This window comes from Musa acuminata, chromosome BXJ1-9, assembly GCF_036884655.1.
Source record: "Musa acuminata AAA Group cultivar baxijiao chromosome BXJ1-9, Cavendish_Baxijiao_AAA, whole genome shotgun sequence".
NCBI classification, from domain to species: Eukaryota; Viridiplantae; Streptophyta; class Magnoliopsida; order Zingiberales; family Musaceae; genus Musa; species Musa acuminata.
Genome location: NC_088335.1, coordinates 42,808,193 through 42,948,307, shown reverse-complemented (window position 1 = coordinate 42,948,307; position 140,115 = coordinate 42,808,193). Strand labels below are relative to the sequence as shown.

Genomic DNA, 140,115 nt, shown 5'->3' with positions numbered 1-140,115 from the left:
ACATTTGTATTTTACCAACAGATTGACAGATCCAATGGTTGTCTTACAAAATCCCCTTTTTTCATGCTGGCTTTCGTAGGTGTTAACTTTTTGGATTGAATATATGGTCACCAGTGTAGTTGGTAGATTAAGATTGTTGTATTTGCATATTAATCTCCTTCACCAAATTGTTATTGTTATTTTCATGGATTCATGTTGAATGTTTGTTGCAATATTTTTGAAAGTTTTGTGGATTAAACAGGTTTATTTGCTGACAAGTATCATATTCTTAGCATCTTTGAATTTGTATTCTCACCAACACTACCAGAATGCAGGAATTAATCAATTCTGCTGTTTGATAGGAGTGGTTCAGCGACGAGTTCTTGTATTAGTCCACGGGGATGCAAGAGGACAATTGGAAGTCACTGTGCATCTGTCGAGGCCGGTCGATAAGTTTTCATAGAGGGGAGACCGGCCTATTGAAAATTATGTTCAGTCAAATTGGGTCAAAATTGACCTCATTAGATTTAGATTGGATTAGACCAATGCACAGTGGATTCGGATTAATATTGGAACCTCTACTTAGCGCAACCCATTCAAAGGTCTCAACAATCAAGTGTGTGCATCTATCCATCCATCCATCCATCCATCTCTAAATAGATACACGTAGAAAGAGGTGTATTGTGCATGTCTTAGATCATGTGGTGTTGGATTGACTTGGTCTAACCCATTCAAATTGATCATTTTAAAGACTACGGTCGCACCGGGATGGGGAGGTGGTCGACGCTTCACGATCACGTGCATATCACGTGTAAGTGGTTACAGTAAGAGAGCGGCACTGGGATCTGGTCACGGCCAAGGGGTTTGTTTGACTCAACCGGGTACCAACTTCGTCGCTCCGCTGTGCGAGTCCTTGCAGAAACCCTGGAAGAGGGGCAAAGGAACTCGAGTGATCGCGTGCCTGCTTCTTCGATTCTCTCGTACTTCGTGAGTTTTCGGAGTCGCTAATGGAGGAGGAAGAGATCCAGAAAGCGGTGGCCGCTTACCTGAGGAAGAAGGGCTTCACGAATACAGAGCTCGCCCTTCAGGAAGAGCAGAATCGCGTCTCCTTTTCTTCCAACTCCGATCACTCAGTATCCAGGTAGGACGATCTTTCTTTGCCCTCATCTGCGCTCGTTCTTGTTTCCGGAGGCTTGGTTCTTGAGGAATTGGAAGTGGTGCGATTTGAAGCTCAACATTGGCGCTAAATAGAGAATATGGATATTGAGAGTTTGAAGGAATTTCTAAGATTTTTGATGCACGAATTTGGCAAATACAATTATTTTTATTCTTCGCTTTAACGTTATTTTCTTCTTCAATCCTTCTGTTCTTGGCGGAGCTTGTTTCTGTGGTATGAATTTGTATATTAAGCTGGTAGGAGGAACCTGCTTTTCTTGTTTTCAATTCGGTTTCTTCGCTTTGCTAAATTTCGTCCACATCGACGTTGAACTTAATATCTGAATCCTTTTGGAGATGATATTGTTGCTATGCTTGTTAGTACCTGGTAGATGACAGATATTAACAGTTTTCTTTTCCAAATCTCTTATTGGTTGTTGAAATCCGATGATGCTATCTCCTTGTCTTTTGGGGTTGCACATCTTGAGCTACATTATTATCTTGAGTCCAGAGAAGCATATATAATATTTTCTAAAAGGACATCTTAAGATTTTCCTTGATGAAGAAACCTTAACATCAACACATTTCTTGTCTTTTGCGTGTACTTGTTTCGTATCTTATATGATTTTAATTGGTTAAAATATTCCCAACTTAGACAGGTGTATGGCTGTATGCTTATATGATTTTAATTGGTTAAAATATTCCCAACTTAGACAGGTGTATGGCTGTATGCAAACAGAATAGGTGCGATGACTCCTGGATGATTCTAAAATCTATCTTCATTTCTATGAACTAGCTGCCATGTTATTTTTATGTTTGAGTTTATAATTGAGTATTTTTTGACAGATTAGAGAATGGTCCAGTACGATATAGTGATGGTTATAGCAAGCTACGCTTGTGGGCCTACAGTTCACTGGACTTGTACAAGGTAAATCAATTGTATAGTTGATAGGTAGTGAACAAGATATGGTGATAAAATTTTAATTTGTAGTCATGGTCATTTATTAAAAAGTAGAGAAGTTTAATTTTTTATAATTTGATGATTCACTACTTGAAAGTTCATGATTTCTCTTTTATTTGATATTTGACAATTAAATGTGGTTTCTTGTTTGATGGTCATCTTAATAAAGTTGCTTATGTTGCTTGTTTGAGATGGTTGTTTTTGATGGTATATTTCTGGACATGGATTATAGTTTCTCTTATTGGTTGATATGTAACTTATTGTCAAGTCATCACTAGCATTGGCAAGCCTTGGAGCTCGATGATGCTGATGCCTTGATTCAGTTTTTTGGGTGATATGGAATTGTTTTGGTTCCAGGCACTATGATTTAGTCTTTCCTCAGACAGGTGTGAGCAATCTGTGTTCTCCTTTGTTTATGCTTGATGAACAATGGTGGGCAAATATGCTTCCACTCTACACCATTATCTTTCATGCCTTTTCTTTCCTTATTCTCTCTGTTCTTTTTTTTTTCTCTGTTGGACTACTCTCACATATTTCTACTTCCTTCTTCATTCATATCTTCTCTCTCTCTCTCTCTTTTCTGTATCACTCATATTTCTTCCTTACTGCTGGCTGTGACTGTGAGTTGGACTTCAAAATTGCATGGGCCAACCTGAGCTTGAATTTGGGCGAGCCTGGATGGAGGCTATGCGGGTCTGGGTAGGAAAAGTTGAATTCTATTCAAAATTGGTCGCAGCTGCAGTTGACTGGTGGGGCCGCCTGAGTCAACCTGAACTTCTAACTATATGTGGATACAGTAATGTGTCTGAATTTGAACTCTAACCTTAATTACTTTGTTGTTTTACTTGTCATCCACTCTCGCCCTCTGATGTTGATCATAGCTGACACCCACTCTGTTCACTACTTATTTCCCTCCAAAAGATGGGCATATTATGTGTGGTGGGATCCCTCTTCGTCCAATTGTGGCACTGCACCTACTGCCACCATGCTCGGTTAGTAAGCTTGAGCTAGCAGCAAGAGGATTGCATCAAGGAAAGAACTTTTTAACCAAATACCTAGCAACTACCTTACGTATCTTAATTTTTCCTCTCATCTTCTAATGATGGATTTGTATATAGGCTAAAAGGTTTTTGCAGGGTCTTAATTTTTGTATTTTTCATACATTACTGATAGATCAAATTCAAACATTTATTATGAGTGCATTTGAAGGGATTTTTTTAGATTTCCAATATCTTTTTGTTCTTGATAAGCTCTATTTGTTGGTTTTTAACCTCTAATTTTGCACCTTTTGCCTGTTGCTCTTTATATTGTTGATTGTTGATATCTTTCACTTAAAGAGATTCTCTCTCTCTCTCTGACTTATTGTACAGACCTCCTATATATGGCTGACATGGTGAACCTATTAGTTATCTTATCTGAGCTTAGGTGAGCCTGAGTTGAGCAGGTTAATTTGGAAACTAGATTATGAGCAAAAATGTTAAGGACCTTGAATTGTCTGTGCAATCTGCTATGTTGCAGTTATCAATGATGAGATGCCTCCGCATGATAGTAACAATCCCTCTAACACTGCTGACCACTTCCTCTCTGCCCAAACCCCCAATCTGACAACCCACTGCACATTAGCTAGATGATTATTTTTGTACACCCATGTTTCTTTTGGAGTAGATTAGTGGACCTTTTGGTGTTAGATACTCAGATTCCAACAACAAATATTGCTATCTCAGAGGAACAATGAAGGATTGAAGGCAATTTGGCCCATTTTTACTATGATGGGGATGAACTTATTCTTAGTTGTTGTTGTGTATCACCCTAGGAGTGAAGGAGATTTAGACCGTCTCAACCAAAAAGGAAATCCTGTGATCAGGTTGAGCCCTATGTATCGACCTCATGGCATGATTAAATGTAGATTTGCAGCACGATATGTGGTATGTGTTTTGCTGCTATCTCACTAATGTATTGTTTCTAGATCTTAGGTATTTGCCCAAAGCTCTTTTCTTCAAGTTTTCAATTTAAACCTTCTGACCACGGTGGTCTATTTTTGATTGAAATATGAATAAACAATTATGGAATTATCTGTTTCCTGAGTTATCCACCCTTATTTTTAAAGTCCTCATGATATCTTTCTTGGACCACCAACACAATTGCATTTACTTTTTTTGCATTGATGACCTGTCTCTCACCTGAACCTTGTACAGCATGAGCTGCTTCGTGTGCTTTTTCCAGTTTACATACACTGTTTCATGGATCTTGTGGCAGGAGGACATGTACATGAAGGTACATATCTTTTGTCTATTTCATTTCTGTAATTGGGCGTCATACATACAATATTGATTACTGTCACATGTTTAAGTCTGTATTGTTGTGTAACCTGCAGCTCGAAATTTTTTCCACACATTCCGTGAAGATCATGAATCAATGCATTTACGGGACCTTCAGAAACTCGAAGGAATCCTTTCTCCCTTACATTTGGAGGTTATTCTATTAAAAATCTGTAGCTTCTACATTTTTTATGTGTATTTTACTCTGTGGAGTCTGTTAATTACCAATTATCTTCACATATATGTCATTCTTTGCAGGAGATCGAATTGTCTCGTTCTTTTAGGCAGAACAAATTCAAAATAAAAATGTGTGAGGTGTGATCCTGCACAATGTTCCAATTTTCTGTCCTTGAGTTGGCTCATGTGTGGTTATGCTTAAATAGATGTGTATTTTTGGATGTTTATATTTTTCATAATCGATACATGTACATGTTTACTTGGCATTAGATACTTAAGGTGTCTAGTAGTATAAACTGCTTTTTATGTGTACTAAAGAACCGTGCATATATGCTGGAACAGTTCTTCATCCTTTGTGCTTATACTCAAGCATGGTGGTTTATATGTGATATCCGGCAATTGACATGACATATATGCTATCGGCATGGATGTTGTGTGACTTTTTCTTCACAAGCACATTGATCACATGAGAGCGGAGAGTAAAATTAGGAAAAGGGATACACACATATAAAGATTGGAATTGATGGTGGTTCTTTGTAGGTGAGAAAAACCTTGGTGTACTAGTAGTTTCAGTCTCTTTTTAATGAGATGAACTCTAAAAGTATTAAATAGTATGAACTTCAAATGGTTGAACTCGTGTGATCTGATCTGTTGAACTTTTTCAGCTCGAATGTTGGGTTCAAAACTTCAGGCATCCTGTTGACATTAACACTGTGCCTTGTTGATTTTCCAATTGGCAGGTACTGTTTCCAGCACCTCACTGGAACTGGAACAGAACATGCTGGTTGGCGTGGACTGGCATGCCTTGTTGCTGAAATCCTTATGTTAACTAGAAGGTTATATCAATGTAGGACTAGTTGGGGTGTCACTTTCTGCTTCTTGAGTATAGTTATTTTAATTTTAACTGTACTTATCATTTTGAGCATTTCCTTTTTTCGATGCAAAGGTAGTAGATAGTGACTTATTCAGTTAATCAAGTAAGATAAGTTCAAGAGAGTAAAACAAGAGAACAGAAAAATTTCTTGCTCTCTAGAGTATTAAGAAAAGAAATTCTTACAAACTCAAAAAGAAGACAAATCTTTTTGACTTTTTCCAGATACTAAAACCCTTAATAGGAGGATTTGGTCTCTCTCTATTTTCTCCAGGTCTTTCCTAAGGAAATAGGATTTACCAGAGTGCAGAGAGCAGGCGAACAAATCCCAGATCTGCCTAGTATAGACATTGAAGAAGGTTGTCATCGATGGTTCAATCTATTACTCAACAATGAGTGGAAGTTCCATCATGCATCCATCTCTTAAGGACAACTTATATATAATGCCTGTCTTTGAGGAAATTCTACCGTTTGAATATCTATTGAATATCATTACATAAAATGTGACTTGTTTGCTCTTGTTTCACTGGTGATATTGTTCTCACTAAAGCTTACATGCAGAATAAAGTTCAAGCAGCCGACCCCACCTAGTTAAGAACTTAAGAGTAAGACATCACGCATTATTACTGTATCATTACTAGTGATATTCCGCAATTATAGTAGTAATTATATTTCTATCATCTTTGCTGGATGAAAGTATTGGCTAACATGCCAATACTATGCTGCTTGGACTTTTTACAATATTTTGAGATTTCTTTTCTCAATATCCAGCAGAATGCTAAATTGAAGATGTATTAACCTACTTGTACAAAATTTTAAACCTAGGGCTGTGATGATTTTTGCCCAAATGTGCCATGTCCTAAACAAATTAATATTACCTGAACTTTAGCATGGGCCATGTCACTGGGAGCACTTTGTCTGTGCTAATGCATACCACTTCGCAATACATTGCTAGCAGGGTACAGATGTTGGGAACAATTCCATGCCTAAACCAAGAGATGCATTGTTTGTGGGAGTTAGCATGTAACAGCCACATGATTAGTGTGACACATGTTGACACTAGGTCTGTTTTATTTATGTGTTTCTGATCAGTTACCAATAGGAAAATTGCCGAAGAGAAGTACAGCCAAGTGTATGAGGTTCCTGCCACTTGTCATGGAGGGTGGCATGTATGTAATGCTAATCCCACATTGGAAGAGACTATTTTGTACCCCTCAAGCTAGGTAAGAGGGAGTAACCTGCAAAAAAATCATATGCTCATGAATGTCCATGTAAATGGTACAAGTGCACAAGTAATGCATAAGGAATATACGTGCAATAAATGTTTGCAAACCACAATGCTCAAATCTACACTGAGATCAGAAGGTACGTAGGTCATTAGTGCTCATGAAGTTCCAATTCGGCTGGCACACTTTGTCCTCTGTTGTACAAGGCTGTATGCAGCTGTTAGGCCTAAGAGTAGTTGCTCTCCATACCAGAATAAGACCATATAATTCTGGTACCTAGCATTTCATATCATTTTTGAAAGCTTGAAAATGAAAGTAGAATTGCAGTCCTTTGCTAAACACCAAACTACTGGCCACTGGTTCTGTCACTGATCATCATGTTAGTCAGTTTGCAGTTAGTGGTGAAGCGTTCAAGAGGCTTTCATTACCTGGTTAGCTTTTGTGTATTGCCTTAAATATGTCCTTTATAACATTTTCTTTGTAAGTCATCTTTCTTGTATTTTACACATTGCCCCCCTTCTTTGCAAATATCTGCCTGTAGAAATTGCAATTTTGGGTCTTAATTACCTGATGGTAACACTTGAATCTTCTTTGTCCATGTAGTATTCGTATGACCTCCTTCTGCAGTACCTTCAGAAAACACAATCTTTTACCATGCGTGGGGTAATCAATGAACATATTGATTTTGAAGGTATTTTGCTGATTATCTACATATTGTCATAACTTTATCTGTCGTATTAAACATGCATCATAAATTTTCTTTTACCTTTATTCATGTTTCTGTTTCATGTTCCTGAATGAATAACTTGCAATGATGATCTTGACAGTTTCTCCTGGACAGCCAACCTCGAGTTCTGGTGATGCAGACTTTGTGACCATAGAAGGGAGAAATAATGATCTGGTTAGACAGATAAATCAGAAAGAAATACACTGGGGGGTAGGTTCTAATAACCAATATGCTCAAATTGGCTCCTGTGCCTTTTATGAATAGTAAATGAAGCATTAGTTGTTCTTATATTGTGAGTCATTTGATGTCAGATGGACATCTTCCCTGTTGTTGTTATATATGTCTCTTCCCTGTTATACTTTTCAGTGGCTTGACACTTGGGATGACATTTCACCAGTTATTATTTCATATATGTTCTCAACCTTCTGATATCTGTTATTTGAAGTTTAAGTATATATGAAACCAAGGATTGCAATATCACCTGTATTGTTTGGCACGGATGGTATTTACCGGCCGGTCTTGGTCTGGGCCATGCTAAAAGCATATTCATTTTTTCATTTAAACTAGGACTAGAGCCAAGCTTTTAATTTGTATGCAACTATTGATGTTCCTATCTAATTTGTGGATGAGGATGTAGATGATGATCCTTCTTCAGTTGGAAGATGTCATGAATATATATGATTAGCAATCCTATCTTATTTGGTCTGAATAAAGAAGAAAAATCACTCTTGCCTCAGAAAAAGAAGGAACCCCCATCAAACAAGCAGGGGATTAGAGTTGATTGCTTCTTAATGTAACTCTACAATATACTCCGTTTGTGGCATATACATATATATATATATATATATATATATATATTGCATGTGTGTGTGTGTGTGTATATCCTGGGCTTTACTTTGATTCACCTATTTTATTCTTGTTTAATTTTTAAGTTGTAAATTGCAGGTGCTTGAGGACTCTTTAGAACAGCATTTGGAGAGGCCAGTTTCAGATTCTGAGAAGGCTGAGAGCGCAAACAAAGAAGTGAATCCTGAGGATAACAAGGCAAGCACTCTTCTTTAAAATTTATTTCTGTTTTATTATCCTTGTTTGGATCAAAATCATTTAGAGTATAGACACATATGTAGTATAATTTCTCGATGGTCAGGGCTCTAGTCTTCAATCAGTCAAATGTGGATAATGTTTTGTTGGTAAGCCAAGCTAATTGATCAATGTTATATTTTCTTTTCTAGTTTTATTGGTCAATATATTTAAAAACTTTCCATAGGCTTGTCACCTTGTGAAAATTTGAGAAGGCTCTGGTGCTACTATAGTTTATGGCTAGTGTGTCTACAAGTATTGCCATGTGGAGGAATGTCTGTTGCTTTATTTTGCATTTTTTTTATCATATGCAGCAACATCTGTGATTGATTGTGAATGATTTCATGCATAGTACTGTGTACCTGTTCGTGTGGCTATTTTACATGTCTAATTTTTGTCTATGTGCTTGCCTGGAGCTAAGAACATGCTTCGTCTACATGTTTTGTTTGTTTGTGTGAGTGTGTTGATGTCATATAGATTTCTTGCTATGTGTCTACGTATTTTGATTGTAAATGTTAGACATAGAGGCTTTTACCCTTTAAATGATTTCTAGGTTCAAGGAATCCAATTTCAGATACTGGATTGTACCAATCCATGGCCGGATGTACAGGTCCACTCCAATGTACTGGCATATGGTATTTTAGAACATTCCACAATACCAATCTGCTTGGGAGGGAGAGGGGGTAGGGGGAGGAGGAGAAGGAAGAAGGATGAGGAAGAGGTAGAGGAAGGAGGAGGAGGCAGAGGAGGATGTGTATAGGAGATGAGGGTTGTAGGCATCGAGCGCATGGGCAGTGGGAAGGAGAAACTTGATTTGCGAGCTCCTTGCAAGCCCTATTTCTGTCACATTTAAACGAAAAAAAAACATCAGTTTACAAACCAGACTGGATCACCCTTTCGAAGTGGTTGCCGTCCCAGATGGTGGTTGGGCCAGTAAATACTGACTGAGTCACATTGAACTGGTCTGAAGAGTCCCCCTTAATTCATTGCTAAGCATGGTCATTGAGTGTGTGGTCTTAAAGACTCTTGCATTTATGGGCATACTATTCACGGGCCATTCCGTTTGTGCCAGAGCTTCATGTGCACTTTCCCATTCCACAATTAGATGTTTGGATATGAAGTATAACTTGCAGTGTGTTGCCTTTTGCAATGTCATCAAGTTGGCTAGGTGATCCATAAGCAGCAAAACACCCCAAAGTGCCTTGGTGATGCCTTAACGTTGACAGTGAATTAGGTTGTTCACCTGAAAAATCTAAAGAAAATCCTGTAAAAACCTAAGTTCAAAGAAATAACAATAATTTCTTAGACCAAGTATGTAGTTGTTTTAGCAAAAGAACGTTCAAGAGTGATCTAAAATTAATAAATGGGAAATATGATGTAAACAGGCAGTCCATTAAACAAAAAATATGCAATTACTTGGCCATCTAGAAAAAAATAAGATAAAAATAAATGGTCATGTAGAAATTTTTAAGATCGTCTTGGGTAAGATTTTTATTGATAAAGGTAAAAGTTGTTGCTGGCCAGGACGATATGCAACCAGGTGATTGTTAATTGAATAAAGAATAACAATGAAATCTGGTCTGGTTCCGGTGATCATCAGTAAACTGAATCTGATATAAATATGTTGGAACTTGGAAGTATCTTCTATCTTTCAAACTTATGATTGCTTGTACCAAATAGAAGTATTTATTAACTGTCATACACAAGGCAGTCTTGATGTATTACAGGACAAAAAAAAGTTTAAAGGAGCTGTTGACTCAAGGAATGGTGCTGTTCTTGGTATGTGTATTGTTCACAGTCCATCACACTCACAAGCATGCTGATGTGGGACATTGAATAAAGTTGGACGGGATAAAATAATCAGTTTTCTCCTTGTTTGCCGATGGACCATGGAGAATCTGTAGCGGCACTAAAGGAATGGGCTGTGGCATTCACTTTCATCCATGGTCCCCTTCCTCTTGACGTCTTGAGTTACTTAGCTTGCGGTGCTATGGCCTGAAGATTCTAAAATTTTGACTAATTAGTCTAAGCCCAACTTTTAAAAAGTTATGATGAAATGGTTGGTCCTTTTATTAGTAGAGAAATACAGCTGGTCCATTTATGTTTTTTTGATTGTAAAATGTTTGTTTCTCAACAAAGTCGTGGATAAAACTGACTTAATCAAACTGGATTTGTTTACCTTGCTTTCGTGAAGGTACTTTTTATATGTAACAATCGATTGTCATTGCCTATTGCTAATAAATTGGTCCTTTGAGCTTGCAAATGTGGAGTTTTGTTTAATTGGTACTTGTAAATGTGGAGTTTTGTTTAATTGGTACTTGGTTGTTGATCCTAATTCTGGTTTTCATGATAGTAGTACAATTCACTGTCCTATTCCATGTCTTAGTTTTCCATTTGAGCATGTAATTTCTTTTACTTATTGTTTTCTGAGCTAGTCCTGATTTCTGTAAATTCATTAATTCAGAAGAGGCCACTTGATGGAGGAAAGCAGGGTATTCCTGTCAAAATGGTTAAAAAGGACAAACTCGTTAACATGGTGGGGAAAAATGTTCGCTCAGAGACGAGTGCAGTGTCCGTGGCCCCACGTGTGAAACCAGAGCTAACTCTTCCTACAACGTATAAACATGATTCTTTGACCTCATTTTCTCCCTCTTTTTCTGTATGCATCTTGTTCTACTTATATTGTAGTGTTTTCATGGTTCTTTATGTTCTCAGAGATAAGGATGAGTTTCCTGCTTTTTTTCACATCTCACATAGACTGGATGGTGAAAAGGTGTGGTATGAGTGTGAGATGTGTTTCACCTGAAAGTTTGTACATGTTTGGTCCATCTGATAAGGCATGTCATTGTCTTCATCATGTTGCTCAATTAGCTGAATTAGGGTTTTGTAACAAACTGCTCAGTAAGGTTAATTACGACTACTGAACATCCTAATATGCAACCATAACGTGCATATTCGGGACAATGGTTATGTTGCATATACATCAGGTTATTTAAACTATGACCAATTCAGCCATAATAGATGAGCACCTCTAGTTGCACATTGACTCAAATTGCATTAAATGATGGTAATTGTTTTTGAAACTAAAGGCTAAATTTATGGGTTTAATTTGTTAGAGATATTATGGGTTTAAAGGCTAGGTTTAAGCTGTAATGTCCTATCTTGGCATATTACTTTGGTTATTCTGGGCTTCAAGGTTCCTTAACAGATTTAGTATTCATATTACTATGATTAATTCATCAAGGTTTTTAATTTGAGAAACGGATGCATTAGACTGAAGCTGGCATGTAACAATTCTGAATTTATTGTTTGCTGTACAATGTTGTAAGTTATTGAGTATTTCAGGCTTGTGGAAGTTGAACAAGCCATTCTGGAGGACCTACGCAGTCGAGTACAATTAAATAGCTTGGCACTGCCATCTATTAGCTTCTATACCTTCGTAAACACTTGTAACAGGTAACAGTTAACTGATTATGGCTCATATCCTATCTTTTCACAACCTTTTTTTCTGTACCATAATAATTGGTTTATCTGTTGTGACCTGCTTTTTCCCCCTTCAAATTATTGCTAGGTTAAATTGTTCATCTATATCTCAAGATGGCTCATTAGTTGCCGGTGGATTTTCAGATTCATCCCTGAAGGTTGTCTTTCTTTTTAGTGCTTGTGGTGTATTTTTTGCAATTTCCTTGCTCATATTGAACCTTGTCGGGTTTTTGGCAGGTCTGGGACATTTCAAAGATTGGCCAATTAGTAAAATCCTGTTAGTATCACTACCTGCATTTTTTTATTGATTACATATTGATAATACACTCATTTCATAAGTGTATTAAATATTGATAATCTGTGTTTTTTGTTGGGGTAGACTAGGAAGATTTGAGCTAAAAAAAGTGTGCCTCAAACAATTTTAAGCAACAAAGTCTTCCTAGGCTGACCCTTATGTTTTTAATATTTACTGTCTTAACTTCTCCAGGCTACTGGTGGAAAACTGATACTACTTACCAATATATTAGGTGATCGTGTTATGTATTAGGTTAGAACTCTTGGCATCCAATAATTGGCCATGACTGCTGGAAAAGAAGCACATATTTATCAGCTCCATTGTGTAAAAAGCTTGTTTCCTAATTACTTGACAAGCACAGGTTTCAAATATGTATGCTATGTAATGACGTAGAAACATTCAAATATGTGATAAGCACCAAAGAAGAAACACTTAAAACCCAACACATGGAATTTTCATAGAATTCTGGTTGCTGCAAATGGAGGAAATATTTGTACTAGGTATAAAGAGATATGACTGTAGTGCGTGTAACCAGAGTTTTATAGCAACTAATTTTTAGATGTATTTTTAGTATCAGTTATAGTTTCTAGGCAAGTTTGTAGCGCTTATGAAGCACCATGTAAATCTTTCACATACCTCTCATCACTAACACATATTTTCGGTCTTTTCTTTTATCCTTCTTAGTCAATCTATCATTACTTGTAAAGCGATGGGGCTTAAGCTCTCGTGGTGTCTCAACAATGTTGCCCTAGTATTTGTGATTCTTTTACTATTCTTTATTATATGAGCCTGGGAAGCATAGACACATTAATTTGGTGGACGTATCCATGCCAGACACAGACATTGACACGATCAGTCACGTGTCTTTTTATTTATTTATTTATTTTTATTTGAGATATGGTGTATTTGTGTCGGACGCTTCTCTCGTGCCCTTCCCATTCCTCGCGTGATGCTTGTGTGCGACGATGAGTTGTGTGGGCTTCATATGATGGCGAGGAAGCATGAAATTGAGGGAAATCGAGCCCACTTGCATTCGTCGTCCACATGATGGATGAAGCCACCGTCATACACACCATGACCCATCGGCGACCTCACCCCTATCGGTTACTTCACCAGCACCCGCACGTGACCCGCGGTTGCACCCTTGATGATGTAAACCCCGTCGACGACTTCACCAACTTCCATCGCACGACTCGCATGGCCATTGCCTTGGTGACCTGTCAACAACTTCACCAGGACCCTTGCTATCATGAACATAACTGGTTTTGCCTAAGTCGTGCGATAACGTTGCGTGTCCATCTGCAAAGAGTCAGGCTCTCGGAAACCTCTTATGATCCTTTAAGGACTTACAAAAGAGAAGACGGTTTAGAGGAAGTGTTTAACTCAAGATCCCACAAGCAACCATTTCAGCAAACACTTGATAGACAATGCAAATTACAAACTTAGATTTTGCTAGCTTTGAGTGGTCGCGCGATAAAGGGTCCAAGGTGGTCCGTTGTGGCCAAAAGTCCTTACAAGTGGTTGCATGACACTGCTGCACCTGGGTGTTGTATTGGTTGACACTCTGCACCACGTTGCGGAGCTAGAAATTCCCCAAAATGACTACCTGGATGGCTTGTTTCTATGCAATTTTGCCTTTGTGTGACAACTACGCACAACTTGTGTTTACAAGATTGAAACAGTCACAAAAGCCAGCCAAAATGAGGTTGCCAAATCTACTGTAAGCCTTCTATATGATGTGCAAAGCACGAACAAAATCAAAAGACACAGACGTACATAAGCATTACATCGAACACATTGTTTACAGCTTTGTCCATGACATTCTCCCTCATTTATTTCTTCGACATCCTTTTCGAAGCCTTTGTGGACGCTGCATCTTATTGCCTCTGTTGAATCTTTAATCTTCTGCTATAGTTGCAATGTGTCTCTTGGCTTTCAATTGCTCTCCGTCATTATTACTGAGTAGTTGAGCTTTGATCCGCCAACGTTGCTTCAACTCGCTAATGACTTTGACTCTAGTGTGGGGTCAGTCGAGTTGTGCTGATCTTTGCTGGTTCCTACAAATCCCTTAGATGAAAGAAAAAACCTTCTTTATGTGTTAGTCTCTCAAACGTCTCACGTCGCTTGAACTGGGTGGATGCTTGTTGGAGCTTTAACAAGCATCCCTTCGTAGAATTTGAAGTTTTTGAGGTCTTTCCTTTGTAAAGTTTGTTCATTGATTTCTCTTTCGCTTAGTTGTCATCTCTAAGTAGGTTTACATTACTTTCGTTTTCGATTGACATTCTATGGGGAAATGAAATAGACAATCTGCTCTCGGTAGAACCGATCACCATTGGGGAGGATTTGACAACTATTGTCTTCCACTAAGTTTCTCCAAAGGATCTTTGAATATGTGTAGAGCTCCTGTATTAGATAAGGCAAAGGTTACTTGACTTTGCCCACCTCCTCGAGGGCTTTATGCATCAGGCTGGTTATTATCCTTTACTTAGTCTTTGCTCCCACTTCTGAATCTGAAACGCTCGAAGTGTTTGCACTTCTTGTGTTGAGTTAGCTACTAAAATTCGCTGCCTCATTGCTATCGAATTTTTGGAATGCAAGAAGTTTTGCCCGAAAAGAGCAAAATTTTGTCCTAACTTAGAGTAAGTCTCTGATAGTTTTGGTCACCTCTAGGATTGTACAGTGTTCTCCATCATTTTCGCTGCCTACTCCTCTAAGTAGAAAGGGTACAACATCGTGCACTACCTACTTTGTTCCTTGGTCGATCACTCCTGCATTGATCCGAAGTCCCTCACTTTCGACTATCTTGATGGGAAGCCCGTCGACACCGATTTTACGAAGTTACCTAGCTTTTGCCTTTCGGTCTTGTCTCAATACTTAGAGTTTGCCTCTATATTCTCCACCTCTTTGACCCATTTCACGACCATTCACCATCTCTCCATGAGAGTAGGGGATCAATGAGTCTACAGAAATCCCGCCTATACAGTACCATGGTGTTGCTATGCCTATAGTTCTATCCGTTGCCTTGTATCTGCGTCCCTTCACAATCAGTAGATCCGCCTTTGCGACACTATAACACTCCCTCGAGTCTACCTCCATTTTAATCAATGCTTGGTTTTAGGTAGCTAAGTCCCTTTGGACTCGTCGTCACTTGCTCGGCCCTTTTGACTATCTGCTTTAACACTTCTGTGTTCTCCGAGCAGTTCTCTTTGGTCGATATAAAGACAGATTGCAACTTCCATGCAGGGCCTTCGCCATCATGTTGTAGGGCTTGCTTGATTCTATTTTCCTTTGTGTCATTGGTAGCAACGTTCGCTCACTCGACCTTGTCCTCTAACTTGTCGGGCTCCCTTAAATGAATATGAGCTTTAGAGCAGTCCAACGCTCCAATTGCTCTAATTATACCTCTTTATGATCAAGTCTCCCCCATGGGACTCACTAGTACTTGCACTCGGAATCCCCCTTGGTAATACATAGCCCCCATATGCTGATGACCAAGGCTTTCATCCGGTGCAAAATTCAATACACGCACGGAAGACTCGCCTTTGCAGTATCATGACATTCACTCCTTAAATTTATAGTCTTTCTTGCCATCATGTTGTTCATCAAAGTGAAGCTCCCAGTAGCTCTTGATCATTAACTCCGTATGATCAAGTTGCTCACGAGAATTCTCTCGTGTGTTTGATTTCCTCGAATTGTTCCACTACGATTCGCTGCATCATGTTGCCTTTTGTTAACATCTCCATTATATTCCGATATTTGTGGGATGAACTCGGACTATGATCTCTCCATGCGTGGCCTCCGCCAATGCATCGTAGGGCCTTTGCCACCTTCGAATGTGTTCTCTCCTTTGGCAATTGACCTTTGTCCACCGCTCTCGGGTCATACGCGGACAAATCGTAGCTCTCTAACAGTCCATCACCCTTGCTAGATTACGACTCTTCGTTAATACCGCCCCTGCTGTGTCCCTAAAGGTCGAGCTACATGTTGAACTTACTGTACACTTCAGCCTCTTATGGACGTATCTCTCGAGTCACACGTGGACAAACCGTAGCTCTCTAACAGTCCGTCACCCTTGCTAGATTACGATTCTTCATTAATACTGCCCCTGCTGTGCCCTTAAAGGCTAAGCTACATGTTGAACTTACTGTACACTTCAGCCTCCTATGGACGTAGGGCCTTCGCCACCTTCGAATGTGTTCTCTCCTTTGGCAATTGACCTTTGTCCACCGCTCTCGGGTCACACGCGGACAAACCGTAGCTCTCCAACAATCCGTCAACCTTGCTAGATTACGACTCTTCGTTAATACCGCCCCTGCTGTGCCCCTAAAGGCCGAGCTACATGTTGAACTTACTATACACTTCAGCCTCCTGTGGACGTATCCTTCCTATGCTGAAGAGAGTTTTGATGCTCTTTGGCACCAAGTTTTGATCGCCTTGGGATGGCCATGGATAGTCCATAGTTCGCATACAAAAGCTCTTGCATGAGTATTGAATTCTTTGAGTTAGCAATTTTCCTCATCTCTGTGAGCTTTGTACGACTGTTTCGGTTACCGAGCAACCCATCCTTCCTTGCACGGTCTCATCCTGTGCCAAACGCCCCGCTTGTCTAGAGCATCATCAAGTTTGGTTGCCAATGTCGAGCCATAACTCCGACTCAATCATCCCAACCTTTGTGCGCTACGTGTTCTTCTCAGCTCGCTTGTTCTTATGGGGCCTCTCACTTGAAAGGTTGGCCATTCCTTTGAATGCCAATCTTGGATGCCTTCTCCTCTGAAAGACTCTTTTCCAAACGTCTCTACGCCCATTTCCCTTAAAACGGTCGTGCGTGTTGGTTTCCCTCAATGCAACCCCGCTTAGTCTCTCACGTTTGCTTGCCAAGTGTTTCTAAGTGTGTTTATTCTGCTTTGATACCATCTATCACGGGCTTAGCTGGTTTTGCCTAAGTCGTGTGATACCCTTACGTGTCCATCTGGAAAAGGTCAATCTCCCTGAAACCTCTTATAGTCCCTTAAGGACTTGCAAAGGAGAAGACGGGTTAGAGAAAGCGTTTAACTCAAGATCCCACGAGCAACCATTTTAGCAAACACTTGATAGGCAATGCAAATTATGAATATAGATTTTGTAAGCTCTGAACGGTCATGCAACAAAGGGCCTAAGGTGGTTTGCCGCAATCAGAAGTCACCACAAGTGTCCACATGACATTGCTGTGGAACAAGGCAGTGAACCAGCCCTGGACACTACCCCAAAGGCCCATCCAGTCATGTGCCACTCGGGTAGCTTCTGGGTCCTATGCTAGTTGACACTTCGCTTCATTTTGTGGAGCTAGAAAACCTCCAAAATGACTGTATGAATGGCCTGTTCTGTGCACTTTTGCCTCTGCGTGATGATTGTATATGTTGTTGGGTTCAAAAGCCAACTAAAATTGGGCTGTAAAGCATATTGCAAGCTCTCTATATGTTGTGCAAAGCATAATAAATCCGAAAGACATGAACATACATAACATCATGTCAAACACCCTATTTAAAGCTGTGTCCGTGACAGTACGGTCGTGTCATCGGCAACCTGTCGGCGATCTGACCCCCATCGACGACTTCACCAACACCCATTGCACGACCCGTGTGGTTGTACCCTTAGCCACCCTCATCGATGACTTCACTAGCACCCACGTGGTTGTGCTGTTGTCGACTTCATCAGCACCCATCGAGTGACCCCGTGCGGTCGTACCCTTGGCAGACTTGCTCATGGGTTTCCATCAGCATTCCTATTGTCGATGTATCGCCTCACTTGTATGCAAACAATAAACCCGTGACCTCGATCGTGTAAGGCCTTCTCAAGGCTTTGTATTTCTTTTTAGTATTTTTTAAGGAATTGATGACCTTTTATATTCCCTGATTACAATGTCCCATAACTATATTAATAACTATATTGATGATAAAATATGTTACTGTCTCGTATTAGTAATAAGTCATGTATAAAATTTATAACAGAAGTAAGTTACATGGATTATACTAGGAATTTATTAAAAAAACACCAAATGTATTATAAATTTTAAATATAAATATTATAAAACTAGTATATATATATATATATATATATATATATATATATATATATATATATATATATATATATATATATATATATATATATATATATATATATATATATATAGTTAAAATATGCATGTCCTCGTCGTGTTTGTAGCCTAATTTAAAAAAAAAATGACGTTGCCGTGTCCATGTCTGTGCTTCTTAGACATGAGCTTTTCTTATCATTTATCTTTATGTGAATTGACCATGCAACATGTAATTCTGTTTTCTAGGTTGTTTTGTTTGAGACCACTAGTTATGGTCCCATTATCAAGATTTAATATTGAAACAAAGATAGGATTTTTCATTTTTTTTATCATTACACCATTTTTGGGTGTTTGATTTGTCCTAGTAAAAAACATCTTGTAATCTTATATAGAATTTGCCACAAATTAGCTACCTCAAATTTGATGGATTTTATTTAACTAAAACAATCTTCAGCTAGTTTGCATGGAGAAAAAGAATCTGCAAAAAATGAGAATTTGCCCGCAACAGAGGAGGGCAAAAAACCCTATACCTTGTTTCATGGTCACTCTGGACCTGTTTATTCAGCCACATTTAGTCCTTTCGGGGAATTTCTATTGTCATCATCATCAGACTCAACAAGTAAGACTTTTATCTTAGGCTGAACTACATATTATTTGCTAGTTTATCAGGTCCTATTCATCCTACACATACTCAATATTGCACTATGTCTTGCTTCAGTCCGATTATGGAGCACCAAGCTCAATACCAATCTTGTCTGCTACAAAGGTCATAATTATCCCGTGTGGGATGTTCAAGTAAGAAAAGCTACCATTTTCTTTTATGTTCCATGTAAAATACAAAATCAGTTATTTACAAAAGTTTTGATTAATTTTAATATTCAATTACAAAAGCTGAATCTGTTGCTCATTTGAATTCTGAATGCTGTGTCCTCTAAATTTTGCAACAAAAATGACCTGCAAGTTTGTGATAATTTTATCAATGATGTGTAGACCATTTTCAGTGTATCTTCAACTGAGATTTGCATGTGAATTTTGGGTTAAATGCTGTCTTTGGGATTAACCAGAGACTGAATGGATTTTTTTTATACCTGATCTATGCTACTATTAGTGCTAAGAAGTTTCTCTGGATGACTGTAGGCATATTTGCTAGATAAAAATGATTTTTAATTTCATAATTTCATAATTTATGAGGATGATCTATTACAAACCAAGTGGCCCAAAGAGCTTACATCTTGGATTGGCTGTGTTAGAGAGAAGCTTGGTCTACTTGTGGCATCGCAATTTGTGAGTTTCAGAGAGGCATGGTCTGCTTTGTACTTTAGTTAGTGAAAACAGTATCAACATTGTAGTCAATTTTGTAGCTGTTGCAGGGTTTACATTTTATATATAGTTGGACGCACAACCTGTTGCTTTTATCTTCGCGAGCATGAATTTCAGACTTGTTTGTTGTGATTTCATGATGCCTAAAGCAAGGTTTACTTATCCCATATAGTTATATTTCACCTACTGAGGGCAAAAAGGCGAAAACTATACATCAAAAAGAGACTTTAAATTATTTTAGTTTGGTGAGGAATGAGCTAATACATATCTGTAGAGTTGGAAGCCAAGTTTAAAGTTTCAGCCATACTGGTCCATACAAATCGGTATTTCCTGGTTTAATGGCCAACCTAGATGTAGATCAGGGGCTGACTGGTACATGGACTGGGCAATTTCTCCCAGTCCGGTTCAAAATGGAACTTCATGTTCCATAAGCTCACCGTTCTAGGTTTACCAGGCAGTAAGCTCACCTGTACCAAGTCGTAATGAGCAATAGGTACCAGTTCTAGATATTTTTTTAATTTGTTTTTATAAAAATAAGACAGCTGTTTTTTTCCTTTCCTCCCTCCCTCTCTCTCTCTCTCTCTCTCTCTCTCTCTGTTACTCTCGCTCGCTCGCTCGCTCTCTCTCCCCCCACAACCTTTTATTTGTTCTTATAAAAATAAGACTGTTGTTTTTATAAAAATAAGACTGTTGTTTCACTGTCAACATTTTCATCCTTTGCACTGTATCGCTGCAACCTCTTCCTCACCATCTCGTTGCTGTCACCTTCTACTAATCCTCCACCTCATCCTCAAAGTCGCTACCTCTTACCTCCTACCAATGCAGATCTCCCCCATCTCATCTCATTGCTGTTGCTTCCTCCTTGAGGTCAGGACCTCCTACTACTAATACGGATCCGCCAACTCCTTCTGCCAGTACTTCAACCCCAAACCCCCTCGCCCTTCCTCTCACCTGGCCAGACATGTACTGGTCAGCATGGCATTGTACCATGTTGATACACCCTCTGGTACCAAATTGACATTTGAAACCTTTGTATGAAGACCTAAGAAAACTTTGATTGAAACATTAAAGATTGGATTAATTAATGATATTGCTCTCAAAGGTCTCAAATATCATAGTATGGTTTTGACTATTTAGTGGTCTGACCAAGGGCTGCTATTAAACCATTTTGGTTGGAACAATCGGTTTTGTTATAACCTTTGTTTCATTTTTCTTTTGGTGATATAGGACAATGCAGGTTGGTAGAGTGCCCAGCATATTAATGACATGCTAGTTTGACCAATTAACAAAACTGATATTGAGTTAGTATTTAAAAGCTTGATTTCAACTAAAGATTGGTGGTGAGAAAGAATTGATATGGCTAGCTTCAGATTTGACCGAACTTCACTTGTTATTGTTTTAAGTTTATGGAAATGGATAGAATTATTTTCACCATTTAGTGAACAAAAACATTTATTTACCTGCTCTATATAGATAAATATATGCATGGTTTACGTTCAAAGGTGTGCTGGTAATCTATGTTAGCTAAAATTTGCCTGAGTAAAGATGAATGCGGAAAGGTTGCAAGAGAAAAGAGTCAATTTGATCTACCATCTTCTGACAAATTTTCTAATGACTAATGTTGGCGAGAGACAGTCATTTCTATAGGATTGAGCCAGTGTACTAGTCATGGATTTGATTAGATAAGTTTCTCTAATGCGCTTTTTCAATTTTAATAATTTCATGATGCTTAAGAGATGAGCTAAAATACAAGTTTGACTGTTGAACATAAAATCTAAAGGTTTTTCAAACAAGATAGTGAGTGTATCAAATTTCTGGTGTATTGTTTGATCCCTTCAAAAAAGATGGATCACCTGTGTAACTAAGACTATTAGGCGTGACTGCATGGGGTTAGTTGGACTTAGTGTCACCACATGAAGAGGGTCTGAAGTGTCTCAGATGTCATGCATCACCTGTTGAAGTGTCACATGGATCACCTGTTGCTGATTTTGGGCCCAAAATTAGCAACAGGGCATGATTGCCATCAGAATAATGAACCTAGTTCTAGATTGAGCAATACAGAACTGTGAGAATATTTTCTTCTGTATTCCTTACATTTGCATGTTAGGTATAAGCTTGTTTACTGTTGATTTTTGTTGAATACTTTGAATTCACTAATCATTTATTTTTATTGAGTAGTTCTTTAAGTTGGGCGTATTTAGTTTATCAACAGTATTTGATGCAAATATGTACCAGTATCAGTTTTTCTGTGTGTCTTTTATAGCTCTCTTCGAATTTTTTTCTAAGAAATTATGTAGTTTCTAAATCTTTGAGATTTGTTTGCTTTTCTATTTAAGCCTACATTTTTAGATTCTGAGTTATTGAGGCTCTTTTTTTCCTTCACTTGCATTATCTGAGCTATTTAGTTTCTTTACTTTGACATCTGGTCATGCTGATCTTTTTTTGTGGTGCAGTTCAGTCCTGTTGGCCATTATTTTGCTAGTTCTTCACATGATCGGACAGCTAGAATTTGGTCAATGGAGAGAATCCAACCCCTAAGGATAATGGCTGGACATCTTTCTGATGTTGATGTAAGTATGAACAGACCGACAATAATGTCTGTCTGGTTCACGCTATAAGTGCCTTAGTTTTGTAATGTCTTTTTGTTTCTTTACACGCAAATGATTCAAGGTGCATGTTTTACATGCTATGCTTGTCTTTGGCTCAAAAAAAATAATAATAAAATAAAACGAAGGTTATAAGTATCCTGTGATATAGAGATGTGAATTGTGTAACTGATGGAAAGATTCACAATTTTTCTTCTCTATGTTTATATAACCATAAATTTATGTTTCTTATAAGTAGTAGGTAAGATCGAGTGGGTTTTGGGGCGTAAATATTACATGCCTGTAGGTTAGCCATGTAACAAATAAGATTTGCCTTCCAATCTTGGTATTCATAAATGGGATGTCGCTTAGCATACGGTTCTTACAAATATTTTATGCTGTACATGTTTTTGCTTTTTCTTCTCTATGATTCCTGTAGACATCATCTCATGTCTCTTACTTGTTCTTTCAAGAATAGTATTGATGGTTCTTTACGCTTTTCTCTGCATTTGGTTTACTGTGCCAGTGAACAAGTATTGGTTTTATCTTACTGCTAATATTGCTGGTGCATCCATCTTAGCTCCTTCTTGTCTTCGTTTCATGCTTTTGCCAACTGTTATGCTTTATTTGTTATCACTTTATGTTGGAAGTTTGTCTTGATCAAGACTCTACTTTGTTTAATTAAGTGATAAAATGCTTGAATTTAGGATGTGATACAACTATAATTCCTGGAGATCTCCCAGCTCCAAAATTTTGTAGTTCATGGGAATACTGTGGATATTGATACCATCCCCGTAATTTTCCAAATATAAGTTACTTGGGTCATGGCCAGCATGGTAAATTAAAATTTCTTTTTACCTTGACATCAATAGGTAAAATTAGCTTGCAAACAGTGCAACTGATGAACATTGTGTTCATAAAATGTCATTTCTTTTGTCTTTTCTATGTGAGGCATATGCATATAAAACATTGACACACATAGGGGTCCAAGTATGTTGGTATATTTTTATGCCTACATGAACTTGATGGTCAAATGTAAGACCTGTTGTTGATGCAATTCAATTCTTGTTAAACTGTCGATATCTTGGGATAATTCATGCATTTAGTGACATATATCTCTATGTGCATTCTGGCAGTTGCTTATCTTGAGATTATTTTTTGTTTCTTTTGGTGTTTCCTTGTGAAATTGCTCTGCTATGTGTCCATGTGTGCTTCCTCGGCTTGCTTGCTGGAACTGAATCTGTCCATTTAGTGTTCTTTAATTCTAATTCTTATGTTTCTTTTATGTATTTCCTTGTGAAACTGCCTTAGTTCCTGTGTTTATGTGCATCCCTCAGTGTGTTCAATGGCATGCAAATTGTAATTATATTGCAACTGGTTCGAGCGACAAAACAGTCAGATTATGGGATGTACAAAGTGGGGAGTGTGTACGCATTTTCATTGGTCACAGGAGTATGATATTGTCATTGGCAATGTCTCCTGATGGGCGTTATATGGCTTCTGGTGATGAAGATGGTACAATAATGATGTGGGATCTCTCAAGTGGTCGTTGTGTTTCACCATTAGTAGGACACAGCTCTTGTGTTTGGACACTTGCTTTCAGGTAAATAATTCTTCCATATTCCTGGATTATGGATAAAACACAAGCAGACATTGGAAATTATTTATACATTTTGATATTATAGTATCTTGTGCATCTCAAAATTGTGCAACTCTTTGTCATAAACTGAACACATACACTGTTTACGGTAGAATGTAGGCGTTAGTTATCGCTAATATTTCTTTTCCTGCAGTTGTGAAGGGACACTACTTGCTTCTGGGTCTGCTGACTGCACCATAAAATTATGGGATGTCACGGCCAGCACGAGGGCATCAAGGATGGAGAGGTAAGTTGGATTTCGTCTTGAAAGCTCTCCAATGATGTGCTTACTCGAGAAAACGAAAACTTTGTGATTTTCTGTACAGCAAATCTAGCAGCTCAAACCGTTTGCGGCTGTTAAAAGCTCTCCCTACCAAATCTACTCCTGTTTATACATTACAGGTAGGGAAAACTCATGTTTTGTTCCCCTTTTTTTTGCTCTCAAATCATTATATGATCTATGATGATGATGGTGGTGCTTGCAGTTCTCTAGAAGGAATCTTCTGTTTGCAGCTGGAGCACTGTCAAAATGCTTATGACGATTGCTGTTCTCAGCTCCCGATGACACGGCTGCAGGTGCGCAAACGTGCACGGGACATCTTACCATGACTCCTAATCAATGCCCTTAAACCATCTTAGTTGGTAAAAGGGCTGCTATTTATGAAACTCTAGGTTCTGAGTATTTATATTAGCATGTATCAGAAATTCCATTCTAGAGTGCTAATTTTACCTGTTGATGAATGAACTAACTTGGGCTTGCTGCACTAATTAGTAATTTTTTGCGCAAGGGATTACTAACGAAGTTAGGATTTGGTTCCAAGATTTATTATCGAGATCAGCCATGCTACCTAAGATATTTAAATTTGTAGTTTAGGGATTAGAAATCCCGATTTGCGTCACCAAACATAAGAAAATTGTAGGATGAGGATTCAAACTGAGTTGGATACACTGTCATCAGGTGAAAAAACATTATGAGATTGGGATTATCATTTTTCTGACGTTCAATTTCTTGTAATGCCAATGCGGGTTGCGTGACATTGTCTTTGACATCGACGTGAGAAGACTGCTACTTAGGTGGAAGCTTCAAAGAATGCTCTCGAACATTTTTCCGCACCAGAGATGGGCCGATTTATATTGCCCGTGGAAGATGAAGGCGATGGGTGGTTATCTAATCACCACAGCGGCCGAGTCTCGCGCCCGTGTCACCACGCTCGACGCAGGGCATGATCATCCGCCCGCCCCTCTTCCCCACGGATCCAGGTTTTCTCGCTGCAGGCTCATACTGTTCTCTCCTCTTCTTGCTTTAGTTCTGCTTTCTTCTTTCATCTTAAAGAGAAACGTCTTCTAAACCCACTTGGTCATACACCCCTTCAAAATGTCAAATCGTTTTATGAACAATCCACGTTTTCTGCCATTTAGTTGTTTTGACGTGTAATAGATAAACAATCCATTGATGGAGATCAGGGGACGAAGGACTGATAGTAGTTACGTTGCGTAGCAGAGCATAAATATCCAGTTCCTTGTGCGAGGAGAGGGAGCTATCAGATCAACCGAAACTATGTCTGGTTGATTATGATTCTGCACCGTTTCATTTAGTGAAGAGACTGTTTGTGTTTTGTTTTATAGCCTTCCGTCAACATGAATCAATCTAAATACGACTCAGCTATGCTCAATTTGTTGTTTTTTTTTTAAATTCTATTTTGTATTTTTTGGATATATAGTGTTTCATTTTCTTGATACTGATATATTCGATTTGGTCACTATTCAATCAAACAATAACAAATTCAATCGAAATAATTAAATTATAATGTTTTACGTACTTTTTTTCTTTTATAAATAATAAATAAAAGTAAAAATTGATCATGCCACTGAATCGAGTGATTTTGAAATAACATTCCGACCGATCTAATATGATATTTTACAAAAATAAATATTTTTGAAAAATAAGAAATAGTTGTTTCGAGATATCAGTTAGCTTAGTTCTTGGTGGAGAAAGATTTTGACAGTATATCGTATAGTGAATTTTATCTACGTCTTTTATCTTTAAAAAAATAAAAAATATATTTATTTGATAAAACAAAATGTGTGTACAAATCAAAGGTACTTTTTGGGGATTTCAAAACGGAACAGATGTTTATCATGCGTTTAGTAATATGGATTGTGCAAAATATCAATTTATTCAAAAATATTTCTGAAAAAAATAAAAACTAAGAAGCACTTTTTTTGATAAAATGGGTGTACAAAATTGTTTTTCTTTTTTCTGCTCTAAAAAATGTAAAGTCAGTAAGTACTTGTTGGGCTTCCTAATGGGAACTGTGATGGCTTCGTTCTTCCACATTGGCTCTCTCCCCTTCTCTTCCCTATTTATGTGTTGGGAGGAACACAGTCGAACCGTTGTGGCGAGAGGCGAAGAGTCGAAGGAGAAGGGGAGGGGCTGACAGGAGAGAGTGAGCACAGGGTGGGAACAAGAAATGATATGATGGCGCTGCTGTTTCCGCTGCGTGCTCACTTCTCTTCCTGTCAGCCTTATCTACTTCTCCTCCTTAATTCTTATCTTTAACCTCGGTTGTAGAGTAGGATCGAGTTGTCCCCCAAACACCCAAAAGCGAGCTTTTTTCCTTACGGTTCGTCTGGAAATTTGCTGAAAGATAAGTGTAAGCTGTATCAGTCTGGATGATCTGTGGTTTTTCTCGATCAGAAATAGTTCGCTATGGATTTCATCCGTAGTTTTCTATCAGCAGCAGCGAAGTTTGAGCCCTAAAATATAATAGATTTGGGAGGTCGACACGTGACTTTTGAGAAGCGGCGTACTAATTCGGATAGAGACGACGGTGAGGTACATTCACCGCATCTGTCCTTTCTCTCTCTGGGCAGCACAGTGAGCACTTGATAGAAACTACTGTTTGATGGATCCCCTCTCTCTCTCTCTCTCTCTCTCTTCTCGTTCTCGTTTTCTGATCTTCTTTTTTGGATCCGTTTTACGAAGGAAACTGGAATCTTGATGACACTCTTTGGGCCAAAGGTTTCTTTTTTATGGCCTCTTTTTTGTTTGTGTTTGTGTTTCTTCGGTAGCTAGCCATCCTTTCGCCAAAGGTCGGATCGTTTGTCTTCTTTCACAAGTCTGAACAGCTAGTAGTTTCCGATGCGGATTGAGCTCCCTTTGGGATGATAACCTTGAACCTTGAGCCAGTGCGTTGTTCTAGGGTTTACTTTTTCCCGAAGCGAAATCGGTGAGGTCAGATGAAGACTGGCTTTGTTTTGATCCAACAGAAGAATGTAGCTGTGATCTTTCTCTCCCGTTTGGCGGATTTATCATATGGTGGGTTTAGCACGGCAGTGCCTTATTTCATGGAGCTGTTGCCTTGCTTCGTCGTCTAGCTACAGGTTTGGATTGCTTTTTGACCGTGGGAATCATGAGCAAACCCTTGATGGATCTCAGTTTTGTTGTCGTTCTCCCTTTTCTCCTCTCACCTCTCGCTCTCTCTCTCTCTCTCTCTCTATGGCTTTTTGTTCACCTTTGTTTGTTTTCGACCTGCAAAAGAACTGATGCCTTGAGGCTCATTAAGGCCTCCCAGAATTGTTTCTTTTGGTTTGCAGTTCCCCTTTTTATCGTCTACTCTCCAGAGTCTATTTTGCTTGTAGATGTGTGGATGTTGTAGTGGGAGGCATCAAGCAGATCTTCGCAGAATGCTCTTGGGAATATGGATGTATATGGAGACCAACTTGCGCTTTTACCCTCGCTTCCTCTTTTCAGCAAATATTACACATGATTCTTTTGCTTGCTCAGTTGCTGCTCTCGGTGGCTCGTAGTTTGCTGAAAAATAGCTTTTCCTTATGACGAATGACATTTGGGCTAGTGGGCATAGATAAATTGATTTTTATCTAGCAGTGGATTAAAGGATAGTATTAATAGGCAAGAAAATTAATGATGTTGCAATGACAAGGAAACCATTGCAACTTGGTTAACACGAACGCCTTTTATGTTAGGAGAGTATTAAGCTCAATTTTGGTCTTCCACATGTTTGACAAGCCAAGAAGAACTTGGATACGGTTTCTCAATTGTTACATCTCATGATAATAACTGTGACAAAATATTCTGTTTCACAGGATGTCTTGCAATAGCTTAGCTGGGGAATATATCCAAGCAGAAATTCCTGATTTGTTTTGTGTACGGAATCTGCAAGTGGTTTTCTTTTTGTAGCATCTTTTTTGGCTTTATGCTCTTATAATCGCTGGCAATTCTTAGAAACATGTTAAGTTGTGTTTCGAGTTTGTAAATGAATGTCTAATATACCTGCTTTGAAGCAAGCTTATGGAATTGTTCTTGAATTTATCATTACCATCAACTTGTAGTTCGTAGTGACTCTTCTCCTATATTTAGTGAACATAGATGGACAGAAAGTTAGACTGTGGACTTGATTGTTTGCAATAAACTAAGTATTCAGCATCTAGAGTTGCTAGTTCTTTTGTATATAATTATATTTGCAATGAATATAGATGTGATGACAACTTGACCTTATTAGAGGCTGATATACTTTGTTTGCCCACCTTCTATGTGACATTGAATCTTGCGGACTTATGAGTGCACATGTACAAATAGGAATGTAAGGTGTTAATCGGTTATCCAGGAAGATATCCAGTGCAAATGGTTCCAAGATTAAGATTTAGAGGATATGTGCCATTTTCTTTGAACATGGCAGTGAGATAATCTATTAGTTTATCACATTGTTTAGATCTAGCCTTTCATCAGTTAACATGTACAAGCATATAGAGGTATAGTGCTTACCTTTGTCTCTAGTTCATTGGAAAGAAAATTGATTAGTTGTTGTTTGTACTCCCCAGTTCTCATATTACTTCATATTCTCACCCTTGAGATGTAATCTAAAATTAGGGTTCAGATGGATTGAATTATTAATTTAATGTAACTAATCACTCAATCTGAGTTTCATTTTCCTGTAGAGAAGTGAACAATGATAAATTTGAGAGCATTTTTGCATGCTCATCGTACTTATAGTCTATCACCTTTTTTCTTCGTTTTAATATTTTTGTACATTTCTTGATCAGTCATTCTTGTATTCAATATTAAGGCCATGTTTGGAGTGGAAAAACAAATAATGGGAATAGGTATAATAATGTCCCTAGGTGGGGATTACTGTTTTGGTCTCTTCAATTTTGTTTGGTTCAAGGGTGGATGGAATAGGAAAGATTGAAACAGCCAAAGATGTGGATATTTGCCTAAATTTTGCATAAAAGGACTATTCTAGGAGAGAGAAGTAGAAATAAGAGAGAGAATAAGTCCATCCCATCCAATGGAATTTATTGACAGGAAAGAGAAAGATTTAGGTTAATCTTGATAATGATGGTCCCTGCTAAATTCTGCCATGGAATAAGCCTTTCCCAGTCCCTTTTTGTAGAATAAACAGAAAAAAAAGGTATTCTTCTTCCAAACATAGTATATTAAACTCTTAGATTCATCTCATCTCATCTTTCCTATGGTTAATCTTTATAACGGTTTTTAGGATTGCAGGTTTCTGATTCACTAACAAACTGTATAAACAACCAGTCTCATGAAAATCATGATACATTCATAATCTGCCATTTTGAAGCCACTTTCATTTTCTTTGTCCCAAATTAGATTATTAAAATCAAATCTTACTGTGAAATACTTACTAAATTTTTTTGGTGAGTTTAATTTTGTGTCTTAAACTTGTCCAATTTGATAAAGGTGACAAAAAAAGGTCATCTCTTTTCACCTTCCGCGAAAACTGAAAAGTAATGGGCATATTTTGGGATGCTGTTTTTCATATTATTTCCTTGCTTAGCTTGTTTATTCTTGATTTAATTATTTTCTAACATATCCTTCTTTTCCCTTTGGCACACTGCATCATAACCTGATCAACCCATATTAACGAGACTATCCTTTTCTATTTTCATGGGTGTTTAATTTTACATTATAGCTTAGAGTCTCTGTTGGGATAATGTTCATGAATGAAGTACATCAACAACCAATAGAAATTCATGGGGATTGAGGGTTGAATCTGGGACAGTGGATGCTAAATATAAAAATTGCTTTCTTAAATCAAGGTAATGAAGATTGTCGGACATTGATTTACAAGATGGATGAAGATATTATGTGATCAAGACACGTGAGAAGTATATATTAAGCCTTTGACTTGTGGAAAAGTTATAATGCTTTTTGTTTCCCTTTAAATCTGAAGCTTAGAGAGTTCATTCGAGATCCAAACTTGTGCAAGTTCTTCAAGTGAAGGAGAGATTGTCATAAATTATTATTTCTGATGAAATTGGGATTTGGGAAATGGGTCAAAGTTGTATTTTGGAAGTGTTTAGTTGATTTTGAGCTAGATCGCATGTCCTGATCTTAATATAGTAGCACGGGTATGCTTAAAGTACTCTAATATGTGCAGTTGTATTTTTGATGACTTTATATGTGGGAAAGAATTCTTTGTAATAATGCATTAATACATATATAAGCATAATTTTTTTACTTTGTGGATCTCACAAAAACCTCAGGGCTTTCTTTTATCCCCCAAGTTCTTTTCTGTCTTGCATCAAATTTGAAATGTGTTCTGCTCTGGTTCTTCTATATGCAAGCATGTTGAGATGAATACTTTATTACTTAAGCTCCTACACGATGCTCAAACAATTCCAACCTTAAGTTACACAAACAAGCTTCATTAATCTACTAGTTTAAGATGCATGAGCTTGTTTGTACTGCAATAGACGTTCTAAGGATAATAATATTGAGTCAATTTCAGAATTAGACTGTAAGATATTTTTTGCTGGCTTTAGTAGTTTTTGAAGCTAACTTGCGTATGCCTTGACTTCTACAGTTAAATAATAAACTTAACATCAAGATGAAAACATTATATGTTGGTTATTGAATATACTTTTATATATTTGGATCTTTTTCTTTTACCTTTTCTTTTATCAGATATTAGATATTCCTGTATTTATAAATCTATGAATAAGGTCTTTTTTCTGGATTACTATGAGAAAATTAAACCTTATTCACCAACTAGTGGAACTAATATAACTGACATACTTAAGAGTCAATATTTTACAAAGTGATGAAGGTTTGTGTCCCATATGCATCTTTATGACGTGCTTGCTCGTCTTCGTACCTATATAACAATGCAATCAAAATTTTCTGGCCGAGCTGTTACCTTATTTGTAAATTGTAAAAATTGTAAGAATTTAACAAACTCTTCCTTCTTAGTTTTTATGTAGATGGAAAAAGATATAGGTGATGAACAGTCTGTTCATTTCGATGAAAATGTGGCAAGTCTTTAAGTTTTGGTACAACTAATATGAATCCCTTTTTCATTAGTTGATATATCAAAACCTTAGTCACAATGGGGAGCATATTAAGTCAGTGATTAAACAATTTTATAGGTCCTTAATCACAATCTATTACTACTAATGATGGTTTCCAGTGCAATGAATTCATTGCAAGTTATAACACAGGGCCATTCTAACATTTCAAGGACATCTTTTCTCTTCTTGGCATGACTATGCATATCCTATTGATTTTTCCCTTCTTCTAGTTTAATGTACATTAATACTATAGTCCTTTTGTCATGAACTTTATTTGGAAAAAGAAGATAACAGTTTTATTCAATGATTACAATTTTGAACCATACCTATATACCAACCAATGATCAACACGGTATGCCCAAAAAAAAAAAAAAGCTTCAAAAATACTTGAAAAATAGAAAAAAGTTAGATTAGGGTTTTTAAGTTGAAAATAAATATAAATTTAGTATAATTTAGCAAAAATAATCTAAATTAGGAAAGAATAGTGACATTTTTTTCGGGCTTTGAGGAGTAATTTTGTGGTGCATCCTAAATCGTCCTTACATTAATAATAAATTATCTACAAAGAAATGATTTGAATTGTTAAATGTGAGTAAGAATGAGTTTGAGAGAGTTAAAGAGATTAAGAGAATGATATAAGCTGAAAGAGGGGGCAAGGAAAAGGTTTAAAAACCCTTTCTTATGGTTCAAATGGTTGAAATAGGCGATCTTAGCCTTTGATTGGTAACGGTCGAAATCCGATTATTTACGATCGGTACTGGTCGGTAACGATTAGATTTCGATCATTACCGTCCGGTATGAACCTCGCATTGCCTGATATGAGGTTAGGATACAGTACCGCTTGATAGAGGGCGCTCTGCGTATCAATCCCCTGTTGGACCAGTATGTATAGCTCGTATCGAGCGAGACGGGTCGATATTGGGAACCCTAATTTTATTTCCTATCATCACTTTAAATATACCAATGCTTCTTTCTATTCAACTGCTGTTGCTAATGTTTCCTCATTGCATACCACCTATTCCAATAAAGAAGACAACTTGTAAATGAACTATGTAAATAGTGTGGACAACTTGGTATATTTTTAAATGAAATCTTGTACATAGTAAACAGGAAAGATGGAAAGCTTATTGTTTTGCTCTATTTAATTGTATGTATGAGCACTAGCATTGTTTGGCAAAAGCAAGAATACCATAATTCATGAATAACCAATAAAAAGGAAAAAAAAATACCATGTCTCTTTTAGTCTTTAGTCAACAACATATTCTCTGTTTAACCTTAACTTTTGCCTATAACAATCCAAAATTTCAAATTTTATTTTTCAATTCTCTCATATCACATGGATGTCCAAGGATGAATTTCCTATATGTTTCAGCTATTAATTTTTCACAACCTAAGAGTAAACTAAACACATGAAAGAAAGGAATAAATTTTGGAGTATAAATATGTATACTTCATTGCAACACTGAAAATTTTGAGGAGACCAAGAAATGTGGTTTCAATTACTACAAATTTGAAACTTAAATGGCAATTTACTGTTGAGGTTGGATATTTTTAGAACTAGGGGGACAAAAATTTAATATTTTTTTTATAGAAAAAAATTATGTCAGAGGAGAACTCGATATCGACTTTGTGTAAATCAAATTAAAGGACTTTATTGTTTTGAGAAAAGACTGCAGATTTTCCCTTAGCTTTTAACTCTACCTTTGTGTAGTTATCATAGCATTGTAATCGTATTTGTGTAACATCAACCAAAATAAAATGTAGTAAGTCAGGAACAAGCTAGAAGGCAAGCGTTGATACAATGATAAGGTTGCTGTCTTTCCAACTTGGGCAACTAGAGTTCATGGTTTCTTTGAGGCCAACAACTCTACTCTCACCAAGAGCCTCGCTGTGCTTCTCATATTTGGCCTTTCTGTCTCACCCATCCCCCATGAGTGGCCATGTGCTTCTGGACTTCATCGTCCTCCTCGGTATTCGCCCTCCAGGAATAATGGTTTTCTCAACATCCATAATCTCATGCAGCAGAAAACACTCCGGCAATAGTGGGATTTCACAGACTGAGGAAAATGGATCTCTGGGACACGAGATTGTGTACAGTATAAAAGATGAGTTTTTGGAGCAAAAATTACGGGTGGAAAAGGTGATGAAATCAGAAGTGATCAAGTCTCGGGTATCAATGGTTTTCACTAAGTTGTTCGGTTGATGGTAGAGAGAAGAGGTTGGAAGAGAATAGATACCACCACATTAGTGTGACTCTGATGAGTACACATGGTGTATCTGGTGGTACAAGGGAGGGGATGATTGAGAAATTGAAGAGAGCTATATCTGGTGGAATTGGAGGTGGAGGATATGTCATATCTCCATGCAGGCCATGCTGGAACTAGGGGGAACAGTGGTGGGAGAGACCTATTTCAAGAATAAGAATTATCTCGGAAGAGTTTGGTGAAGAGACCCAGGCTTATCTTGGAGCTGCTGCAAGAGAAGTTAGACAGTGGATCACATACACTTTCTATCGATGCTAAGACTCTGAGGTACAGTGTGGTTAAAGATGCATTAGTCATGATAATGTTATTGTTTTTCTTTCTGTTGCTTCCAATTGCACCTATTCTGTTAAATTCTCAGATCAGTTGCATTAAGATGTGTCGCTATCTCTAAGGGAATATCTCTCTTTTTTTTTTTAAAGATTTTACAGAATTGCTGATTCAGATAGTGAAAGGCCTCTACCCAGTGCTAGATAATTGATGCACTGTTATTTTACCTTGACAACAAAATATCGGAGATGAAAATGATGATTTCTGTCTGCAATAGGAGGTATGAAATTTATTGGATTTTTCTTGCTTTCTTTTTCTTTAGTTGGGATCTGATTTTGAATAATGCTATACCAGGGAAACCATTTAGATTCTGCTTGCCAGTGCCAAATTTCTAGTGAGCTTCTATGAAGAAGCATTTTGCATTCCTATGACTCAGGCAATTGTTTCATGAACTTTACTATCATACTGGAGGATATACACCATAAGAGTGTCATTTCATGAACATCCTTCTGTTGTTTATGCCTCAGGCTTATGTCAAGTCTGTGATTCTACTGTTTAAGACTCAAAGAATGGTTGAGATCATGTTTTAAGTTCATTTGATTCCGATTTATATCTCGGTCATCGGAATTAATCACATGCCCAATATCAGGGGGCTTCCCTTGTTGCAATTTCCTTCTGAATTTTCTAAAGCAATCTTCTGCTCCCATATTGGAAGATCAAAAGTGAGAAGTTGCATGGTTTTAGTTGCACACATGATGTTTAATATTTCAATGGATTGTTCATCTTTGATTCAAAAGCCTTACATTTCTTGTATTTGCTGGATCTGATGCTTCTTGTCGTATGTTCAATGGTCAAATCCACTGCATTAAATTTCTTGAATCAACCAACAAGAACGAGGCTTTATTTCCAACATTTGGTGTTATCCAGTTGCCTTTGTTTTCAACTTATATAAGCCTGCTACATCTTATGCTCAATTGGTGCTATCTCTAACTTGGCATCATTACAGTCATTTGTTGCTTTGTTTCTCATAGGAAAACAGCCATTAATTTCCTTTATTCAGTTAATCCAACTCCTTAGAAGGCTGTTTCTTGGTTGCCACCAACATGATCTGCAAAATATGTCTGTCAATGTTGGCAGAAATAAATCAATTAGTCATGCATTGATTACAATTTATGTGGTTCGAGGTAGGTACGTACGTGATATATCACTAACATTCTGTAGCCTCGTTAATTTCCCTCATGTGACTTCTTTATTACTTTCAATTAAAGTTCTCTTGGGTGCAATCTTTCTAACATGTAAAGCTTTCCCTGTTGGATAAGAAGTTTGTTCATGGAAAAATCTCATTAACCAATCATGTTCTTTTGTTTGTTTGTTCAAGCGTTCTCAGTTGTCATTGAGATGATTCTGACAATGTTATCTCTTTCATTAATTTTATATTTGTATTCATTGAAGTCCCACTATTGTAACAAGCTCACTATTTGGGCACTGAGCGAGGGTCTTAAGATGTTTATGTAAAGGATAAGGGATGAAAACGAGATTGGAACTTAAAGATTTTATGATAAATTATTAATTTTTTTATCCGTCTAGATAATCGACACCTTTTTAAGACGGGATGGTGATTTGAGGTTGGTGATGTGAGTTGAATAAGGATTTAAGAAAATTTCACGAAAAGGATATTTAATTGTTTTTTAATTAACTTAAATAATGTTTTATATAAGTCAATGGTGGAAAAAACATTATATGATTAACGTGGATGATTTTGATCCTAAGTATTTGTTGCGTCAAAGGGTCTTTTTGATGGCCTTCGATGAGAATTCATAGGTATTACATATAGTATCATATCAGTGTTTCGAAGTTGGTTCGGTACGATACCGACATTTCGAAGTTGGTTCGGTACGATACCGACATATCGAGCGGTATACCATTAAGATATGAATAGTCTAATATGAAATTTACTTGTCGCTCGTTAAGCCTATAAGTTGGGTAGTGTACTGTTTAATTCTTTTTGTTCTTTTTTTTTGTTGTAAGTTGTAACCCTAATAAACATTCTAAATACTTTACTGGCTGCCGGGGCACGAAACTTTGTGTCTGTTGACCGTGCAATACTGACTGATGTCATTGAAATTTTGACAAGGTGCTAAAATATCCATCCTGATGTTCTAATGAAAGTTGCAGCCAAAAAGATGAATGAATCTTTGTTTTCTAAAAAATCAATGTAGTTTTACGATGTAGTTCTAATGTACTTATTATTGTAATTCGACAAAGGGGTCATTAATTTCTCATGTAAACCAAAACACCAATGATAACCTATTTAGATAAAAAGATCGACAGAAGACGTATGCATGAGCATTCGGCAAAAGAACACCACAGTTTCTAAAGACATAAATCCTGGAGTAAAGATCAACAACACAATTGCCAACGTTCGTGTGTTTCCAGTCGAAGAAAATTAGCAATTCATGATGCAAAATATTAAAATCACAATGTTGTGACGGCAAATGACCCTCGTTTTCTTGCTCATTGACAACCTTTCTGATCAGAATTCTCAAATATAAACATGCCCTGGCAGGAAACATCCATTGATGCTTGTTTGGTTGAGCAAATTAGTTCTGGTTCCCAAATGAATAGTTTATAATTCAAGAAAATAAAATGCTTAACCACCAAATAAAAATGCAGCAGCTTTGTCTTCATTGCCATTAAACAGTCTAAGGGCCTGTGTTGCTGATGCTCTGTCAAATCCAAGCTCCACAAGCTTATTGACTTTCGCCTCAAAATCAGCATCCTGTATAGAATGAACACGAGTGCCAACATAAGCATCACATACGGCAACATCAAGAACCGAGTAAAAAACTGTTGGTGATAGTCATACACATTTCTACAAAGAATGGCACAATACCATGTAAAAAAGGGTTATTAATTCGATAAAGGGTTTTCCTGTATGAGATAAATAGCTAGGACTAGGTTGTTGTCAATGTATCTAATGATGATCAAACACACCAAGCAAGAAAGATCATTTGAAGAAATTTTTGGCCTGAAATCATAGAAGGTGAAATTGATAGATAGGTGTTATTAATATATCTCTATAGTTGCCCAGCTTACTGGTTTTCAGCATTGTGCAAAATTTCCAAGAAAGCAAATGGCAAACATAGGTAGCTTGTGAAAAGTTTGTCCGAATACATGACAATAGAGAACACAAAGCAAGAGACGACCAGTTGATGAAATTTGGTCTGAAATCAAATGGTTTAAGTGAATATATCATCTTTGAGCTTACAGCAAATTGCAGCAAAAACAATTAATGGCTAGATCATTCTTTGATACTGCTTGATCATGCAATAAAAGACAGAGTTGATTAATATAAATAAATTATTCACAGAAGGCAACAGGAGAATTTAGTATGAAAGAATAGAAGCATGTGAAACCTAGCATTAGAAAACAGCCATTGTTAGTTGCATAACCATATCTAGTAACCTTTCTGTTGAAGATGCTTACACAAACATTTTACATACACAAGAGTTTTAAAAAGTATTTATAGTACTAGGCATTCACCTGTGTACGATCATTTGTAGGGGTTCCTGCAAAGAAAGAATTAAAGAGAAGTTAAAAAAGGCATCACAAAGTGATCATTAATGATCACACACAAAGAGATGTCGTAACATGAGATTGAGAATCAAAATACTTATAAGGACACCACATAAATACATAACAAGCAAGGAAGCTATAGAGAAGATGTTGCGAATCTAACCAGAAGACTGGTTTTTTGCAGAGATATCCAGAGTCTTCTCTTGTGCACCTGATGATTCCTAAGGCATTACAGAATGCAAATTAATGATATACGATAAAATCTTAGATAATTACTCCAAATGAAAACAATGAACTAGCACTATAATCTGTCAAGAAGCTGTTTGGATGTAGCATAGTGGTGGTAGCAGATTTACAAGATATGTGAACCTATGGAGAACTTAATGAAGTAGAACCACAGAACAAGAATGAAAAGCATAGTGAGTACACCTGGAGTAGAGCTAGAAATTGCAGATCTAATCCAAGTATAGAATATGCAACAATTTGATGTTAAACTAGCAAGTAGTAGTACGAAAATTAGTTGACTAACTTCTATATATGCTGCTACTGCAAGCTTCATTATGTTCACAATGGCCATCCATTTTATCTTGTCTTGTGTTATTTGGATCCTAAAATACAACTTAAAGTGCCTTTATTCTTGGCCACCCAAATATTTTAAGACTGATAATTTTCCTAGTATAGCTATGTCTTGTGTTTTCTAATGCAATATTTATCCATCTTATCAACTTCAGTCATGACTAACTAATTTCCACAACCTGAGCTTAAAATAATATTCTTACTGCATTCACAGATATCGTAGCTGAAAAATAAAGCACAATCCCCTGGCACTGCAGAAAAATAAAGAATAATCTCATTGCCCCACAATCGGAGCTTAAAATAACGTTCTTTTTGCATTCACAGATATCTTTGCTGAAAAATAAAGCATAATCTCATGGCACTGCAGAAACACCTGTCAAATTTGCTGATCCATTCCTAATAATTTTTATATCTTTCCAGAGATCCACAACACAAAATTTGAGGCAATACAACAGCATGGCATGCTAACATTAGTGGAAGTGCATGGTGCATGCAATCAAGTAAAGATTGCAGCCAATTATTTTCAAAATTATCATTCTGAAAGGAACTTTCATTGCAGGTATTTACAAAAAGTAAGGCCACAGCTGCAGTGTTGGAAGGCAAAAGTGGAAAAGTAACCCAGTAAGAAATCCTGGCAGTTACTGCTGGAGCTAACAAAGAAGTTATAACTACACTGTGCAGGAGAAAAAAAAACACAAGGACATACTTCTGGCACTGGGCTTTGTTAATAGATGTCCTTGTGCATTTTGGTCACACATGGTGGCAGACAGAAAATTTGCTTTTGTTGTTTCTATGCAAGATGATTAATTAAAGAATTTGATTTGGTTAGTCAATTGTCACATGCACTAAAAATTGACAAATTAAATTTGCAAATCATAATGCTCCACAAAGAAAGCATGTCATCTGTCATTACAAATTAACTTTATAATTATAAGTTTACATTTTCATCATAAGCTGCAGAAGATGAAAACACAGATGTGAGATACACTGGATATGAAAACAAGTGAAAGAGTGCACAGCAGAGAGGTGCAGGAATTGAAATAATGGGAAAGCTTATCCATGTGAAAGTGTTGCTTACTGGAGCAGATCCTGGGCCAAGAGAAGCTTGCTTTGAGAATCTTTCTTCATCACGGATATGTGAGGGGATGTCTTTCTCTGCAAAAAATGTCATTTTAGTTGAATCATTCAAAACCATTCCAACTTAGTAGTAAAAGAAAGTTACATAGCAAATAAGTAGTGGTATTACAATACACTTTTGACAAACAAAACCACAAACATGGTAAGCAACCAGCAAAAAGAACTAAATTTAACACATCCAATACAAAAGAAAAGGACCAGGATGATGAATCATATGCTTCTTGAACATTCAAATATACCTTGCAAAAATGGCACTGAAACCTCTCCACCACCCACTCTTAGAACATTTTCCTTCAAATCAATTATGCACTGCAAATGTCAAACATAAAGAGTACTTGAAAGGTCAGGATATATTAGGTAATATAAGAATTCCAATTCTGCTAGCATGTTACCTGATGTTTACGCAGCATATCAAGCCCAAAAAGGAACTCCATATTGGGTGCATCCAACACAGTGAAGGAGCAGTGATAAAATACATGGCCAATCTATGATCAAGAAAGACTACTAATTATTGATTGGAAAATAGGACAAGCAGAAGAATCGTCAGGTCTAAGTTAAAGAATGTGTCAACAGTGTAGATAAATAGAAGTTACAAATATTTATATAATAATTTGTGCCAAAAATTAATTAATTTGAAGTAACAAAAAGGCTGCCGAGGGGATAAGTTACACAACCATCTCCTCTTGCAAATTACTTTACCATTTACCAGATGGCAGTATTTAAGTGGTGGGGCAATAAAAAAGTTTGGTGAATGTTATACAAAGATGAAAGTATTAAAGAAAAACCCTGGTTCATGTTATTTAAAATCAAATTAGTAAACTGATGCAATACAATTGGCTTCAATAGAAAACAAAAAACTTCAATGCTAGATGAAATGGTGGAAAAGACCAGCTCATAAGCAAAAAAATTAAAAATGTGCAAACAAACCTTAATTGGTGCTACATGTATTCGACCTATTATCTCTGATTGCCCAACCCCAACAGCAATGCCCTTGTAACGCTGATCAAGTAGTCTCAATAGCCTGATATAGAAACAGAACAAAGTGCTTCAGAGAAACAGGATATAACAGTTTAGCCTTCGTTAAGTTGCATAAGAGAATAGGCATATCTTCAGTTGATATGCAACAAAGCTTACATATCTATCAAACAACAAGCTGCCTGTAAATATACAAGTAGTCAAGGTTTGCAATACCGTATAGTATGGCTTGGTATGCATGACTAATACAAGGTATTCCAGGTGGTATTCCCAGTAACAGATCTACGTTTGCAGTACAGGACCTGTACCACCCAGCACGCCTGGTATAAGGTTGATACCATCTAGTACAGGACGATACAGGCTCCTTATTGGGAAATTTCTTTTTTTTTCCCTGTTTTGTAGCCTTTTTATGGTTTTTTTCAAAACTTGGTACATACCAGCATGCTGACATGGTACACCATTATGGACTGATAGGTATACGAAATTGCAAACTTTGCAAGTAACTATACACATGTGATCATACATGTTCTCTGTGTATAGTGATTTTATCTCGATGATGTCCATCTCCATGTCAATCTATCAAAAGATAAAAAGGGGAAGCCTGGTGTATGAGGCTCCTTCCACCATGGGAACTGATGAGGGTCAGATGCATACAACATAACCCCAATTTATAATAAAACAATAGCCACTGATGTGAAAAAATCACTGAACATACCCACAACGCTCAGCACAGCTTTTCGAGATTATTGTAGATTGTGCTCCACTATCAACGAAAGCCTGGAAAGAGAAGTGAAAAAGTATTTAAAATAAAATCTTAACTAACTATCCTAATAAATCAGGGGAAACTAAGAGTAGACCAACTACAACTAAGAACAAGAGGGAAATTAATCCAATGCCTTTCAGCAGAAGGATGGTAACTAAATTGAAGGTTTCTCCATAAATATATACATGATTGAAGGCTCTATTTCATAAGGAACATGCAAGTTATCTTAGAATAGTTGCAACACTATTTTGATGAAAGTTTATGTTTCAGCAAATCTGAAAAAGCATATTTGTCCCCAGTTGTTTATCAAAGAGTTATAGTATTTGATGTATCTGTAAGGAGCAGGATACAATTTGAAGAACCAATGATTTACATCTAACTGTTCACACAAAATATATAGATAGAAAAAAACATGATTCACATGGCTGAATTTTGAATGGTAGAATATCTTTAAAAATGCAAACTTCCCCATTTCAAGATCATGCTAGTAGTTTCTGAAATCAATCTTCACCAATCAGAACTTAATTAGGCTCAGTACATGACATGCCTGGGTAGGCTTATCTGACAATAATTTGTATTGGCATATGATCTGTGTCTTAGAATGGATAAGGTTTACCAAACCAAAACTTGCTTTCATGTCTTCTTCCACATTCTTGTGGGCTCCCTTAACAAACTTGGAGTCTTTGTTTCCCATCTACACAAACTTTAAGATTGCAGCACCAAATGGCCATGCCAGATTCATGGCTAAGCCAGTCTCTTGTGCTGAATTGCCTACAGTAGGAGGTTATATAACTGATACTATGTTACTGAAAGGTAGCCATGAAACAAATTGTTTTAATTTATTATAATACCACATTTGAAAGTAGGCTATAATTTGAGATAGCATATCAGTACCCACATCCAAGATATTTGGCAAGAAGAAAGTTTTATGTTCGCACTAAACAGTCTAAGCTCATTACTTTTGGAGAGTAGTTGTCCATAGCTTGCCAAGAATTGGTGTTAGGGTGTACAGAGTCTTCGGCCGTCAAGTAATTAGCAAAAATAATGAACAGAAGAATAAAAAAGGATGACTGGAGAACAATATCAAAGTAACTATCTGAAGTCTAAACTCTAAACAATTAACACCATATCATACATCTTTAACATATAAGTATAAGAAGATACACGATAACTTCAGATATAATTGGATGGTACTTAGGCAAGTCCCTGGATTGATGTATCATTGATTGAATTCAGTATTAACTTGCCCTAAATTTGATGTGCAAAGAAATTTTGAGGCAATTATACAAACTTCTTTTGATAATTCTCCAAGTATTCTAATATTGAAGTCATGTTGAGAAACTTATTATAGTGAGCAACAGAGTTTTCTGAAATGTAAGTGAGTAATTTATCCCACATTATTATCCAAAAATTTCAATTAATAAAGTTAAAATGCATAATTGAGAATGAAAAGATAATGTACTTGTAGGTAAACAAAATTTCATCGTCAGCATAGAAAGGAGCAGTACGATAATAAAGAAAATAATGTCATGGCTCTAAGACAAAAAGGATGCTAGAATTTGACATACCTTCAAAGGTACTCCATTGACTTCCATATCTACATACAACATAACCTACAAATGGGACGGTATAAGATGAAAGACAAACAAAGATTAATTCTAAATAAAACAGAAATGTAACAAGCATACAACATACCACTCGTGCAAAAGCTTCAGGGTTGTGTTCTAAAGCAGCCTCCCAATTTTCATCAATTCCTTTCTGAAATTTGATTGTTGATTAGCAACTAAGCATAGAAAAGATAAAATAAGCACCAAACATTTTACCATGCAGAGGCTAATAAACAAAAATACTCCAATTTCAACATGGTTATGATGTTAAAGTCCATGACCCATTTGAAAAATTCTGTATGAAGCTCTTCCATCTGAAGCATGCACAAATATCCTTTAGTGGTTTCAACTTTCAAACTCAAATCCTAACTAGACCTGGACTAAAGCAACAAGCTACTAGATCCATACATCTATTATCTGACTATGAATCCATGATATTTGAAACTGTGGTAGTCTAACTCAAAGCTAATATGAAACTCAGCATGCACAGATAAATGTTGCAAACATGGAAGAATTAAAACATAGAAGGGTCAATATATGATGCTAGAAAAGTTCAATCATTGCTAAGATTGTGAATACTTCTCTCTTGAAGAGGCTCACTGGCTACTGGCATCTATTGAGTCTATCAAATGCTCACATAAAATGTAGAGAACGTATCCATAAATGTATGCTACATGCACTGAATGAGCAAATAACAGCATGATTAGTCATATCGCTATGAGAATTTTATATGAGCACCTTATAAAATGGTGCAAAGTTATTGGATTATAAGAAAGATTACCTGCAATGTGATATCTATTGATATCATGGCATGCAAAATGCAGTTATTTCTTCAAAAGAAATTTATTAAGAAAAACATAACTATATGCTATAGAATTTGTAATCTTTACAGAGAAATGTTAACAACATAGGGATTTAGGAGTAAATAAAATTTCTTTTCTTGGAAAAAGTTATGGATTCAGGACTTAAATATTAGTATCATATGGCGTGATTCATGACTTTGCAATAAAAGTTGATCTTTGAGCAATGAACTGCATTTTAAATAAAATAACAAGAAAAGTGTTCTTACCATTAAGTCTAAGAACTAAATCATTTTCATCAAACAAATGATCAAGTGTCTTCTAGTTTAGGTTAAAAGCAATTGCACAAGCCTCTTGCCCAAAATGACAGAAAAAACAGTAGAATTTAGAATTAAAGCAAAGTATCTAATATTTTATAAAATAATAACAAAAAGCAGATAGCATGTTTCTAGAGTATCATCTAACAGGCTTTTATACAAAGCTTTCTATTTCCAATTAGATGACCAAGATAACTATAGCCTGATCAGTAAGATGAAAAGGCATTATGAGACAAAGAACCTGTCTGATAGATGCCTCAATCTTTTTCTGAGCTTCAACATCAAAAGGATCAGCATACATCAGAGCCTGGACATATAATATCATTACCATGTCAATCATCAGGATGTTAGAAAAGCATGAAGATAAGTTAAAAAGATACAGATCATGCTTCTATCAAACAAAATGTACTATCACCTAAATATGCCAAAAACATGTTTACCAAACTACACATAAAAACGCAAAATGTCATGATCTTATTGTGATAGAACTTGTAAATTGTAATATGTTAATTGGATTAGTCTATTTAATATGTCCAATGTGAATGAGAGAAGAATTGCATAAAACAAGCCCAGTGGTGTTCACAATTGTGAATGGTATAGCCACAACAAAAACCTAGACCCCAGACCCTGCCAACTACTGTTGGCTCTTCCTATGATATTGGCTTTGATTTTCACTAAAGCACCAGTTGAGACCTACAAAGGTGATGTTCGTGGATGTCAGAGATAGCCTTGCCCTTGCCAAAGCTTAAATCAGCATTGGAGGTAGGAGCAGTTTTGCCCCATAAGAACTCAATTCCATTCTCTTTTCTTGATATGGCATGCATGCCTCAGCAATATATATACTAGCAGCTGACCAGGGGCATCCAACAATAACAATAGGAGGTCATCAAAGGGATTGCAAAGAAACATACGATGAAAGAAAAGACGTGGACGATGATGTGGCCACAACCAGTCAATTGGTCTCAAGCCCACCAAATTTCTTATTGTGTAGCTAGAGCAACAGGTGAGAATTAACTGCAATGCAAACCATATATGGCATGAATGTAGATTAGTGCTATTCTGTAGTTGGCTGGCAGTAGTACAGCATCACTATCCTCTATGATATGATATGTATTGCTTACCTGTCATCAAATCATGACTGCCATTGACTAGATTTATTAAACTAAAGTGGCTCCAACTGTTTGTGCATAAAGGTACTATAATTTTTCATCATAGCATATTAAATTGGAAGCTTTAAAGGTGAAATTCACAAATAGGATAGATAGTGTTTGCTAAAATGATTCGTTTTTCCATTATATTTGTCACTAGTTAGGTCACATTAGGTGGTGACATAACAGTGATGATTGAAAATATTATCAAATTAAAGTAATACTAACATATTGCATCTTTTGCCTCAATCAGAGGGAAAATTGCTAGAACCAAAGCTAACAAAGTCAAGCGCAGGCAACATCAGAAGCGCTGAAACCAACTACTTACAAGCTCTTCCTCTTGCTTTCGCTGTAATTCGTTTCTCAGCCGATGGCGCTCTCGCAAGATACTCTGAAGTTCATTGAGGTCATCTCCAAGTATAGCTTGTGCCATTGGTGGATCATTCTGCAAGCTTTTTAGTTAATATCGACAGATGAAGTGAAAAAAGGAGTAGAATAGACAATGTTCCAAAATAAAAAAAACATAGACCCAAAGTAGTAGTGCACAAATAAAAAAGGACAAACCATCAACTCCAGTGCATTTACCATTTACCTAAATTGTTCAGAATCTTTGGCATCCACCTAGGTCTGAATGGGTTCAGGTAGCATCCCTCTAAATCCACTTTAATACATATTCATATCCATTGTTGCTAATCAAAATTTTTCACATATGAATATGAATATAAGGTTAAATCCTGCTGCATCCAGATGTTTGAAGGCATATGATAAACAGAAATATTAACTAAAAGAGAAAAGGGTAACTTGGAACTTGGGAGGTCTATCATTATGGTCTATTTTTCTAACCTTTCTTTTCATACTCATATTTGCTTTTAAGCTCTCCTATTTAAAAAATGGATGTGTTGGAACTAGTTCTCAACCATTTATTGCTTATTTACCTTTGTTATAAAGTCTATTTAAAGTACAACTTTACATTTTCTAAGAACATGCAAGGATTAGACTGAGATCTGATACACAATTTTATTTCAAATATGGGTTTCTAATATCACAATAACAACAACAAAGCCGTAAGTCTCAACTATTTGGATTTCTAATGCTAAACAAAAATTATTGTACCTACTCAAGACAAATATAGGTATTAATTTCAATATTGTTCGCAATTATATCACTTAACCAAAAGATATGGATATGGATATGCAAACATCTTATCATTATTTGATTTCTTTTTACAACCATACATCCACCAAAACAATAGGACTGGCATGCTCACTTGAATGTGACATAAACTGAACTCCATAGCAACAAAAAATTTGAGGTCATGCACAAGTAAACCCAGGCTGGTTGAGTGAAGATGTAAATAGGGATTGTAATTCTGAGCATACCTACAAACAGGCATCTGCCAGTATGATGGTCAATCAGTATGGCAAGTGAGCAATTTTGCCTGATCCAATCGACTTAACAGGCAGTAAAGTAACTAACTGGTACCAGGACGTACATAGCAGTATGTTGTAGTAGGTCCTTTTTATATATTTATAATTAATTGACAGTTATTGAAAACTTTTTTCCTTCTTCCCTCTCTCTCCTCCATTGTCTCCTTTTGCCCCACCTTTTCCTTCTACTCTTCTCCTCCTCGTCCTCGGTCAGCACCTCCTCCTCCTCCTGCCCTTCTCCTTAGGCACCTCCACCCCTCCGCATCACTACACTTCCTTGTCCTGCCATCACCTCCTCGTTGGCATCACCGCTGACCCACCTCCTGTTCCCCCCACTAGTACCTGTCATTATCACCTCTACCTCCACCTCCTCCCATCCTCTCGCCCTCACTCTTTAACTTTAGACCATAGGAATCATAGCATCCAAACTCCATGAGTCATAACCTCATTGTGTGGTTCCTCGTGTAGATTTCCAATGTACCATAGTCAGTTACTAAACCCCTTGATTGAACTCTCTTTTAAATTGTTCTAAGTTGTTCTCTTATATCTAAGGAACAAGACAAATGTAATGAAAGTGGGATTGCATTTAAATCAACTGCAAAAAAACTGATACTCTATAAGTAATAGAGCTTAATTGCTTGTGCATGAAGCAAGTTTCTAATATTTATCATAAAAAAATACTTCAGCAGACCATCATCTGTGATATACCTGAAGAAGTTGTGTTATCAACTGAGAGTCACGCCTAACATGATGCCGAAAGGATGCAGGATTCACAGCCGACCCATCGGTATTTAAAGTTAGTTCAGCAGATGATGCCCTGAAAAGAAGGAACTGAACATCTCAGGTAGAATTACTTGGATCAATTGCAATAGCTAAAGCCTAGATTAAGTAGAACAATTCTGCAGGATGAATTATGTACACAAGAAGAATGCTAGAATACTAAAATCAGATCCATTAATATAATCTCATGGAGCAAGGACCACCTCAGTCAAGAAACGTGATGATTATGATTATGCATATCCAATGTTGGATGTGTTGGTTATCCATTTGTTGAATTTGAGTAAAGAGTAGAATAGGGTGAAAGAAAAAAATAGCTTTGGAAAAACATCAGTTCTGGAAAATTGAAGGAACAAATATCACAGAAGATAATGGACAAGTTTTCCAGACTTAACATCCCATGGCCTGATCTGACACCACATTGACAATGCTTCGTCCGAGGGGAGGAAGCACATTGAGAAAGACTCATGTAGCCTTTTCATTGCAAAGTACATCTTTTTAAGAGCGAATTAATGAAAATTTTTAGAATATTTTGTATGTCCCACCTTATCTATATTCTCTTGTAACTTCACAACCACAAGTTTGTAAAAATTGTGATTCTTCCAATAATCATGTGGTTCAATCTACACTTACCGAAGGACTGCCATTAAGTGCAATAAATAAGACTAGGAGCCATTGTAGAGCCAGAGCAAGTCTCCTTAACTTCTAATAGATTGTGGAAACTTTCTAAGTAAAAATCAATTATTGCACACCAGGAATCCGTGGCACCAACCCACAAGTATCTCAGTGACATGATGTCACTACCGATGATTGCTAAGCTACAACAGGACATAATGTATTTCTCTTATAGCTTGGCACCATACTGCAAACTGCATCCGATGATGAAAAGAAACTACTCCAAATAAGATATAAGTTAAACCTTTTCCTATTTAATCACCTTGACTAAGAATTTATGAAAGTATGAGCGAATTCAGCAGATAGTGTTAGGCGATTGATTAACTACCGTGCAGCTTGAGGAACCATCATCACCATATCACCATCACCGACACCGATGGCGCTCAACCGGTCTGAATTCCTCATCTCCTTCCCATTGAAATGCAGCTGCTGCTGATGAAGAGAGACATTCGTCTGCCATAATCCACAACCACCATCCAATCGGAATAACCAAAAGCATACAAATAATCCCCAACAATTCCACTAACGAAACGCTTTCAAAGCACACATACCTCCACCTCAAGCAGCGCTTTGACATTCTCAACCTACACGACAGCAACTCAAAATCAATCACGAAAGTTTACAGCAAAGATTGAATCTTTACCGTCATCTCCGACAGAGAATTGCAATAAAATAGGGCTTCATAAGAAACGGATCTTACGGATTCATCGGGATCGACGTCAAGCGTAATGAACCGGTCGTCGGGGGTCATCACGGTGATCTTCATCTTCTGATTACCGAGCGATCGCTTGGACTTCCAACTAGAGAGGGAGGATTTTAGGGTTTCTGAAGAGAGATCTTTGGGATGAGAAAGGAGGTATCTAGAAGAAGATGCGGCAACAAGGAATAGCCGAACAGGGGCAGAGATTAAGAGATCTAACCCTCTTATTCGTCGTAATAAGGGATTCCAGTAGATCTCCGGCTTCTACTTGTCTTGCGGAGCAAGAAAAGAACGTGTTCGACGAAATAACCATTAGCAAATAAGACATGACGCACCTGCTGCAGCGTCGGGTGTTATCGGGTTGGATCCGCCTAACGTCCGCATCCGAATTGAAATTATAGAAGAAATTGGATTTTTAACACACGTATGACGGATGTATATCAAGGATCCAAACCCGATCAAGTTAATGGATTCAGCTTAAGATTCCGTCGACATATTCTTGTTACTCTTTGATTCCCGACTCCAATTGGCCTCACTGAGCAATTGGAGTCGGATTCACCTAATGTCCAAATCCGAGTCGAATTTATAGAAAATATCGGATTTTATACGTATCTGTGGAAAGTCAATTCCAAATGCTTGCTTTCCAAATATTTATTAAGTGATTATTGTGTTACAAATCAACTTAATAATGATAGTTTTCTACGACTCTAATCACCGATGATTTTTTTCTCTCTTAATATAAATTAAATTATCAAAAATAATATATTACTTTATTTAAATTATTATTAGTTTTTTTGTGCAATATGATTAAAGAAATTATTAAAATTAATTTCCTTAATCATATGAATAAATTAAAAATTTTATCGATCAATTAAATTATTAATTTATTTGTTCTTTAGAAAGTAAATAACTCAAATTTTATTTTTGTGTGTGAATCATAAAAAATAAATATCATAATTCTATTTTTATGTGTGAAAGTAAAATAAAAATAAAAAATAAATTATTATTTACTTTTCAAAGAGAGCTGATCGAGTAAAGGATCCCGAGGATAGGTAGGATCCTTTTTTTTAATTAAATTTTATTTATATTTTAAAATATGTGATATTAAAATTATTATAAATTATATTATGCATAATAATATTTTAATTTTAAAATTTATTATTAATAAATAATTATAATATTAGAGTGATTAGTTAATTTAATAATAGTCCTAATTCATTTGATTAAATATATTTATATTTTAAGAAATTATGTATGATTTTTTATGATTTAATTAGTTTTAAATTTAGAATTATGAATTTAAATTAGTTAATTTATAAAAATAAATAAATTTGAGGTTAATTATTATTTTATAATATTTTAAAGTACTTTGGAAAATATTAGAATATAATCTAATAAGAAAGATTAAATTAAAGTTTGATTTGAGTTAAGTTGATTGGTTAGACCAGCTCATGTGGATAGATATGACTCAATTCATGTAGATATGTATGACCCGGCTCATATGCCTAAGTATAGCTAAGTTTATGTGATCAGGTATGGTCAAACCCATATAGTCAGGGATGACCCAACTCATGTAGTCAGGTAAAGCTCAACCATATAGCCAAGCGTGACTCAACTTATATGACCAAGTATAGCTTAGCTTATGTGTCTAGGCATAACCCAATCCAAGTGACTAAGTATAACCTAACCCATATAGTCATGCATAACCCAACTCATGTGATAGGTATAACCCAACCCCATGTTGTCAGGCATGACTTAGTTTATGTGGCTAAATACAACCCATGTCACGAACAAAACTATAAATAAAGTTTAAATGTAATGCTTGTTTATATCTAATATTTTAATCTTGTTTATGCTTTGCACATATAGAGGATTTGTAGTAGGCTTTTGTGGTCGTTTCAAGCTTGTAAATGTAGGTTGCGTGTAATTATCATATAGAGACAAAACTATCGAGAAATAAATAATTAAAGCAACCATGTTGGAGGTTTGTTAGCTTCGTAGAATGGTATGGAGTATGAGCTAGAAGGGTTAGTCAGAAGAATGATTAACCCTTCGTACGAGAGGCACCATGAGAACATGTGAATTGAGAAAAAATACGTAACACATTTAGGATAGAATGGTTGAGTTCGAGCTACGACTCAACGTTGGCAACCAAATTTGACGATGCTTAAGACAAGTGGGGAGCATAGAAAAGGATAAGACTGTGCAATGAGGGATGGGCTACTCAGTGATCAAAACAGTTATACAAAGCTCACATAGATGAGGGGACTTATTAACTCAAAGAATTCAGTACTCATGTAAGAGATTGTATGCGGACAATGAACTATTTGTGGCCATTCGAAAGTAATCGAAACTTGAACCATGGAGCATTGGAACCTTTTCTCCAACATGGGAAGAATATGTTCATAAGAGGCTGAAGTATGTATCAAATTTAATATCTTACTAAATCTTGAGGGGCACAACGAGAGCTCTATTAGTAAAGATTCATAATCTAGCAAATGCATTCATATTGGTAGAACAATGCACAATTTATTTAGTAAGGTGGAGTAGTCCAAAGGGATGTCACTCTCCGAAACTTTTAGAGGGAATGATGCAAAGAAAAAAGTTACTCTAACAAGATAGATATTGATAAGTCTCAGTTCTCTAGAGAGAGAATCATATGCAACATATCTCTCACTTACCTAAGTAGAGACACCTTCCTCTCAATAGTTAATGGAAGAACTATTTAACTATCGCATTTGACGATCTACTCATCTCTAAAGTGAATTACCCTACTTCTCTTCGGTAGAGACTTATATTTATATTTATCCATGATCATTTATTTATATTTATCTATTTATTCATACATACATCTAAGAAGTAATATGATAAAATATTATGAATAATCATGCTTAATATATAACATATTAGATCCATGATCACATATTACACTTCTAACGTGGATTACTCAACATAGTCATATATACTTCATGATAATAATCATATCAATATCATCAATTTAATCTTAAAAAAAAAACTAATCATCATTTTCAAGTGGTACCTTTAGATAAAACTTTTAAATTCATCAAATCATAAAGACATAAAGTATCAATTTCTCAATAATTCTTAATCAAATAGAACCTTAATTACAATCGCTCTATTGACTTGTGCTAGTCATAGGTGTCCTACAAGCCAATCACGTGATTGATGACACGTGTGACATGATACGTATTATTTTTTCTTATTATATTATCTGTATTTTATTACTTTATATTGATTATTGTATATACACATATATATTGTGTTGTCCATGGATCTGTGCAATGGGAATTGGATCGTGATGAGATCATGATAATGAGACCGATTCGTCATTAAATGCATATCCTAAATAATCTCAGTTATAAGTTACTCGAGAGAGACTTTGAGATAACCGGACAGACTGGTGTGCTATATACTCATCCATATGATAGATGCAGCTGATTTTATAGTTGCTCATGTGGGGATACTATGGATACAGTATAAGTGCTCATTGGAGAATGAGTTTACTTATTGATCCACTTACGAAATGCTAGATGATTTATGATGCCTTATTGTCAGACAACAATTTCGTAGTCCTAGTGGTGTATTTGGTCCTTAGACTTGAGACACCAAGGATGTCTTGTATGAGTACTTCATTCTTTGATACCAAACTTTTAGGTTTGGAGGTTCCAGATTTAGCATAATTGGTCATCGAGAGTGGTAGCCAATCTTACGAGGACTATTGAGTGCCAATTGAGGATCATCCACTCTTAGTGTCATGAGAGAAATATCTTATGTGTTATTGCTCAAACAAATCCCTGGCTAGGGTCATTCAGATTGAGAGAGAAAGAGTTCTCCGGGAGACTCTAATCAGAGCGAGACTCGAGTAGAAATCGTATGGGTCTGACAACACCATGCATGATATATGGTCTTTGAGATATTAGATGGATAAGGGACTATAAGAATACGGTAACTAAGGACAAACATGTCCAATCGATTGAATTCTCTTGTATCGTTTGGGGATTACGACGTAGTGGCCTAGTATGTCCACAATCGATGAGTCGAGTGAATTATTATAGAGATAATAATTCACTGAGCCAGAAGGAGTTCTGACTGGTATGACTCACGACCAGCTTGATATTGAGCCTAGAGGGTCACACACATATGGTAGGCATTACAATAAGTAGAGATTCAAATATGATATATCCGTCGGAGCCCCTATCTTATTGAATATCCAATAAGACCATGAATTATTAGATCCTATGGATGAGATCCAATAAGAGCCAGTGAGAGATTATTGGATACAGATCCACTAATATAAGAGGCTTGGGTAATTGGATAGAGATCCAATACTCAATAGGGCAGGATCCATTAGGGTTAAGTTGACAGGGGACCTCTATAAATATGAGAGAACTAATAGTTCATAGGGTAGAGCCTCTTTGGGTTGTCAACTTCTACTCTCCACCCGTTCTCCTCCTTAGATAGCAGGCCTAGAGTTTTGAGGAGCATCATCGTAGCCCTATTGTGTGGATCACCGCTAGAGAGAAGGACGCTTGACCTCCTTCACCCTCTTATAGAGATTTGTAGGGATTTAGGAATATATGATATCCTTAGGTAACACAATCTATCTCACACGTAGCTTTTAAGTTTCATAAATTTTGCGTATCAATCTTCTCATGACGACGAACACATCTTTGGAAAATTTAGGGATTTTGTTTTATGTTCTTTCGCTATGCATGTGATGCTCCTTAAGATTTCCCTACAATACGATTCTTCCTTTCAAATATACTATTGAGCTAAGGTGTATAAGGAGGTGTCCATTTGGATAGAATCTCATAGTCCTTAAGGAATTGAGTGAACTCTGTACTCAAGTATTCACCTCCTTGATCTGATCGAAGAGTCTTGATACTCTTTCCAATCTGGTTCTTCACTTCATTCTTATACTCTTCGAATTTCTTAAAGGTCTCGAACTTATACTTTATCAAGTACACATGTCCATACCTTGAGAAATCATCAGTAAAAGTAATAAAGTAGGAGTAACCACCGATAACATGAGTTGACATGGGTCCACATACATCACTATATATGAGTTTCAATAGTTCAGTGGCTCTCTTTCTAGTTCCACTAAAAGTAGAGTTGATTAGTTTTCCACGAATGCAAGGCTCGCAAGTTGTATATGACTCATAATCGAATGGATCTAGATATCCATCCTTTAGCAACTTTTGGATCCTTCCCTCGTGAATATGACCTAGCTTACAATGTCATAAGTATGCATTATTCACCTCATCTCGGTTCCTCTTGGACACACTTACATTCATGATATGTGGAGTAGTGTCTAGCATAAACAAACTATTATGCATTGTTCCTCTTGCTAATCTCCAAGGTTTTGTCAAAATCTGCAACAAATTGCAAATGTGATAAGTACTATCGGTATACAATACTCATGTGTTATCATAAGAGTCCAACAAATGGAGACTGATCATGAATGTACCAAAAGCTTCTCCAAGCTTCTGTTTTACCCTCTCTGCAAGGTACTCTTTACAGTTCCTCTTCCAGTGCCCATCTTTGTCGTAATGGAAGCATTGGCTTTTGTCCTTTGCCGGATGTTTCTCAGTAACCCTTTATCACATGTGTCATCACTCATGTGATTGGCTTGCAGAGCACCTATGACTAGCGAAAGTCAATAGAGCAATTGCAATTAGGGTTCTATTTGATTAAGAACTATTGAGAAATTGATGCTTTATGTCTTTATGATTTGCTGAATTTAAAAATTTTATCTAAAGGTACCATTCGAAAATGATGATTAGTTTTTTTTTTTAGATTAAATTGATGATATTGATATGATTGCTATCATGAAGTATATATGACTATGTTGAGTAATCCACGTGTAGTATGTGAAATGAGCTACGAGTTTATCATGGTACGGAGCCACCAATAGATATAATCTAATAGGTTATATATTAAGCATGATCATTCATAATATTTTATCATTTTACTTCTTGGATGTATGTATGAATAAATAGATAAATATAAATAAATGATCATGGATAAATATAAATATACTTCTCCACTGAAGAGAAGTAGGGTAATTCACTTTAGAGCAATGCAATGATTAAGTAGTTCCTTCATTAACTATCGAGGGGTAATTCACTTTAGAGAATAGTAGATCGGCAAATGCAATGATTAAGTAGTTCCTCCATTAACTATTGAGGGGAAGGGGAAGGTGTCTACACTTACGTAAGTGAGATATTACTCTATCCACTTTTGGAGTATAATATGAGTTCTCTCTTTATTTGTTATTGGGAAGGAATCTATCCCATAAAGTATGTCTCTCTATTTCCTGTTAGCACAGTGCACCATTAAGATGTAATGTACATCTTTATTATTTTACCATGTTTGAGATTTGTTGCATATGACTAATACTTTTTTTTTTTTTACTATATAAGAATTATCATTATTTTTTTATACATGAGTTTCATAATAATTTAAATGTTATCCTTTCATATTAAATCATTAGTATTCATATATATTTTATGAATATTAAATATTATTTTTATGATTTTTTGGATGTTTCTACATAGTTGCTAATGTGTTTTTATCATATATTTATTTTTAAAATAACTTACTACTTTGTAATATATTTGAGGCCTAGTTAGATGAGATTTTTTTCGTCGTTTATGACTCATGTGATTTTTTTAATTAAATTATTTAATATTATAAAGATAAATATTTAAATTCAAAGAAAAAATCTTTTGGAATGAAATGTTAATTTCTTTTTATAAATCTGATATATGACCAGGAAAACCACATGGTTTTCTAACATTGGAATTTTTGATTAGGTAATGACAAGTTATAAGTAAATCGTAATTCTACTTGGGATTGATTATACTAGAGGTCAAATTAGCAATATCCTAAAAAGTAAACTGTGTTATCATCAAGACATACTTCGGAAGGGTTTATTTAGTTTCACTCACATTAAAACATTAAGAAAGTTTAATCAAACAATATCTACAGGCAATTAGCTCATTTGTAACTGATGACTGAATCCCCATTGAAGTTCCCAACTTTAATTAATTTTTATTATTTTCAAGTTCATAATTTTACTACGAAGACTCAAGTTTTTTACATTCTAAGAGAGAAGAGCTCAGATGATCCAATAAGCAGTGTCATTCTAGCTTAATTCATCTGCTCACATGAATTTTGTCCCTGCAATGGCTTAAAGCTTGTGACCTTAACTGTATCTAGCTGTGGAAGGAGTTGATTGGAAGCAACATTTAGTTGATGTGTTATCAATCATATTACCTACAAGCATGATCTATAGAGACTGATTTGCTCATAGAGTGAAGAAGCAATTACAGTCTTGTCAATATGAGAAATCAGTGAGTTGCAGCTACAGGCAATTCGATTTTTAAGGTTCAGAGTCTTGGTGGTTCAGATAAGCAGAGAATATATTGCTCATGCTTCTTTGATACCTTGTGGCCATTATTAGATAAAAAGATAGATAAGGATACAACTAGAGATCTCTTACAAATGGTCAGGATATGTAAGCATAGATGTAGCCATAGTTCCAGTGCTCTAAACATTATGTGATTCTGCGTATTGGTCATTTAAATATAAAGTCATTGCAACGTTGAATCATGATATTGCTAAAATATTATAATAAGGGAACAAAATGCCATAAAGTTTCAATACCAAAGGATACACAAAATCTCTGGGGGAAATCAATGTTGCTTAATAAGCAAGATCATACAGGCATATCCACACTCACATGGTAGTAAAAATGATGTTGGAAAAGGAAAGAAAGAATACAAGAAATATGAAAGTATCTGCTTACATGATGATGTGAAAAAAAATGAGGATGCTGATTTAGAGATCTCCATCATTGCGAAACCCGGGTGATCTCATTGAGTTGAAAGGATAAGTCTTTCAACTTTACAGCTGAACCTCATCAGGATTCTGAACCCAAGCCTTCATTGCATTCACAAGATTCATACAATTGAGATTTATTTGAACAGTTCATTGTCGTCATGCTTTGTGTCCATGCAGATGCTTCGCCCATCGTCGAGCCATGAAGGGGTCAAGGTAACCCCACCTCTCGACATGGTTGCTCCTTCCTCTAACAGTGAGATCAATTGCTTCAATCTCACCCTGAGGATCATTTTGGTCATTCTTCATCTCGGTCCCAAGCACTACTTCCCCAGTGCTTAGCCTCTGTTCTGCTCCTCCTTCAACATAGCTATAGCTGACAGCAAGGTATCCACAGTCATCGATTGAGTTCACTGGTATCCTCCTTTCTTCTCCTCCTCTCAGCTCCCCCAACAATACCCGTCCACCCTCTGCTCCTATTCTTACTTGGGTCTCTCTGATCATGCCCCCAAGCAATCTAGCTAAGAACTCTTCAAACTCATGCATTACAAACCCACTTGACATCCCAAATCCAAAACCAATATGGAACCTGTGAATTGGGATGGGAAACTGCAGGTCTCTGCAGACATAACTTTGGGTCGGGCTGTCTGAAAGGTGGAGGATGCAAGCAAGTGGATTGTGGTGAGTCCGGTCCTCCAATATCTTGAGACCTTTCCGGAGCCCTTCAGCAGGTTCAGCTTCACCTAGGTAAAATATGCGATCGATAACTTGTAGTGCTGCCCGCTTCCCTTGAGATGACATCCGCCTTAGAGGGAAGGCACGAGTGGCGGTGGTGGAGTAGGTTACGATGGCCAACCGATCCATGGGACGCAGCGAGAAGACCACAAGTGTCATGGATTGCTTGAGCAGCCTTAAATGAGGCCCATTTGGGCTTGCAACAAGAATCAGATCAGTTGCTTGTTGCTGAGAGAGTTTTACAGACAGGTAGGCCCTCTTCCGCCCATTTGGCAAAGTATTATGTTGTGGAAGCACATCTACAGAAGATCTAGTCAGTCATCACTGATAGTGCAAGGACAACAGGTGTTTACAAGAGACAGGAATCAATTACCTGTTGGTGATGAAACAGGAATGATGGCAAGGTGAAGGCGAGGGTGGCTGGCTTCAATTGCTGCTTCAGGCTCAACAGGGTCATCATCATTGTAGCGGGTGGCACGGAGAAATGATCGGCGGTTAAAGCGGGAAGTGGCAATCGAGTCATCAAGGATGCGGAGGATGGGGTCAGTGTTGCTAATGGAGGGCGTGGTGAACTCACGTGGGAGCTGTGACCATTGTGCTCGGCAGATGGGGCATGTAACACTGCCATGCCGGACGTTCGATGCAATGCACATGAAGTGAAAAGCATGCATGCATTGTGCTGTGAAGATCTTTTGGTTGCTGGCAAAATTGGTACTGCCATCACCACAGCTAAGGGGCTCCAAGCAAATTGCACATAGTCTCTACCATCATAGTAAGAAAGAAAGCTTCAGTTATAGTTGAGCAGGCTAGTAGAGATGAAGCTGAAATAAGATCTGGAAACTGGGACAAATTCAAGAAACATCTTAGGATTTATAGTTACCCTCTGTGCTTTCAGTCAAAGGCTATACTTATTTGGCATGGTCTCAAAACTCTTATAGCTATTAGGAACTCTTTGCTGCATTAAAATGATATCAGAAGTGTAAACCAAACAACAATGCATCATACACATGCCAAATGTATACATGTAATGGTTGATTAGAAACTGAAGCCAAGATAGCAGTGGTAGCTGTCCATGCAGGACCCATGCGGGACTTTACCTCACATCCATATGTGACTTAGATGATACCTCAGCACCAAGTAGGCTCCAACAAATTAGTACACTTTTGCTTGTGTTTTGTATGTATGTAGAGTCACCCCAGAAAAGATAATAGATTGGTAATGTTAACATGGAAAAGTAAATAATATATTCTTTGAACAATGATCACAAATCGAAGCTGCTATTCTAGCTTCATATTGCTTGGAACTGGCTCAACCACTATGATATTCAAAAAATACAGATAAAAATAAAAAGAATAATTTGAAGTAAATTCTAGAAAGAAATATATAGTTAGTATCATAAGACGTGTATTTGTATATCAACATGATTGGTGAAAATCAAATGCTTCGCAACATATGACTAAAAACTATATTTATTTTTGGTCATGTCGAGTCATATTCATATCAGGTCAAGATGTTAGTATTAGAACAGAACTTTCAACTCAAATCCAACACATTTGATAATTATATCAAAAAAATCATAACCAAACCAAACTCATTTAGTATCATGGCACCCAACTCAATCCGTGTAACAGGTTCAAGTAAGCCAACTCAGATCATACTAAGGATGCAAAGCAAGATTCGACTTGCTTATACAATACAAACTTCACAGTGCAACCAATAAACCCAATAATGACACAATTTAAGCGGTCCATTTAATGACATGACATATTTAACCGGACTATTAATCTGCTTAATTTGGATCAATTGTGTCAATTCCTTAAACCCTAATCTAACACATTTATTAACCGGATAAACCATGTCAAATTAATTATGACCCCAACACATGTAGACCTAACCAAACTAACTTCATGGTGGTGCTCATATTGGACTATCATGTTGGATTAAGAGATGACACCCTTATAACCAATGAAGGACTAAGCTATGTATGATACAGTCACAACAATGAACATTGACATATGATGGTTATGTTCCCAAACTATTCAAGCATAAGATAGAAAAAAGAGAAGGCTATCCATGCCTCAAGAGTTTTGCTGAGATAATGTGGTGCTTTAGATTTTTCTCCCTTGGCTTCTGGTAAATCCAAAATGTCACCTCTAGTTTTTCTGTATATCAGACATAAACCTACATATATACAATAGCACATATATATATATATACACACACTATACACAATAATGATACATGAAGTTGGCAAGAAACCACAAGTATCAGGGGGGCCCGCCACCAACTCAGGTATCAGAAAAGGTTGGTGGTTCCAAGGACAGGGGCCTCATTCTGGTGGTTTCCGAAGGAGCCCAAAATAATGAGTGCCCTGGTGCTGTTTGCTGCTGATGTTAATTCATTGTTTCCCCGGTTTACATATTATACGAGCTTTCCCAAAGAGCTTCTGTCAAAAGCTGAAGCATAAAGTATGATGGTTTGGGGTTCATCATCAGTGAGGGCAATGTCATGTGGTCAGATGGTCAGAAGCATGCAGGCAACACATTGATGGTGGTGGCTGTCCTTGTTCTCACTATACTTAAAAGAGTAACCGGCATGACAGACATCTAAAGCTTTTATTACCTCTAATCCTCTATCAAGTGATATTGTGGTTGGATCAAGGGAAGTAACAACGCTTATTTCGAAAAGGTTTGAGATCCAATCTGTGTTTTCAGCCTATTTTGTTTGATAAAGAATCTTGGGAGGGCCAAAGCGAGATTGCAGAAGAAAGAGAAAAGTTAAGAGGAGTACCTTATCAGGGACACCTTTCGCCCCTGCTTCCTCCGGTTTTCCCTCTGCGCTCTCCGTCGTTATGCTAATCCCGGAGAAAGAGATCTGAATTATGGAATCGATGCCGGAATATTAGAACGGATGTACGTATAGAAATGGGGAAAATTAAGAGTAAATCCTTCCCTGACGACAGCATTACTTGAAAAACCCAGAATTTTCTAGGAATTAATATGATGCAAGTAAACAATATGAGAGACTATGACCAAATTGTGACGGAACCAGGAAGAATACCAAGAAATGGGAGAAAAGTTGGAGTTCTGCAGAGCTCAGAATGAAACGGGGGGCTTCGAGAAATGCAAGAACAGGAGAAATTAAGATAGAAATCCACACAATAAAAATGATTCGTTTTTCTAGAGCAGGTAGCAAAAGACAAGGTCAAATCCAAAGAAAAAAAAGTACGACTTTCGTGCAAGGAATTGGAACAAATTGCCCCATTTTGAGGAGAAAAAGGAATTAAAACAAGAGCAAAGTCACCTTACCAAATATTTCTTCCCGACAATAATGCAGAAGAAAGACAATGAGGTCAATGCACCATGGTTCCGACCCAAAAATTCGATTTTTCTGAAACAAAAATGCAAAAGAATGATCTTTTTTAACGAGAACAATGCAGAAAGCGCCTCTCGAGGATAACATCGGAAGAAAACTGAAAAGAGCAAAAAAAAACGGTGGCTAATTTCTGCTCCTTTTAGGGAAATCCAGATGGAGGAGGAGAATAGAGGAAAGAAAGGGAGCGTACAGTTTTAGCTGGGGTCTCACTGGAGAAGGAAGCGCAAGGGAAACCAATCTTCCTCGCCGCCCTCCTCCATCTCGATGCTCCGCCACCCATTCCCACCCACCACCACCGAAGCAGAGTAAAGCTCCCCTCTTTTGCTATTTCTTTCCGCCTCCCCCCACTGTCTTCCTTGCTTTATTCTGTTGCCTCCACTTCCGCTTGCAGAAGGCAGAAGCGAAGGAGACCAACTTTGTTGTCCGTTTCTTCTCCGTGGTAAAGAGTGGGGCGAGCGGATTGGTTTTGGGTTGGCTGGTTATGACCCAAACCCACCCAGGTTAACGAGTGAATGGGTTGCATGTCGCAAAAGGAAAACTCCATCCCTGGCTGTCTGCCAAATCGAACTGGCAAGGAGCCAGAAGCTGTGGAATGTGAAGCGTAGATATGCAAAGGACAGACCGTGAAGTGGATACGGTATGCTGATAAATTCACCCTGGGATTGTGAGATCAGAATAGCCATCCAATTAAATTTTACTCGCGATGCTGATGGCAGCAACTAGAGTTTTTGGGTATCAAGGGACTTTTTGGTCTCAGAAAACATTGTGGTCTCAGTAATTAAATTGTGCACTACCAAATGCACATGATGCAGGTTTCAGTGGGAAGAATACAAGTTATTTGCTTTCTTATGTTATGCGAATAATGTGTACTGAATGAATGGGCAACGATGGTATTCATCCTTCAATGAGCTGTGGGTAGGACACAAGACTCCGTTAATTGTGTGATTCTATACAGAACATTCAAGTATTTGTTGACACATGTCATCTCTCATGTTTTTATTATTGTTTTTTTAGGAAACAGGATGCCAATATTACGAAGTGTTTGATACTCCCCTTTGGTTACCTTTCAGCATCTTAAACTCACGAGAATACATTGTCTGTAGTTACATCCAAGTACAATCATGGCTATCCTACGAACTAGAAAGCTGGCTTATGGTGCTTCCATGAAGGTCCTCCGAGGCCCACCTCGTATGATTTAATACTCGAATCTCTTGTCACTCTCATGAATGATTGGTGATGGATAGTGCATTAGGGAGCTAAATAGCTATCGACATTCAACTATATGTTTGTGGCAGTATTAGGCTGCCTGGAAAGAAAAGCCGGCTTGAGCAACTTGTCTTTTGATTGATTTAAACTCGTTATAATTTAATCTTCGTTCCAGGCAAAAAGAAATTGAAAAGGAAAAGAAGTCTCAGTAATCCCAGGAAACCGGTCACCCACTGCTTTTTGTCTGTTCTACGGTAGACATTGAGAGCCATAAGAGAAGAGACAAGCTAAAAAACAAAGAATAGGAGGGAAAAGATAGATTACAGAGTCCCACATAAAAAGAAATCCACAATCTACATCACTCTCTAGACCTTTAAATTAGTTTTACTGGTATTGTTTCTCGGTGAAAGATAGAGATTATTTGTGTGGTAGCATATCTTGTTACACTGCAAAAATTGTGACTGCAAGCTAACCTTTCTGAAAAAGTTACACATGTGGGAATGCATAGTGTATTATTATCTAAAGTTAAAATGATATGTTTCTACATTGTCTTGCATTATAGTCTCAGATGTACAGCATGGGACCTTTTTAATACACATTTATTTTCATGGATTCCTTTTTTATCATCAACTTCTCTCCCACTAATCTCTTCATAATGCATACATTGATCGATGTTGCATTGCTAATGCCGCTGCGCTTATTTCTAATCAGCACTTGGTGCATTTTTTTTCTAATCTATGAGTGCATGCGTCTATATGTATGTATATCCTGAACTGGGACCATGAGAGAACAAGCACGGCTAAACAAATACCTATACCCTACCAAAAATTAGGAACGCAAATAATGAGTCCTCTTCGTTTGAATTGTTTCAAAGACTCTATTAAATATGTATTATATCACACAAGCAATCAGGAGAATCAGTATCAAGAATGTACCGTAGACAAAAATCAACCAGCTATAAGCAGACTTGAGAATTCTGAAAAATTGCCATTGCCAAGGAATCAAATTCAAGGGAAAACAAACTAATCAGTAGACAATGAATCTAATTTTTAACGCTGGAACAAGGTACCTGGAGTAAAGATTCAGATACTGCAGCTGACCCGGTGATCTACTTGCTAGTGGATGTGAATACTGATGCTTTGACTTAAAGCATGGCACGAGTATACATATATATTGAAGTCCTGGAGTTTTGGTGGGCATCGTGCCCCCATTTAATTAATAGTTCAGTCTGAACACTAGAAAAATCCTTGTGGACTCTATTCTTCACGAATTAAGCAATGGTTTAAGCTTAGATTGCTCGATTCCCGCATATAAACTTTGAATAAAAGACCAACATATAACTAAAAAGGTTGGAAATGAGTGTTTAATGCTTTACCGGTACGATCAAGGTTGAAAGGCATCTACAGCAGCCAGTCAAAGCAAGAGTGCAACGCCAGCATCGAGATGCTCATCGGAAAGTGAAAAGCTGTGCTGTTAGGTTTGAAAAATGACTCCATACTTCAATGATTGCTGGGCAGACGGCATCCTGACGAACCTAATGAAAATAAAAAAGAGACACGTATTGGGCAAGCAAACACTGGAGTGCTGATGAGACTCCTCATCATTCAGAGTAAAAATTAAACATCTATGGCATATTTCACTTGTGTTCAAGTGGAGTTCCAATATCATTGCGAGTATTAGTGACCATCAATATTAATAATCTGCTGCCTTACTCATATAATGATCTCAGTGAGTTTGGTAAGTACTAAAACGAATCCATCGACAAATAAAAAAAGCAAATATGTATGTGACTTGTAAGTGAAATATCTTTTTTAAACAGAAGATGGTGGTGTTGGCTAATAAACTATACTATGATAATCTTTGACATAAAACTTTGCATAGATCACCAAGAAAATTATTATGCATGCCAAGATAACCTAGGATTCTAAGACTCCAATCTCTAACTGTAAAACATGATTAGCAAGCTAATCTACTAAATATTGTTATTTTCAGCCTCAAAATATAACTGATTCTTTCAATCTGTTCTCTTCCTACCACTACCTGTTAAACACCCACCTCAAAAGCAGCAATGCTTCACCTCTTTATTCTAAATTTGAACAGCCCCACCGCACTCTTGAGGATCTCGCTGTATAAACCCACTAACTCCAGTGAGAACCGAATGTAACTTTGCTCCTTCACAATATTATTAATTAAAGGATCCACGTTTTATAAGAAACCTCATTATGATAAGGCTGCTATTAGTGCAAGGAAAGAAAAAGCCGGATGTACACACGTGCATTTATCTTTTCCGCAAGACACCTCTACAGAGTGGCCACTAAATGTATCTAATACTGGGACATTTGACTGAGTGATTCGGGGATCTCATCCCACTATTTAGTATTTACTGAAGGCTATTGGATTCTGAAGTTGCATGCTTTCAGTATAGTAGTTCCCCGAAAGATGATTAAAGATCCAAGTGGTGTTTAGGTAGTACCTGAACGTCTGCAAAAATCTTCACACGACCAACAGTGCATGTAGCCTTCGAGCACAGCAGTAATCTTGGTGGACATCGTCATACAGAGAAGTACCCACAAAAACACTCCATCCATTTCGTTTGATGCAACAGAGAAATTGGAATACCCTTTCTGGAAGATAGCACGTATTCTGCAACAAAAAAAAGAGCAAAGCGATGCTGTTAGCTTTAGCTTCCTTTATATCTATTTCATCATACCCTCGAATATAGACAACAAATGATTGCTGATTTAGACATTGGTGGTACCCTTACAAGCACAGAAAGCTCGGTGAAGAAGTGACGACTGAACTATGTTCAAAAATGTTTCGATAATAACCAAAGTCACAGTGGAAATCCAGACTGATACAGAACTCTAGACTATACAAGGACGCTGCTCACTGATCCATATCTGTCATTTGCAGAAACTTTCAAACACTAGAGAGTAGACTGAATCTTTACCTGTTTGTGAGATACTGTTGCTACTTCACGCGTTTTTTTAGAAAGTTCAGCCATCATTTGCCACGCCAATAGTTTGTTGTCCACTCCAGAAACTTGAGCAGTTCTATTAAAAGGTATTGTCAACATCCACAATTCCTGCTTTCTTGGTTGCATATGAAACAGAAGTTCATTGCAAAATTATATAGGGTTGTATTTACAAATATTAAGTCACTTTTATAGAACCTTTTCATTATTTAACTTAAGCATCATAAGAGACTTCATGTAACTGCTCCATGCGTTGCCTGCATCACCTAGGCAATCTCTTCCGCCGATAGATAGTGAAGAACTATATTTAGGTAATGTTACAGGAAGATGTCATTAATGTCCTAGTCAACCGAACATGATCCAAACTCATATGCGTAAGGTTATCCAATGTGTCTTCGAGGTGAAAACGTAAAGCCCCCACGTACTAACAACCTCTCTTGAGACTTTTTTCTATATGAACGACAAGGGTGAGACATCTTGCAATCGCTTGCCTTGGACCCTTGTCCATGTAGGCAGTCCGGTGAGGGGTAACTTTTGTCTCTTTCTTCCAACCTGGATGACATACGGAGGACACATTGTCATGGACTTAGTTGGTTTTGTCTAAGTCGTGCAGCACCCTTGCGTGTCTGTCTGCAAAAATCAGCCTCCCCGAAACCTCCCATGGTTTTTTAGGACCTACAAAAGAGAAAACGGGTTAGAGAAAGCACCTCACTCAAGATCCACAAGTAAACATTTCCGAAAACACCTCATAGACAATGCAAATTACATACTTTACAAACTCTGAACGGTTGCACAACAAAGGGTCAAAATGGTCCACTACAGACCAAATATCTCTTACAAGTGTCCACATGATACAACATTTATTTACAAGCCTATGAAGGCCACCAAACCTAACTAAAATGGGACTGTTAAGCCTTCGATCATTCCTCTACATGCTGTGCAAAGCATGAACAAACAGAAAGACACGGGCATACATAAGTATTACATCAAACATCTTGTTTAGAACTTTGTCTATGACATTCTCCCCCACTTATTCCTTCGACATCCTCGTCGAAGCCTTTGCCGACACTGTAGCTCATTGCCTTTGCTAAGTCTTCAATCTTCTGCTCTAGTTGCAATGTGCCTCTCGGCTCCCAACTGCTCTTCGCTGTTGTTTTTTAATAGTCGAACCTTCGATCCGCTATGCTGCTTCAACTCGCCAATGACTCTGATTATAGTGTGGGGTTGGCTGAGTTGTGTTGATCCCTGTTAGTTCCTGCGGATTCTCTAGATGAAGGAAAAGACCATCTTTACTATGTGACACTCTCTCAAATGCCTCATGCTGCTTGAACTGGGTGGATACTTGTTGGAGCTTTAACGAGCATCGCCTCGTAAACTTCTGAAGTTTTGGGTCCTTCCTTCACAAAATTTGCCCATCGACTCTTTTTTCACTTAGTTGTCACTTCCAAGTAGATTCACATCACTTCCGCTTTCGATTGGCATTCTGTTGGGAAATAAAACGGATAATATACTCTCAGTAGCATTGATCACCATTGGTAAGGATTTGACAACTATTGTCTTCCATTATCTTCGAAGGGTCTTTGAACATGTGCAGAGCTCCTCTGCTGGATAGATAAGAGAATTGGGGTACTCGGTTTTGCCCATTCTCTTAAGAGTTGAGAAGGCAATGGTTACTTGACTTTGCCCGCCTCCTCAAGGGTTATACTCCATGCATCAAGCTGGTTATTGGCTTTCGCTTGCTCTTTGCTCACACTTCTGAAGCACTCAAAGTGTTTGCACTCCTTGCATTGAGTTAGTTACTGTGATTCACCTTCTCAATGCCATCGAACTTCTGGAATGCAGAAAGTTTTCACCCCAACTTGGAGTAATTCTCTAATATATTTGGTCGCCTCTAGGATTATACCGTCTTCTCTATCAACCCTATCGCCTACTCCACTGAGTAAAAAAGGTATAGCACCGCATACTGCTTGCTTCGTTCCTTGGTCGTGCACTCTTGCATGACTCGAAGTCCTTCACTTTCGGCTATCTTGATGAGAAGTCATGCAAGTACCGAGTCGTGCACTCTTGCATGACTCGAAGTCCTTCACATACTCTGGACTCGTCGTCGCTTTCTCGACCCTTTCAACCCCCTGCTTCAACACCTCTGTGTTCTCCAAGCAACTCCCTTTGGTCGATGGAAAGACAGGCTGCAACTCTCATGTATGGCCTCTGCCATCATGTTGTAGGGTTTGCACCGATTCAGTTCTCCTTAGCTTCCTTGGTAGCAACGTTCGCTTACTCGACCTTGTCCTCTGACTTGCCGGGCTCCCTTAAGCGAATATGGGCTCTGGAGCAGTCCAACTCTCCAGCTACTTCGATCATACATCTGCATGATCAAGTCCCTCCTATGGGATTCATTGGTACTTACATTCGAAATTTTCCCTTGGTGGAACACAGCCCCCATATGCTGATGACCAAGGCTTTTATCCGATGCAAATTTCGATGCACGCATGGAAGACCCGCCTCTGCGGTACCATGGCCTTCACTCCTTGAATCCACAGCCCTTCTTGTCGTCGTGTTGTTCACTGAAGTGGAGCTTCCAGTAGCTCCCGATCATACCTCCGTATGATATAGTCCCTCACGGGACAATGTCGTGTGTATCGTATTGCCACGAATTGTTCCACCACAATCCGCTGCACCATGTCACCGCCTGGTGACATCTCTATTGCATTCTGATCATTGTGGGATGAACTTGAATTGTGATCCCTCCATGTGTGGCCTTTGTCAATACATCGCAGGGTCTCTTTCACCTTCGATTTTGTTCGCTCCTTTGGCAATCGACCTTCATCCACTCGCTCTTGGGTCACACCTAAATGAAGCACCGCTCTAGGACAGTCCGTCGCCTAGTAGCTCCCGAAGTCCACTGACTTCGCTGAAAATGATGCACCATTGTCTGGATCCTGGGCCTTTGCCCCTACCAGCACAATCTCCGTTGCGCATCGCTTCCTTCATGGCAACTTGAATGGCAACACTGTGGCATATTCTTCAAGAGTACCCGCCTCCGCGTCCTCTTGTCCCGTGCCAAGGCCTTCTGAACCCAACTTCGCCTCCGCAAGTTGAGTCACCTTAGTTCCTCCATTAAATGCTTCTCCGAGATAAGGTGCATGTGCCCAAAAGCTCCCTTTGTCTTTGGCACCATGCAAGATGAGTCTGCTCCGTCAGAATGAAGGACCATGGAACAACATGATCCTGCTCTTGCCTTTGTAAGAGTTCATGTCCTTGACCTTTGTCCAAAGAAAGCATTGTGCCTCCGTTCCATGTTCCATCTTCTATGCTGGCTCCCTTCATGCAGCTTGGGTACTTCGCCAAGTTACACCCAAGTTGCTCCGCTCCTCATTTTATATTGAGTTGATAGTGGCCCTTGCGCCCACCATTCCACGGGTCAGCCCTCCCTTGAGTATGATCTCCATATCAACTCCAAGTGTGCCTTTGTTTGTCTTGTTTTGGCTCGCTCCCCCACTTGATCTCGAAATGCATCTACTAATGCATTCTCTCAAGTGAGATCATGCGATGACTCATTGTTGCTCGCTTGGTCCATTGAGCTTCGTGGAGTTGTTATTTTTGAGGTACTCCTCCCCAATATGTGCAGTCTGTTGCACATGATTCTCTCTCTGGAGAACCAGGATCTATCCCTCCTGAATAACTGTCCCGTTGGAGCAACATCTCTCTACGCTTCTTTCTCTCTGAAAGTTTTGGAAACCACTATCCCCTTGGACTACTCCGATTTGCTAAATAAATTGTGCATTGTTCTGCCTCCTGCAAACGCACTTGCTAGATTACGACTCTACATTAATACAGCCCTCGCTGCACTACTTAAGGCCTAGCAATATGCTGAACTCGCTGCACACTTCAGCCTCCTACGAACGTATCCTTCACATGCCGAAGAGAAAATTTCAATGCTCCATGGCGCTAAGTTTCGGTCGCCTTGGGATGGTCGGGAACAATCCATCGTCCACATACAAGCCCATGCATGAGTACCGAATTCTTCGAGTTAGCAATTCCCCTCAACTCTATGAGCTTTGCACAACTCTTTCGGTCGCTGAGCAACTCATTCCACCTTGCATGGTCTCATCCTTTACCAAGTGCCTCGCTTGCCTTGAGCACCATCAAATATAGTTCTCAACGTCGAGCTATAGCTCGAACTCAGCCATCCCAACCTTTGTGCACTCCGCATTCTTCCAAGCTTGCTTATTCTCGTGGTACCTTTTGCGTGAAGGGTTGGTCATTCCTCTGAATGCCAATCTCAAATGCCCGCTCCTCCGAGCGACCTACATTTTCATACCCATTTTCCCTCAAACGGTCACACGTGTGCTGACTACCCTCAATTCAGCCCCGCTAGGTCCCCCACATTTGCATGTCAAGTGTTTCAATGAGTGCTTGTCCCGCTCTGATACCGTCTGTCACGGACTTAGCTAGTTTTGCCTAAGTCGTGCGGCACCCTTGCGTGTCCGTCCGCAAAGGTCAGCTTCCCCGAAACCTCTCATGGTCCCTTAGGACCTACGAAAGAGAAAACGGGTTAGAGAAAGCACCTCACTTGGGATCCACAAGCAAACATTTCCGAAAACACCTTATAAACAATACAAATTACAAACAGACTTTACAAGCTCTGAACAGTTGCACAACAAAGGGTCAAAATGGTTCATTATAAACCGAATATCTCTCACAAGTGTCCACATGACACAATATTTATTTACAAGCCTAAGAAGGCCACCAAACCGAACTAAAATGAGGTTGTTAAGCCTTCGACCGTTCCTCTACATGTTGTGTAAAGCATGAACAAAAAGAAAGACACAGACATACATAAGTATTACATCAAACATCTTGTTTAAAGCTTTGTCCGTGACAACATGTCGACAGGGGTCGGGGATGCCCAACCTTTACACGTCGGGCAAATCACTAGTGGGAGTCGAGGTTGCCTAACCCCTATACATCCAACCTACGCCTTGAATTGATGACCTCCGAGCACTGATCTCCAAGGGTTGGGGATGCCCGATCTCCACACATCGGGCGAGCATTGACGAGGGTTGGGGATGCCTGACCTCCACTCATCAGGCGAACGCCCATGGGGTTAGGGATGCTTGACCAGCGCCTTAAAATGACGACCTTCTAGTTCCAATCTCCGCGTGTTGGGTGAACATCAATGGGGGTCAAGGACGCCCGACCTATGCTTGACTTGCTCCTTAAATCGATAAACCTCCGAGTGTTAGGTAAACACTTTACCTTGTGCCTCTCGTCATATCAGGTTTCCTCTCACGCGGATCGAGTTTTCTCAACTCATGTGTCTCGGGTATATTTTGCTTTGCGTCTCTCGCCATGATAGATTTTTCTCACACCGATCTAATTTTTCTAACTCACGCGCCTTATGCACATTTTGCCTTGTGCCTCCCGCTATGGTAGGTTTTTCTCATGCGGGTCGGGTTTTCCTAACTCATACGCCTTAGATACATTTTGTCTTATGCCTCCTACTATGATGGGTTTTTCTCATGTGGGTTGGGTTTTCCCAACTCATGTGTCTTGGACACATTTTGCCTTTTTTCTTACGCGGGTTAGTTTTTCCCAAATCACATACCTTGGGCACATTTTGCCTTGTGCCTCCTATCATAGCGGGTTTTTTCTTATGCAATTTAGGTTTTCCTGACTCTTGCATCTTAGGTATATTTTGTCTTATATCTTTGGTCATGGAGGGTTTTTTTTTTTATATAGGTTGGGTTTTCTTGACTCACGCACATTTAGCCTTGTGCCTCTTGCCATGTGAATTTTCCTGCACTTTCCGAGGTGATCTCCGAACATTAATCACTTTAGCACTTTTCGAGGTGTCCCTTCATTAATTATTAATTAATATATTTTTAGATTCGATCGGAAGGGACATATATCTTTTATATGAGAGGAGAGATGTTGATCCCTCCTTATAAATCCTCCTTAACCATAGGGGTGAGGCTCATTCTCTCATTTGAGCCTCTATGGTCTCCCTTATGAGCTTCTTTTTCTTCTTAGCCTCGGTTCTCCTCTTCAAGGTGAGTTGGTCCTTGATCCTCTTCTTGAAGGCAGGTCGGTTCCTAAGTGTTTGTGTTGAGGTGGATGCATCAATAGGTAGAAAGGGTGGCAGTTGTCCCTCTTAGGTGAAAGTACTATGTGTTAGGGGCAAAGCCTCTTTGCTCAAGCATTTGTTGAGGGGATAAGCAGGTGGGTGTTGCTGTGACATCGAGCCCTCCTAGCACCAAAAGTATTACAGAAAAATATCATTGACGTCCTAATCAACCTAACGTAATTCAGGCCCATGTGCACAAGGTTATCTAAGGTGCCTTTGAGGTGGAAACGTTAAGATCATGACATACCACTTACATGAAAACTGAGGTTGGGAGAGGTTTCCCGATTTGATCCTTCGAGGCACAAGTTAGTAACTTAAGGAAGGTGTGTGTGGTCATGAGTGGTCAAAAGTGATCTCCTTTTTCACTATACTAAAATGAGTTTTAAGCATTCCTAGTCATAAAGAGGTAGACTGTTCTATGAAATATTCTACGAGGAGGCAACCCTCAACTACCTATAACAATATTTCCTTGGCCTTTTCTCTACGTGGGTGACAAGGGTAAGAAAGCTTGTAATTGCTTGACCTTGTCCATGTGGGTAGTCCAACGAGAGATAGCTTATTTCTTTCTTTTAACCTAGATGTCACGTGGAGGACACATGTTGGATGGTGAATGATTGATAATATCCCCTTCAAGTTAAAAAACAAATACACCCGCAGAATTGGTGTGAATGATGTTGTTTTCGTCCAAAAGCCTCACAATAGGTTGTAGTGGAAAAATGGAATTGTCCAAGCTAAAAGATAACACCTGATTCTGAACAAGAGGCACATTGAGATAGATCACTTTAATCAAGAAAGTTCACAAGGCCAAAAGACCATCTGGGATCATAGTTTACTCTTGAATCGAACAATGACACTAATGGAAGAAGAAACCAATGATGGAACCTAGGAATCTCTTATATTTGTTTGGTATGATAGGGATTGTGTTGACAATGTCTATTTTGGAGTATGTCTATTATATAGACAGATGCACTAGAATTAAACCGGGAGAAAGTTACCAAGAAGTACTATCTACACAACGTACTGAAGAAATGATGATCTCTATCTTTAAAAGGATACCTAATGTATCTCACGAGTTTATCAATTTCCGGAACACTAGTTACAACTAATTCCTCCATGATATGTTTGCCTGCTTCCATGTCAGGACACTGATGAAAAATCATCTTATAGCCAATTATAATTGCTTTCACAATATAGTTTTTGGTTGATTTAGCTATGCCATTTTGAGCAACAAAACCTCAAATCTGACAAAACTATTTTCATCATACAAAACCTGCTTACTTCAACTTCAAGGTGACAAATTCTACCATGAGGAGAATATTTCTAGTCAGTGTCATAGTTGATTATATCCCTCGTGTCTTACAACTCATGAATATCCAGATGAAACTAATAAAATTATTTCATATGTATCTGGTCTCATATTTTTGAACTTGTCAATTATTTGAACATTTGAAAAACTTATGCTCTTATATTGCCCTTTCTTAAATCATACCATGCTGATATATTATTATCCTACAAACCAAAGTCTAGAGGTCATTTTATTATCCCACACTGCTAAGCAATTTGCAATATTTAGCCTAATGTTCACTAGGGCATCAAGGAAGTATTTTCATCAAACATCAAGCTGAGGACCATCATTTCCATTTTCTGCAAAAATTACTAGGACTCAGCCATTATGAAATGTATTTTAAAGAGAACTGATTAATTGACATAAAGCAAATTAAGTAAGATGTGTTCCTTAATCATCCCAATGTTTGTAAGGAGAGAACATTGGCAAAACAGCAAACATCCAATAAAGTCCTCAACTAGATTCCAAACTTTTTATACTCATCAATTCAAAGCTCTAAATATTTTTTTTTTTTTGAGGAAAAAGGTAGTGGGTGGCCACCAAGTTACTAGGAGATTTCAAAGTGGGCAGTGCACCATTACTAAAAGTTTCCTGCTACCTGTTCAGATAAAACAATCATCCGACATATTACAACTGAAGACTTCAAGGACTACAATCTTAAATTAAAAAATGGCAAGGAGAAGTTTCTGATGAATGAGACTCTTAAATATCATTTTAAAAAATGTGCCAACAGAAGCTTAAGCTAAAAAGAGTTTGTGTATGCATATGCAAAAGCCATTTCTTCTTCTTTTTGTGTTAAGATCATCACCCAATTGCAAGTAAGAGATTAGAGACTGGCAATGGAAACCCAGCATTGAGATTACTGGAAATACAATTTAAAGTTTTATCTCAAGAGAATTAGGAATCCTTGTTTCACAAGTTTAAACATAGGTTTAACAAACAATAGAGAAGACCTTTTAAATTAATATACAACACATGAGAAGTGAATGAGAGAGATGACGTCAATAAGGATGTGCTCTAGGAAACAAAAGAAAAGTGAGAAATGGTTGAAATTAAGACTGACTTGAACAATTAAATGTAATAGCATTGATAAAAATTTGAAGTGTCACAAAGCAGAATTAACAACAACATTAATGGGCCACTCTCCTATCCATCTCAATCATTAGTGTTGGTCCAGTCAACTTATTACATGGGCTAACTTTGCTTGGATGGTAATTATCATTATCTGCCCATTAGGTCTGTCCTATGATTGTGCAAGATATATAAATGGGTCTTCCAGGGAACGTATTAAATCATTTTTTTCTCTCCGAATGACCTTATTTGATTTGCCTTTACTTTTCATTTATTGTTCTGTATTTTTCAAACTAGTAACCTAATTTAGGCATCAGAGGATCTTGTTAGGCTGTCTCTCCAAGATGATTACTCGGCATAAAAATGAGAACCAAGCCCTACATGTTGGTCAGACGACTAAAAAGTGCATTATCGATATGAGTTACTGCCCCCAAAAGTACTAATAAGTGATCCTACTTTAATCTCTATAGAAATTCAGATATCTTCACAGATTCGGACAACATGGATATCAGTCTCATCAAAGCAATTAGACCCTGAATTGCTATCTATATTTTCCATATCATCTCACTAAATATATCAGCCACTGAATGTATAACACTTGACCAAAATCTCCAAGGAGCAAAAACAAAACAAGAAAGACCAAAAACGATGATTACAATGATTTCTACATCGTTATCACCGCATCTTTAACAAGATCATAAGCAAATAGTTCATAGAAATCGACCAATACGACAATCTACCACATCAAGTCATCAACCCTAACATAGACCCGATGCTACTCTGCATCGAAGACGATCAGAAAGAGGGTTTGATGAGTTGAAGCTGTTTCGAATTCACAACACGAAATGGATGGAGGAATTACCGATGGAATCGCCGGCTCCTGCTCCTTCGTTTCCCTCCAAGAAATGGCGGGATCTGAGACTCCATTTCCAGCTCCGGGTGTAACGAACACCTCGTCAGGCATTTATAGGCGATCATCTTTCGGTATAATGCTCCGAGACTTGAGGGCAAATAAAACTGCTCCGTAGGTTACTTCCAAAATTACAAATCCATTAATAGGTAATTCTCTTCCCACGAAAATAAAATAAAAATAAAAAAATTACTAAGGAATAATTTGTAAAAGTGTCCGATTTCTTTCTCGCTTACACGAGCATCTACCCGTCTTGTAACTGGAGGCAGTTTCTGGATATTCGTGGGACCCACCGAGGGCATTGTTTCCAATGGAGAGGTGGGTGGAATTGTTACGAGTAACGAGGGTGGAGAAACTTTTTTGTTCTTTTCCCACGGCGCAAGAATTAATACACGGAGAGTTTCCGAAAATCTCATCAGCTTTTTCGGAGCTCGCGTTGGTTCAGTTCGTCTTCGAATTCTCTGGTGAGAGACAAAGATCTTTTGTCGCCTCCGATTCCTCGGTGGCACTTGGTTCATTCTTTTCCGATTCGAATGGATTCCGATGCTTTCATTTTCCCCGTTGGTCTCTCGATCGATTCTTGGAGCTGAGTTCCGTCGTTGTTTCACAAAGAATGAATCTTTCGGTTGGATTACATCCATGATGCGTTGTTCTTAACAAAATTATTCTCTTTTGGAGTTCTGATTTTTGCCTCGTTGCTTCATTTCTAATTTCGACGGCATTCGCCCCTTTATTTTTGGTTGTAGCTTGAACAAGAAAAGCATTTTATTTAGCTACGGAGATCTATGTTTTCCCATATATTGTGAATGTTGGTCGTTTGGGCTTTTGATGGTTCTTGTCCCTCATAAATCCTCGTCTTGTTCTTGCTTCGGTCTGTATAATCTTTTGTCAGTTTTCTCCAATTTCTGTAATAAATTCTTTTGGCTTGTAACATGCAATAAGGATATTCCAATTACTTACCATTTATACGAAAATTGCGAGGCCTATAACGGTGTAATGTTAGATTGCTTAAGAATGATTAAGGAATTAGGATTGTTTATTATGCTTATATATAGGCTGATCAACTCTCTTGTTACAGAACAGGTTATCTTCCATTTAGCTCTGGTTGTTTGCTACAGCTTGATGCATGTTAAAAACCAACCATTTTACTTCAGTTTGCTTGCAATTAGCATAAACTCTTTGAACTTTCTTATAATTACTTTACAAAGACTACAGAGATGTATCTGTTGAGAAAGGTTCCATCTACTGCCACTTTGGTTACCCCAGATTCCTGGAAAGTAAATGTTCTAACAATACGTAATTATGCTTTGATTTCCATCCATCATTGTGGTTCAGGTAGTTAATTCCTTAAGATTACATTCGTGATTATGTAGTATTATTAAAATTGACTTGTGTTTCCTATTTATCTAAATCACTCTTTCCCAGTGACTTGGGAACGTATGTCAAGACAACTTCATTGATCAAGATTTGTGGACACAAATATGACCAGTGAGTTCTTTTTCATCATTAATTTTTTTCAGAGAATTTCTGATTGTGTAATCATCATTTTGTCATGGACATATGCTGTATAGGCAACGTTTTGCTTTGTCTAAAGGCACATTTTGGTTCCAAACCAGATAGTAAATTAAGCTGAATTGTTGTTATGTGATGTTTGGGAGGACAGTTAGCCATCATATGGCCACGATACATCTTGTCAACTTCTCTCTAAATACGTTTGAATAATTTTGCCATATCTGTTATCCTGTATCAGTTTGCTTAATTAGGCACCAAATTTACTATGTTTTCAAATGGATGTCAGTGTCTTTGTTATTTCTAACTTTGTCTGGACATCATTGCTCAAATATATGCAGAAATACTACGTACAAAAGCATAAGCATTTTGAAGCTTGAATTGAATGAGAAATATTTATTTGCATGAATAAGCATACTACTTATGACAATTTTATATATCTAAATATATTGAATTATGCATACAGGCTTTCGCCATGAGCCAAATGACTTTATACTTCAATTTTTGAGATATTTTATTTTAACAGTATGCTCTAGTCTTTAGTTGGTTGTATGGTACATGGAAGGACTAATTTAAATTTCCTTGCCCTACTAGCAGGTAATATAAGAAAATTGAAGGATTTGTTGCTTAAAAGTGACAACCGCAACTGTGCTGATTGTGGTGCCACAGATCCGAAGTGGGCGTAAGTTCTTATATATTGTACAAATTACACACATCAAGCCAGCACATTTACTTTAGATCCATTTTTTTTTTTTCCTAAATTAGCTTTTGTTGGTTTATGGGTTTCAGAACTTCAAAATTTTCAGTATATCTCATAAGGAAAGAATTAAAAAAAAAAATTTTAAAGCCCATATTTGCTTGTTCGCTTTTCAGCTTCATAGACATATTATTGTGCTGTGCACATGAGGAGATACAGTTTTTAATGGCCCTTTCCTTGTCTTTGCAGGTCAGCCAATATCGGGGTATTTATATGCTTAAAATGTAGTGGTGTGCACAGAAGCCTTGGCACTCATATTTCAAAGGTAGTGCTTAAACATACATACTTTACTGATAGTTAGGCCTTCAAATTCCATGCATAAAATTTTAAAAGTCTTAAGGAGAACTGGCAAGATAATTGAGGTTTCAAAAATGACGCATCTAAGTCTTGCATGATGGTCTTTTTATTGGTGAAATTCCATTCATTTAATCTATAAACTTACGAGTTAAACCAAATCGTAGTATGTACAACTTCAAATATGTCATTTGATTTTGCTCTTTTCCAATCAGACAATTAAAAGTGCTCCAAAATAGCAGTGCATCTTAACTATTTCGTCAAGATGAATGCTATTTGCTTTTTGTTTCTTAGAGTTCCATTGATAATTCTTCCATTCTGTCATGATTGTTGTTTAGGTTCTGTCAGTGACATTAGATGAATGGTCTGACGAGGAAATCAACTCTATGATAGAGGTTGGTGGAAACTCTTATGCCAATGCAATATATGAGGCTTTTCTTCCTAAGGGATTTTCCAAGCCTAAACCGGACTCCAGTCATCAGGAAAGAACAAAATTCATTAGGTATTTGATATTATGATGTCATTGTTTGAGGTTTCTCTCACATAAGTGAATGGTTCTTCATGAAAAGCCCCTTGTTATGAGTTACAGGTCGAAGTATCAGTTGCAAGAATTTTTGAAACCAAGCCTACGTATTGTTTCTTCAAAAGGGTCTTTCACGTCCTGTGATTCTGGAAAGGATACTGACAGTATTTCTCCTTCAGAAAGTTCAACGAGTATTGTAAGAATGCTACATAAAAGAAAAAACAAATGATAATGCTTTTGTCTAAATTACTCTGACAACATGGTCTTGGATTAGTCTCAGGCAGGGATGGTAGAATTCATTGGCATACTGAACGTTAAAGTGATAAGAGGAACTAATTTAGCAGTTAGAGATATGCTAACTAGTGATCCCTATGTTGTTTTAATTCTTGGACAGCAGGTGAGTTTTCTCTTTCAGCATGAATTTTTGCCTTTGTAAATGCTATGTTTCTTCATAAGAGTGTAATTTGTTTTACTATATGATGGATTTCTGCAGAAGGCTCAGACAGCTGTTATTAAGAGCAACCTGAATCCAGTTTGGAATGAGGAGCTTAAGTTATCAGTTCCTCAAAACTATGGAGCCCTGAAAGTGGTGAGTTATGGACCAATTGTTTCTGCTTCAGTTACATGTCGTGTCACATAGACTGTGCTCCATCTTTTCAAACCAAGAATTACTCAGTAATAGATGGTTATAACTGGAGTTTAAGAAATATTGCTTTCGTTTCACAACTTCATACTCACATGTTTCAACATATGATCCACTGCTAGACTAAGATAGTCTTATGCTCATAGTCACTCAATAAACTTACACCATGGAATATACATTTTTGAGTTCCCAGAACAAAATCCAGATCGAGTACTCTTCAGAAAAATCAAGAATATGGATGATTTCGGGCCCTTTTATTAAATTATGTTATGTCAATTCTTTTAAAACCCAAATGACATTTTCAACTTTTGTTCCACAAGCAGCAAGTATATGATCACGACCTTATCTCTTCCGATGACATAATGGGTGAAGCTGAGGTGGATCTCCAACCGATGATCACATCTGCTACAGCATTTGGCGACCCCGACTTGCTTTCCGACATGCAAATTGGGAAGTGGCTGCTGTCAAATGACAATGCCCTCATCAGAGATAGCGTCATCAATGTTGTTGATGGAAAGGTCAAACAAGAGGTGTCACTAAAGCTACAAAATGTAGAATGTGGAGAGCTTGACCTAGAATTGAGATGGATTCCCTTGATCCAGTAAATCACTGGTGTTTTCATGACCGGCTTCCTGTAATGCAGCCCTTATCCGCGCTGCAAATTTGTTGATCTTGTTGACCATGCACATTGAACTGCATATGCAGGGATTGTTTCTTCTGATTTAATGATCATATGTCTGTTTATCTATCTTCTGAAGAACTCCCTGCATTCCGAGTTTGGATTGTCCCAGAACTTTGTCTACGATTACATGGGCCATCATAAATGAGCTTATCGGAGCTATACATGAGTTTTATGTCTTCATATAAATCTTTGAGTAACAAATAGTGTTCCATATTCTTCCTTCTGCTCCATGTATCCAACAGTTGAAAGAAAAGAAACTGATGAGCAAATGGTGCAGTGCACACACAACTCAGCCACCAGCATGGTGAACCCAAAATTTTGGGTCTTTTCATTTATAATTGGCTTCATATCATGATAAAAGGCTTAGGGGATGAGAATTATAATAAAGTGAAATCTAGGAAGAATTAGAGTATGTATTTCTAAATAAGGATATTGGGTATGAGTCAGAGACCAATGTCTCCCTGTTTTAAGGAATAAGGCTGTATCCATTTAGCTTCCCTAAACTCTATATTGATGGGATATTCGTACACTGAATGCATTTTTTTTTAATTTCTGTAAACATAAATTATTTTCATGAATCGAACATGACACATTTTATAATAGTATTGTGTCAATGTTTTAGTCTCATATAAATTTGTTTGTTTAGTCTATTACAATTAACTTGAGTGAGTTACTAGATTTTAGATTTATCAAATTAATAAATATGTTAGCTCATCGAATTAGATAGTGATAGTAATAAGATTTCATATTTAACGATACCATAATATCCATGATTAAGAACCTCGAGTTTTATTGATAGTGGAAAAAAGAGTGCGTCGGGTCATAGGGAAGATCCCTCTCTCTCTCTCTCTCTCTCTCTCTCTCTCTCGTAAACTCAAAGTTAATCACCTAGTTTCAATTGAAATATATATACAATGACAAAGCACCTCACATGTTCTTAATATTTTTATCATCAAACTAGTATTTAAATGACACTAATTAGAATTAGAGTTTTTATCAACTTAAATTAATTATATAATAATAATAAAATCATAAACCCTAATTATTTGGGTCAGATGCATGCATCTTTTGTCATCATTAAGATTCATAAAAGGTTATATATGTAATCAAAAGTACTTAAATCTATATTTATAATTTCTATTGATATCTTTTTAGGTCTTCATTTATTTTTTTTTATACCACTAACATTAATCATTTTACCTCTTTTGACATTCAGAAATTTCCTAAGCACATGTCTCTATCATTTCAAATATTTTTTTTATATTATCCTCTATCGAAGTAATAAATAGTTGTTAATAAATAAAAAATATATTTTTTCTATCTTTGCTAGTAATCTACGTATCAATTTCAACATTTTCGTTTAACAACATAATTTTTTTATATACATTAATTCTTAATTTCTCAACACTTAGATTTATACAACATTGTTGATTTCATAATTGTCTTATAAAATTTTTCTTTTAATCTCAAAAGTATTTGATAATAAAAAAGACCCTTATCGCCTCTCATTATTTCAATTATCATGTTTTTTACTTTATGTATAATATTTTCATCATTTATTCTATTTTATTGAATAATTGATTCAAGAGATTACTTGTCCATCAAATTTAACTATATTCTCTTATCTATTTCTAGAATCACTAAGATTATATTTTATATTTTCAATCTTAGTCATACTTAATCTAAAATCTTTAGCTTTTAAGCTTGCTCTATAGCTCAAGTTTATAATTAATTTTGCTTAGACTCAGATATTATTATCAATAAATAATATGCATCAAAGAGGTCTTTCATATAAGTTCATCCATTAGCAATGTGAAAAAGTATAGACTTAATATGGATACTTGATATAATCCTACACTAATAAAAAATTTACTAGATATACTCCATATAGTTTTAACACTAATAGTTATATCATTATACATATATTTAATAATATCAATATAATTAATTGATACATATTTCTTTTCTAAAACTTACCATGATAAATCTTTAGTAACTCTATCATAAGCTTTTTCTAAGTCAATAAAAATCATAAGTAAATCTTTTTTTTTCTCCCTATACTTTTTTTAATAATTATCCTAATAAATAAATATTCTATAGTTGATCTTCTAAGCATAAAATTAAATTAATTTTGAGAGATATTGTTTCAATTCTTATTATACCTTTCATAATTCTTTTCTAAAGTTTTATAGTATAACTTATAATTTTAATTCTTCTATAATTTGAATAATTTTATACGTCACCCTTATTTTTATAAATTAACACTAAAAAATTCTTTTTCCATTCATTAGGAATCCTTTCAAATTTTATAATTTTATTAAATAAACTAGTTAACTAAGTTACTACTTTCTCCACTAATTTTTTTCAAACTTAACTTAATTATATAAAAATAAAAAAAATACAAAAACATGCATTTAAGATTTTAGGTTTTTCAATGTATAAATACTAAACTAAAATTAGAGAAAAAAATGAAAGTCGCTAACTTTGAAGTGATTTATATATGAATTTTTTTTTCCTAAAAGAAAACATCAAAACAATTCTAAAGCCTTAAAAGTTCGTCCCTTGGAATCTACCACTCCCCCTTCACTTCCTCTATCTCCATACTATATTTAATTCAATGTCTTAACTTTTTTTATGATTTTTTTTACCTCTAGGAAAATAAAATAAACCTCCTTAGAACTGTCTAATATTGTGTGTGTTTCTTTTTCTTTTTCCTTCTTTTTTTTACTATCATCATAAAATTTATTCCAAATTTGAGTAAAAGATGTGAAAAGAACCTGATTTCCTGCCAACCTACTCAAGAATGTTGCACTCTGTTAATTCAGTGTTGGTGGTCTTTCTCTCTCTACTTGTTGATTCTTGTTTTCCTACAGTTTGATTAAAATATGATAGAGAACCTATGTATAGTTTTTCACTTGGTTAGGGCACCTCATATGTGCATGTAGTCTACCTTCATGTCTTTCTTTTTTAGGGGAAAAGTCTACCTTCATGTTGACATGCTTCCATCAAAAAAGTCTTTGTTCTTCCCAAGGTGATGAACCCACAAATATATTTTCTAGGTTCATCTAAATTCTGACCTCTTCTGATATGTTCTCACTCCATGTTCTCTTTCTCTAATTGCTCTTTTTGTCTGCAGGCTTCTCTCTCAACAGTAGCTTGATTTCTCTTCCACGACCAAGCTCCTGCCATGGCAGATCCCAACCCCAGTTTCTTCAAAGGCTACTGCAATCGTTCTCGCTTCTCCTCGAACTATCCTCGTCCTCCTCCTCCTCCTCTTCCTCTCTCCCTGTTCCCTACCTACAACTTAGTCGACTGTAACTTCCTTCACCTTCGATCCCCACCACCCTCCCCTCCCCTCAGAGAAGCCCTCCCCCTTCTCGGTCTCAGTCCAACAAGGCACCACCTTCAGGAAGAATCCTCATCCTCCTGCAGCGCCTTTCCGGAAGGCGAGGGCGGTGGGAGTTGCACTGGTGGTGACAACGAGAAGAAAAGCTTGAAGGATGGAGAAGATGAGCAAGGGGCCGTGGCAGTGTCCCTCCATATAGGCCTCCCGAGCTCCGGCGCAGCTGACCTTATCTCCGGGGTCTCCTCTACTATGCTAAATGATGGAGAAGGGCCTGAAGAAGATGGTGGTGGTGGTGATGCAATTCTTTCAGGTTACCATATCATAGGGAGGCTTATCAAGGGCCAATACTGGATTCCCACTCCGTCTCAGATCCTTACAGGTCCTTCCCAGTTTTCTTGTCCGGTGTGCTGCAAGACCTTCAACCGATACAACAACATGCAGGTGATCTAATTCTTCTCTTACAAGGTCCATTTACCTTTGTTGCATCAATAACATGGGTGTGTGATGGTACCCAAACTGCTGTGTGTGTGGTTATTGTGAGGCTGATCCGATCAATAGTTCCCCTTCTATTCTTATGTCGCTGCAGAAGACAGAGGTAGGAATGATCGTATGCTTTGTTGTGTTACTTTCAGTGTGTATATTTACTCTTCTGTGGCAGTTGTAAGGGATTTCTGAAGTAACCTTAGCCTCTGTTATTCTTCTGCATTAGCGTCTGTCCTGACTCCATTTCCAGTCTCTTCATCCGTCCCTCTCTCTCTCTCTCTCTCTCTCTCTCTCTTTCTCTCTCTCTCTCTATATATATATATATACATATCACAAGTAATCTTTACATCCTGTTTTTTGAAGTTTCTGTTCCTTCACTGTCTTCTGGATCTCAGATTATGATCGGGAGAGAAAAAAATGAAACATGAAAATAGAGCTAATAATTACATATTCCACTATATAGCCTCAAGATGGATTTATTTCAATGTTGTTTGTGGTGATACAAATGATATATCGCATGTTCTATTGCCATATGACGTGGATTCTGATCCATTGGATTCTGTCGTTGCTCTGTGGGTGTTACAAGTAGATGCACATGTGGGGTCATGGACAACAATATAGGAAGGGGCCGGAGTCGCTGAGGGGCGCGCAGCCGACGGCGATGCGGCGGCTGCCGTGCTACTGCTGCGCGCCCGGGTGCAGGAACAACATCGACCACCCGAGATCAAAGCCACTCAAGGACTTCAGGACTCTCCAGACCCACTACAAGAGGAGGCACGGGATCAAGCCTTTCGCGTGCTGCAAGTGCGGCAAGGCGTTCGCGGTGCGAGGGGACTGGCGAACCCACGAGAAGAACTGCGGGAAGCTGTGGTACTGCACTTGTGGGTCGGATTTCAAGCACAAGAGGTCCCTCAAGGACCACATTAAGGCGTTCGGCCATGGCCATGCAGCCTATGGAGTCGACTGTGCCGAGGAGGAGGAGCAGGAGGAGGACGAGCCGTCGTCTGAGATCGAGCAAGACCATGATCACCACCACCATGATTATTCCTTGTAGCTTCATAACGTCTTCAACGACTCTTCCTTTGTTCTTCGGTCCATTCCGTTTAGCTCATGTTCATGTTTTGTGTTCCTCATGGATGTACAAGTATTAGACTCATACGCAACATCAACGTAGACTCATGTAGTATCTAAAATCTTGGTTGATCAATCTAGTATTTTTGGCTGGCTTTGTTTATCAGTCTAGTTCTAATTTTAGTCTGTTCAATCCAAAATGCATCTCATCATTGTACCGATTGGAGTCATTTACCTATTATGCTCCCTTCTTGGTTGTGTATGCTTCGTGTCTGATGAGCTTTGTTTACTACGTTTCTTCTTTCCTTCTACACCCAACCAAATAGCAATTTACCTTTGGCTCATGAAAAGGAGTTTCCTTTTTCCTCTTTTGTTTTTGTTTGCTTTATCTTTTGTGAAATGGGAAACAAATGCAAAGAATTGCTTTGTTGTGAAACGAAGCAAGAAATCTTGTGAAGCTGTTGAGATTGGCTGATCTTTCTCTTCCACTAATTAACGCAATGATTACACCCTAAAATGTACGTAAAGTATGTTTCTAGCTGTTTCTCTTTTCTCATGCTTTTTAACTTTAGGCTTTAGATTTTCTTTTACTTTCTCAGTGCATAATTTCTGTAGCCAATCCTTCAACATTAAAGATGCATGTCTTGATCTTTGTACTGTTTATAGATTATTCTTAATACTAATTTGTATCATATATCATTCTTCTTAACTTGCAGAAAACAGCCTGCAGTAGCAGTTGCATGCAGCAGCACCAACTGGTGATAGATAAATGGTTCCTCAAAGATTTCAAAGCCTCTCATCCTGGTGAAGCAATATTAATGGTCCAGTAGGCAAATGGCTTGCGACAAGGGCTATTGGGACCAGAAAACAGACATAAATTGAGACATCCTCTCTTGGGTGTTGCTGTTCTTGTCATCTTTTAAGCAGGCATAACGAGCCACAAGAACATGGAATATGATAGTAACTATTTAGTGCATCCATCCCCATGTTGATGTTCTCGAGAATACACGCATGCTCAGTTGAAGACATGTAAAAATCTCCAAGTGTTGACAAGATGGAGCATGAAAGAGGAAGAAGATTTTCTACATGGGACATGGACTAATTGCTTCCCCTTGTTTCCTTGTAATCCCAAGAAAGACCATCCATATTCTACGTAAGAATATATTTATTCTTCATCCTCTTCACATTCCGAGGCATGGGGACAGATTTGTCTCCCAGTTTGACTTTCTCAAAAGCTTCATGATGTGAATATGAAAGCTAATAGTAAAAGAAGCGCCTCATAGATTCGCATGACTAGTATCCACAGCTAGAAGAAAAGGTCTCCTGGGAGCATGCATGCTTATAAGATAATTTGTGTGATCACATCTTCTATGTGAGTAGGTGAAACATCAGCATCGATATGAACGAAGAAAACTTCTTGAGACCGGAAAGAACACTTCAAACGGTGAAGAGAGTATGTGACTTGTAAAGTGAAGAAGACTAATTAATTAAAGGAAAGAACACTTCAACTGTAGTTTGAGCAAGAGAAGGTGGGAAGGAAAGTTCAAGCTCTCACAATGATATGGAGCTCTCCTACTTCAATTCTGTCAGCTGTTCGAGTTATAGGCTTAAAGGTCTGGGAATTAAGGTTAAGTAGAGGCTTGAGAGTGAAGAAAGTGCAAGTGGGAGCAGGTTATGACCATTGGGAAAAGATTACTTTGAAGATCCTACTGCCAAATCAAATCAAGGAATGATTTTGGGATAAATGCCTCCAGAATATAAAGAAGATCTATTTAATTAGATCTTACCTAAGCAAAAAGCAACAAAATACAGGCAACCACATCATTGAAAAGATGTCTTGGTAAAAGAATAGAATATAAATTACTGATTGTTTTAAGATACAAATATTTTAGTTTAATGGGCACAATATAAATTTATTAAAATTGGAAATTATTATTTCATTGCTGCTGTATTTATTTTCCTCTTAATTTTATTTGTCACTCATTAACATAATATCTGAATTTTCTGTCCTCAATTTTAAATATATTTTCTCATAAAATTAAATGGATTCTTTTAATTTTCCTCTTTAATTATATATGTATATATACATATAATCATTTTCTTTACAATTAAAAATTATGATGTGAATTCGTTTAATTGGATCACATATTTCTTAAACTGACCCGCGAGACACTGCAACGTGAATCGTTCTCTAAGACGGTTCGTGTCGCCCGCTCCGAGCCCGCGGATTCTTCCCTTCTCGTCCTCGTTCGTCGCCATCATGGTGAGTAGTCTCTCCCTCCCGACGGGCTTTTCTTTCCTTCTGTGGTTAGAACCTAGCCTCTCAATTTGCAGTTTTGTTCTCTTCTTTTCTTGTTCGATCGTTTGATCCACTTTATGTCAGAGTTCGTTCATCAGATTTTCCTCGTTTCCTTCGCAGCTAATTAAGGAGCGCGACTTCAACACTCGTCGTCATCAATCCAGGTTCCAAAACCCTAATCCCATCTTTTTACTTATCGAGAAACGATCGGCCCTGAGGTGCGTATGCCATTTTGTCGGTAGGGATTGTTGTAAGCTTTGATTCGGTGGACTCATGATTGAAGCGTTGCAAACCGAAGGGAACCGTGTAGGATTCGATGCCCTACACATTCGTCACAAGGAACAGAGTTGTTTGCCACCTCTAGCCCTAACAGAGTTAGGGTACCACTTACACGAACCACATGATCAACCCACGCGTGTTTCTAATTGATCATGTGGTTCATGTGAGTAGTACCCTAACATGGAATTTTGGAATTGGGATGATGATGAAAAGAGGATTTGAGTTCATACATAAATGTGCTTAGAGCATTAAACGAAGCTCGGTAAGTCCATGCTACCTAATTTATGTTATAATACAGAATGAACATCATTAAATGCTGTTGATGTTAGTAGTTGTGGATGTATTGTGATTTTACAATCACATACTATGTGTCAAATTAATATAGAATATTAACGTTTGTTGCACTCTGCTACCGCTTCCTTGGACACAAGATATATTGGTATCTTCATTTGCTGCCCTTTTCATGAAACTAAGATGATAAAATGGAGAATTGGCACTTTGATTATCCCAAATTGGTTGGAAGGTTGAAGCCTTAGTAATAGGAAGATATAATGGTTTTTGTTGGACCCTGAGCTTGTTCATGTTTAGTGCAACTCTTTCGGTACTTGTTCTCTTTGCGACTGAACAGTATGATACCTCCTGATTAAAAGATTTCAAATTTCCCCCCCTTCTTTTCTTGTTTGTTGCTGTTAAACTCAGATTTTAATATCTCGTTCTGAAAACACTTTTTAAGGAAAAAAATTGCTTTAAACTTATGAGGAGATCAATGAAATTGAAATGGGGATCTTCATATTTCTATCTGTTCTGGTATATTAAATCATAACTGGATGTTCTGCAGAATTTTCAATATTTTTTATTGTAATTTTATAGCACAATATCTTTGGATACACGTGCATGCCATTAGCCTGAAAAAGAGAAAAAGAGAAGGATTCTAAAGTCATCATTTGAGTACATTGGATAAAATATGCCGCCTTGCATATAGGGGACCAGTCGATGGTTACACTTGACTTGAAAGCAGAAGTGAAACTTCTTTTATTTGGACTAACATGATGGAGAACTCATTTGTGCCAGTAGATACTAATCAAATCACACCTTCTTGTCATATCTGTTTAATTATGTTCTATCCATTCAGTTCATCTTAATACGAGTTTTCACAGCATGACATACATTCAGTGCTTTTATAGACATAACTAATCGTACTGGGTAGATTTTTTCCTTTTCAAGTTGCCTCACATTTGCTGCTCCTCAGCTTCCTTGAGGCCTGTCAAATTATTTGTAAGTTGTTCTTAGAATATTAGGTTTTTGTTTCTTCCATTTTTTTGATTTACTTTGATTGAATACGATGCAAGTCTTATACTGCCATGGATTGCACCTTGAGGATATTTCTTCATTCAACAGTGCATCAAATGTCAGAAGAGTTACGAGATTTCTTTTACCAATGTCTCTATCAGCTGATAAAGTTCAACAACTCATATGTTTGGAAAGGTTATTGTCTTATGTAGAGGCAAACCCACTTCTTTGTGCCGATGGGATGAACATCTGTGCCAAGGGGGTGGCGTGGCATTTGGTCTTGGCTTCATCTCGGTCTAAGCTTTGGAAGGTTGCTTAGCGGTTGTTCGAGTTACTTCATTGGTCAGCCAGTTTCTTATGATTTACATCCAAATCACTTTCTTGCCCAAATTTTCTCCAGTGAGGAATTATGCATCAGATTTTGAAAGGCTGGCATCAAATCAAATGTAGGTTGAATTGTGCTTCGTTGTTTGGTCCATATTGTCTGGAAAAGGCATCATAAATATTTGTTTCTTTTGAACACTTTTTGTCATATTGATGCAATTTCGATCTTTTTAACTCATTTTTCTCATCGGCTTCTCCACAAATCCAGTTGAGGAAACAGTATTCCTTCCAGCAGTTGCATGTGAGAGCCATTACAAAATAGTGAGGACTGTCATAACCCATGTCGGAGAAGATAGTGATGCCAATGGATTCTGCCAGACTTGTGTGACAACTGGTCTTATCATTCAACTCTTTAGAACCAAGTGTTGCTTTTTGGTTCATTTGAACCTTCCTCACTTAGGAGGATATCTGATGCAAAATTTCTAATACCAAACATACAGTAGTCTAACTTTGTGTGGAACGCTAATCAAATCATTATTATTCGTTGGTTTGTATTTTTAGTTTGGCAGTAATCTTGCATCTCAAAAATAGTCCTTTTGGGAAATCACCGTGCAATATCTAAATATGCTCAAATGATTTGTGTTGATTGAGTTTCAGTGATTGATGAGCATATGACTAAAAGATTTATGTATAATAATTCCGTAGCTGTCACATTTTTTTATCGATATAATTTAATTATTTGCAGAAAAATATAAGAAGTAAATTGATTGAAATGAGCATTCGTTTTAAAGTTAACATCTAATTATAATAATTCAAGAAATTACGGAATGAGTACATAAATTGATCCTAATACTGAATGAGTAATTTTATCCAAGTAATTTTATAACATTACAATACAGAATGTTCATAATTTGTTTAAAATATTCAAGAACTATGTGAACGAAAAATGCCAAAAGATAACTACTTTTATTTTCAACTTTACGGGTGATATGAGAGGGGCTACTTATGGTCTGCAAACTTTTCCTACGCTACCCGATCATATCATCCCCGTGTAACATGGCAGGGCCCCAGAGGATCGTCTCGTCGGCCCCTCCTGTATTCCAATCGACTTTGTCGTATGTCAGACGGGGAACCGAAGGCGGTAACGAAAAGTATTGCCGCTTCTCGTAGTTCATTTCACGATTTAGAACACGACAATGAATGTGGCGCACATCCAGGGCGCAAGAGGCGGTGGGGTAGGGGGGCTGCCTTCTTGATGCATGCCACATCATTTGTCGTATGCTAAGTCGTCGCATGCAGCAGATCCCCTTCGTGGAACCGACTGATCTCTCTCTATTTAGTCTCTCCTATCTCCCACTCCTACCGCCGAGAGACGCCGATTTGACGGTTCCGAGGCGGCTACCGGCCACCAGGGTTTGGTCTATCGTCTTGCTCTTAAATACATCTTGTTTTCCTTTTTGGGATTTAGTGCTCAGTTCTCCTATCGGCTCATCTGCCCGGTCTCTCTTTGCTTGTGCTTCTTCGGGGCAGGGGTCGTCGCAGCGTGTTAATTGGGAGAATATTGCCGCAGGCAAATCGCGCCGGAGGCCTTATTCATACAGGTACTGTACGTTTTAGATTGGATGCGTCTTGGGTTGGATTTTTACGCCTGAGGCTCTTTGTTAGGTTTTGGTTTGTGGGTTCAATTATTCCTTGTTCGTTCTGTGCCTTTGCCTTTGTTGTTCTATTTTGGTAATAATTTACACTAAATTTGTATGATTGCTTTTTCGATTCTTCTTCATTTGTTTAGACTCGATCTGTAGGCTTTTCTGTCAGTTATTCTTTATTTCATTTATTTATCTTACCCTTAAAGATTTCTCTCTGGATTTACGCCGCAGTTTTTGATTAAAAAAAACGTTTTTTTTTATTGAAAATTTTCAAGTTAGATAATTCACAGGATCGGTACAAATTTCTGTTTTTTACGATTGTGATATGAAGTCTGTTTTTTCATGAATAGTTATCTTCAGGATCTAGCTGGATACATGGTTTGTGTTTATAACTTAGTTGCAGATCATCGATTGCGTGTATCAACAAAATAGTGTGTTCAGTATATGGCAATGTAGTGGTGCTTATAGTTGCTATAGGATCACTCTAATATCTTATTGGCGTCACGGTATGAGCTTTTTTCTGCGATCCCAACTTTGTTTCAGATGCTTTTGTCCACCGTGGAAATGTTTTAGCTAGAAAGGGATCGGATGTTAAGCGCTTAGATGAGTAGCTTGGACTATTATTCCCTGATGAATTGGCTTAGCTTACTTTGTTGTGGTTATCATGGTTCAGGGGAGTCGGAAATGGAGCACGATAAGACCAAATGCCAAGCCCCTGAAGGTCCCATCCTCTGCATCAACAACTGCGGTTTCTTTGGAAGTGCGGCGACCATGAACATGTGCTCCAAGTGTCACAAGGATATGATGTTGAAGCAGGAGCAGGCCAAGCTCGATGCGTCCTCCATTGGCAACCTTGCGAGTGGAAAAGGCCCAGTTATTACTGGTAATGCAGATGTAGGAACTGGCTATCTGGAAGCTAAGTCTTTATTGGCACAAGTATCTGATGAATCAGGCTCAAGTGATATCAGAGAGGCAAAGGCAGAGGGTCCAAATAGATGCAACACTTGTAGGAAGCGGGTCGGTCTGACCGGATTTAGATGTCGCTGTGGGGATCTTTTCTGTTCGGTGCACCGCTATTCTGACAAGCACGGCTGTCCATTCGATTACCAAACATCAGCTAGGAATGCCATTGCCAAAGCGAACCCTGTGGTTAAAGCTGAAAAGCTCGACAAAATCTAGGCAGTTGGGCACAATTCCTTAAATCGCGCTTTCCCTTTCATTTCAAGTTGGCTGCTGCTCGGTGTCCTATCTTGCTATGAACGGATGCAACCTCGAGAACTATATGGTGATGATTGGAAAAGGTTTGCATATTGTCTCTGGTGTAAATGCCTTAATTTGTGCTGGTATGGTGTACTATGTGGGCTTATGAGTTGGCTAAGTTTGTAGTTTGCTGTCAAGGTTGTCATGTTACCTTTTCTTTGCTGGTAGTGATCATCATCAGTGCATGGAAGATGTCAACTGTTGTATCTTTGAGCTATGGTTTCAGATCAGTAGAATAATTTGGATTGACATGTCAATGATGTGGAAACTTATATAGCTTTCTTTATGCTACATCCTTGCTATTAGTTAAGCATGAGATGTCACTTATTTTCATTTCCCTTGAGAAGATCATGCACTTCCAAAAGGTTTTTATCATCATCATGATTAAATTATGCTTCTGTGAAGTCTATTGACTCTGATGAAGGTATCATTACTTTTGTCATTTCAGAAAGTATATTTTTTTCATTCATGCTAAGGTTATTTTCTGTTTCTTTTTATTGACCTCTGAGTTATTTGTTGTTTCTTCCAAACGCAAAATTTTGCACATAAATTGATTGTGAATCATTGAATAGCAAACTTGATATTTGCACACCATGGAACTTGATGACTTGATTTGGAATCATCGAATCGCTAAAACCTTCATAACAACATTAACCTAATGCTTAGAAAACGTGGAAATCATCCCTTTGGGATTATTGCTGCAATGATCTCTAGTTTAAGCAAGGAACTGTAGGCTTAACAATGCCCACTGCTGTTCCCTGGACATTGGTACAGTTAGCCACTACTGTTCCTCCAGCATCTGCAGATTGGATGTTGATGTTCTGCAAGCTGATGTCTGTACAAATCACGCTTTGACTGCAGTTGAGATTAATGGCTATCTTCCCGGTTGTTGTTCCTGATATGTCACTGTAGCGCACATTACTCACTTGAAGACTCGACGACTTCCCCATCGCATCGAAACAATGTGGAATAAAAACGTTAGTAGCTTAAAAATATGAAATATCTATTTTAATTTTCTCGAAAGATCTTAAGGCAATTATACAATTAAATGTATACGTCTAGCATTTTTCAAGTGATATAAAACCAAAATTTGATTTCTCTTGCATCAAAATCATATAATTTTGGTTTACCTGGTTGAGAGCACAATCTCCCCTCGGGCAATAATATTGATCTATGAGTATAGGATTGTCTACGGCGGCGAGGTTGATCCCCTCAAATGATATATTCTTTGCATAACCAGATCCTCCCTGTCATACCAAGAAAAAAGATGGTAATGCATCCGAAACCAAACTCAAAGTATGAGAGATAGAAGAACAGAGAGAAGAGAACGTTCACCTGCCATGTCTTGATTCTTAATCCATTGGTGGCGTTGAATATCCTAGAGTTAGATACATGAATTTGTTCCACTTGTGCTTCAGAGTTTTCACTGCCCAGGCTGCCAATACTAGAATCATGGAAACAACAACAACATTTAAAGCAGACATTTAGAGGGGAACTTCCAAATCTAGAAGATGTCGATCAGTTTATTTCCAAGGATTAGGCTGAGAGAAATCAAAGCTTTCTCTCAAGGCAAACCTTATTCCGTGTCCAGGACCGCAGGTTATTCCGGTGACAGTAACATCCAAGGTTCCATTGCCAATCGCCACGCAGTCGTCTCCTGCAACCAATTCCATTCATTAGAAAGAACTACGCTCTTCGCCTACAGGTTCATCTTCTACGAGACCGAGGGGTGGAGGCAGTCATCACCTGTGCCGATGATGGCGTTCGAGAGAGACACATGCTGGCTCTGCTGGATGAACACCCCATCCGTGTTGGGGCTGTCCCCGGGGGCTGTTACGTTGATCCCATCAATGGTGACTCCCACGCTCCGCCCCACGATGAGGTGCTTGCTTGGACTGTTGATGAGCTTCAATCCACTCAACCTCGACCCGTTGGCGTTGAGCACAGTCAACGCCTACATCCAAATCGGCACTCCTTCCATTTAGTTCATTTTTCCATATATACATATGTATATATCCATTCAAAGTATATCCACCACGACACTTACGCTGGGAGCGTCATTGCATTGCTGCAGTCAAAGAAAGCAGATGGAGTGAGCGCAGGAAAGGTGAGAGAAGCTGCTTCATCAGAGGGCAAAAAAGCTTACGTAATTGTTTCTGCAGGTCCAGTAGGCCGATCCCTGGCCGTCGATCACGCCGGTGCTGGCGATGGAGAGCCCGTTGACGTTGTTGAACACGATCCGACTCACCACGCCTCCTGACCATAACCCGCTTGGCCGTAGAATATTTCCAGAAATCTGCACACGAGCAGCAATGAGCTCTCTTCTGTGCGTGTGGCATTCGAGTGGGAGGGAAGTGTACCTCGACATGGACGTTGGACTTGCAGGGGCCTTGGAAGACGACCTGCCCTAACAGGAACGCCATTCCTGAAGGGACGAGGAAGGTTGGAGCTGCGGCATCACTGCACACCGCATTCCAAGCGTCCGTGAATGCCTGAGGAAGCAACAGACATGTAAAGCTCTCTCTATTTGTGCCTGTAAAATGAGATAACTATAGATGCATCTCCACTGTATATTATACTTGGGTGTCATCGGTTTTGCCATCTCCCTTGGCTCCATGGTCTACCACGCTGTATGTTGCGGCTGTCACTCCCCCGATGGTCCAAGAAACAAGAACCGAGAGTGTGAGAACGCTTATGAGTCCCTGCAAACAACGACGGTAGAAAGCTCATAGAAACGACAAGAACACAAACTCAACATCCAACTTCCTCGACTCACCATCGTACAAAATCCTTACACAAGTCTGCGTGAGATGGATGTCACTGTCAAGCAGATAAATGCATGTTTATAGGGATAAGGGGGCAGATGAATACAAGGGAAGAATTTACAGCTGATTGCTTATCTACATTTGTTCTTTCTTTTATATGACAACATTTTGCCGTATATACGACGACGCTGTTGACCATATACTCCACTTTTACACACGACAGAAACTGGAAAGGCCATGAGAAATTACTATAAGCAGTGATTTGATTCCTTAAATACTTGTCGACTGCTTAAAACCTTCTATAATTGACATATTCAGTAAAGGGGACAGTGTAGATCACCGAAATCTTCGACAGATACATACGTATACAGCCTATGTGTTGATTAGTAATCAAATCAGTCTTGAAATTTGAGTTGCTCAGATTGGTGAAATTGTATAGAAATATATGAGGTTATTTTAATTATTATTTAACACCAGGATTAATTATAACTATTTTGGCGGATTGCTAAAATAAATGCAAATGATGGATTAATCATTTTTTTTATTTCAAACTTTGAATGAAAATAATGTACATTATATACTTCATTATTTTTAACAATCGGTAGCCGAATTTAGTATGAATCTGTGAATATTATACATAGATTTTAGTAAGTTATTTGATCGGTTCATATAGTATGCATGCATCTTTTAGCGTGTATTTGGAAATATATTTGAAATGTGCTTTATTTGGAAACAAATAATGTACATTATAAACATATTAGGAAATAAATATATTTGAAATGTTCATGAAATGTGCTTTTACAATCAATAGCTCAATGCACTTTTTAAATATAAATTCAAATCATTTCTAACGTGAATTTTACATTGAAAATGCTCAAATGCAATGACATTAGCATTTTAACATTTGTAAGATGTTAATATAATTTTTTATATTCTGAAAGTACCCTGTAACTTTGTCTAAAACTTCAAAAGTGTGAGAAACCAATGTGATTTATATTTTTCATAAAGTAGAATATATATTTTATTTATTATACATTTTGGGCCATATTTTTATAAGATTATATACAGTCATTCACTATTACTTATTGATTACAATAAGTTTATTTGATTTGGTTCACTATTTACCTTATATAACCTTGGCAAAAACATGCAAGATGGGTAACAAGCACACATTTGTGGCAAGTGAGGAGAATGGCAATGTTTCCACCAATAAAATGGGCAGTGATGTAAGTCATAAATTACAATGAAAATAATGTACATCATAAACTTGATGGTATGTATTCATTCCTATACAAGTTGTTTTGTTTACCTTTTGAGACCCTCAACCACATGTATTATTAGTTCATCTGCCATGGCATGCATCTTCTCCTATTTTAGTTCAATTTCAGTACAGATCTTGGAACCAAACCGATTCAATACTTTCCCCGCTCACTAAGATGTCACCAAAGAGTGTTTAATGGTTGTTGTTTTTGTGTGGTATAATTCTAAATGCATTCCCTTAAGAGTAATGATCAATAAATGCTCATACAATAGAGCATGATCTTTGTTTCAGAATCCTTAGTTCCGATTCTATAGAATTTGGAATCAAAATGAATAAAGTTTTAAATTGTTTTGGTTAGTTAGATGGACTCTTATAATAACTCTATTCGTAACATAGCATAATATTAACGTCTTCGGTTTAAAAGTATTTGAGTATACTATATTCATTAAGTAAGTATAATTCTTATCATTTTTTATAAGCTCTTATATCAATAACTCTATTTTTTATAATCTTTTTAGAATAGAAAATTTATGATCTTACTCATTCAAATCATAAAACTTTTAAAAAGTATGATTTTTAAATTTATTATCATGATCATTATAAATAGAAAAAATCATAAAATATTTTTTTTTTAATTTGTTTATAAAATTTAGTAAAATATTTGAAACAATTATTTTTATGTATCAAAAAATATGTCCAAGTAGATATATCTACTGTAGTCATCAATAATAATAAAATATATTTACTATTTTCTAGACTTGTAATATCAATAGATCCAAATAAATTCATGTGAAATAGTTATAATAATCTAGAAGTACTTACTTAGTTTTTGGATTTGAAGTTACTCCTTATATGTTTTCCTAATTGGCATGCATCATAAATTTTATTTTTAATAAATTTAATTTTAGATATTCCTCTTATAAGTTTTTTAGTTTCAATTTGAAAAATTAATATCATCCTAACATGTCCTAGTTTTCTATATCAAAGTAATGCATCATTATTCAAAATTAAAAAAATAAGTTCGATTATGAAAAACAAGATCAAATAGTATAAACATTATGACATCTTAAAGCTATCATATATTTCTTATTACTTGGTATTTGTGTGATGCAAGTATGAGATTTAAATTTAATATTATATCCTTTATTATAAAGTTGGCTTATGCTTCTTATGTTTCTAGTTATCTACCAAAATATATCTTTAATCAAGATATTTTATTTGTTATCAATATTTTCAATCCTAATAATTTTTTTTATTATTCTCCAAAAATAATATATACTCCATCTCGGTTAAAAAACTTTGAGAAGTTGGTAGGATCTCCGGTCATATACCTTGGACATTCACTATCAAGATATCATCTTTTACTCCTAGTTTTTGTTTAAAGATAAATCTACAAAAAAAAAAAAAAAGATTTATTTTAGGTACCTATTTGATTTTGGATCTTTAGATTTATCTTTCTTATTTTTTAGCTTTAAATCACTTATGATTCCTTTAGGAACCTAAACTAATTTTTGTAACTATTTTTTTTAGAGAGTATGTGTAATTATAATGATCAAACTCTTCATAAAAATTATATTTAACTTTATGAGAAATATATAGTGTTATCTTTTTACAAATTTAGTTGATTTTGATATGTGCTACCAATACATTCTTTTTTAAATACACAATCTTATTTAGCAAGAATTATATTAAGTGATTTATTTTTAATTTTAAAATTTTCTAACGTTTACCGTATAAACTTATTTTCCTTTCAAAAAGATTCTATCATATTATAACTGTGATTTGATTCTTCTAAACAATATTTTAGTTTCTTATTCATCACAATTAAGTCTTTTTTATACTTTTAAAGTATATGATTTTTTAAGTAACTTCTTTTTAAGCAATAAGAAGTTGTTGTATATTTATCATGTATAATTTTTAATATATCAAATTCATTAGTAAGTAATGCATGATCTTTTTTAGTGAACTATATTTCTTACTAATCTTTTTTGAGTTCATCATATAAATCATAAAATGGTTCAAGTAATTTTTTTGTGATAAAAAAGTTTTGAGAGAGTCAAATACCTCATAAATGAAAGTTATTAAGGTATAATTTGTCACTTTTTCTTCATCAGATACTTTGTATGTTATTTCAGAAGTCAGTAAAGATCTTATGAGTTTTTCAACAAGAAAATTATTTAAGCCTATAGCTTCTTAGATTATCGTTATATTTGGATCCTAACTTTCAGGAAGTGACCTTAAGATTTTACTCACTAATTCAAGATTAACATAATTTCTATTGACAACATTCATAAAATGTGTATATATCATCAATAGATTTACTTAGTTTTATTTTACATAATTTATAACTATGAACCAAAAGATTAATTTTGGATTCTTTCACACTACTTATATATTTGTGAATGACTTTAAGTGTGTATTATATATCATATGTGCAGTGTCTGTTGAATCTCGTATTTTGATGATGAAACTACTTGATATATGTTTATGATTTAATCTGCGTTTTGAGTGATGTAGGATGCTTCGATCAGGATGAGACAATTAAAGCAGGAAAATCATGTTGTACCGGAGGAACATGTCAGAAGATTGGACGTCGGGTCGGTGGATCGGTCGACGTATCGACAGAAGGCTTCGGGCCATGGACTCGGGCATCGGGCCAAGAAGAGCAGGTATTGTGCCAAGGATATTGGAGTTGCGGAGTCAACTGGCCGATTAGGCAATAGGCTGTAGGAGAGGACGATGCGCCAAAGAATCGGACGAAGTGTCGAGGGACCAATGACATGCCGGACAACTTGGTTAATTGCTTAGGATTAATTGTCTCAATCGAAGTTTTGTTTTAAGTGTATAGGATTAACTACGATGAAAGTAAGATATGCAGCAGGAGTTACGCCGGAATCAAGACAATGATCACGTTGGGAGTTCGAGAGTTCGACGGAAGTTCGAACAATCGTCGGAGGTTCTGCGGGAACAAATCCAAGAAGTCCATGAGCTTGCCAAAGAAGCTCGTCAGAACTAGCCAAATGGATCGTCGCAAGTCCAGGAGTTTGCCGGAAGTCCACAGGAGCATCACCGAGGGTTCATCGGATGATCGACGGAAGTTTGCCGGAAGCTCGCCAGAAGAAGCGATTAACGCACCGGAGCAAGTTGTAGTAAATGTCTTAGGAAATATCGTAGTTAGTATAATGATTAAGTTGGAAATGGGAGGTGATCCCATTAACTTAATTTTGGGGCAATTGGGCCCTGAAAAACCCAGAAACCACCAAAATTCTGATTTTACTTTGTAATTTTTAGAGCTCAAAAGTGTTGTATGAGTTGAAAGTTCTTCTTCCTCTTTTCTTCCAAGTTCTAATCAGATAAGAGAGGAAAGAAAATTCTGTAAGGGTTGTCTCCTAAGCCCGTCAAAAGGAGTGAAACTGTAAAAGGGTGGTTGGCCTTCGCCTATTGAAGGAAGGCCTCTAGTGGATGTCGGTGACCTCGTCGGAGGAGGAAGCCAAAAGTGGATGTAGGTCAAGATTGACCGAACCACTCTAAATCTCGGTTTGCATTTACTTTGAGCATCTTATTTTTACTGCAAACCTCCTCAAAAGCTTACTGCCTTCTGCGCATATACGATCGTGTTTCAAGCTCTGCATTTTTTGAATCGGCGTTTAGACGTAAATCGTTTTTATCGTACGAACATCATATTTCAGTTTGCGTTTATGTTCTGATTTCTATCATAACTGCAAACTGCCTTTATATCTTTGCTTTAACTGCATCTTGCTTGGTTACAAGTTAAAGTGATTTACGAATCATATTTTCTACCGAAATCGCTCTTATCATACGAACGCGATTTTAATCGTCGAAAGTTTTCTGCTGCACTAATTCACCCCCCCCCTCTTAGTGCTCTTGATCCTAATAATTGGTATCAGAGCCCGGTATTTCTCATTTCGGATTTACACCCGAGAGAAATGGCTCTTCATGGGTTTCAAGAGGGCTTATCGGTTGTTCGTCCACCGTTGTTTAACGGATTGGATTACACTTATTGGAAAACTCGAATGAGAGTTTTCTTGATTTCTATGAATTTGGATTTATGGAATATCGTTGAAAACGATTTTCAACTTCCCTCTAAACCGATGAACGAATGGTCGGATTTGGAGAAGAAGTATTTTTCTTTAAACGCAAAGGCTATGAATGCCTTATTTTGCGCTTTGGACAAAAATGAGTTCAATCGGATTTCTACGTGCGAAACGGCTTTTGACATTTGGTGAACACTTGAAATCACGCACGAGGGAACTAGTAGAGTCAAAGACTCGAAAGTTAACATTTTATTGCATGATTTTTGAGCTTTTTCGAATGCAACCAAGCGAGACTATAGGCGACATGTATACCCGTTTCACGGATGTCGTCAATAGTTTAAGAGCTCTTGGAAAATGTTTTTCAGATTTTGTACTCGTAAACAAGATTTTGCGTTCTCTTTCTAAGAAGTGGGATTCAAAAGTAACTGCAATACAAGAAGCTAAAAACCTAAACAACTTACCACTTGAAGAACTAATTGGTTCATTGATGACATATGAAATGGTGCACAATGCATATGATGAACATGATGAACAAAATCACCTTCCAAAGAACAGGAAAGATTTGGAACTCCGGACAAATGAATACCACTTGAGCGATGACTCAAGTGATGAGGACAATGATGAACTTGAACTTCGAACACTAAATCTTAATAAGTTTATTAAATAAAAATCTAAAATAAATAATAAACTTGAACGAAGGAAGAGGCCAAAGAAGAAGAACACAAAGTGGGATGAATCGAGCTCCTCCGAAGACGAGTAGAAAATCAAGAAAGACGAGGTGGCAAACTACGCCTTAACCGCTTTCAATGATGAGGTAATCGAAATCCCCCTAATTTATTTTGAAATTACTTGATGCTCTCATGATGTATTTTCTTTTTTAGTTTAGAATTAATTTTCCTAAAAATTACATGTTTTAAAAAAAAAATTATGATCATGCTAAGTAATTTTGAAAATGATAATATTGCATATTTTATGATAAACAAATAAAATGATTTTGATTGAAAATATGAAATCATGGTTAAGAAGTAATAATGTGTATTACGTTGATTTCCATTGTTATTTCTCGATTTTGATTAAAAAAAAATCATGTTTGATTTGAAGAAATGCATAATGATGTAATATTAAATATTTTGATTAACAATTTTATGCATGAGATTTTAAGCTATACATGATGATAAGCATGTGTTATTTTCATGAGTGTATTTGAAAAACTATGGCAAAAATGTGCTCGAATGCATAAACTTGTTAAGATTATTTTTCGGACTTTCTTGATTCAATGTTCAAATCACTTAATTGCCATGATGATTTTATACTATTACATGCCTTAATAACATGTTGGAAATTATGTGTTTTGGATACAAAAATTTTTATGATCATGAGCATGTTTTATCTTCATGATTGAACTTGAAAATCTATAGCAAAACCTTGTCCGAATGCATGAAAGTGTTAAATTTTATTTTCAGATTTTCTTGATCATAATAGTTCATTTTTGAGAATCTATTGATCTTGATGGTTTTATGATGAAATTCATTTTTCGATCCTAAACGTTGGTGCATGTTTAACATAAATGAAAAAGCATGCTAACATGAAATCAATCACTTAAAATGAAATACTTAAAAAAGGGAAAAATATATTATCAATGAAATCATGAATCTACTTATGTTACGAATTTTGTGAATCATAAAAATGATTTTTGGTGATTTGAATTTGAATGAGTTTTATCCAAAATCATGATCTTGGTTCCGTGATATTTACAAATTAAGATTTATTATGAATCAAGATTTTTTCATTAATCGTTCTCTTAAGATTTTCTTTTTATTAATTATGGAATAGGTTTTTCAAAAAGAAATCATGTCTTTTGGTAGTCACATGTTCTAATATTTCATGATATGATTTGTATGCAATTCTTTGTATTCATGAAATGTTTATCTCATCACCTAATAATTCTTCTTGATATTCCTTATGTGATGATAAGAATACATGAAATATTCATTAATTTGTTTTGATGTATACAAATAAGAAGTTTCGATCATGTATGGTAGAATGTAATTTGACAAATTTGGTACCATCATGTTGCAAAATAAATGATGATTAGGAATCATGCATTAATGATGATTGTATATTTTATGATTTAGCATGATGCAATGATGAAATATTCATGAATTTGAAATGATGCATGCAATACTTATGACAATGATGTACATAATGTATTACATATGATATATATCATGAATGCTTTAAATGATGAATGTTTGGTATCATGATCAACATGTTGATAAATGCTTAAAAATTTTAATGTTTGAGTATCATGTATGATATACCCATTAATGATGATTGATTTATTTTTCGGTATCGTGCATGAAAAATAAGGTTTTTGAAATTGTGTATGTTTTAATTTGAATATATAATGATGCACAAATAAAATTGATACTTACCTTTGTTATAATCTAAAAATTGAAAAAAGGGTCTTCCCTTCTTTTTGACAATGACAAAGGGGGAGCAAGAATTTCTAGCGTGAACACCATGAAAAGAGGCAAACAAGCTAGCTTACACAATTCAAGATGAAAGCAAAAATTACACTCCTCTAAAGAGAAGATGCAAATGTAACACTTTGCCAAATTGTTTGCTTGCCTCATGTAAAACATTATCTCTTGCTAGTTTGGCATTTTGCTAGCTTGCACTTTGCAAAGAAAGCAAAAATGACACTTCTCATAAGAGAAGAAAGAGCTTGTTATCTTGAACATCACAAGCTTGCCAAACAAAAATTGCAAAAGTGCTATCTTGCCTATCTCAAGAAGCAAAACTTGTAACTTGCACATTGCAATAGGAAGCAAGAATCATAAGCTTACACAAGAAAGCTATCTTGCATTTGCTTTCAGAATTTTTGCTAGCTTGTATGTAGTAAAACTTGCATATCGTAAAAATTGCTAGCTTGTAGTATAAACATACTAAACTTACACCTTGCAATGGAAGCAAAATTGCGAGCTCAAACATTGCAAAGGAAGCAAAAATTTGCTAGCTTGCAACTTACATATTTCAAGAAGCAAGAGTTGCCTTCTTGAACATCTCTAAATTGCTAGCTTGCAAGTTCTAAGATGTTGTAACATTGCTAGCTTGCATGTTCTAAAAGTGCTATCTTGTATGCTGTAAAACTTGCATATTTAAAACTTGATAGCTTGAATGTTCTAAGCATGATGTAACATTTGCTAAATTTTTTAGCTTCAAAACTGCATGATGATAAAACTTGATATTATGTTTTTCATACAATAAGTTAAACTAATATTCCAAACACAAGAATAGTTGGACTTCTCCTTTTTGTTGATGACAAAGGGAGAGAAGTATGATGTTATGCATAAGTTCATGATGACGTGTTGCAAGTATTCATGATGAATATTGCAATGACTTGAATTTAGTTTGAATTCAAGATTCTATCAATATGGCATATTGATAGGGAGAGTTTGTTTAAACTCCGGGAGTTTAGTTTAACTCCGTCATCAAGTGGTTGTCATCATCAAAAAGGGGGAGATTGTTGAATCTCGTATTTTAATGATGAAACTACTTGATATATGTTTATGATTTAATCTGCGTTTTGAGTGACGTAGGATGCTTCGATCAGGATGAGATAATTAAAGCAGGAAAATCATGTTGTACCGGAGGAACATGTCAGAAGATTGGACGTCGGGCCGGTGGATCGGTCGACGTATCGACAGAAGGCTTCGGGTCATGGACTTGGGCATCGGGCCAAGAAGAGCGGGTATTGTGCCAAGGATATCGGAGTTGCGGAGTCAACTGGCCGATTGGGAAATAGGTTGCAGGAGAGGACGATGCACCGAAGAATCGGACGAAGCGTCGAGGGACCAATGACATGCCGGACAACTTGGTTAATTGCTTAGGATTAATTGTCTCAATCGAAGTTTTGTTTTAAGTGTGCAGGATTAACTACGATGAAAGTAAGATATGCAGTAGGAGTTGCGCCGAAATCAAGACAATGATCACGTTGGGAGTTCGAGAGTTCGACGGAAGTTCGGACAGTCGTCGGAGGTTCTGCGGGAACAAATCCGAGAAGTCCATGAGCTTGCCAAAGAAGCTCGTCGAAACTTGCCAAGTGGATCGTCGCAAGTCCAGGAGTTTGCCGGAAGTCCGCAGGAGCATCACCGAGGGTTCATCGGATGATCGACGGAAGTTCGCTGGAAGCTCGCCGGAAGAAGCGATTGACGCACCGGATCAAGTTGCAGTAAATGTCTTAGGAAATATCATAGTTAGCACAATAATTAAGTTGAAAATGGGAGGTGATCCCATTAACTTAATCTTGGGGCAATTGGGCCCTTGAAAAACCAGAAACCACCGAAATTTTGATTTTACTTTGTGATTTTTAGAGCTCAAAAGTGTTATATGAGTTGAAAGTTCTTCATCATCTTTTCTTCCAAGTTCTAATCTGATAAGAGAGGAAAGAAAATTCTATAAGGGTTGTCTCCTAAGCCTGTCAAAAGGAGTGAAACTGTAAAAGGGTGGTTGGCCTTTGCCTATTGAAGGAAGGCCTCTAGTGGACGTCGGTGACCTCGTCGGAGGAGGAAGCCAAAAGTGGATGTAGGTCAAGATTGACCGAACCACTCTAAATCTCGGTTTGCATTTACTTTGAGCATCTTATTTTTACTGCAAACATCCTCAAAAGCTTACTGCCTTCTGCGCATATACGATCGTTTTTCAAGCTCTGCATTTTTCGAATCGGCGTTTAGACGTAAATCGTTTTTATCGTACGAACATCATATTTCAGTTTGCGTTTACGTTATGATTTCTATCATAACTGCAAACTGCCTTTATATCCTTACTTTAACTACATCTTACTTGGTTACAAGTTAAAGTGATTTACGAATCGGATTTTCTACCGAAATCGCTCTTATCGTACGAACGCGATTTTAATCGTCGAAAATTTTCTGCTGCACTAATTCACCCCCCCCCCCCCCTCTCTTAGTGCTCTTGATCCTAAAAGTGTCAAACTCAATTGAATTAATTTTATCTAAAATATAAAATAAAGTATTTATAGCTTTAACATTTAAAGAAAATATTCTTTTTTTTCTAAATTATTTTATTTATCTATCAATTTAGAAGATTTTTAAAAATCAAACTCGATAACATTCCATAAATCAAAATCCATAGAAAATAAAAAAAAATCCTTATTTTTATTTTTTAATAGGTATAATTCGTCTCATTAAATATAAAAGGATGTGTGATAGAGTATCCCTCTTTATTGCTTAAAAACATAATTTATTCTCTCTTAGGTATTAATCTAAATGAGAGAATCTTACTCTGATACTAATTGTGAAGATTTTAATGATACTAAGAGAGCGAGTGAATTAGTGTAATAGTAATTTAAATCAATTTTAAAATTTAATCGATAAATTAACACATTTAAAAAATTCAATTGACCTGGTTAAAGTTCAAGTAAAGAAAATAAAACTAAGTCACAAGTAAAGGAAAGTAAAAAAGAGATAAACTAATTTATAATAGTTCGATATTTTCGATTTATATCCATTCTTGATTCCTCTTCTCTCAAGACCACTAGCTTTTATTATTAATTTTCTTTTCAACAGGTGAAGATCAACTATTCTTGTTATTTTTTTCTTTTTCAGACTATAAAGATAACATTCACACTCTCTTTTTACATAAGATCTCTCACCTTTTACAACTTAGAATTATAATTAAACTAAAAAGGAGGAGAAGACTCAAACTATGCTCAAAATGAGAGTTTCTAATATTTTATTATCTCACAAATGGATGCTCTATATTTAGATACCCAAAAGCCTTCAAGAATAAAATCAAAAATTTAAATCTCCAAAATTTTAAGGTACAGGTGATGCTATCGTCGGCACTCGATAGTACTACCACCATAACTATATTACAAATCTGGACTTTGGCAGTACTATCATTAGCCTAGGCCAGTATTACTATTGGCATAGGCGACACCATCGCCAAAAAGACTGACAAAGTATAAATAGTGATTGTCGACTAACTTAGACGATACTAACGCTTGGGCCTAGCGGTACCATACCAAGCCTAGTTTAAGTCATAGTTTTGATCTTTCAACTAGCTTAATTAGGTCTAATTTCAAGTATAATGACTTTCTTGATAAGTTGACATTGTTTTAACCCAATAATAACTCCTAGGCCTAGCAGAACCATGGTTTAAGTCATAGTTTTGACCTTTTAACTAGCTCAATTAGGTCTAATTACAAGCCTATTATTTTAACCCAATACTAACTCAGATTGATCCATAATGACCTTGATTAAGACTTTAACAAATCAACCATATATTCGATACATTTACGAAGCTTTTGATAAGTTGTACACTATTCCGACATATTATCCAATCTTTCGATATTTTGTTCGAACTATCGGCACATCACCCTTTACTTTAGTATATCGCTTATTCCATCGATATGTCGATTTTGTTACAGCATTCCATCTTACAATATAACATCCAATCACTCAAGCATGATACCCGAACCTTTAACACTAAAAGACTACAAAGAAAATAATAAAATATCTAAAAATGATGAAAGATTATATACTCATATATAGAAATTAGATTCGCTTAAAATGATGATATTTTCATATGCTAATTCTGTAAATTTTCTCGACAATAGGAAGTTCATTTTATTGTAAGACTTACTATGATCAAACTCAATTGTTAAGTTAATAAAGATAGTTGGTGACATATCGTACTTTTTTTTTCAAGAATAGTATGTATTTTAGTAGTTTTTTTTTTTCACGAATAGTATGTTTTCTATTAGTTCTGTCAAAGCACTTAGATGGTAGAATGAGTTTAAGTTATAATAACTCTTGTCAAATCATTTATTATTGATATTGCTCATGTCAATGATTCTATAGCAGTAAGTAAAGTTTACTTGGGAGTTAAGTGAAGTGGGAAGAGGTTGCGACAAGAGGAGCATTTCTTGATCGTTCCTCCTATTCAACAGGAACATGAGAAAAAGATTAACTTTTTTCTTTCCAAACTAAACATAGATCTATTTAAATCAAATAGAAGAACAAGAGTTCTCCCCTCTATCAGATACAGTACAAATGCATATAAAACTAGAGAAAACTACTGCATACAATTAGTGAATCGAATAGTAGTAAGAACGAGAGTTGGGACTGTTGTTGCAATGGTCTCTGGCTCAAAACAAGGAACGGCAGGAGTCACCGGCTCTACTTCACCATAGCATTGACGCCGTTGAACATGATCGAAGCCTGGACTTCACCGTACCATAATCCGCCGGGCTGCAGAAGATTTCCGGCGATAACGCACATCAAGCAGCATTGGATTGTCATGAGGTGCGTTCTCTTTTGGGTATGCAAAAGTGCAACCTTTGAGCCATACCTGACAGTGTACACTGGACTTTCAGGGGCCTTAGAACTTGTCCTAAAGTCGTCCGTGAATGCCTGAGGAAATAGTAGACATGCAAACCTCCGTCTCTATATATCTACATAATAGATATGCTTATGGTTATGTAAAGACGTGCATGTAGAATGAGGTGAAACGAGATGCAACTGCCTCTGTTATGTCTGATGAACTCTCTCTCTCTTGTTCTTCTCACTCTATATGCATGCATGTGGCCGGCTGATTCATTGCCTCATCATTTGGAAAAATGTGGAAGCAAGTCCACTAGATGCATGCATGATTGCTTGCTGTCATCAGTTTATCCTTCATGCTTATTAAAGCACCGACAGAAAACAAAACAGAGATTATACTTTGGAATCATCTGTTGCAGCAGTGTGAGAGAGGTTACAATAAGCAGCAAAATGGCGTGAGAGGTTACCTGCATTTGTTGCAGCAGTGTGAGAGAGGCTACAATAGAGAGGTTACACAGAGATTATGCTTTGGAATCATCTGTTGCAGCAGTGTGAGAGAGGTTACAATAAGCAGCAAAACAGTGTGAGATGGTACCTGCATTGCGGCGCATAGGGCTTGATGGATGCTCAGCTGCTGGAATCTTTCCCTGCACCTTTAGATGTCATTTAAAAGAATGTTACTGGATGATGCTTTTTGCACCTGTGATCATATGCATTCCTTTAGTGCAATGAGAATATGAGAAACTACTATGACTTAATGTCATGGTAAAATATAAATATATCTTGACATGAAAATTCCAGAACAATCAATTACTAGGATCATATCATTGAAGCGACACCATCACAAGGCTTCTTATGCAATGCAAGATGCACTCGATTCGGTTCATCTCCAGTGTACACTATGAAGATTTGGATAAACAACATCCGAGTACAAAGATTGTCATTCTAATACAAAAGAGAACTGTGCTTGTAGCAAGCAAGAAATACGGACATACAAGGCAAATGAATGACACTACGTATTCAACTTGCTTTGCTAACCTCCAACCGGTCGGATCCTGGAACAGATCACAACCCCGGGGTGCAAATATAATAATACTTGTTTAGAAAAATTCTGGAGTTCATCATCAATTATATTCCAATATTCCCACAAGGCACCTCTCCAATAAAAATTCAGCATTCACCCATGCATGATATTTGTCTAGGAGGAAGTTAAAGATAACTTGAGAGCGAGAGATAAAAATACTTTTATTCACGAAGAGCATACTGATTAAATAAACAAAAATGGAAAAGAGAGAGTTTGTTTTAATAGTAAAACGAACTGATCTAATGTGCCAGATCTCATCAGCAATAGGAGGCATCATCTAGGGCATTCATGCACTGTTCCATTCTTCTGCTAAAACAGAATTGTTAGTTTGAGACTCCTGCCATTAAACAACAGCATGTTTTCTTTACACTGGATGATGTTTTATTTTTATTCATATACCCAGTAAAATTGTCACATTCATAAGAAAGCAACTATAATAGATAAAAGGATACTGAATAAAGAGGTCGAGTCTCTACCAGCTGCCTTCATAAGCATATCCTCACCTGGAAAACAAAGATATCCATGATTAACTTGATAAGAGAAGTCAAGTCTCCGTATCCAGACATAATAACCATTTTCAGGACACAAGTTATATTTATCATAGAAAGCAAGCGACACAAAACGTGATACAATTCTGCAGTGAACTTAGACGATTTTCTGCATCCAAATGTTAAATATTATGGAACCATGCAGCCTTCATTCAGTTGCACTGTGTTTTAATAAATAAACTTAGAAATCTTCTGTTGTATAATCATTTAAATAAGAGATTATGCATTCACTTTAAATCTTTAATAAAAATACAATTATTAGCGTAAGAATATACAAGAGTTACTTTATCTTAAAGAAAAATAGTTATAAATTTCTTTAGGTATGTGCATGTTTCTTAAAATTAATTTCTAATAAATTGTAGGATCTTATGATCTTAAGATCTGATTCTATGATCCGATCATGTAAGACTGTCAATGTGCTACTATCAAAACAAACTTAAACAAGGAAGTCCACAGGTGCACATTCCTCATCAATGTCCATATTGTGGGAGTTTTTTCAGCTTCATCTGTAGAAACTAGAAACTGTCTACCAAGCAGAAGCTAAGCTCATGTCAGCAAGATAACTACTTCTCCAATAAAAAGAATTGTTCAACTATTCTGATGACCAGAAAAAAAAATTGTGGGTCCTTTTTCTATTCTTTACAATAAGCTGGATAATTTGTTAATTGGGCAGGTAAATATGACTGGAATTCATATCTATATCATAATGGAATGACTGTAACATCGAGAAAAGATACCCCTACAGAATGCGATAGTATCATATCTATCCCACCGAATATGCAAATATCTTATTTATCTTTACGAACATTAGATAGTAGAAACCTGCACTTTATGCTCTAATATAAGACTACATTGGGATTAACAAGGATATCACCATACTTTGGACCATCTTATGGCCATCAGCTAAGATGTTACCCTCCAAGGCAACTGATGACTTTCTTTTTTATTGTCAAGTTGTCTTGAAAGTCATAACATGTGCCTCATCATGAATATAGGTATCTAGCACATCCTGGCACCGTGTTACTCCGAAACACCATGAAAATAAATCTTGATAATTGAAATTCAGATTTGGCTATTAAATCCTGAGGGTATTAGTTATCATATGAGATTTTTAGAAACAGTTCAGTGGAAGGAGAAACTTCTAAGTAACTTTTCCAATGCTGCCAATTCATCATTTGGACGTTCATGCACTCAATAAATGCATTATTACACTTATATTCCCCTTCCTAACAACCAAAACTTTTGGTCTCTGTTTTGCAATGAACAAAATTTTATGTGCACGAAGCTGCTTTTTGGAAAGAAACATATTAGGTATAAGTCATAAAGGTATAGCTCAGTATATCTTCACCACAAGTCATAGGCTTTCCTCCAAAAGAAGCAACACAAGCTGCTATTTTTAGAAAGAAATATAATGTTATAATTCATAAAGAATATCTCAGTGATTCTGACACTACAAACTTTCCTTCTAAAAGAATATTTCCCAATGAAAATTATATGAGTTCACTAGAACTTGTAAACAATTGTCTGTTTCGGAATCAAGTAAAGATGCATACCTCCGGGATGAAATTTCATGTAGGGGGAGATATTGTAAACATGGCCTTTTAGAACAGTCCAAATTGAACCACCAGTTTTATGTTGCTTAACTTCATCCATCGAGATAAGCCTTTGGTTTGATTGCCCCTTTAGTCCTAGAAAGAATAATCCGAATAATAAAGATATCAACAGCAAAGATTGGTATAGTGCCTGAGAGAACTTAAAAGATGATAAATACATTTAATTGTATAAAAGTGGAATGACAGAGAAAAGAAGCATTTTATATGATTGAAAATATGTACTTAAAAGCAATTTGTTTATGACAATACATGAAAAATTTGAACCACAGAATCATCTAGTTTGTTAACGATAAAAACAAAAAGTAGTTATCTTGCCAGTACAATAATGAAACATCATACTAGTAACTATAATATATTTGAATAGGGTGCCCACATATGTCTCTAGCCATTTGAAACAAGGACACAAATATTCAGAGAAATTTATTTTGGATCATTAAAAATTCAATATACAATGAAACTCACCATTGTGCACTACTGGACGAAAGCAGCTCATCCGATGGATGGATAAAGCCGATGATAGATATGAAATCAGTTGAGTAATGGCTGAGAGAATAGTGCCATGGGTCAATCCCATACAACAGAAGGAAGCAAAAGGTTGTGGACCTTTACATCTAAATCCTAATAATCCATATTTACAGTAGTCTTGCTTAAGCATAAATCGACAGAAACAAAGTGGAGAAACAGTAAAGTTAGAAAAACACCTTAAAGAGTCTCATAATTCAGAGAAAGAGATTCCTACATGCAGGATTTATCAAAGAGCATGAAGGGCTGAAGGTGATTAAAAAAATGAGAGGTCAACAACATAACTAAGTTGAGTATCACTTATTATCTCCTCCATTTACTGCCATTGCATCTTAGCATCCACACCAATGCTTGTTTAGAGACTCCTAATTTAGAAAACTAACTCTGGGTTTAAACATCTTATTCAATGACAGTCTGCTCATAAATAAATGAAAGGGGGAATAAAGGAAGAATTAAATACAACATGTGAAAGAAGAATTTTACATCATGGACCATGGTTCATCATCCGCCATTTCTCATGTCAATTACTGTTAACATTGTGTCAATGAGAACAGTCATGTGGAAGGTGCAGCAACAGCTACAACAGTAGTTGGTTCAAAATCTTTTCCATAACTAATATTTTTCTAGAAGTACTTAAAATTTGACCATTATATCATTATAATTGTTTAAAATTTCTCAAACTTAAATATTTATCTTATTGCTGCAGTGCTAAACCACTATTTTTTTCTAGAGTAAAGATAAGCTCCTAGCATGAACTGAAATTCATCAACCAAACCAATTTACACGAATCAATAAACCATCCAGGGGAAATAAACACCTGCAAGGTCAGGATGCGTGCGAGTAAGCTTTAACCAGTCCATTTGGCTGTACCCCTTTTCAAAAGGAACCTTTGTTCTCCCTACAGGCTTCTTCACCTTTGCCTTCTGTTTCTGTGCCAAATCGTCCGCTTCTCCATCTGACTTTTGTGTCTTTCTTTTACTATCATCAACTTTTGTTGGAACCACTTCACTTGAAATATTAGATTTAGATACATCAGATTGCCCTTTCAAACCTGCAGTTCCTTGAGACTTATCATTTGTGTCTTCGAGAATGATTTTCCGGACATCAGGAATTGCTTTGGGAGACTCTAAATTCCCATCTTCCGCTTGTAAACCAACCTAGATATAAGACATTCTTAAAATCCGTAGAACTTTCTTAAGAAACTGTTGCACTACAGTATCAACAACAAAACCTACAAATCTTCAACATTTTAGGCTCGGCAAACAAGTTTTAGGATTCAATATGACAATTAAATGGGGGAAAATTGATACATTTATTGGATGAGTTTTCACCAGTGTGAAAGCCACATTTCACCCAAAAGTTAGTTGGCTCACCTTGCAAAAGGTGAAGTCTGAGGAATCAACCATCTCCAAGTTCGTCCGTGCACTCATTTTTGAACTTCTCAAACTCAATAGGTTTTGCCCGGATCGCCTGTGAAAGAAATCCCAAACAAAGGTTAACAAACAACAAGAAAGATTGAGGATCCACACGTATTTCCCTATAAAAATTGAAATTGCTTTCCATCTTATTGTCTTCGAAATAGATTAAAAGGGTTCCTGATTGAAAAGGAACAAATTACTGGTTCATGCGAAAAGACCCAACAAGCATCGACGCTACAAAATTTCCCGAGTATACAGACCCAATAAAATAGGAAAAAAATCGAATCGTGAGGAAGAAATCGAAGCGAACGAGATCTAATTAAAGAAGAATACCTTCGAGATCTTAACAACTTTGAGATGGATTCTTGTCTGGGAGAAGGCGAGACGGAGAAAGGAGGGAAGGGTCCGAACCGGAGGACAAGAAGCAGAAACGATACGGAGAGGCGACAATGTGACGATATTTTGGTCTCGAATATGGAAGGGAAAGCCGTGCGGATCTCTACAACTTTTATCAGCTGAAATACCTCGTGTAGCCACCAGTACCGTTCACCTCCAGGATTCTGACACGTATCAGTCTCAACGTCTTGACCTCGCAAACAAAACGCGTGTTTACCCTTGCAGCGACTCTTCCACAGGTGGGTCCCATCACCCCGTTGCATGCACCATAGAAAAGGCTGGTAGGTTAACTAAATATGTGTAGGGACCGCAAAATGCATTGCACTTTAAACAGCAAACCATGCTGCCACGTTGCCTCGTTCGACCCAAACAGACACCCTTCTATCACGTAACGTTGATCCAATCGACAAGCGGGTATGCAAGATTGTACGATTCTTTCCACCGAACGATGCAATAAAGGGCGGAAAAGATCAAACGAAAAAGAGGAGGGAATTTATTGAAGCAAATAAGGAAGGAGAAGGCGGCATCACTCCTGCGTCTGGGGATTTCCTCGCCTGCGCTAGTGACGGATTTGCTCGTCTCCGATCCCACCTTAGCCTCGGTTCTACAACTCGCGTTTCGCGGTGATCTTCTTCACCTCGACCTGCTGCCCTACTGGTAATTGTAGGAATTGTTATTCCGTATCTTCTGGATGCCGATCGAAACGCCTTCCTCTGTCGATCTCTAATCTCGTAGACCGTTTGCCTTTTTTCCCCCCTGCCGCGCAAGTTTTGCCTAGGTTTCTCCAGCAATCCTCTGATCCGATCCTGAAATCCATGGTCACAGGACCATTTCTGGTTCATGACGAAAAGAAATGATGAATTTTCTGGCAACAAGACACGAATTTGATAAACTCTTGTATAATCGTATCATTGTTTGATGAGAAGCATGCTTGGATGGGCATCGTGGAAGGTTAGCTAGCAGGCTGGAGACAAGTGCTAATGGATATAAATTGAACGCTATGTTGTGGATACTATACAGAAGTATCTTGTCATTATGCCTCAAAGTCGGCTCAGACTGTAGCATCAGGAACTGTCAGCTGTCAACATTATCATGACAGAGAAAAGTTTGTATAAGCAGATGGCTTACAAATTGAGGACTATAACGAAGGAGAGACTAATGAGCTATGCTAGTTTATTTGCAATTTGCACAGTAGTTTTCTTATACATACTTTCATGCTTCTAGTTTTCTCTTTATATCTTCCATTTTGAGCTACTCTGCATCCTATCTTAAATCACACATTGAGTATATGCTTCTCTTGTGCTCTGATAACCAGGATTTCTCTTTTTCCATGCATCATTAAGCATAGAAAATCTCACATCATTGCACCTGTTGCTACTATTATAGGTATTTGTCCAAGGAAACCTGGTTGGAACACCAAACTTGATCGCTCAGGTGATTCTGATGATTTGAAAGTACAGGTGTGTACTAAACACAATGCTTGTTGCCTCTATTCAAGAAGAAAAAGACCAGGGTTTCTCACACACAGCATCTTCTGCAGCCAGTTAGTTTTCGAGTTCCAATCAGCATCAGAACTTGAACAGAGAAGGCTTCCTGACGCCAAGAATGACATCGGGATGAATGGAAGAAACACAAGTGTCTCCTTGTACATCAAAATAAAAGAGATCTTCGCTGAAGAGCAATGTTGTCAAGAAGAAACCTCAAGCAACCGAGCAGTTCCCTGAAGGGAAAGCAAGACAAGGTCGATGTTGTTGAAGTGGATGACTTGTGGATAAGCTTGAAAGTTTAACGATGGTGACAGATGTACTTGGTGAGGAGCAGAGAAACTGTGAAATGACTAGGGGAAGGAGTTGCAATCAACAAAGGTTATTGGAACAGGGTGAAATCTCTTGATTGAGCAAGCTAAAAGAAGAGGTTTGCTTGAGGATTTCAACAGGATGAAAACAAGTTATGAAGAATTAGATCTGATCCAGATAACATCTTAGGAAGTGAGCATCTATTGGGCATTTGCTTCAGGTAACGTTGGAAGTATTGATCAAGACTAAAGGAGATGAGGGTTTCAGTTTACTTCAGGAATACACAAGAGTTAACAATTGTTTGACATGCATAGATTCTGAAGAAGATATCTCAACATTGGTTCCAAGTTCAACACAGATGAGCTGACTGCTGGGGGTGTTTCTCTTGGAATCCTGAGGTCGATCAAAGATCTCAATCTAGTTAAGAGTTTGAACCATGTTCCGCACATCACTTGTTCATCCTGTTTCCTTCCCACGAAGAAGCTCAATAAATACATTACAATGTATGGATTTCAACGATTATGATGATGAAACAAAAGACATTAACAGCAAAACCATTCAACACAAGCATCATATTTCTTTTCTAGGTCCAACAGATGAGGGATTTGATGAGGAAGAACTGTGTATCAGAAATGCAAGAAATTATATGATGCAGTTCCAAATCATATGAACAACATCAATTATGGTGTGTCTTGAATGTGCATCAGAAATGCAAGGCATTGTTATAGGCACGCCCCTCCAATGACACCTGAAAAATTCTGGAAAATTAGGCTCGATCTGGATCTGGTCTTTTATAGGCATTTGGATTTGTATAATATCCAATGTCAGTAATGCATCTGTATTTATATCAAGTTCTCAACTGTTACTATGGCTTCCAAGCTCAATCAACAAATGTTGCTAGATAGGTTCAACTAAACTTAACAATATGTAATTAGAGAACTCCTAGTTCTGAGCAAATCATACTTTTTAAAGATCTCTGGAATTGAAATAATATTTGAGCTCAATTAACTGGCATGGAAACTTTTAGGAACCAGTGGAATAGTGGAGATTGTGATCTTAAGAATGTTTAAATGATCAACTTTAATCCTGGCTTGACAGCTCCTTAAAATAAGAATCACAGTATGCTTCTGATCCAACTAAGATACTAAAGAATACAATTCCATCGCTTCGTAGACTATTTGTTTCGGGCAGTACACAAATCAACATCTTAACTTGAAACCTGTATCAAACTGACATTTAAAATCCAACTACTTTTATTCTTTAGATGGTTAGAGACTGGAGGCATCGATTGAAACCAAAAAACTCTTTCTAGTTATCATGCTAATCTGAAATTTGTTATGCATGTTTATAGCCCCTTGCCAAGGCAACGAGTGCAAAAGTATTAAGGCGAGGGGGGTTTCAAAGGACAAGGATTCAGATTTAGAAGCACTTGAAACATATTAATAAAGCCTAATCCAGGCTAATACACTCTTTATGGTTCAAAACGAACATCTCTAATATCATACTTTATAAAATCATAGGTGGATTGCTTGATTCCTTTCTTGTCCAAAAGAGTGCGCCGATATGAGAAAAAAAGAAAAATGGAAGAAAAATTCTAGACATTTATAACATGGAGAACTGAGTAATTTATTGCTGTCATTAACATACCACCATGCTGCTATTAAATCATGCTGTCACCATGGCATCTTCAGGTTCTGTCTTCAGATGGCTGAAGTGCTGAATTACTATTTCAAAGGCAACAAAAGTGTGGTCATAGTAAAAGAACAAAAGCCAGTGTGAAATATGATCTAAACTTAAGAGATCAATAGGATTGCCATTTGATTAGCAAATAGAGAGTACATGGCATGATGAAATCAACAGATGCAGAATGTGTAGAATAAGAATACAAATCTGTATAAGCGAACATAGAAATGGAATTTCATACTACATTATACCATGATGCAAGAGGAGATAATGGTTGGTACTTGTACTGGCTCTTACTGGTTGTTTGTTCTTCAATCAAAGATGTATCCGTAAGGAATGTGAACTAATTTTACCATTATCTTTTTGCTTTCTTAGATACGTTCCTTCAACATTAACACACTATTTTTCACTTGAAAAGAGTTGAGCCTTGGTACAAGGATAAGTTGCTCATTGCTCGTACATGACCTGGATGATAAGGGTTCAAATCACAGAAACAAATAAGGACACTGCTGCATATACTGACTCTCCCCTAACCTTATTAGTGAGTCTCATGCAATTCGTTTGTTCTTCTTCACTGCTTTTAGTTAAAACTCACAATCTAGTAGAGATGTTCTGCTTTAGGGATCCAACTAATTATAATGCTTACAAAGAAGTAGTAGTTCCAATGAAATGTAAATGATCTGCTTGGTGTTCATCTTGCACGAGAATATTCCTTCATCTGTACTTACAAGAACTTACAACATCTTTACTAATATGTAATTGTATTATTATCTGTTAAAACTCATAGTTTGCAATACCGTACCATACCGCTCAGTATCGGCGGTACATACCAGTCCAATAGAGGACCGGTATGGGTGGTATATCGGTACACCTTAGTATATTGTGTGTCGATATGCTCGGTACAACTCGGTACGTACCGTATCGACAGATGATCGGTACATTGGTATGGTATAAAAGTCACAAATACATGAATTTTTCAGTCTCACATAATCAGGTATCTTTCCAAACATATCTCACATGCTACTAGTTCTTATATAACTAAGCAAAGGGTAATGTTTAATGTAATGATTTATTCAAAAGGTTCATGGAGTAAAAAATCTAAAGTGAGTTTGCCTTGAGTTGGTCAAGAATGGTGCTAACAGGGTCCATACACCATCAATTAGCATTGAGGCATGTTAATTCACCTCATCACAACTTACAGAGCTGTCAAACAATCACATCAATGCACCAGTTTTAACGAATCACCACATCCAAGATGTAAAAAAAAACTCATCTAACAAAATTAATGTCATTTAGAATGGTCCAAAGATGTGGGCCTAGAGTGTGACAGAATTATATCAAGAGTCTAAATCAGGTAGCTAAGGACCTGACTACGACAGTGAAGGCTGTCTTGTTCAAGTTCAAGTTAACATCAAGCTTAATGCACACCAGCTGTCCTGATGGCTAATGATAAACAGGCAAGAAGTAAAGCAGCTACCCAAGTGGAAGAAGATACAATTCTGAAGAAAGAATTAGCAAATCTTGACATGAAACTGGATGTCACAAAAAGTTATGCAAGTTATAGTTGATAAAGAACTTAAATTCATCTTACCTGTACTTATGAGATATGGATGGGGAGAACAAGCCTCTTTGAAGACCTAGGCCACTTGGAAATAAAGGATAGTTCTACTAGTGAATGACAGAATGGAGATGCTCAGAAATAGGAACATAGAGACCAAGGTAGTTCTACTAGTGAGGGTGTGAACATACACAGAAAGGGGACCATGGAGACCATATTAATTAAGTGGGATCCTCCGCAGGACAATTGCAACAGGAAGGCCTCATTACTTTGGCAACCATTTATAGATGTTTGCTCAACAATGCCACCGAAATTTGGGACCACAGCAGTCAGAATACATTAAGACACATCTTTATTAAATAAATGTCAACGTCGTACCAACCCCTTATCTAGTGTACTGTAATCTTTCAATTTGGTTTGTGACATAAAAAGCTGAAACAGGAGGGCAGCAGTTACCAGAAGCAAATTGATGGCACTGGAAGAGTAAGGTCCCATGATCGGTGTAGTGGGTGTCTCCCCTTCAGAGGCTCTTGATGTTTGTTGGGGGTGCACTAAATTGATGTGCCAGATATGCTGTTGTGGCTGCCTCCTTCCTCCATATGATGACCATTCTATCGGTTCCATTCCGACCCTCCTACTCCTCTCATTATTGACTGTTAGCCACCCACACTGCCATTAGTAGTAACCATGTTTTACATCATACTTAAATTCAGAGTAAAATATGGGGTGCTACAAGATTAATGTGATGGATACTTAGTCATAAATTACAGTTGCAATGATTACATTTGAAAACCATTGTTTCACATGATTCGCCAAATGAAAGCCTTGTCGGCAGTATTATAATAAATTTATTTATTGAAATGCTGTGCTATGTCAAGACTCAAAGCAAACATACTATATGACCGTTACTCAGATTTTGGCACCTCCAAAACATTAGTACTGTAAGGAGAGAAAAGAGGAAAAGATGCATTACATCCACTGATGAGGAGCTATCAGGGCCACTGAAGCTGATCCTTGAGTTCGCTGCTGCTAGTCTCATTGACAATAACTGAAAAACCATAGTGAAAAGGAACTTTAGACAGTAATTTAAATACTACAGCACAGGAATTTTTGTTAAATTTGAAGTCTTAATGTATGACCTAGATTTTGTTCCAATAGCTTTCTTCTGTTAGTTGGACAGTCATAAATGGGGGTGTGAGATTCATCTGTCATGATATAACACTTTAGACCCCACAGTTACTTTATGCATGTCCAACTAGAGGAGAGTATTATTGGGACAAGATGACAAGACTTTTAAGAAATGAAATATTCATATAAGCACAATCAAGACACAGAAGAGAGAAAGTAGTAGTTGTAGAATGGATAATGAATCAAGTAACATACCTCAATCAGACATTGGAGAGATTTTATGTGACTGATGATTTCATCCAACAATAAAGTTGTACCTGATATCTGTGTCACAGTAAGAGATTGGATTCAATATCATGTAGCCATATTTCATCTCTTTGTATAGGAGCCACATTCTAAGTTTGTGGTTTTCAAGCCCATTTTCATGCCTTTGAGTACCATGCTCACTTAGACTTAATAGGAGCTCTGGAATCCATAACTTTGTCTCTCAATGACCATGATCATCAGCCAGAAGACTGATCAAAGATTCAAGTCAATAACCTTTCAACTCAAAACATTCATGAATGCAGCTGAACACTGAGGCAGAGAAGAATTAGTCTGAGTTTTATGGTCCCCAGATCCTTTAGAAATTCTAACTACTAGTGAGTATCCGTGTAAGCTTTTGGCAACCGATCTAAGTAGTACTACTCACAAACTACAAATCTTGCATGGGGGATGAACTAGTCTTTCGAGCTTCAAGTTCTATAAATTAAACCTAATGCACAGATGAGGTTAATAAATCTCTATTAATGCCCATCAGGAAGTGATGAAATGCATACTCCTAGATGAGTTGGTGGCATATAGCTGCCATTCAGCTCTGTCATCAGATTGAGAAATCATTCCAAGTTCTCCAAATCATTGAGATAATGGTTACACCCCTACCTCCATTGCAAAGTGTCACATACAATATAATAGAAAGCTCCAAGATTTACCAGCTAATACTGGATATGATTTAAGATCTGAGATACGAAATAGTCATCAAGTTCTGCCATTTCACCTAAGTACTAAAATGCTTTTTCAAACACAATTAGATGTGTGAGTATTTAGACTGAGAAGTATAGACTAGTGGTAATAATAATTACATGATTAAGAAATAAGAAAACATACCTTGCTGCATCCAGGGACCAGTTCTCGGAGAACTTTCATCCTAGCATTTATTTTCTCCCTCCTTGCCTAAAATTGAAATCAATTAGATAATTATTGCCTGGTATTTCATCAGAATAAGAGGAAAAAAAGTTCAAGGACGACTGACTAAGAACAAAAGAAAGTTACAGATAGACTACTAGTTAATCGAAACGTATTATCTAGCATTAGTGAGTAAACAAGAGGTGTTTATATACTCTCTCCGCTAAGCTGTGGCTATCAGTGGCTTGGCCTCGGCGAGCGCGGACGTGAACGCAAGGGAGCTTCTTACCGCACGCAGTCCCCTCTTCTGAGCGCCTTTTGCTCTTTTTTGCTGGAGATTCCCCCCTGCGCTTTTCGCCTTCCTTCCTCTTCGCCGACCGCTGCGCGATCAGCCGGAGACCGGCCGAGTCCAGCAGCTCCGCCTTAGGCCTCGGCGGGAGGCAGAGACGCCGCATCTCGCCACTGGAAGCGACGGCGTTGGGATCCGGCAGCCGGTGAAGGAGATTCACGGCCTGGTCGGACGGAAGACCGAGGAGGGCACTGAAGGAGCCGTCGGAGGCCAGCAGCACGCCCGAGCTCGGACGCACGGGGCTCCCCTTCGCGGATCCCATCGCGATCGCCCCACGGAACCGGAGGATGAGATTCACGTCGAGACGAGGCTCGATCCTCTCCAATCCCGAATTTTTCCCAACACGTTTGGCTTGTTCGATTCGACCGAGCCCTAGTCCGTGCGCAACTATCGGCACACAGGAACCCTAACGCGGCTTCTTCTTCTGTCGCCCCGGACCTCCAATTCCGCGGCGACGGATGTTGGCAGTCCGAAGGCGGGAGGTGGACGCGTTAAAAGCACTTCACATATAAAACGGCAGGGAACGTTATGCGTAAATAACAACATGACCGTCACGTTTCTCCGTTGTTATATATCGCCTTATCGGATGGATATATATCCATAAATATAATCATTACATTCATATCAACTTCAATATAAATCACATATTAACGACATTGTAAAGCTAGAGATTAGCTTAATTACCGGGCTGGGTTGGGCTGGTACTCGTATAGTCCGAGCCGAAATCGCCATGGATTGTAGTGATCGAACCGGACGCAAACATAGCGACCTCATCGAATCTTACACGTATATCAACTGCCCCAATTCGCTCCCGTCTCCACCCCCGATCTTTTTCTCTGTTGGTTTCGTTCCCCCGCCGATAGCAGTCCAGCGTCCTCCTCCTCCTCCCTCTGTCTGTGTCTCTAGGGATTTTTCGATCAGTTTGCCTGACTGTATTCTCCTCTGTGCTTGGTAGTCGAAGGCGTTGCAGATTTGAGGTACGCGAAAGAGAGATCTTCGCGCAATTGTTTGCTCGATTTCTATCGATTTTTTTTTTTTTCCCATCTCGGAGTTTTAGATCATTAGGGATAGCGATGATTACGTCTTGCCCCAAAGTTTTCCCATCAATTGGCTTGCGGATTAGGGTCTCCGTTGGAGCCCCCTTATCTGGATCGGTTCTTGTGCAAAAGACGCCAGCTTTAGACTATGCGTCTAAAGGACGGACGAAACCCTAGCCCAAGCTTTATTTTATCCTTTCTTTCCCCTGTGGTTTCGTGATTGATGAAGATTAGATGATGCTTGTTGTGTAAGCACTCTTCTAATTGGAGCTTAAAGGATGCAGCTTTTGGGTTCAAGGTTTCTTGATTTGTATTGAGTGCTTCAAGAGAAACCGGCAATGGAAAAAGGAGATGGTTCAGGTCTGTTTGTGAATGATGGATCGTTCATGGAGAGGTTCAAGCAACTCCAGCAAGAAAAGGCGGCAGCGGCAGCATCTAATCAATCTAAATCTGGCAGTTTGGCCGGCCCTTCCATTGATCTGATGCCTTCTGTTATAGTTAGCAAAAGGCCACTCGATGTTAAGGTGAATGATACAAAGAAGGGCAGCACAATGGCCTCTGGTGGGAAGCTTGCCTTCAGTTTGAAGCAGAAGGCAAAGGTTGCCACGATGCCGGTTAAGTTTGTGGCTGATGAAGAGGAAGAAACTGAAGAAGCAGAAGCTGTATCTGGAGATGAACCGGTTAAGCGCCAGAAGTTGAGTCAGGGAGATAGCATTCATACCTCCTCGGAACAGCAGGATGTTGGTAATGTGTTGTTTTCTGCATCATATTCCTTGCTAAAAAAATGTTATACAGAGAGTAAAAGACAACTGCCTCCAGTTTCTACCTAACTGTGTTATTCTTGTCATTTTCCTTTTCATTTGTGCATAACTTATTTGTGAAATAATCAGCTTAATGTGAATTGCATGAAACTTCACTAATTATTGCTGTTAAAAACTATCAAGAATGAGAATGAAATGTTCTTAACGTTAAATCAAACATTTGCATTGTCTACTTCTGTTATTTTTTGTGATTGACTTGTTGTTCACATGTTGAAAAGTGTGATTCTACAGCTGTACCTACAATAAACAGTATTTTTCAATTTCATTTATACCTGAATAAGCTTCTGCCACTTGCATGAAGTTAGTTATATGGTTTCACTTTCTTTTATTTAGTTATTCTTAACATTTGATATGCGGCTTGTCTGTTTTTAATTAACAACTGAAATATTTTTCATTTTAGTTAAATAGGTTTTTCATTTGATATGTGTTACTGTATAGTTACCTTGATTGTGTGAAGGCCTGAGAAACAAAAACGAATATGGATTTTGCAGTCATTGTGATTATAGTTAGGAACAAATTGTGGTTATTGTGATTATAATTAAGACCTAGAGGGGTGTCAAGCAACTATTAGTTGTTTAAATTGGATGTTTTTTCCTGTTCTTATTTGTTATCTGAACTTATTTATGGACATTCATCATACTATTCATAGTGTATTTTTATGGGAATAAGAGAATAGTGATATTTTGTCACTAGTTGCCTCTGTTGTTTTTTTCCTATGAAGTAGCTTCATGTACCTTCTTCTTTTACTAAATGTACCCTTTGCCTTTCAATTGTCTATCGACACTGGTGCAAGGGCTGTTGATTGAAAAAATCGAAATGTGGCACTCCTGCTGCAACAGTAATTTGCATTCACTTGTACATTCTCTTGATATTAATCTGTTCTTTAAGTAACATGCAGCTCCATCCCCTCCAAGTGATCCAGCAGTCAAGAAAGTCGCAGATAAGTTAGCAAGTTTTGTGGCAAAGAATGGAAGACAGTTTGAGCATGTCATACGCCAAAGGAATCCTGGAGATACACCTTTCAAGTATGAGTTCCCAAATTTTTTCAGTTTTAAGATCATTGATTTACATCTGCCTTTACAACTCTGGATCTTCTTCTTCTATAAGTCTAATTTAATACCATTTGTTATATCACTTGGTGTCAGGCTTGGTCATTCATTTGATGCTTCTTTTACATGCATGCGCTGGGTAATTTTGTCTGTCTTTAAGGATTAGCTCAAATATTGAAATAATTTTGGATTCCCAGAGAAGAGAGAACAGGGAACACAGATACTGTTGCAGATACTTTGAGAAGCTGACACTGGATAAATTATATTGTGCCTGTTATTTGTATTATTGTGTTCCTGTTGAGCTTAAGGTCATTATTAGTTTGCTTCAATCATACTATTTCTGTGATTGAAGCAAAGTGAAGTTTGTTATTTATTTATAAGTATTTATTTATTTTATGAGGATGGTATGCAAATAGGTAACATGGATTTCTGCAGGTTTTTGTTTGATTCAAGTTGTTCAGACTATAAATACTACGAGTATCGGCTCTTTGAAGAGGAAAAATATCTTGCACGATCTAATGAGTCTACGACATCCAATTCTGGTCAATAACCTCAGTGTGCCTGTTTCTCCAACTTTTATGAATTCGGAGTGGTTTAGGGTTTAGGTGTCTGACATCTACCTTTTATGAATCTTTTATGTAAAAACACTGATTTTAACTTTTCCTTATGGCAGCCAGAGGAAGCACTTCAACTTCTAGAGCATTGAGTGGACCTCAAAGGGGCACTATCCAACGGAATTCTAATTACCAAACTCCTGCTTCGGCTTTGTATGGATCTTATGAGGCATCTGGCTCTTCTGGAAGATCCTCTAGTTATGGTATTCTCAGCTTGTATTTTCCGATCTAGTAAATTTTGATGCTGTTGTTTCAAGGGTGGCAGTCAGTGGGATACATATAGTTCTATCATGAAAGTAGGTCAAGGTTCCAAAACCAAATCTATCTATAGGAAATAGAGCCTGAGCAGGGTGTCTAGGTTTGGATGGTCATGATTGGGTTTGTCATGTTCCATAGGAAAATCATTTTTGATGGGAAGCCACATATCCTGTCAACAGGTCAAAGATTGTCTGGTTAGGCTTGAACATGGATCTCATGGGTTGATGAAAATGGGTCAGCCCTGCGGGTTGAGTTCAACCAATCCAATCAGGCAGGAGTTTTCTTTTGCTTGACCTGACTTTCTAAATTTGTCATATTGATTTGATAGAATTACCCAGCGATTAAATTCAGCATGGTTATTTTTTTTCATCATTGCTTTTGCATTATCACAATCTTCTATCCTTTCACTTACATGCGAAGAGATATGCCTCCAATGATCTTAGGACTGCAATGTCCTTTCTCATTGTTTTATGATTTTTCATATCACTTTTAGAGCACTTTCTAATTGTGCATACCTTGCAATTCTTTTGTAGGAAATTCTCACATTTTTATTTTGTGGACATTTAACTATTATTTCCTTAGACCATGTTTAAATAATTCAATGAACTCTGTTGGACTGGGACTTTACAATGTAAGGGCTCTTAATTCATTTCTTTGTTTTTTGGGCACAAGATTGTTCCACGAAAATTATTGTAATAAATGTATTGTTCATACTTCAAGACCTCTGCTTTTTCTTCTTTATGGCTTTTGCGAACAGAGAATCATATTCATTATTCATTATTTACGACCACCATTTCTCTTGTGTTCCATTTATAAATTTATCGTTTGAACTTTGTTTTATTGGTTTTTTATAAATGTTTTTGTAACAGGTGAATCCAGTGAGCCTCCAGCTGCAGATCCTATTGCAATGATGGAGTTCTACATGAAGAAGGCTGCACAGGAAGAGAGAATGAAGCAACCAAAGCAGTCAAAGGATGAAATGCCACCACCTGCTTCTCTTCAAGGTGCTATTTTGAACTCTGCTATTGCTTATATGATTAATTATCCCTGAGAATGTTGAAGTGGAATCTTAACTAAGCATAAAGTGTACAATTATTGTTAATAGTAGCTGCTGCTCCTCATGCTTGTGATTTAACATTCTATGGAATCTAACATAATTGTGCATGAAATATTCTCATCCCTATCTAACTTGTAATTTAGAAAAAAGGACCTTGAGCTCTAAGACAATCCTAATATTTTTCTTTTTTATCTTGTGTTTATAGCTCCCATCAAAAAGGGTCATCACATGGGTGATTTCATTCCACCAGACGAGTTGGAGAAGTTTCTGTCATCTTGTAATGATGTAGCTGCACAGAAAGCAGCTAGAGAGGCTGCAGAGAAAGCTAAAATCCAGGCTGACAACATTGGGCACAAACTTCTGTCCAAAATGGGTTGGAGAGAAGGTATGGTTGAATATATAATTGTTTCTATTTTTCACTTCTGCTGGACATTATATTGGCTATCCGCTGCCAGTTTGTCACATTTTCCATGTAGACATCCCTGCCGTGAAGGTTGCTTCAACCAATGCATTTTAGCTAATGTTCCTTCAACTGATGTATTTCTTCTCTCAATGACCCTTGATGTTAGATTTGTGTTATTGTTGTCGAGAAATCAGTAGCTCACGAACAAATTGTTATGATCTGCAACAAGTTGTAATCTATTGTTTAATTTGTCAACCACATGGTAGGCTGTTGAAGAGCTTCAACGTTAGTCACATCATTTTGTTTTTGCTATACGATGCATATCGTCCTGGGTTGGACTATTTTTGAGTCGAATAGAGCTATCATGTCTACCAAAGCCAACAAAGATTTCTTTTTTTTTTTACTATTTATACTTGCAGGTGAGGGACTTGGCAGTGACAAACGTGGACGAGCAGATCCAGTGATGGCAGGAGAAGTGAAGAAGGACAATCTAGGTGTTGGTGCACAAAAATCTGGTGAGGTGAACCCTGATGATGATATTTATGAGCAGTATAAGAAAAGGATGATGCTTGGTTATCGGTATAGACCAAACCCCCTGGTAAAAACCCTTCTCCTTTTCCTCACTTATAAGTGATGGTTTCTGTTGTATATATTTGATCCAAATGACCTGACATTTTGATGTCCTATTGCAGAACAACCCAAGGAAAGCATATTATTGAGGGGAAGGACCTGTGGCCACTGTAGCTGTAAGGCCTCCTTTTTTACCTACTCAACTTTGCCTCATGTTTTTAGTCGTGGTTTGGTATATTGATGTCTCGGAGACTGATTGAGAAAATATGCTGCCCAGAGATTGTCTTCAGCATGGTACCTAAACAAGCATTTCAGGTCTGGTGACTCCATGGTTATCAGTTAATATTGAAGACAGCAACAAGTTAGGGAAATCATTTCAACATTGTTTTTAGAACATTGGGTGTTATCAGAGTGCTGTAATATCGTAACTGATGGTATTCAAGAAACTGAACAATGATCATTGTTAAATCATTGGATTATATGTGCTTCTTATACGGAGTTGTGATTATTGTGTTTCTCGGAGTACTATAAATCGATCATGCGATGGGGGTAATGAAAAATCAATAAATGGTTGCAGTGTAATTCCAAACTTGATATATTTACCCGAGATAAAGATCACATATTTTTCGTCGATTAAGCAATTAGCTATTAGTTTCCCAATGTTGCACTAAAAAAAGTGGGCAGTAAAAATGACCAAACACATCAGATCACTTGCACTGAAACCAAGAGCTAATGATGCATACATCTGTTAATTTCATGAAAATGAACAATGGAGTTCTTCCCTCAGAACACAAGACAAGCATGAAACAGAAGTCCAAGGCCCTTCTTCACAGTCAAGAGTAGACCAACTAGTCTGAAAATATAAATGTAACAGAGCAGAAATAGAGAGATCCCTTTTTGTTTCTAGAATTTGAGCTCATGAGGTTTCATTCCCGACCTAAGCGAAAATCTTGCACCTAAGTAGACCTTCAAATCTTCCACTGCTTCAATGGATTTTATCAACTGGCTATCCACGGCCTTCTGGTCATCCTTCTTCTCCTGGGGGAGTGCCTTGGTTTCCTATATATTTGAAGAGAACATAAGATGCATCAGCAAGATAATGAACATACAAACCGCATGATTGTAATTAATCAATGTATTGGTGCAAGCACAGACCTCTTTATCAGTCTCGAAAAATTCACCTTCCCCTTTCTTGGTCGTCTTCTTTTTCTCCTTGGTGAAGTACTTGTCATCAAACTTGTCCACATTGACTCCTGATATATCGACCTTGGTGGATGTTGCAATAACATAAGCCTGATTTACTCGTCTTAGAGGTACTCCATTAATCTTGAAAGGTCCTACAGCATCGGTGTTAAGCAAAATGAAATACCAGCACAAGCATTGTCAAGCTAAGTCATTGTGCTACAGAAACAAATAGAACAGAAATGACTATAGTTTATACACACTCAGTTTATAATTGATAGCCACTGCTTTTTGTCTTTAAATTTGGCTTCCAAAGCCTTCGAATCTACAACCTCAATATCTATTGAAAATCATTGAACAAATTATCAAGCAGAAAACAGATATCAGCATATGCCTCCTCATCCATTTAATTTTGCACCAGTTCCTGAATTTGTTAATACCTTGTGTCTGCTTTTTAGAAACAACTATCAAGCTTACAATCAGGATACACATTTTCATCCCTGAGAAAGATATCTTTTCTTCAATATGACTACAAGAACTTAACAACGCATTGCAAGGCATTGACCATGTTTATAAGAAACCGGTAGTCTGAAAGAAATTATATTAAGTCAAGGTTATGACATAATTGATGTCTAATCAGCAGAAATGCAAAAAGGAACAAACCAGATTAGGAAAATTTAAGCAATACGTCTAAATATCAGCATTACTAAAACACTAATATTAGAGTGTCACAAGATTCAGTAGCCGACATTCCTTTAATATGAACACCAATCTGACTCAGGTAAGATACATATAGACTTGAATAGGATTTAGGTCTGATATAGATGTGATATAACACTAACAAATATAAGGCAATATGTCGAATGTATTAGTTGCATTCCCTATCTAAAAGAATTTTACCACAAAGGCGAAGAGAAAAGATAACGAGAAAAAATAAATGTGCAATATATACAAAAATGAATCATAAGGCAAATTTCTTAATGCTTAATAAGTTTAATTTATGATTCTGAATAATATCAAGATATCTGAATACTGATAAAATTGGACGTAGGAGAGTTTGGATAGAAAAACTCAGACACAGATATGGACACATGATGAACACAGACTTAAGATAACCATGACTGGCTCCACCAAACTTGACCATGTGTAAAATTATATATTTAGAATAACAAGGGATGGCTATTGTTTCATGAAAATTATTCAGCTAGCTAAAATCTCTAAATAGTATATTAATATCAAGTAAATATAAAAAGGTATTAATATTTTATCATTAAGGAATTAACATTTTGTCATCATATTCTCTTCAAAGCAAATAGACACAGGCATTTGCCCACCAAGCAAAGCTGACTTACAAAAGAGACTTCTTTTTGTATATTCTTAAATACTCACATAAAAAAGGCAATATGAAGCTATTTTTCAAGCAAGAGGTTCGGCAAAGAAGCAGAGAATCACTGATATCAGCAAAGAACATAAAAGCCATACAGAAGCACAATATTATGATTAAAAAAATAGATCCAATTCGAACATATCCAGAGGGACTAACCAGTAACCAAAAGAAGTCCGGAAGGTAGCTGCTTCAGGAAGACAACCCTCTTTCCCATGAACCTCCCAGCAAGAAGGATCAGAACGGTTCCCGGGGTGATGCTCGCCCTGAATCGTGTAACAAGGAACAAAAGCACCGCAAAAACCGACTTTGAGCGATAAAGGTAACAGCAAGAGACAAACAAATCTGAAGACCACCTGGCGAAACCCTTATACCTGAGCTTGGCGGGCTTGGGCTTGCGGCGATTGGGGATGGGGGTCTTGACGTCGTCGGCGGGGTAGAACTTGGGTGGCTTGACCGCTGCCGTCGGGGCCGACGCGGGCTTAGGTTCGTGGCGGGGAAAGGAGCCGCCGTGCTTGGCCTTGATGGCCCAGATCCCCCGCTTGTGGTACATCTTCGACCTCGAGAACTTCCCGATGCCTCGGACCAGGCTAGGGTTCCGGCTCGCGGTCCTCTCTTTCTTTGTCGGCGCCATGGCGAGAGCAAGGAGGGGGAGAGAGATGCGGAGGACGGTAGAGCCTTCAAATGGCCAGCGGAGGAGGATCGCGAAAGACACGGAGCGGATCATTTATAGACGGCGTTTGGAAACCCTAGTCGAGTGTGAGATCATCTCATCAGAATCATCTGCAATGTGATGGACGGTCAAGATTCTCTCATAGAGATGAGGTTGGGCTTCCGTTAGGTTGGTTCATAAGATAATTAAAATTATATATAATACGTATGCTGAAGAAAATATATTTTTTAAGTTTATTAATAATATAAATTAATTAACACAAATGATTAATAATATATATTATTAATAATATATATTTTAAGTGCTGAATGCCTTCCTTTCTCGAGATAAGTAAATGATTTATTTTTTTCTGAATTCTAATTAATGTAAAAAATTATATATATATATATATATATATATATATATATATATAATTTTATATAAAAAATTTATTATAAAGGGTTAATGACATATTACGCTTGTAATTAGCTATCTCTAACGATCTCTATATTTTTAAAAGTTATATTGAGATTTTTATATTTATAAAAATAAATTATTTAACTTTATTTATCCTTATATTATCGATTTTGATGGTAAAAATATCGTACGTTCTTAATAATAAATTAAAATAAAATAAAATCAACACATACTTATTGATAAACTCTATAATATTTTCATTAATAAAATAGATAACAAAAAATAAGATTAAATATTTTATTTTTATAAGTAAGATCTCAATATAATTTTTTAAAAATATAAAGATCAAGATATTAAATATAATTAATTATAAAAAATAATCTATAATTAATCCTATTATAAATAGTGCTTTGCGAAAATCAATTTACTTAATTTTGCCTTTGTAAACAAAAATATGTTGAATTTATTGTTCTATGTGGTCCTTTTACCAGCGCCAAAACACAAGCTAGCAAAATAATTGTTATGATTATTCAGTAAGAAATTGGGCTTTTTTCTTAGTACACATCAAATAGACAAAAACTTAAATATTTGTGCCAACTAAACACTCAAATGTTTATAAGCAATCCATTTGTAAGCGATCAAACACCCTCTTCAAACTATGAAGTGTTTCTATGTGAGGTACTTTGCTTTCCAAATCGTGATGACACTTCTATCTGAAGATTAACAATTGAAAATAGAAACAGTAGCAGTGAATTATTGCCATTTTGTTGCTGGGATCCACTGAGCTCAGAATGTATATCGAGATTAACCCATTAAATTTACACTCGTTACAACAAGCAATGCATGTTCGCTTCGAATTCTGCATGGCAAAAACTCAACTCCTGTGCCTGGTCATTCTCCTCACAAGACCCACTCAGACCTTCATCCTGCATTTGCAGAGAACATTGTCAATTTAAGATTAGATGCTTGCAGATGTAGTGTATGAGAATGTAACAGAAATGAATCCAGTTAATTTTTGTCAGTAGCTTCCTGGAAATGGATACAGGTAGAGGTTTTGTCAGTAGCTTGCAGATGTAGTGTATGAGAATGTAACAGAAATGAATCCAGTTATTTTTTGTCAGTAGCTTCCTGGAAATGGATACAGGTAGAGGTTTTGTGCTTAGACCTGGTGACCATCTATGCAATTGTATCAGTAGTTTGGCTATATCATTAATTCCGGTGCATGTTCTGCAGCAAGCATACAAGCAATAGTTTATGATGCTGATAGATGAAATGTTATTTACCTGAAAAGAAAAGCAAGCTTCTAAGAAGATTTCACATCAACATTTGGAACTAGAGATGGGTGCGACTGAAACATCATAACTGCTAGCTTGCAGGGCTCATCTGAAGCAACTTCTCCGCTTGTTCAGGGAAGAATGTAATAAAAAGAAAGGCACCTGCAATCGAATGCAAGTAGAGTATGGTCAAGTCAACAAGTCTGAAGCAAGCAAAAAGACATTGAAATCATCTATTCATGTTAAGCAGTCTGAAAAGCGTACAGATTAGCACAGTCCCAAGAACAGCAGAAATCTTCCCTTGGATAGTCACAAGACCAGCCTTGCCTGCATCTTGCAGTTCAGTGGAACCAACAGAATCAAAGGTTCCTGTATGGATAAATGACACAAGCAAAACAACTATGAGTGAGCATGTGTGAAAGCCTTAATTATAAAGATAAGGCAAGATTAGAACCTGGTTTTACTGACTGAAGACCAGAGGTGAGGCATGCTACATTCTCAAAGCCTTGTTTTTCTAGGGTATTAGCTGCTGCAGCAGACCTTCAGAATCAGGCAAGCAACAAGGTTAACAGTTTGAACGAGTATGGCCTAACCTCAGTAACATGAGTCTAGTAACAGGAGATTAGTGCAAGTATTGATCGGAATCTCACCCCAGTGTACAACCAAGATATCATTCTTATGTGCAATCGTGGAGATGATTAAGAGCTATCAGCATTAGCAATAACAATGGAGAATGAAAGAAGAATTGAATAAAAGAAAATTCTGGAGGAAGAAAATATAAATTTTGCTACTTTCTCTTTTCTAATCTCCTCATCGATAGTTTTCTTTCTATTATATTTTTCTCTCATTTTTCATTTCTAATGACGGTATCGATAGCTCTTTATCAACCTCATGATCGTACTTACAGAAAAATGATATCCCGATTGTAAATTGGGGTGGGATTAGTCGATACCTACACCTTAAGACAGTAAATCACTTCTCTAGTTCACCACAGGCATGCACGATGTGCTAAGTCACGTTTAGAAGTTCTAACAGAGTCATTAAAAGACTCAGGTAAATAATGGCTTATGACTGTACGTCTAGTATCATAAGAGCAGCAGAAACTACAGATCAATTGAGGACTATGAGATTTAGCAGAATAAGCTTTGGCATCAAGAGAGAGCTTATGAAATCAAATGGTAGGTGTACCAGGAGCAATTATGAAGTAAGCAGAAAAACTTGCAGACATCCGGATAACAAAAAGACAACTGCAGTAGCAGCAGCTAACCTCAACCCTTCCTGGCATACCACCAGCAACTTGCTGTCCGCGGGAAACTGCTGCTTTACTGATTGCACAAAGTCAGGGTTGGGTTTAGTGAACGCTAACCCAAAGAACAAGCCGGAAAAGTTGTTGTGCACTGTCCTCTTGATGATGGTGCCTGATAGCAAACAACGGTTGATGTCACATCCTTACAGAACGAGAGCAACGCAACTCAAGCAACTCAGGGGGATGCATACCAAAGTCGTTGTCCTGGTTCTCCACAAAGAGTGGTACATGGCAACATGAGGTGATGCGAGCTCGCTCGTATTGAATTCTGTCTCGAACATCCAGAACCGTGAATCCTTCCTCTGTAACAAGCTTCTTCGCCTCGTCGCCGTTCACGAATCTCACTTCAGCTCTGATCACTGCAGACCTCTTGCGGCACAACCTGACACTTGAGGTAGCAAAGCGGTTGACTCTGCAAGCCGCCCAAGCTCCTCTGTCACTGTAACAGGCAATTCAACAAGCACTTTAAGCTCGTACCCATCATACGAAATTAAAAGAGGCATCATACTAAGAGGACAAGATGGAGCTCAAGGGACACCCGAGGGCCAAAGTGGTGGAGAATCCAAGGACCACCATCTCTTTCCTTCTTAATTCCGTTACAGCTGGGGAATTGGGAGCTGCGCCACCGAAACGCAGCCGGGAAGCCGAGGGTCGTGGCGACGTGCACTCCCGTCGCCATGTGGCTCGAGAGAGAGGTGGGTTGATGTGCTTCACAATCCTTCTCGCCAATGGTATCGCGCCACATGGACGCCGAGAAGGATCTTTGGATATGGATCGACACTGATAGAAAGATTGTAATTACAGATATATCCCTAAACTTTGTATTTATGACATCATAAAGTTAATCTCTTGGCTATATTAAGTTAAGAGTTTGTTAAAATTATTATTATTTGCCTGAATACATGTTTTGATGTTAAATATTAAATTTTATTTTTGGAACATATAAATTTTAAATTCAAAAATAAATATTCACTAAGATTAAAGATAATTAATTTTAAATTTTGAGCCATATGTGAAAGATTTTAATATTTGAAGGGGATGCATGTGCTATATTAAAATTTATAATAATTGATAAGGGAAAATATAATTGATATCTTGGTTACCTCGACATGGTTCCAACCCATATGCATAAGATTGTCTGAGATGCCTCCGAGGTAAAAATAACAAACTCCTGTATCACCTAATCGAAAACTTAAATCGAAAAAGGTTTCCCGATTCAATCCCTCTAATACTCAAGTTAATAACCCTAAGTCTCCAAATGCAAATGTGAGTGGTCAAAAAGATAAATCTCCCGTTATTGTATTAAAGATATGTTTTTATACTTGATCGTTGGGGATAAAATATTTCATGAAATATTCATTAGACTTTTATCCACGTGGGGTAAACGAATGGAATATGACATGGATTCCATGTTTCCACATGACGATTACATCTCAAATGATGATTAATTGATAAGATATTCCCTATCAATAGTAAATATCATATTTCTAAATAAAAAAAATGATACCCCTTGTTTGAAAGATAATATCCTCCTTCTAGTTAATTCAATCACCAAATGTGGTTCTAAACAAGTTGATAAGATTATAAATAAAATTTCACTGTTTGCTCTCATACAATTATATATATATATATATATATATATATATATATATATATATATATATATATTAAAGTTACAAATATATATATATATAATAAATTTTTGAAAAAAAAACTCCTACTTTGAGAATATCAACAAAGCAACCTAATTTTAAAAAAATCTCACAAAATATATTTATCACATGAAAAAATTATTTTATCTCTATCTCTGTCAAACTTGTCATGGAGGCATAGCCTTTGTAGGCTCTTCTTCCCCATTAAGGGCAAGGCCTCTATCTTCATTGGACCCAGCGATGAAGGTGCATTCTTCGTAGTCGTTGCTATCACACATAGCCCCTCTCACTATTGGCCACGGGCGAGGAAGGAGGGGTAGTGGCCTACTCTCACTTGCAACCTCTACTGTTAGTTGCGGAGGAGCTATGTAGCCTCCTCATGCCCCCTCCTTACTATGGATCGTCGATAAGGAAGGAGGGGGGTATGCCCTTACCCGTAGGTGAGGAAGGAGAGGGGTCAGCTCGTCTTCGTTTGCAACCTCTGTCATTGGTTCAACAAGTCTAGCAAGGGCCACTATGTCTTCATCATTGGGTAGGTCTAATGAGATGGAGGCACAGCTATGGTAGGATGGAGGGCAATGATCAATAGTGGGACGGGGGTAAAATGATCATTTTAGAAAAATATATTTTATAAAAATTTTCAAAGTTGGAATATTATATCAAAAATTTTAAAAGTTAGATTTTTTATGAAAATTCATCACACATACATCTTTATATCTTTTTAGGTCTTCCTCTACCTCTCTTTATATTTGGAGATTTCCTAAATACAAGTCAATATCACCTTAAATAATTTTCTCTCATCTTATCTCATCTATCAAAAAAGATATATATTATTCTATTATATATATATATATATATTTTAAACATCAAATATTCCTAATTGCCACTTAATAAAAAAAATGTGCCTGTCATACATTAGAAATAAACATGGTAGAGAATTATGATGAGAGTGACAAAACAAGGAGTGAGATATATTGAACTATCTCATGGACAACAAAACATAGAGACAAACACATTCTTAGCTTACATAAACAATAATATGACATTTTAAATCCATTAATAATTAGGATAAGATACAGCAAAATGATGAAAAATTACATCTGGAGTTGGTCAGCAGAAGATGATGTTCCTCGACAAGCAATTCCTGGAAGAGATCTGTAGCAGGAGTTTCTGATGCCAAACAACCCATTTGATGATCTTCATCCTACACACAATTCATGTTGAGAAGTTACTGCAGACAGACATCACATTGACACTCTTGAGATCTTTGAACTACTGGAACAAAAGAAAGATCTGCTCTCAAATATTTGACCACAAATTTGTTCAGGAAAATATATTTGAGCATAGATGATGCAGTTTCTAACTTCTTGAAGAACTTCAAGCTGAGAGTAGCATGCTAGCAGAATCTCACACCAATGGTTACAATCTTGATAGTTAAAAGGAACAACAGCCAACAAGAAGAAAAGGAACTAAAGAGACCAGTGGATCGCATCATCCAAATGCTGATATCTCCTACTGGGATCAAGGCCCATGCATTGCCTCTTTAGAAAGGCTAGCTCAAGCTCACCAGAGAAATGACTGTTTTCAGGTTGTCCAACTTGTCTTGGTCTTGCATCAAAGGAGGTGCTGCTGCTGCTGCCTTCAAGACCTTTAAACCCCCATGAACTATCCATGCAGTCATTCTTACTTGTAGGTTCTGCAATTGGTATTCCTTCAGAGGAAATAGCTTGGTGGTTTACCTTACTGGTGCTATCCCATGGCTGAGACAGAAGAGAGAGAGCACAGCTAGAGTCTGAACCTGCTGCAAGATCTAGAGTTCCCGGTGTTGAGAATATGGGTTCAGTCCCAGGATCCTGCATGAGTATTACTCCTCTAGTTGATGGAGTTCCGAAGCCGCATTGATACTGAATGCTCAGTGCCTGATCACCAGCTTGACCAATTTGCCATACATCTCGCGCTAGCGCAGGTAATTTAGGGTGAGTAAAGTCCACAAGAAATCCTCTAAATCCATTGCTATCTTCTGCTTAAGTTTAAAGATAAGCTTCAGAAGATGGTCGAAGGCAGAAACATGAGCAGATCGAAGGAAAGCGTGACAAGTTTAGCAAAGGAGCTCAGGTGAGCCTAACCATGGAAAGCTGATGACAGAGTTCCAGGAGGTGGCTTTCTTCGCCGCTTGTTGTGGCACGCCAGGCGTCTGCGGCAACTGCGTTTCCCTTGGTCGAATTCATGTAATTGGTGGAACCTGTGCAAATGTTAGCCTCAAATGATCACTGTTATCAATCAGCATTGTCTAAGAATGCAAGAATCAAGCAAAGCAAAATGTACTGTGCTGTATGATGTTGATAGGCAATTTGGTTCCATATCTTGAGATATATAGATGCCAGAATTGGTTGAATTGCTGATAGTAATCATACCAATAGCATGTTATGTTGTACTAATTTTTATTGGTTCATTTACATATTTGTCGAAAACCAATCAGACCTACAAATAGTTCACAAAAGCTGCCACACTCTTTAAATCTAAGGTCCTTTTAACACAAATTTTCCCCTGTGAATGATCATGAGCTTCTTCTGCAAAGTTCAACATATTTATGTATGAATTCCTAATATAAATAACATTCCATAACCAGAATCAGGCTTCAACACCAATTTCATCCTATCACTAAACCATATGTCATCAGCTTCGAGATAAAATGATACCCCGAATTGCATGAACACAAAGAACCAAACAATGCAACAGCAAGCAAGCTTGTCTGATGCTGTACTTCACATGATCATATTAGCAAGTGAGGAACCTATAAGAACAGAGGAAAGAGGCCAAGAAATTTACCTGCTACACTGCTGACAGAAGCGCTGTTCTATCCCTGCCACAACTACTTTGGGGGACTTGGAGTGCATCCCACACACCTTGTGCCTGCAGTAGTAAGCCTTGACGCCTGTGAGATCCACATTGCACCCTTCGACCTGGCACCTGGGCGGCGGCGGCGGTGGCTGCCCTCGCTGCACTACCCCCTTCCCCTTCCTCGGCGGAGCTGCGGCCGCCATGGGCGCCAAATAGACTGAGGCCTCCAAGAAGCTCGCTCCACCACCACCACCACCACCACCATTTCTCGCAAACTTGAGCCCATGGAAGGAGTCGCTGGAGCCGCAGGCCCCCGAAACAGACTGCAAGGAGCTTGCACTCGTTTCCATTTCCACCTCTTCGATCTCCTGTTGCTAATCCAGAGCCATAACAGAAGGGGCAAAAACGCGGTCCGAGAGGAAGGAGAAGACCGAAGTGGCTGTTGCAGTGGGCTCTTTTGGCCCTCCCAGTATAAAGAAGCCAACCACAGCACCTGCCAGTTGGGCCATGCCAGGGGTCTGTCACAGAACCATGATAGAAGAGAGAGAAACTGAGATGTGACACAAACAAGTATTCATATCTTTAATCACAAGAGAAGGCAGCATTGGTAAATGTTGCGGTTTCCTAGCTCTTATGCCTACCTAATCCAACTCCTGCCCGCTGAAGTGGGAACTTTGAAGGCCATCGTTTGGCCGAAGTGGTTGCGGAAGCAGCCATGGCGCGATCAGAGCTTTTTCTCTCTGGTAACATGTCATCTCGACCACAAAAGTCTCCTTGCTTTCTAGTGGAGGCTTTTTTGCTTTTGGTACAGTGCGCATCACCTGAGCTTTTCATGGACCGAGACGTCGAAGGACGCTCAAACGTGCTGAGAAAAAGTGGGCTTCGATGGACACTTCGAGTGTGACATGATCACGTCTGATGTGATCTCTTCTTTTGGATATGATAGCCATGAACGGTTCAGGCTGTGTTCTCCTCTTTTGTGTCAGCTTTGGGCTGGGATAGTGGTAGCAGCGACAGGGATCCTCAGAGTTGGATACTGGTCTGGAAATCTACCTACCAAGTCAGTGAACAAATCTGATGACGATGAGAGTTCCAAGGCACCGAAACAGAGACCTGCTTGTCATGGATTCACACCTTGTTATTGCATTATCCTCCAAAAACAAAAAAGGAAACTTTAAGTATCTCCAAGAACATGACACGAGGATGATCTTTCGATCCACCATAGATTGATTGATTGATTGAACAGCACAACCCTTCTCATCATAACACCAGGTGACATGGGAAGGATCAAACTCCATGCCAAACATCATTAGAAATGGTTGTGACTGGTTAGATCTGAATTGTAGGTGGTTGGAGCCTGGTGTTGGTAGTGCAAACCGATGCCATAAAGCAACGACAGGTCTGCTGGGGTTGGTGAGAAAGGAACAAAAGGTGCTTGTACTGGGCTATAATTGAACTCCCCCAATTAGCTCAAACTTCATGGATGGAGAAGATATGATTTGGCAGTGCCAGGTCCCATCAAGATATGCTTTTCCTCCTCCACTAAAGTTGCTGATGGTCATGACAAGGTGACAGTGAGCTTAGACACCATTGTTAGAGCTCCCCTCAGATATTTGAATGGTGTTCTGTTCTCCTTCTCTTATGGTTGGTGGTAATGGTGATGATTGTACAATCTTAATCTTTTATTGCATGCAACATGTACACGAAGCTCTGCCAATATAAGATTTATCAGAGCCAGATGGAGATAAGGATACTGTGATTGTATTCTTACTCAATCTGATAAAAATAAAAATTATAATATATATTTAGAATTGATTCCCTTAAATTCAAAGATAATGATAATAATACTCCGACATGATATCAGAGTCAATGGTCAAGCTGTATTATTCCGGTCGACTTAGATTAGCACTTAGCATGAAATCTAATTAGACATGATATCAGACTAATCATTATTTTAAGAATGTTTAATATAAATCTAATTTAGTCGTCTTGCCTTAAGCCAAGCAATTGAGAATGTTTTCCTCGGACATGTCCACTTAATCACACCTACTTCTATTAGATATAAGTCTAGTGTAGTCAAGCCATGGAGAAGAATTAATATCACAATTCACAAGTAGGATGTGCTGTCATGAGTCAACAAAAGACAAATTTAGATTATTTTGTACACCAACACATTCTTCTGTCACTAATGATTTTGGCTTCTTTCAAATTGAAAAGGACATTTACCAAGAAAAAAAATCTTTACTTTTCATAATAAAATAATTGTTTTTATTTTTATATTCATCAATTTGATGGTAACCTCATTTGAATCATGTCAATTACATCAATTCACCTAAAAGTTAGATCATGCATTGTATCATGTTATCAACCACTGTCAGTCCAAAAAATGTTATGTTTTGGTAACTGCTCATGCTTATTCCATTAACATAATGGTATTACATCATTCCTCACTATAGATCTGCAACAACAAGGAACAATTCCACTAAAAGTTTCATCTGACAACTGAGAGAGTCTCAGCATGACTGATGACTGAAGACTGAAGACTGAAGACTGATGTTAAAGTGGTGTGTCCATTTAAGTTAAATAAGAACCTTTTCAAACAAACTCACAATTTCTTGTGAGGAAGAAACATTCTACAGAATTAATTGCATATCAGGAAAACAATGGCCAGCAGATCAGCCAGAAAGCAGAAATCAGCCAAATTTTGATTTAGCCTCAGACAAAGCTTTTGTTTTCAGACAACTATGCAATTTATTGTAAGCAGCAGCTGTTGTAATTGATGCACCACCAAACTGATGGGGATGTGCCAAACTCACATGGGAGAAGTCCAATGAGGGAGTCAGCTATTAGAGCAACCCTTCACAAAGCTTGTGTTACCTCCACTGAGGAAGAAAGCTGCCTCCAGCAGCAACAATATCCACCATCTATTAGAAGAAGAAAAAGAACAACTGTGGTCCTCTTTCTAAAGACTGTTCACTTGTAGTGCCAGATCTAGTCCAGTAGAAGAAAGAGACCCACAACCCCACAAGGACATAAAGCATGAACAGTACACTTTACTCCTTTCCACAGGATAAGATGTGCTTGCTCAATAAGAACTCCAAAATGAGATATCATGACTTGAACAAATCAGGAGGAGAGTGCTCAGAGTTGGGACTATGAATACTTACAATGACAAGTAAAAACATTTATGGCCTCTGTTTTAGCCCACTAAATTGAGGGCAAAGCATTATTTGTTTATCCAACATTGTGAATTCAGATTTATATATATGTCTGAAAGGGGATTGAAGATATGTCTTAAAGAACTGATCAGATATCAGCACCCTATCAAGTATATTTCCTTGAAGGAAAAAAGAGGAAACCATAGGTGCCAACTCAGAATGTAATTGACTGTGATTTGTGCAGTTGTAGGTGGAGGACATCAGATGGAAGAAAAGAAGGGAACACCAGATAAGAGTGACACCTGAGAATGATTCATGAATCAGACAGTGGAACCATCTTAATTGCCACTGTATTGACCAGCTTTTTCTGCAAGATGCTCTGCAATTTCCTGAGATCTAACTTTCCAGGGATATCAAATTCATGCTGATGTAGTGAACTCTCATCTCCAAAGAAGTAACCTTCAAATTACAACAACTTTGGGTGGAAGTGAAACACACTGGTTGCTCTTTTAAGAGTATCTGAGACAAATTTAACTCTATGCCTAGAAAAAAACTAATGGATACATACAATTTTCAGTAAATTATTTATTAGTTCAACACAAGTTAGTGATTGTGTGCAAAGAGAATTGAGACTTCAAAGCTCATTTTAAATAGAAAAGAGTATTGATTCAAAGAATCTGGATGACCACATGCTAAATGAAGGCTAGCAGAAAACAAATTAAGGGGATAAAATGATCATATAATTTCACTTAAGAATAACCTGTTGATTCAAATAATATTCTAATAAGAAAAACACTTAGAAGAACTACAAGATTAAATTGTGGTCAGAAGCATTCTTTAGTCCAAAGAAGTCCCTAATATATTAATAAAGCTTCAGAGGATGAATCTTCTAAAGAAATTTCCAGACGATAAAAAATAATAAGAGAGGCTAGAAACTTCTGACTAGTAGCATTTTCCATGCTTGAATTCTTTACTCTAGTTATATCATTGTATATTGAGCATTCAGGCAATATCAAACCTTCAAACTACTAGTTCATCACATAGGAGCTGAGCCACTACAAAAGCTCCAAGACATGTAGCTCCAAAAGACAATCAAATCTAATTAACCTTCATTTAATGTTCTTACAGTATGATACCCACTAACATTTCACCATAGTAATCTTCTATACCAAATTGATAGCATACAACATAAAAGAATTAATCAGTTATAAACCAAATGCAAGTCTACATATACTTAGTCTGTAAGAATTGGAACACCAGCATGGAAGTTTGCAGAAGAACTTGTTGCATGGACCCCAAGATTGCATTCTTGGCACTTTGGTTGTGTCCCAATAAAACCTTCAGAAATTAAAGTGATGTTTGCTGAATACTTTAAACCGTTATCCTCAAATGTAGATTGGTGTCCTTCTCAAGTGCCAAGCTAGCTCAAGCAATGATCATTTCATAGAAACCACAGCATGACCTCTTTGTATTGGATGAAAACACCTCCTTGGCTAAGCTTGT

The 140,115-nt window shown here is 37.3% G+C and overlaps 14 protein-coding genes and 2 long non-coding RNA genes across 35 annotated transcripts in view; 8 read left to right on the top strand and 8 right to left on the bottom strand.

Moving 5' to 3' along the window:
- LOC103998678 (chaperone protein ClpB3, mitochondrial) overlaps positions 1-64 on the top strand; it is a 9,710-nt gene extending 9,646 nt beyond the window's left edge. For both annotated transcript variants that reach the window (XM_009420219.3, XM_009420217.3), the window contains one exon: positions 1-64. This exon is cut by the window's left edge. The gene's annotated coding sequence lies outside the window, so the exon portion shown is untranslated.
- A 773-nt stretch (positions 65-837) lies between these two features.
- LOC103998967 (transcription initiation factor TFIID subunit 5) lies at positions 838-24,637 on the top strand. Of its 3 annotated transcripts, XM_065083795.1 has the most exons (19): positions 838-1,120; positions 1,981-2,062; positions 4,291-4,369; positions 4,470-4,567; positions 4,672-4,728; positions 7,291-7,378; positions 7,515-7,624; positions 8,360-8,458; positions 10,959-11,110; positions 11,840-11,950; positions 12,066-12,135; positions 12,215-12,254; positions 18,803-18,967; positions 19,067-19,143; positions 22,122-22,238; positions 23,591-23,856; positions 24,047-24,139; positions 24,219-24,294; positions 24,378-24,637. In XM_065083795.1, exons 1-19 carry the CDS (start codon positions 987-989, stop codon positions 24,429-24,431), a joined length of 1,968 nt encoding a protein of 655 aa, XP_064939867.1. In that variant the 5' UTR covers positions 838-986; the 3' UTR covers positions 24,432-24,637. The 3 variants fall into 3 exon arrangements, with proteins under 3 accessions (XP_064939867.1, XP_064939869.1, XP_064939868.1); XM_065083797.1 differs by lacking the exon at positions 18,803-18,967; XM_065083796.1 differs by lacking the exon at positions 18,803-18,967 and having other exon boundaries at positions 19,010-19,143.
- Positions 24,638-36,185: 11,548 nt separating this feature from the next.
- Positions 36,186-48,558, bottom strand: LOC135584773 (protein DNA-DAMAGE INDUCIBLE 1-like). Of its 2 annotated transcripts, XM_065083794.1 has the most exons (17): positions 48,457-48,558; positions 48,237-48,361; positions 48,088-48,120; positions 47,865-47,989; positions 46,793-46,901; positions 44,986-45,102; positions 43,751-43,816; positions 42,481-42,543; positions 42,354-42,398; positions 40,738-40,799; positions 39,975-40,068; positions 39,440-39,532; positions 39,287-39,356; positions 38,989-39,065; positions 37,498-37,555; positions 37,302-37,327; positions 36,186-36,537 (listed from the first exon to the last, which is right to left on the bottom strand). In XM_065083794.1, exons 2-17 carry the CDS (start codon positions 48,300-48,302, stop codon positions 36,409-36,411), a joined length of 1,233 nt encoding a protein of 410 aa, XP_064939866.1. In that variant the 5' UTR covers positions 48,303-48,361; positions 48,457-48,558; the 3' UTR covers positions 36,186-36,408. The 2 variants fall into 2 exon arrangements, with proteins under 2 accessions (XP_064939866.1, XP_064939865.1); XM_065083793.1 differs by having other exon boundaries at positions 48,237-48,493.
- A 7,329-nt stretch (positions 48,559-55,887) lies between these two features.
- LOC103998676 (E3 ubiquitin-protein ligase WAV3) lies at positions 55,888-60,796 on the bottom strand. Of its 2 annotated transcripts, XM_065083792.1 has the most exons (5): positions 60,400-60,787; positions 60,143-60,224; positions 59,625-59,708; positions 57,208-57,595; positions 55,888-57,133 (listed from the first exon to the last, which is right to left on the bottom strand). In XM_065083792.1, exons 4-5 carry the CDS (start codon positions 57,503-57,505, stop codon positions 56,259-56,261), a joined length of 1,173 nt encoding a protein of 390 aa, XP_064939864.1. In that variant the 5' UTR covers positions 57,506-57,595; positions 59,625-59,708; positions 60,143-60,224; positions 60,400-60,787; the 3' UTR covers positions 55,888-56,258. The 2 variants fall into 2 exon arrangements, with proteins under 2 accessions (XP_064939864.1, XP_018686712.2); XM_018831167.2 differs by lacking the exon at positions 60,143-60,224 and having other exon boundaries at positions 60,400-60,796.
- Positions 60,797-74,215: 13,419 nt separating this feature from the next.
- LOC135584763 (ADP-ribosylation factor GTPase-activating protein AGD12-like) lies at positions 74,216-78,316 on the top strand. 2 transcript variants are annotated; one of them, XM_065083791.1, is made up of 9 exons: positions 74,216-74,306; positions 75,268-75,330; positions 75,949-76,033; positions 76,298-76,373; positions 76,741-76,904; positions 76,992-77,121; positions 77,200-77,322; positions 77,419-77,514; positions 77,892-78,316. In XM_065083791.1, the coding sequence occupies exons 2-9, from the start codon at positions 75,324-75,326 to the stop codon at positions 78,171-78,173; spliced, it is 963 nt and encodes a 320-aa protein (XP_064939863.1). In that variant the 5' UTR covers positions 74,216-74,306; positions 75,268-75,323; the 3' UTR covers positions 78,174-78,316. The 2 variants fall into 2 exon arrangements, with proteins under 2 accessions (XP_064939863.1, XP_064939862.1); XM_065083790.1 differs by having other exon boundaries at positions 74,224-74,306; positions 75,946-76,033.
- Positions 78,317-81,390: 3,074 nt separating this feature from the next.
- Positions 81,391-83,294, top strand: LOC135594360 (zinc finger protein WIP2-like). Its single transcript, XM_065084746.1, has 2 exons — positions 81,391-82,037; positions 82,669-83,294. Exons 1-2 carry the CDS (start codon positions 81,438-81,440, stop codon positions 83,131-83,133), a joined length of 1,065 nt encoding a protein of 354 aa, XP_064940818.1. The 5' UTR covers positions 81,391-81,437; the 3' UTR covers positions 83,134-83,294.
- A 2,053-nt stretch (positions 83,295-85,347) lies between these two features.
- On the top strand, positions 85,348-87,896 carry LOC135594359 (uncharacterized). Of its 3 annotated transcripts, XR_010480076.1 has the most exons (4): positions 85,381-85,413; positions 85,570-85,613; positions 85,692-87,464; positions 87,611-87,896. It is a non-coding gene; the product is annotated as an uncharacterized LOC135594359 (long non-coding RNA). The 3 variants fall into 3 exon arrangements; XR_010480075.1 differs by having other exon boundaries at positions 85,348-85,413; positions 85,570-87,464; XR_010480077.1 differs by having other exon boundaries at positions 85,391-85,457; positions 85,570-87,464.
- Positions 87,897-88,675: 779 nt separating this feature from the next.
- Positions 88,676-90,446, top strand: LOC135593612 (zinc finger A20 and AN1 domain-containing stress-associated protein 8-like). The gene is made up of 3 exons (XM_065083789.1): positions 88,676-88,755; positions 88,873-88,943; positions 89,662-90,446. Exon 3 carries the CDS (start codon positions 89,673-89,675, stop codon positions 90,165-90,167), a length of 495 nt encoding a protein of 164 aa, XP_064939861.1. The 5' UTR covers positions 88,676-88,755; positions 88,873-88,943; positions 89,662-89,672; the 3' UTR covers positions 90,168-90,446.
- A 512-nt stretch (positions 90,447-90,958) lies between these two features.
- LOC135594129 (probable polygalacturonase At3g15720) lies at positions 90,959-95,614 on the bottom strand. Its single transcript, XM_065084545.1, has 9 exons — positions 95,606-95,614; positions 92,828-92,950; positions 92,609-92,740; positions 92,395-92,544; positions 91,995-92,202; positions 91,824-91,905; positions 91,584-91,692; positions 91,379-91,495; positions 90,959-91,189 (listed from the first exon to the last, which is right to left on the bottom strand). Exons 1-9 carry the CDS (start codon positions 95,612-95,614, stop codon positions 90,959-90,961), a joined length of 1,161 nt encoding a protein of 386 aa, XP_064940617.1.
- Positions 95,615-105,355: 9,741 nt separating this feature from the next.
- LOC103998672 (cytochrome b5 domain-containing protein RLF) lies at positions 105,356-111,537 on the bottom strand. Of its 4 annotated transcripts, none has more exons than XR_010479726.1 (8): positions 111,197-111,537; positions 110,819-110,915; positions 110,263-110,602; positions 108,864-108,998; positions 107,215-107,265; positions 106,717-106,876; positions 106,274-106,378; positions 105,357-106,174 (listed from the first exon to the last, which is right to left on the bottom strand). XR_010479726.1 is itself a non-coding variant. In XM_009420210.3 (6 exons), exons 1-6 carry the CDS (start codon positions 111,520-111,522, stop codon positions 106,803-106,805), a joined length of 1,023 nt encoding a protein of 340 aa, XP_009418485.2. In that variant the 5' UTR covers positions 111,523-111,537; the 3' UTR covers positions 106,556-106,802. The 4 variants fall into 4 exon arrangements, 1 of the variants encoding a protein (XP_009418485.2); XR_010479727.1 differs by having other exon boundaries at positions 105,362-105,809; XR_010479725.1 differs by having other exon boundaries at positions 105,356-106,378.
- A 4-nt stretch (positions 111,538-111,541) lies between these two features.
- LOC135593611 (uncharacterized) lies at positions 111,542-113,525 on the top strand. The gene is made up of 3 exons (XR_010479730.1): positions 111,542-111,916; positions 112,646-112,719; positions 112,800-113,525. It is a non-coding gene; the product is annotated as an uncharacterized LOC135593611 (long non-coding RNA).
- Positions 113,526-113,652: 127 nt separating this feature from the next.
- LOC135593610 (transcription factor bHLH48-like) lies at positions 113,653-119,602 on the bottom strand. Of its 3 annotated transcripts, XR_010479728.1 has the most exons (7): positions 118,804-119,602; positions 118,571-118,636; positions 117,680-117,748; positions 117,270-117,344; positions 116,753-116,965; positions 114,703-114,779; positions 113,653-113,803 (listed from the first exon to the last, which is right to left on the bottom strand). XR_010479728.1 is itself a non-coding variant. In XM_065083788.1 (6 exons), the coding sequence occupies exons 1-6, from the start codon at positions 119,197-119,199 to the stop codon at positions 114,777-114,779; spliced, it is 822 nt and encodes a 273-aa protein (XP_064939860.1). In that variant the 5' UTR covers positions 119,200-119,602; the 3' UTR covers positions 113,820-114,776. The 3 variants fall into 3 exon arrangements, 2 of the variants coding, with proteins under 2 accessions (XP_064939860.1, XP_064939859.1); XM_065083788.1 differs by lacking the exon at positions 113,653-113,803 and having other exon boundaries at positions 113,820-114,779; XM_065083787.1 differs by lacking the exons at positions 113,653-113,803; positions 114,703-114,779 and having other exon boundaries at positions 116,543-116,965.
- Positions 119,603-119,749: 147 nt separating this feature from the next.
- On the top strand, positions 119,750-125,240 carry LOC135584748 (SURP and G-patch domain-containing protein 1-like protein). 5 transcript variants are annotated; one of them, XM_065083783.1, is made up of 9 exons: positions 119,750-119,914; positions 120,259-120,718; positions 121,694-121,820; positions 122,280-122,386; positions 122,518-122,661; positions 123,586-123,720; positions 123,979-124,158; positions 124,596-124,774; positions 124,869-125,240. In XM_065083783.1, exons 2-9 carry the CDS (start codon positions 120,313-120,315, stop codon positions 124,893-124,895), a joined length of 1,305 nt encoding a protein of 434 aa, XP_064939855.1. In that variant the 5' UTR covers positions 119,750-119,914; positions 120,259-120,312; the 3' UTR covers positions 124,896-125,240. The 5 variants fall into 5 exon arrangements, with proteins under 5 accessions (XP_064939855.1, XP_064939856.1, XP_064939857.1 ...); XM_065083784.1 differs by having other exon boundaries at positions 119,758-119,914; positions 120,273-120,718; XM_065083785.1 differs by having other exon boundaries at positions 119,758-120,718; positions 124,869-124,922; positions 125,024-125,240.
- Positions 125,241-125,436: 196 nt separating this feature from the next.
- LOC103998667 (large ribosomal subunit protein eL6) lies at positions 125,437-128,044 on the bottom strand. Its single transcript, XM_009420205.3, has 4 exons — positions 127,687-128,044; positions 127,472-127,578; positions 125,902-126,083; positions 125,437-125,805 (listed from the first exon to the last, which is right to left on the bottom strand). Exons 1-4 carry the CDS (start codon positions 128,037-128,039, stop codon positions 125,650-125,652), a joined length of 798 nt encoding a protein of 265 aa, XP_009418480.2. The 5' UTR covers positions 128,040-128,044; the 3' UTR covers positions 125,437-125,649.
- Positions 128,045-129,108: 1,064 nt separating this feature from the next.
- On the bottom strand, positions 129,109-131,655 carry LOC103998666 (rhodanese-like domain-containing protein 9, chloroplastic). 2 transcript variants are annotated; one of them, XM_065083781.1, is made up of 7 exons: positions 131,500-131,655; positions 131,153-131,400; positions 130,923-131,073; positions 130,110-130,195; positions 129,920-130,024; positions 129,665-129,817; positions 129,109-129,307 (listed from the first exon to the last, which is right to left on the bottom strand). In XM_065083781.1, exons 1-6 carry the CDS (start codon positions 131,535-131,537, stop codon positions 129,747-129,749), a joined length of 699 nt encoding a protein of 232 aa, XP_064939853.1. In that variant the 5' UTR covers positions 131,538-131,655; the 3' UTR covers positions 129,109-129,307; positions 129,665-129,746. The 2 variants fall into 2 exon arrangements, with proteins under 2 accessions (XP_064939853.1, XP_064939852.1); XM_065083780.1 differs by having other exon boundaries at positions 131,470-131,622.
- A 1,998-nt stretch (positions 131,656-133,653) lies between these two features.
- Positions 133,654-136,012, bottom strand: LOC135594358 (squamosa promoter-binding-like protein 17). Of its 2 annotated transcripts, none has more exons than XM_065084744.1 (3): positions 135,443-136,012; positions 134,740-134,855; positions 133,654-134,636 (listed from the first exon to the last, which is right to left on the bottom strand). In XM_065084744.1, exons 1-3 carry the CDS (start codon positions 135,802-135,804, stop codon positions 134,083-134,085), a joined length of 1,032 nt encoding a protein of 343 aa, XP_064940816.1. In that variant the 5' UTR covers positions 135,805-136,012; the 3' UTR covers positions 133,654-134,082. The 2 variants fall into 2 exon arrangements, with proteins under 2 accessions (XP_064940816.1, XP_064940817.1); XM_065084745.1 differs by having other exon boundaries at positions 133,654-134,633; positions 135,443-136,006.
- Positions 136,013-140,115: the final 4,103 nt, after the last annotated feature.

Excerpts from the sequence above, each read along its gene's own strand:
- LOC103998967 (XM_065083795.1), top strand. The coding sequence starts at position 987 with ATGGAGGAGGAAGAGATCCAGAAAGCGGTGGCCGCTTACCTGAGGAAG. Across the intron at positions 1,121-1,980 it reads TCCGATCACTCAGTATCCAG|ATTAGAGAATGGTCCAGTAC; the intron begins GTAGGACGATCT and ends ATTTTTTGACAG. Across the intron at positions 8,459-10,958 it reads TGAATCCTGAGGATAACAAG|AAGAGGCCACTTGATGGAGG; the intron begins GCAAGCACTCTT and ends TCATTAATTCAG.
- LOC135584773 (XM_065083794.1), bottom strand. The coding sequence starts at position 48,302 with ATGAAGATCACCGTGATGACCCCCGACGACCGGTTCATTACGCTTGAC. Across the intron at positions 48,121-48,236 it reads ACGTCGATCCCGATGAATCC|GTTGAGAATGTCAAAGCGCT; the intron begins GTAAGATCCGTT and ends GCTGTCGTGTAG. Across the intron at positions 42,399-42,480 it reads CTGAAGCTTTTGCACGAGTG|GTTATGTTGTATGTAGATAT; the intron begins GTATGTTGTATG and ends TCCCATTTGTAG.
- LOC103998676 (XM_018831167.2), bottom strand. The coding sequence starts at position 60,489 with ATGGGTGGCGGAGCATCGAGATGGAGGAGGGCGGCGAGGAAGATTGGT. Across the intron at positions 59,709-60,399 it reads GTGAGACCCCAGCTAAAACT|ATCTCTTTCTCCGGGATTAG; the intron begins GTACGCTCCCTT and ends TCCATAATTCAG. Across the intron at positions 57,134-57,207 it reads TCCTGTTTCATCACCAACAG|ATGTGCTTCCACAACATAAT; the intron begins GTAATTGATTCC and ends GATCTTCTGTAG.
- LOC135584763 (XM_065083790.1), top strand. Across the intron at positions 77,122-77,199 it reads CAGAAAGTTCAACGAGTATT|TCTCAGGCAGGGATGGTAGA; the intron begins GTAAGAATGCTA and ends GTCTTGGATTAG. Across the intron at positions 77,323-77,418 it reads TTTTAATTCTTGGACAGCAG|AAGGCTCAGACAGCTGTTAT; the intron begins GTGAGTTTTCTC and ends GGATTTCTGCAG.
- LOC135594360 (XM_065084746.1), top strand. The coding sequence starts at position 81,438 with ATGGCAGATCCCAACCCCAGTTTCTTCAAAGGCTACTGCAATCGTTCT. Across the intron at positions 82,038-82,668 it reads ACCGATACAACAACATGCAG|ATGCACATGTGGGGTCATGG; the intron begins GTGATCTAATTC and ends TGTTACAAGTAG.
- LOC135593612 (XM_065083789.1), top strand. The coding sequence starts at position 89,673 with ATGGAGCACGATAAGACCAAATGCCAAGCCCCTGAAGGTCCCATCCTC.
- LOC135594129 (XM_065084545.1), bottom strand. Across the intron at positions 92,203-92,394 it reads GGACCTGCAGAAACAATTAC|GCGTTGACTGTGCTCAACGC; the intron begins GTAAGCTTTTTT and ends ATTTGGATGTAG. Across the intron at positions 91,496-91,583 it reads TAAGAATCAAGACATGGCAG|GGAGGATCTGGTTATGCAAA; the intron begins GTGAACGTTCTC and ends TTGGTATGACAG.
- LOC103998672 (XM_009420210.3), bottom strand. The coding sequence starts at position 111,522 with ATGCAACGGGGTGATGGGACCCACCTGTGGAAGAGTCGCTGCAAGGGT. Across the intron at positions 110,916-111,196 it reads AAGTTGTTAAGATCTCGAAG|GCGATCCGGGCAAAACCTAT; the intron begins GTATTCTTCTTT and ends TTTCTTTCACAG. Across the intron at positions 106,877-107,214 it reads AGACTCGACCTCTTTATTCA|ACAAATATCATGCATGGGTG; the intron begins GTATCCTTTTAT and ends ACTTCCTCCTAG.
- LOC135593610 (XM_065083787.1), bottom strand. The coding sequence starts at position 119,199 with ATGGGATCCGCGAAGGGGAGCCCCGTGCGTCCGAGCTCGGGCGTGCTG. Across the intron at positions 118,637-118,803 it reads GCCACAGCTTAGCGGAGAGA|GCAAGGAGGGAGAAAATAAA; the intron begins GTATATAAACAC and ends TTTCAATTTTAG. Across the intron at positions 117,749-118,570 it reads TGGTCCCTGGATGCAGCAAG|ATATCAGGTACAACTTTATT; the intron begins GTATGTTTTCTT and ends ACTGTGACACAG.
- LOC135584748 (XM_065083783.1), top strand. The coding sequence starts at position 120,313 with ATGGAAAAAGGAGATGGTTCAGGTCTGTTTGTGAATGATGGATCGTTC. Across the intron at positions 122,387-122,517 it reads GTCTACGACATCCAATTCTG|CCAGAGGAAGCACTTCAACT; the intron begins GTCAATAACCTC and ends TCCTTATGGCAG. Across the intron at positions 124,159-124,595 it reads CAAAATGGGTTGGAGAGAAG|GTGAGGGACTTGGCAGTGAC; the intron begins GTATGGTTGAAT and ends TTATACTTGCAG.
- LOC103998667 (XM_009420205.3), bottom strand. The coding sequence starts at position 128,039 with ATGATCCGCTCCGTGTCTTTCGCGATCCTCCTCCGCTGGCCATTTGAA. Across the intron at positions 127,579-127,686 it reads CCCAAGCCCGCCAAGCTCAG|GGCGAGCATCACCCCGGGAA; the intron begins GTATAAGGGTTT and ends TACACGATTCAG. Across the intron at positions 126,084-127,471 it reads CGGACTTCTTTTGGTTACTG|GACCTTTCAAGATTAATGGA; the intron begins GTTAGTCCCTCT and ends CCGATGCTGTAG.
- LOC103998666 (XM_065083780.1), bottom strand. The coding sequence starts at position 131,537 with ATGGTGGTCCTTGGATTCTCCACCACTTTGGCCCTCGGGTGTCCCTTG. Across the intron at positions 131,401-131,469 it reads AGCTCCATCTTGTCCTCTTA|TGACAGAGGAGCTTGGGCGG; the intron begins GTATGATGCCTC and ends TGCCTGTTACAG. Across the intron at positions 130,196-130,922 it reads GTATGCCAGGAAGGGTTGAG|GTCTGCTGCAGCAGCTAATA; the intron begins GTTAGCTGCTGC and ends CTGATTCTGAAG.
- LOC135594358 (XM_065084744.1), bottom strand. The coding sequence starts at position 135,804 with ATGGAAACGAGTGCAAGCTCCTTGCAGTCTGTTTCGGGGGCCTGCGGC. Across the intron at positions 134,856-135,442 it reads TTCTGTCAGCAGTGTAGCAG|GTTCCACCAATTACATGAAT; the intron begins GTAAATTTCTTG and ends ACATTTGCACAG. Across the intron at positions 134,637-134,739 it reads TCTGTCATCAGCTTTCCATG|CAGAAGATAGCAATGGATTT; the intron begins GTTAGGCTCACC and ends TTTAAACTTAAG.